General features: G+C 41.0%; 18 protein-coding genes and 2 long non-coding RNA genes across 43 annotated transcripts; 14 read left to right on the top strand and 6 right to left on the bottom strand.

Annotated features, from left to right (window-relative positions):
• Nucleotides 1-2,242: 2,242 nt before the first annotated feature.
• On the top strand, nt 2,243-6,732 carry LOC104440608 (allantoate deiminase 2). Its single transcript, XM_010053525.3, has 13 exons — nt 2,243-2,356; nt 2,455-2,736; nt 3,119-3,216; nt 3,666-3,769; nt 3,846-3,930; nt 4,098-4,214; nt 4,845-4,954; nt 5,033-5,138; nt 5,220-5,306; nt 5,718-5,960; nt 6,063-6,188; nt 6,273-6,437; nt 6,542-6,732. Exons 2-13 carry the CDS (start codon nt 2,676-2,678, stop codon nt 6,662-6,664), a joined length of 1,425 nt encoding a protein of 474 aa, XP_010051827.2. The 5' UTR covers nt 2,243-2,356; nt 2,455-2,675; the 3' UTR covers nt 6,665-6,732.
• A 2,693-nt stretch (nt 6,733-9,425) lies between these two features.
• On the top strand, nt 9,426-11,717 carry LOC104440606 (zinc transporter 1). The gene is made up of 2 exons (XM_010053523.3): nt 9,426-10,199; nt 11,144-11,717. The coding sequence occupies exons 1-2, from the start codon at nt 9,534-9,536 to the stop codon at nt 11,597-11,599; spliced, it is 1,122 nt and encodes a 373-aa protein (XP_010051825.2). The 5' UTR covers nt 9,426-9,533; the 3' UTR covers nt 11,600-11,717.
• LOC104440605 (pentatricopeptide repeat-containing protein At4g20090) lies at nt 10,871-16,170 on the bottom strand. 16 transcript variants are annotated; one of them, XM_039311159.1, is made up of 6 exons: nt 13,810-16,167; nt 12,999-13,120; nt 12,677-12,779; nt 12,451-12,586; nt 12,255-12,342; nt 10,892-12,158 (listed from the first exon to the last, which is right to left on the bottom strand). In XM_039311159.1, the coding sequence occupies exon 1, from the start codon at nt 15,794-15,796 to the stop codon at nt 13,820-13,822; it is 1,977 nt and encodes a 658-aa protein (XP_039167093.1). In that variant the 5' UTR covers nt 15,797-16,167; the 3' UTR covers nt 10,892-12,158; nt 12,255-12,342; nt 12,451-12,586; nt 12,677-12,779; nt 12,999-13,120; nt 13,810-13,819. The 16 variants fall into 16 exon arrangements, with proteins under 16 accessions (XP_039167097.1, XP_039167093.1, XP_039167092.1 ...); XM_039311158.1 differs by having other exon boundaries at nt 10,892-12,153; XM_039311161.1 differs by having other exon boundaries at nt 10,892-12,123.
• A 293-nt stretch (nt 16,171-16,463) lies between these two features.
• On the top strand, nt 16,464-22,698 carry LOC104440604 (GTP-binding protein ERG). Its single transcript, XM_010053516.3, is given in 9 exon segments — nt 16,464-17,229; nt 18,464-18,553; nt 19,187-19,332; nt 20,207-20,365; nt 20,522-20,588; nt 21,614-21,665; nt 21,668-21,720; nt 21,798-21,937; nt 22,072-22,698. Coding segments are annotated over 9 exon segments (1,302 nt in total). The 5' UTR covers nt 16,464-16,719; the 3' UTR covers nt 22,157-22,698.
• A 746-nt stretch (nt 22,699-23,444) lies between these two features.
• LOC104440603 (DNA polymerase eta) lies at nt 23,445-30,041 on the top strand. 3 transcript variants are annotated; one of them, XM_010053514.3, is made up of 16 exons: nt 23,445-23,605; nt 23,752-23,872; nt 23,970-24,081; nt 24,178-24,348; nt 24,457-24,621; nt 24,700-24,803; nt 25,024-25,143; nt 25,516-25,639; nt 26,566-26,679; nt 26,777-26,992; nt 27,567-27,672; nt 27,770-27,897; nt 28,344-28,416; nt 28,513-28,640; nt 29,513-29,621; nt 29,695-30,041. In XM_010053514.3, exons 1-16 carry the CDS (start codon nt 23,446-23,448, stop codon nt 29,916-29,918), a joined length of 2,175 nt encoding a protein of 724 aa, XP_010051816.2. In that variant the 5' UTR covers nt 23,445; the 3' UTR covers nt 29,919-30,041. The 3 variants fall into 3 exon arrangements, with proteins under 3 accessions (XP_010051816.2, XP_018728329.2, XP_018728330.2); XM_018872784.2 differs by having other exon boundaries at nt 23,468-23,605; nt 23,735-23,872; XM_018872785.2 differs by lacking the exons at nt 23,445-23,605; nt 23,752-23,872 and having other exon boundaries at nt 24,198-24,348.
• Nucleotides 30,042-30,660: 619 nt separating this feature from the next.
• On the top strand, nt 30,661-34,819 carry LOC104440601 (haloacid dehalogenase-like hydrolase domain-containing protein 3). Of its 2 annotated transcripts, XM_039311219.1 has the most exons (5): nt 30,661-31,316; nt 31,415-31,750; nt 33,056-33,418; nt 33,735-33,941; nt 34,316-34,819. In XM_039311219.1, exons 3-5 carry the CDS (start codon nt 33,161-33,163, stop codon nt 34,613-34,615), a joined length of 765 nt encoding a protein of 254 aa, XP_039167153.1. In that variant the 5' UTR covers nt 30,661-31,316; nt 31,415-31,750; nt 33,056-33,160; the 3' UTR covers nt 34,616-34,819. The 2 variants fall into 2 exon arrangements, with proteins under 2 accessions (XP_039167153.1, XP_010051812.1); XM_010053510.3 differs by lacking the exon at nt 31,415-31,750 and having other exon boundaries at nt 30,664-31,316.
• A 2,086-nt stretch (nt 34,820-36,905) lies between these two features.
• Nucleotides 36,906-39,139, top strand: LOC104440600 (cationic amino acid transporter 5). Its single transcript, XM_010053507.3, has one exon. The coding sequence runs from the start codon at nt 37,116-37,118 to the stop codon at nt 38,985-38,987; it is 1,872 nt and encodes a 623-aa protein (XP_010051809.1). The 5' UTR covers nt 36,906-37,115; the 3' UTR covers nt 38,988-39,139.
• Nucleotides 39,140-39,907: 768 nt separating this feature from the next.
• Nucleotides 39,908-41,723, bottom strand: LOC120293010 (28S ribosomal protein S33, mitochondrial). The gene is made up of 3 exons (XM_039311753.1): nt 41,625-41,723; nt 41,264-41,503; nt 39,908-40,184 (listed from the first exon to the last, which is right to left on the bottom strand). Exons 2-3 carry the CDS (start codon nt 41,482-41,484, stop codon nt 40,094-40,096), a joined length of 312 nt encoding a protein of 103 aa, XP_039167687.1. The 5' UTR covers nt 41,485-41,503; nt 41,625-41,723; the 3' UTR covers nt 39,908-40,093.
• Nucleotides 41,724-48,816: 7,093 nt separating this feature from the next.
• LOC104440598 (protein PLASTID TRANSCRIPTIONALLY ACTIVE 14) lies at nt 48,817-54,698 on the bottom strand. Its single transcript, XM_010053505.3, has 13 exons — nt 54,548-54,698; nt 54,284-54,451; nt 53,798-53,935; nt 53,464-53,589; nt 53,190-53,318; nt 52,138-52,227; nt 51,886-52,036; nt 51,557-51,666; nt 51,032-51,103; nt 49,652-49,757; nt 49,353-49,556; nt 49,221-49,260; nt 48,817-49,107 (listed from the first exon to the last, which is right to left on the bottom strand). Exons 1-13 carry the CDS (start codon nt 54,605-54,607, stop codon nt 49,029-49,031), a joined length of 1,473 nt encoding a protein of 490 aa, XP_010051807.2. The 5' UTR covers nt 54,608-54,698; the 3' UTR covers nt 48,817-49,028.
• A 183-nt stretch (nt 54,699-54,881) lies between these two features.
• LOC104440597 lies at nt 54,882-61,493 on the top strand. 4 transcript variants are annotated; one of them, XR_005550544.1, is made up of 14 exons: nt 54,882-55,024; nt 55,171-55,292; nt 55,433-55,564; nt 55,843-55,973; nt 57,123-57,338; nt 58,237-58,415; nt 58,886-58,986; nt 59,185-59,340; nt 60,014-60,069; nt 60,161-60,218; nt 60,427-60,547; nt 60,632-60,742; nt 60,854-61,063; nt 61,124-61,422. XR_005550544.1 is itself a non-coding variant. In XM_010053503.3 (13 exons), the coding sequence occupies exons 1-13, from the start codon at nt 55,015-55,017 to the stop codon at nt 60,946-60,948; spliced, it is 1,488 nt and encodes a 495-aa protein (XP_010051805.2). In that variant the 5' UTR covers nt 54,882-55,014; the 3' UTR covers nt 60,949-61,422. The 4 variants fall into 4 exon arrangements, 3 of the variants coding, with proteins under 3 accessions (XP_010051805.2, XP_039167456.1, XP_018728325.2); XM_010053503.3 differs by having other exon boundaries at nt 60,854-61,422; XM_039311522.1 differs by having other exon boundaries at nt 54,888-55,024; nt 55,438-55,564; nt 60,854-61,422.
• A 633-nt stretch (nt 61,494-62,126) lies between these two features.
• On the top strand, nt 62,127-65,331 carry LOC104440596 (pentatricopeptide repeat-containing protein At3g57430, chloroplastic-like). Its single transcript, XM_010053501.3, is given in 2 exon segments — nt 62,127-64,158; nt 64,161-65,331. Coding segments are annotated over 2 exon segments (2,700 nt in total). The 5' UTR covers nt 62,127-62,393; the 3' UTR covers nt 65,096-65,331.
• Nucleotides 65,332-66,914: 1,583 nt separating this feature from the next.
• Nucleotides 66,915-72,539, top strand: LOC104440595 (ubiquinone biosynthesis O-methyltransferase, mitochondrial). The gene is made up of 9 exons (XM_010053500.3): nt 66,915-67,271; nt 67,616-67,705; nt 68,052-68,130; nt 69,312-69,389; nt 70,133-70,181; nt 71,061-71,110; nt 71,385-71,534; nt 72,027-72,107; nt 72,215-72,539. Exons 1-9 carry the CDS (start codon nt 66,997-66,999, stop codon nt 72,320-72,322), a joined length of 960 nt encoding a protein of 319 aa, XP_010051802.2. The 5' UTR covers nt 66,915-66,996; the 3' UTR covers nt 72,323-72,539.
• Nucleotides 72,540-75,284: 2,745 nt separating this feature from the next.
• LOC104440594 (LRR receptor-like serine/threonine-protein kinase GSO1) lies at nt 75,285-79,209 on the top strand. The gene is given in 3 exon segments (XM_010053499.3): nt 75,285-76,561; nt 76,563-78,688; nt 78,812-79,209. Coding segments are annotated over 3 exon segments (3,774 nt in total). The 3' UTR covers nt 79,183-79,209.
• A 1,113-nt stretch (nt 79,210-80,322) lies between these two features.
• Nucleotides 80,323-87,427, top strand: LOC104440592 (DNA replication licensing factor MCM6). Of its 2 annotated transcripts, none has more exons than XM_010053498.3 (18): nt 80,323-80,473; nt 80,581-80,736; nt 80,829-80,954; nt 81,113-81,275; nt 81,374-81,567; nt 82,367-82,562; nt 82,655-82,732; nt 83,232-83,461; nt 83,580-83,694; nt 84,951-85,025; nt 85,107-85,247; nt 85,358-85,561; nt 85,660-85,821; nt 85,897-85,952; nt 86,108-86,256; nt 86,337-86,462; nt 86,655-86,785; nt 86,875-87,427. In XM_010053498.3, the coding sequence occupies exons 1-18, from the start codon at nt 80,406-80,408 to the stop codon at nt 87,016-87,018; spliced, it is 2,514 nt and encodes an 837-aa protein (XP_010051800.2). In that variant the 5' UTR covers nt 80,323-80,405; the 3' UTR covers nt 87,019-87,427. The 2 variants fall into 2 exon arrangements, with proteins under 2 accessions (XP_010051800.2, XP_010051799.2); XM_010053497.3 differs by having other exon boundaries at nt 86,322-86,462.
• A 2,998-nt stretch (nt 87,428-90,425) lies between these two features.
• Nucleotides 90,426-92,217, top strand: LOC104440591 (plasma membrane-associated cation-binding protein 1). Of its 2 annotated transcripts, none has more exons than XM_010053495.3 (5): nt 90,426-90,623; nt 90,756-90,873; nt 90,983-91,072; nt 91,176-91,260; nt 91,473-92,217. In XM_010053495.3, exons 2-5 carry the CDS (start codon nt 90,766-90,768, stop codon nt 91,727-91,729), a joined length of 540 nt encoding a protein of 179 aa, XP_010051797.2. In that variant the 5' UTR covers nt 90,426-90,623; nt 90,756-90,765; the 3' UTR covers nt 91,730-92,217. The 2 variants fall into 2 exon arrangements, with proteins under 2 accessions (XP_010051797.2, XP_010051796.2); XM_010053494.3 differs by having other exon boundaries at nt 90,427-90,623; nt 90,725-90,873.
• An 11,701-nt stretch (nt 92,218-103,918) lies between these two features.
• LOC120292752 lies at nt 103,919-104,602 on the top strand. The gene is made up of 3 exons (XR_005550356.1): nt 103,919-103,968; nt 104,122-104,245; nt 104,529-104,602. It is a non-coding gene; the product is annotated as an uncharacterized LOC120292752 (long non-coding RNA).
• Nucleotides 104,603-104,609: 7 nt separating this feature from the next.
• Nucleotides 104,610-108,805, top strand: LOC104421663 (lysine-specific demethylase 5A). The gene is made up of 8 exons (XM_039311138.1): nt 104,610-104,842; nt 105,329-105,508; nt 106,039-106,153; nt 106,285-106,475; nt 106,568-106,633; nt 106,740-106,835; nt 107,593-107,679; nt 108,404-108,805. Exons 1-8 carry the CDS (start codon nt 104,786-104,788, stop codon nt 108,596-108,598), a joined length of 987 nt encoding a protein of 328 aa, XP_039167072.1. The 5' UTR covers nt 104,610-104,785; the 3' UTR covers nt 108,599-108,805.
• A 1,989-nt stretch (nt 108,806-110,794) lies between these two features.
• On the bottom strand, nt 110,795-111,746 carry LOC104421476 (histidine kinase 3-like). Its single transcript, XM_039311187.1, has 2 exons — nt 110,988-111,746; nt 110,795-110,861 (listed from the first exon to the last, which is right to left on the bottom strand). The coding sequence occupies exons 1-2, from the start codon at nt 111,464-111,466 to the stop codon at nt 110,855-110,857; spliced, it is 486 nt and encodes a 161-aa protein (XP_039167121.1). The 5' UTR covers nt 111,467-111,746; the 3' UTR covers nt 110,795-110,854.
• A 163-nt stretch (nt 111,747-111,909) lies between these two features.
• Nucleotides 111,910-113,026, bottom strand: LOC120292769. The gene is made up of 4 exons (XR_005550368.1): nt 112,985-113,026; nt 112,750-112,808; nt 112,515-112,646; nt 111,910-112,313 (listed from the first exon to the last, which is right to left on the bottom strand). It is a non-coding gene; the product is annotated as an uncharacterized LOC120292769 (long non-coding RNA).
• A 19-nt stretch (nt 113,027-113,045) lies between these two features.
• LOC120292906 lies at nt 113,046-113,824 on the bottom strand. Its single transcript, XM_039311457.1, has 3 exons — nt 113,487-113,824; nt 113,167-113,374; nt 113,046-113,068 (listed from the first exon to the last, which is right to left on the bottom strand). The coding sequence occupies exons 1-3, from the start codon at nt 113,565-113,567 to the stop codon at nt 113,046-113,048; spliced, it is 312 nt and encodes a 103-aa protein (XP_039167391.1). The 5' UTR covers nt 113,568-113,824.
• Nucleotides 113,825-121,439: the final 7,615 nt, after the last annotated feature.

The following is a 121,439-nucleotide window of genomic DNA, read 5'->3' as shown; positions in this document are numbered from 1 at the left end:
GTTAGACGTCAAGTGATGGAGTTGATAATTGTCAAGGTAGTTGAGTCAATATAATCGTGAGTAGTAGATTCAATGTAACCATCGACGTAATCGCAAGGGTGATGGAGTTGATGTAACCATTAAGCAATGAAAACCTAGCAACGGCTTGTAATCGTCGATTGTGGGCTAAAAAAAAAAAAAAAAACCCACATTGTACTCTTTGTAAGAGGGATATCCCCAATAAACTATAGACGCATTGTTTTTTTCTGCAATTTATCTTGATCTTTACTTTTCTACAATTTACATGTTAGGGACCACGGTTCCAATGCTCATACCCTTTAATTTTTTATCATTTACCTTTTTATGCGAAATCAACAGTGAACCCTAAACGCCCTTTGTCAATTCACTGATCGAATCTATCCACGTTCCGGAACTGTGCTTTCATCATCTTTTCGGTGAAGCCATGGGACACAACTTTAATGCCTTAATTATTATTTAGCCTTGTCATTTTCCATCACCCATGAGTTTGAAAATGGTTAAGTGGAGGATGACATGGAATTTTGTTAACGCGCATAGTTTTGGCTTTATTTTGAGAATGGCGAGCTAGATGCTTCTAATCATATGTTCGCCATCCCCGACCAGATCAGATACTCGAGGATGATGTACTACTAAAATTTATCCTCAGCCACTGATCCTTCCATTCAGCTACAACCAACAATCGGATCATATTCATTCTGCCTTTCAATGATTAATGAAAGAACTGAGGTGAAATCGACTGTCCATGATGTCCCATTCCCTCCCAGTAGATTCTCGAGCAACTGTTGATGTCGCATTCATCCCGTTCACATTGTTCCTCTCAACCACAACCTGATCAATTTCTCGGAAGGACCACTCGATTGATCCAATTGTACAATTCCGATTCCTTTGTTAGGCCCACGAAACACGTTGCTGACATGTTAACCCTGCCCGTAACACCATTGGTTGAGAAATCCGATTCTGCGTCAAACTGGGAAGCTTTACGTAAATCCAAGTTCCTCCCAGGCCGGTGGCTTTGTTGAAGCAATGAATCCCAGATAATGGGTTAGCTTTGGACAGACACCAGGATTCCAGTGGCGGCTGATAAAATGACCACGTCGGCAACATCGTTGTCGTTGCTTATAAGATTCTCTGCCGTGCTTGAGAATTGTAATTGTCTTTCCCTAGGGTCAACATCCCGCCGTGCCATGTTGACTTCAAAATGAGCTGTGGAACATATTTCCATGACCAGCTTGCACCAAGATGCTACTGCCGTTAAAATTAGAACTTGTGATTTAACAATTACCTAAGCCTGTCCTCAGGTAATTCAGAACTGAGAAATGCCGCCGCCCCTGTAGTTACAGGGAGGCGGCCCCCGTGTCGCATGACCCCGCCTCTGACGACCAAGTGCAGAAGAGGGAATATATGTAGTTGATAGGACTAAAGTCGTCTATCAAGAAGGCTGAAATGTCAAAGCAGGGTGGGAGTTACTGTGGGATTTTGAGCATTTTCAACGTAGATTCGAGCCCAAAAGTTTTCTGTAAGATTTACCAAACATTCGATGCTCTTGCTTGAGGGACTTCGCGTGCCCAAATTCAGATTCGAGAAACATTCACGAGCGCACCGACACCATGAAGAAAAGCAGCCCATATGGTTAAATTATTAGGGAGTCGTAAATCGCATCTGAAGGCAGGATTCATAGCATGGGAGAAAAGCAGTGACCTGGATGCGCAATATAGATCCAGATCAGAACCCACTAGAAGGCACTTATTCGGATTCATTCCTGAATAAGCAAGCAGTAAGATAATCGTGCAGTGGCTAGGTGGCAGCGACAACAAAAATCCCTTGTGGACAGAATTTGTAATTAAAAAGAGAAGAAAGATCGCAATTGAAGTTGATAAAATAAATGGGGTCGTGGATGGTGACGTGGCGCGCGCACGGGCATTGCGTGGGGCCCGCAAGGTCCCTCCCTTCCCTTTCTTTTTTTGTCTCCCGTCCCTCACGTCGGCCGCCATCAACTAGCGTCGTCCTATCCCGACGCGTCCATCAACAAGATTTGTGTAATATCCGAAGGAAGTGGACGTGAATCTGCCATGTTTTGCTTCTTACTATTCAAACCAATGGCGGCCGATGCCGTGACGAAAGCAAAGAAAGGTCCCCCGGAAGAGGAGGAGAAGGAGGACTGGAGGAGGAGGAGGAGAAGCACGTTACGGGTGGCGGGTTGCATGGGCAGGGGCAGTATATAAAAGCCGAGCCAAAAGGTGAATATGCGGACAAGACACGGGCAGAGAATCTGGACAAAGGTAGACAAGGGGGGGACCCACGGGAAGGAATCGTCACGGGCCACACCACCGAGTGCAGGGTGAGTGGCCATCTTGGTCTCGTGCTCTCTCTCGTTCCGTGATCTGCTTCTCTTGCTCATCCTCCTCCTCGTCCTCCTCATCCTCCCCGTTTCTGCAGTGCCGGACGGGGTAATAAACCAGACCCATTTCGAGAACGTTCGTCCCCTGGAAGATAAAAGGGAAAAGGAACGGTCTTGGAGCGGATTTGAAGCGCTCCGGCCGTCGTGATATCGGGAAACTGGGTGCGGGGGCGATTTCTTTCCTCTCCGAGTCGCGCTCACCCAGTTTTCCGAAGTCCTTTTTCGACCTTCAAGATCGAGTCTTGGAAACAGCCTGGCCATGGGTCGCCTGTTGTTCGCTCTTACCTTCTTCTTTCTGCTCTCGACCCTCGCATTTGCTGGTAATTTTCGCGTCGCTTTGCTCCTCTCTCTCCCTCCAATCACCGTCGTGTCAGGAGCATTTTTTTTTTTTTTTAATGATGAAAGGTTCGCACCTTTGACAAAAAGATCCGATTTTGACCAATTCTTTTCATGCTTTTTCTATTTGGTATTTGCTCTTTGATGTTTTGTCTAGGACTTGAGAGTCGTTTTCACCATTCGGGAGGATGTATTTTTTTACTCGGACGTTTGTACTAATGCGGACGTCCTTTTGCACGTCCCTGAAGCATCGGTTGAAAGGAGTTACAGATTTTCAAATCATTTTATTCTTGTTAAACTTTGATGGAGCATGTGTGGCTGCATTTTGGTGTTTCTGATGAGTGAGGAAATCATGGACATGGACAGGTTCATGGAGTGCTCAAAATCTCGAAAGCAGAAAGGATGATTTGTATCCAGAGATTTTAAGGGACGAGGCCGTGGCTAGACTCAATGAGCTTGGAAAGGTTTTACTTTTTGCGATTGTGTTTTTTCTTGGATTGTGTGCTTTTCGAAAGCACGAGTTTGATGCAAAATGTTAAAATAAGTTTTTCTGGTCTTGAAGCATGAAAAAAGATGAAGGAAGAAAGGGTCCTTGACTTTCTGCTGAATTTGGGTCTCTTATTATCATAAAAGCTATCATCCAAGACCGCTAGCTGGGAGAAACTGAATAAAGTTCTTGAATGCGATCTGAATTCTGAATTTCAGTGGAACTGATTTTTCACCTAATTCGCTGCCTCTGATTGATGATCTACTAGCTTGATCCATTGATCCTGACTTTACAGCGAATATTTTCTAGTTTTGCATAATGATCTTATCTAGGAACTGGTTGACAATGACATTGCAATAATCTTCTGCTTATGAATAAGTGTGGAGGTCTCCATGAGAAGTTCAATAGATGTGGCTGTATTAACAGGTCAGTGATGCTGAGGCTTATCTTGAGAGGACATTCATGAGCCCTGCTTCAGTGAGGGCTGGGAATCTTATACGTGGGTGGATGGAGGATGCCGGCTTGAGAACGTTAGCTTCTTGCTTTTCTCTCCCTTGCTCTTATTGAAATTGAGATACTCTGCTGATACCTTGGTGCTCTATTTAGATGGATCGACCAAATGGGCAACGTGCATGGTCGAGTAGATGGGATCAATGCAAGTTCCAAGGCTATTTTGATCGGTTCACACTTGGTATTTGCTTTTATCTTCTTTTGTATATATGAATAGGCTCTTTTCTGTTTCACACTTAGGCACCTTTTTTTATACATCAGCTTTACGTGGCTCCTACAAATTGTAACCATCAGGACACGTGTCTCAAACATTTGTTCTAATATTCGATAGTTCTTTGTTTGACAAAGGATACTGTTGTTGATGCTGGAATATTCGATGGATCATTAGGTGTTGTCTCAGCAATATCTGCACTGAAGGTTCTGAATGCCCGTGGAAAGTTGGGTAATCTATTGCGGCCTGTTGAGGTATATGAAAATTTTGTTGCTTATTGTTCTTGAAGCTTCATTCGTGTCTTTGGCCATGTAATATTTTGCCTATAGAGTAGCATTCTTGCATCATTATTCAAATGCCCAGAATTGACATTTGCTGGATGCACTGGAAGGTGTGGATTTTTCTTTTAGTCTTATCCTTTAGGAGTTTATCTGGAATAGGATATCTAGCACCTGAAATCACAGTCATTGCTAGAAAATTATGTTATATGTATTTGTGGTTAACTATGTGGGAGAACCATCTCCTTGGAGGTGACAGATTTCAATGATTCAATTAATGTAGGAAATTACATATGTTTGAGTGGGATTGTCAAAATATTCAGTTCAGAGGTCAAACCGAAATTCTATCTCATGGTGCCAGAGAGAAATGGGTGGTAATCCAGAAGAAGTTCACTCTTTGACTCCATTATTGATTAGACAGACCTTGGTTAGATCATTTATTTCCAGTAGTCATGCTCTCCTGTTTATAGTTCTGCGTTGAATGCAGCCAACTAATTATCCAAAGGTCGTCACTGATTTCCTGTATCTGTTGCTACCTCAACGATGATTGGACTGACCATATCTGAAATCTAATCAAGCATCTGCCTTCGTCTTGGAACTTTTTAGGTAATCGCTTTTAGTGATGAAGAGGGAGTTAGATTCCAATCTACCTTCCTAGGTAGTGCTGCTGTTGCTGGAATATTGCCAGCTTCAGCCTTGCAATTTTCTGATAAAAGGTTTCTTGAGTAACTCCCATCTTCTTCTTTTTACCCTTTGTATTCATTATCAATGTAGTTATTCCAATGTTTATGCAGCGGTGTAACTGTACAAGGGGCTCTTAAAGAGAACTCCATACAAATCAGTGAGGAAAACTTACACAACCTCAAGTATGACCGAGATTCTGTTTGGGGTTATGTTGAGGTATATTCCTTTTCTGCCTCGCTAAACCAGCTGAGTACAGCCATTGTCTAACTTTTCATGTTGTCTATTCTGCTCCTGTAGGTTCACATCGAACAAGGACCTGTACTGGAATGGAGGGGTTTGCCTCTCGGTGTGGTGAAAGGAATTGCTGGACAGACAAGAATGAAGGTATAATGGATGTTTGAAATTAACCATGCACCCTGTTTAATTAGTTAATATTAGATGATCTTGTTGCATAAGGGAATTGGTTAATGCCTGTGAGAGTTTACTATTTTCTGTTAGAGGTAATATCTTCACACGATTTTGCTATAGCTAATGGTGTGCATTACATTGGGAATAGGATTCACACTTAGCCTTCATATCATCCATCTAAGTTGCATAATTTGTCAATATGATGAGAGGCAATAGGCCATCAACAGTTAACCCTAGGAAAATCTCTGCTTGGGCCATATTCCTAGGGATTATTCGTACGCCAGGGTGCAATGTCTTATGTTTAGTAGAGTTTTGTTAGTGACACTTCCAGAAGAATGCATACATTATAGACTGTGAAGCTCTCTACCTTCCGACAATATTTTGCAGGTAACTGTCAGAGGTTCTCAGGGGCATGCTGGCACAGTTCCAATGTCTATGCGTCAGGACCCTATGTCGGCTGCAGCTGAACTCATTGTGTTACTGGAAAGTCTTTGTAAACGTCCTGAAGACTTTCTTTCCTTCGATGGTCACTGCAAGGATTCAACAGTGCAGTCACTTTCCACTTCACTTGTTTGCACTGTTGGAGAGATATCATCGTGGCCAAGTGCAAGTAATGTCATTCCAGGCCAAGTAAGAAATTGTTCATCTGCCTTCTGGTTATTAGGCAAGGCTGTCTAAAGATAGCTCAGAATTCTTGATTCATGTGGAGCGATTTAATTTGCCCGGTGGCAGGTGGTATTTACGGTGGACATACGTGCAATAGATGATATGGGACGTGAAGCGGTGATCTATGAATTATCTAACAGGATGTATCAGATATGCGACAGACGTTCTGTTTCCTGCATCATCGAGCGCAAGGTGGGATGTCTAATTGTATTGTGCATTTCCTCTTTTAATTTATTTTACTATGTATGCAGGTACTTATGTTTTGGTGATGAACAGCATGATGCAGGTGCCGTTATGTGTGATGACGAGTTGCGCCGACAGCTCAAATTTGCAGCTGACTCTGCGCTCAAGAGGATGTCAGATAATCAGTTCCTAGATGAAGTTCCAGTGCTAATGAGCGGAGCCGGACACGATGCCATGGCCATCTCACATCTAACCAAGGTAAGGCCTCCGCATCCCTTGTGCTTTCCCACAGTTTGGTCGGCAGTGGTGATTTAAAAGGAAGAACTGGTACCTTATGTGGAGGTATGTATGTGTATCTACAGGTAGGAATGATCTTTGTACGTTGTCGTGGAGGTGTGAGTCATTCGCCGGAGGAGCACGTGTTGGACGATGATGTTTGGGCTGCTGGTCTCTCAGTCTTGGCTTTCCTTGAAACCCACGTGTAAAGAACTCTTCAACCATGTACAGTGCAATCTGATTAATCTAGAGGATTTCTTAAGCTGCGATTACCATCTCTTCTTTAGCAAAGTCTCTGCTGCTACTTTTCAGTTTATGTGCTGCTGTGTTGCTGTGAAGGTGTTTGGTCAGTAGATGTCTGTCTAAATGAATTCATCGTTTTCCACTCTAAAGAGCCGAGTGATTGTGAATACTAAACTGGAAACGGAGGAGAATTCCGAAGACCAAAGTACAAACTCCCTTATCAGAATCTCATCCCTTCAAAGTGGGCTAAGCTACTACAATACCGGGAGCACTACGAGGGCCATAACTCCCGTCACTCGGTTCCAATTTTTGATACGGTGGATGGCTCTAATATCAATTCATACGAACCTAGTGCTAACATCACATCCCAAGTGGTACCCAACAAACACTTAGATATGGTAAATCTAAGAAAAACAGATTTCAGAGAGAGAGAGAGAGAGAGTGAATGGCGGGGTATTAATGCGAGCATAGCACTAAGGGTGGAGGTGATGAAGACAAGGTGAAGCTTGAGCAGTGTAGGCAAATGGGCAAAGCTATGATGCCTCGTTTTACTTCCGTAGCATTATACAAAGACAAGTGCTCGAAGCATAGGGTTCCCCAGCATTGAAGCTGGATGAACTTAGCTTTGAACCTATGCTAGGCACTGAAACTCTCTCTCTCTCTCTCTCTCTCTCTCTCTCTGTGCATCAAAAGTGTACCTTTAACATGTCGTGTTTGACCTTATTCTCATCGGTACTGCTATTCCAATCACTTCCGTGGTTGGGGGTTCCGTGTAGGATTCTGCTAATCAGAAAAAGAGAACGGCCAGCGCCGTTGCTTTGCAATGGCAATATGGTAGGACTAGCGACGAGGACTTTCCCTGTTGGTTCTCCTCATATGTCCTCCATCGAAAGGACTTCTGAAGCACATTCTTTCCGTAGGATGTTGCATAAAAAGCAGTCTTTCGGACCCCTCATTAAAGATACAACTACATTAAAAAGACACGGAGTTCGACTTTTCGCACGACACGTATCGATTAGTTTTTCAAAAAGTGCACGTTCTAGTCGTTGAGTATGGTTAACAAGCATCACTTATTTCATCAATTCAAAACTTATAGATTCGAGCCAACTTGTCATATTGTAATGCTACCTTCTTTATATATCAAAAAGTTCGATCAACATAAAAATTTAGAGAATTCAATTGAGTAGATTACAAGGTACAGAGCCTGAAAATCTAGTTCCACGACACTAGTTCCCCAAGACGACTCAACGTTCCAGAGTTGTGCAACCAAAGCAAGGAACTTTCGTTTCGTGTTAGGGCCGCCCCACCTCTCTAGTAACTCAGATGAACTGAAAGGATTACGTTCCTTAATTTAACGTATTGGCATTTACATACGTAACATTCCAAAGTTTCCATCTATTTATTTATCTTCCCAATAAGGAAGGAATACTCTATAGATGATTTACATTATGAAAATCTGACATTTAGATTAAAATTAAGATAAAACTTTTTTAAGGATTTACTTAGATCTAAAACGATACTCATTTGGAAATTTGAAGTGGTGCGGTTATTCTACGTATTTTCTCTTCATCTCTGAGACCGACGAGTTAGGTGGGCCTTACGCGTCCTTTCGCCCACCTCCTCTGATCAGTAATTGGGTCAAAACAGAGGAAAGACCGGTCTACGTAGATGTCGCCAAAATCCTAAATAGTAAAATGATGTGTCCTAGACCACCTCGTGGGGCGTGAAACGATGCAGACATTGGGGCTGCGAGTGGTGGTAAGTGGAGTGCAATGTGATGATGCGATGATGCTCGCCCTCTCCACCACCAGCCGGTCACTTTAAGCTCCTTTTCAGCACGACGGCAGCGAAAAAGGTGCGGCCTTTTGAGAGGGGGAAGAGAGATTACGGGGAACTTTTTCCTTAACGACTATCACTTAGAATTTAAGGGATGCTGTCTTTAACTCATAATGTCGACATCCGGGGTGGCTCGCCCACACAATGTCTCCTCTCCTCCTGTTCCTCACCGCCTGCATGGCCTCTGCATGTCGCCATATTTCCGCACCCCTCACTCACAACGCAACTTTGATCTTTCCCTTTTCATCATTAATTTAAGGAATCTAAAGTTAAGGAGCTACCACTCGAAATTCACTTGTTTGAACTCATACGTAAGGATCTCGACCCCAGCTATAGCTATGTTCAAGTCGGGTTGTCTTATCAGATTTGGTGAGAAACGAGTCATATTATTAAGTTCAGTGAATAGTGTAACTATTTCGCAGCAATATGATAAGATCTAGAGATCAAATCTATAATATGTTGTAGCGATTTTTTTCTTCTTTTTATTTTTATTTTTTTATAAGGTGTTTGGCATATTAACATGAACATACGATGGCATCGAAAGAGTTTTGAACAATCGAAATTCACTTTAGAATCTCGCCTCAGCTCTAGCCATGTTCGAGACAGGTCATCCCTATTAGATCCAATGGAGACGGTTATATTGTCGAGTTGAATGGACGGTGTAATTTTTTGCGGCGATAATGATAAGATCTAAGATCGAATCTACAATATGTTATAACAATTTTTTTTCTTTTCTTTTTAAGAATGTTTGGCAAATTATTATGAACAAAACGTCTCCGATGACATCAAAAGGGGTTTTGAACGAATATGGCCCCTTCATAATTTCCTCTTTTAGGGTTGAAACATCAATTTTTTTTTAATAAACCAGTCGTCTGGACGTACCACCTAAGCAGCATAACTCACTCGGAGACCCTTAAATACATACTCCCGACTCCCGAAGCAGTAGTACTGTCATTTCTGTCTCCAAACCAGAAAAGAAACCAGAGAGAAGAAGACGCGATGATGACGACGATGATGATGAAGCTCAAGTTCTCGTGCATCTTCTTGTTGTTTGCGCTCCTCGTCCTGCTTGCTCCATCTGCCGAGTGCAGGTGCGACAGCTCGACCGAAACCCAGTTCCCTGATCTCGAGAAATCTTACGGTAGCGCTAAGCACCAAGCTCTCAAGTACAAGCTGGCGGCCATCTTCTCCATCCTCGCCGCCAGCTTCCTCGGCGTATCGCTTCCTATTCTAGGGAAGAAGCTCCCCTCCCTCCACCCCGACAACCCCATCTTCTTCCTCGTCAAGTCCTTCGCCGCCGGCGTCATCCTCTCCACGGCCTTCGTCCACATCCTCCCCGACGCCTTCGCCAGCCTCGCCAGCCCCGCCCTCGCCGACACCCCCTGGCACAACTTCCCCTTCGCTGGGTTCATCGCCATGCTCGCGGCGATCGGGACGATGATGGTCGACACCTTCGCGACCAGCTACTTCGAGCGGTCGCATTTCGGGAAGGCGGCCGACGAGGTGCTGCAGCCGCCGGCGGCTGCGGCGGGGAAGGGGGATGAGGAGATGGACATGCACGAGGGGCACGTGCACGTGCACACCCATGCGACTCATGGACATGCGCACGGCTCCGCCCACGACTCCAAGTCCTCACAGCTCACAAGGCATCGCATCATTTCTCAGGTTAAGACGAAGACCCTGGTTCATATATCAGTTTGCATTTTTCTTGGATGCATGTTATTTGAAATGATCTGGCACCATTTGAAAGGTTAAAATCTTTCTGCAAAAGTTTGGATTAAAATGTGGCTTTTGTTCATTTAAGTTCCCAGGGTTTCAAAACTTCATAACTAGGTCATTTCGGAATTAGGTAACAAGTGAAAAACGAGAAAGTTATTCTAAACACACCAGCAGTTCTTTCACTTTCTTGATTTAATTCATGTCCAAATCATTATCTACTGTTAAACGCCCCCGAGTAATTTTTTAAGTACAAATAGGAGTACTTGAAAAAACAGAAATAGTAATAAATATTTTCATTATTCATACGAAAGTGAGCAGAAATTATTTATTTTATTGTAATAGACTGTTCAAGCAATTAACTTTTGGTGTAGTTCTAAGCCAATCCCGAATGCCGAATTTTTTAAGTTACGGGCTGAGCCTTTAGGAGCACCAACTGGGAACCCCTACAGAAAAACCGAAAAAAGAAAAGAAAAGAAAAATCAATCCTCTTAGCGTATTTCTATGGTCGAAATTCATGTAGAACGGGACTGTCAAATGTATGTGTTATCATGGCAGTTTATCAAGACCTTGATGAATTATCTGTAACATCGTACTGTCGATTTTCGATTTTTGACATATCTGATGCACAATCCGCCACATTAATTAAAAGGCAATTGTGACTAAGAATAATCCAATATACATAAATGATACAAGGTCAGATAGACATATATATAATGTTGCGTGCAGGCTGGTGGTGGGGCTTATGAGCATTTCATTGACTTGAAAGCTCCACCGCAGCTGGTGCTGAGAATATATTCTAGCCTTTTGACAAAACAAGTGTTGTCACTTGGGTGATTAAATCAAAGAGTCTGAATCGTGCTTTGGCACCTTGGAATGGAATTGTACTGCAGGTACTGGAATTGGGGGTGGTGGTCCATTCAGTGATAATAGGAGTATCACTAGGAGCATCTGAGAGTCCTAGAACCATCAAGCCTCTCGTTGCAGCATTAACCTTTCACCAGTTATTTGAAGGCATCGGACTTGGAGGGTGCATTTCTCAGGCGAAGTTCAAGTCCCGGAAAATAGTGGCGATGATGGCGTTCTTCTGTCTCACGACGCCAGTAGGAATTGGAGTGGGAATGGGTATGTCAAGCATATATGGGGAGGGCAAGCCGAGCGCCCTCATCGTGGAAGGGTCGCTCAACTCTGCATCGGCTGGGATACTGACTTACATGGCACTCGTGGATCTGATTGCAGCCGATTACATGAACCCCATCATGCTCCAGAATCTCAAGCTCCAGATGGGTGCAAATCTCTCCCTCCTCTTGGGCTCTGCCTCCATGTCTCTCTTGGCCACCTGGGCATAGAACATGGCAAATGCATCTGTCTTTGTTTGTCCAAATAAGACCCTGCAATCTTTTTGTACAATTTTTCAAGGTCTTTCCTCTATTCCATCCACAAAGATTTACATAGTAGTTTTCTTTCGGCAACTCTAGATCTTACACTGCCTGAATGTAACATTACCCAAATCAGTGCAAAAGAGAACTGTCCTATGAACGTGATTGTGAAAGACAGAACTAACTGAGAAAGCTTTCCTATGCAGTAGTGATCGATGAGGTACAATCAATTGCTGTAAGAAATAAGAAGGAAATGCCTTCAAACAGATGATGGACATTTTGGCAAAGAATAAAATGACAATTGGACCGGTCCCAACAATACAACATCAAGTCAGAGCAGGAAGTCTCTATTTTGGCTGGGAGAACAGGATCTCTATCTCGATACTTCTCACCCCTCATGCAACCCAAAAACAACAATATTTTCTGTGCATCTTATAGCTCCTTCTTGCATTGCATCCAACCTTGTTCATCATCTTCCTGGATATGTTGATGCTCTGTCATCACAACATTAGCAAGTAGGGCGACTGCGCTACAAACAACATGCCTCATAAAAGACTGGAACAGTGGCCTAGAGGAGAAGAGTAACAAGTTCCTGATGTTGAATTCTTTTCTACCATAATCTAACCTGGAGGACAAGAAGTAAATCCCAGACAAAGGCAGATCTCAACTGTTAACTCCTCTTTTAGTTTGCATGCCGTGAGATTAAGGATGCTCTTTGCATGGATAGAGCAGTGACAAGACATAAAATCAGGATCACCTACCAGAACAAACCGATACAGAGGTTTATATAACAACCAAGAAACCGGGTTAGAACATAGTACCTGGCCTTAGAGCCTTTCTTCTGAACCACAATCTTGCGTGATGTTAGTGGGAATTGACTAGCTACTCAATCCTAAAAGAACCATCTCCTAACTCTTTCCAGCCCACCAATCAATGCTCAACAGCACATCGAATTTTCTAAAATGGTCACATCATCACATCAGTCAACATTCCAATGACTATTTATTTAAGATCATCCGGAGGCAAAAGGTATGATATAAACTGTACCAGACAAAACTTGCTGAACAACTTCCCTCTCACAATTTCTGACTATATGTTTCCCCCGACTTCTCGTGTCATCTCCATTGGCTTTTGTGCCAAGGTCTTTAAACTACATTGGCATTAACAGATGGTTACGATAAAACAGTCAACTGGTAAAACTACCTCTGTAAGCTTGTGATGTTTTGAAGGAAGAATAGCTAGGTAGTACAAATGTGCTTCTGTGTGCGTGCAGGAGTGAGAGCATTTCCAAAATTTAATTCCTGAAGGAGTAATTCAAACAATTATCAAAAGCAATAAGATAATGCTGTTCTGCACAAACAACCATTACCTTTCCCGATGCATCCATGCATCTTCCAACTTTAGGCACCAAGATCTTGAGATTGTTGACATATTCCCCTCCAGTTCTGCTGTAAAATACTTGAAATAAGCAGATCGAAGCTGAAACTCCAACTATAGTTCCCATCCACCAAACATAGAAAGCATATACTGAAGTGAAAATTTAATACGTGTATGGGAGCAGCAAGAGAAAATAATGTGGGCGCCCCGATATCAGTGATATCCAAATCATCAATCCACAGAGTTAAAGCAATATAACAATATCTTATTCAGCATGATATAGTGCTTCAGGAAGATTCAGCAAATGATCATCATGAACAGTTTTGAAGTCTTGTAAGTGGTTCTAAAGTCAGTATTTGATTAACAGAACAATACACCAAATAAAGCAACAAAAGCTTTGAGATCTTCCAAATGTTGGTCTCAGTCTCCTGAAGGGAACAATAGCACACATGATAGGATAGTGTCACCCATTGCTTTGCCCAAGAAAGCTGTTGGATATATAGAGAGAGAACAGTCCACATGGCAGTCTTAACAGGTTAGCCTCAATTGAACAATTGATCTCCTTAACCTAATGTCAGTGAATAGCTGAAATATACTAGTGGATTCGCACAATAGGCCACATCAAAATCATATTGATGACATCAAAGCAACAGCGTTCAAATGGTTTCTCCAGCTAACAACCCTCGGCTTATCTAGCTTTGACCAAACCAAAATTTGGCATGTTGATGAGCATATTAATTAAACATTTTAGTTCTGAAAAATAAACCGACAAATATGTAGTGTAATAAAAAGAAGACGCTCACCAGGAAAATGTCAGCAAACTAGGTCATTCCAGCAACTGTCAATTGCAGCTTGAACCTTTTTAGGTTTGCAAAGCTGCTGAACAGCCTTTTCCCAAGTAAATGCTTTTGGAGGCAAATACTTTTGCAGCATCACTTCTAAAATTCTGGATGCTCCCACAACTCTCTGGCGTTTGAATAGACGTAGCACTAGCTCGTCTAGAAATTCCCTTCCATCTTGAGGTGGATTTAACTTTTCGCTTAAAGCTTTTAGGAATATGTTACATGTGCACAAGTCAGGATCACATCCCTGATGCAGCATACTGTTCAGAAGATTTAGGGCATGGGAGATGTCACCCTGCTTGCATAAAGCATTGAAAAGTATGTTATAAGTGATGACATCAGGTTGACAACTGGGCCCCTGACAGAGCATCTCATTAAATAGCTTCAGACCTTCTTTGAGCTCTCCATTATCACAAAAGCCTTTAATAAATGAAGTGTAAGACACAACATCAGGTTGGAATCCTCTAGCAAGCATGTTCTTCCATACCATCATAGCCTTCTCCAGCTTTCCATTCTCACACAATCCATGGATAAAAACGCTATAACAGACAGCATTGGTAAAGTCATTGTTATTTTCCATCTCTTCCCACATAAGAATAGCTTTCTCTGATTTGTCTGTCCTGAGAAAACCCCTCAGCAATGAGCTATAAGTGAAAGCATTGGGGGCAATCCCCTTATTCATCATTTCCAACAGAATTTCCTTGGCTTCTTCCGGCTTCCCTTCTTGACATAAACCATCAATAAAAGTACTATACATAACAGTATTGGGTTCACATCTCTCTTCAATTATGTCCTGCCACAATCTCCTTGCCTCCTGAAACTTTCCCTCCTTGAATAACCCGCTAAGGAGGGTGGAGTACACATACTGATTTGCACGGGATCCTCTTTCCACCATGAATTTCAATACCTGAAGTCCATCAATGGCTCGTCCCAGTCTAACAAGTCCATTGATAATTATTCCGTAAGTGACATCATTGGGCACAAACTTACTAGCAACCATCCGATTCAAAAGGTCTACAGCCTTCTCCAACTTCCCCCTGAGACACAAACCGTGAATGAGCGTGTTGTAAGTCACCTCATTTGGAGCACATCCTTTAAGAAGCATATTGTCGACCAGCTTGGCTGCACGTTTCAAGTCACCTTTCTTGCACAACCCATTGATCAAAACGTTGTAAGTCACGGCAGTTGGAAAGCAACCCTCCATTTGCATCTCATCCAGCAAGGAAACCGCCTCCTCGATCCTACCCTCCTTGCACAACCCATCCATCAAGGTGCAATACGTGAACACATCGGGCACACAGCTTCTCAGAGGCATTTCCCTAAACAGCTCGACTGCTCTATCAACTGTTCCCATCTTACACGCGGCTTTCACGACCAGATTATAACTAAGCACATTCGGCGAGATATTCATCTGGCTAGAACTAATGACATAAGAATAGAACTCCAACCCGCGATGATAAAGCCCATTTTGGATAATAACGTTGAGGACCGAATTGAAGGACCGGACGGTCCGCTTACACTGGAACTCGTCGACCATCCTGTGGAACAAATCGACGGCCAGCTCGGGCAACCGCGCCCTGCCGTAAGCCTTGAAGATGCTGACGAAGCTCCTCTCGACAAGCACGCGCCTTTCGCGCTTCATTCGACGCAGGACCTCCTCCAAGGAGCCGAAGTCGCCCAACCGGGCGTAGTTGTCGATGAGAGAATAGAATGTGGAGTCGCCCGGCGTGTAAGTTCCCGACTTGGCGCCGGAACTGAAGATGTGGTCGGGAACGGGGGGCTCGGGAGGCGAAACGGGTTCGTGGGTCGGGACGGCGAGGGCTGAGGAGGAGGAGCAGCGGCGGCGGCGGAGGGGACAGGAGGAGGGGTTACATCGACGCAGCAGGGGAGGGAGGTTGGTGGGCTTCTTCGACTTGAGCGCGTGTGCGGCGGTATGGATGATGGGCATGCCGGGGTTCAGCTCAACGAGCTCGCTTCGCGTGGCGATGTCGTCGTTCCATCGAAGCTGTGCAAGCTGCAAGCTTTGGAGCGAGCGAGCGAGCGAGCGGAAGGAGACGACGACGCGCTCGCTGCTGCTCCTGCTTGATACGCCTTTGCCTTTGTTGGGTCGTCGGCCGGTGATCCTGCTCCTCCCCTCGGCTATTTATACTTCACTTTGCAAAATTGCTGTGAATTCTTTCCCCAGATGTAATTTCTTAGCGGAGATTTAAAAACAAAAGGCACAAATGAAATTGTTTGGTTGTGAGAGGGAAAAACCACATCATGCTAAAACATTGCAGATGACATTAGAAAATTTATTGAACATATTAATTATTTCGATCGAACGTGTATGTTACTGGAGGCCGATTTCATTTAACCAAACACATTATAAATGAATCATCATCCACATTATTAGTTAATTAATTTTATGAACGCGTGATACTTCATATTCTACTCTGTCTCAAAGGTAAAAGGAGAGCAAGGAAATTCCCTACGGATGCTATGACCAAAAAGATTAAAAAAATTATTCCCTCATGAACGTTCAATTTGGGCATGGATAATTTATTTGACTCCACGGATTTTACTCTTGATGCAAACAAAATGTAAATAAAATGCATGACTCCAAACCACGCAAAAGAAAAGAAAAGAGAGAGGGGGGCAGCAGCAGCAGGAGGAGAGCAGCAAGGAAAACCCCTAAAACCCTTAGAACAGGAGGCAAGCAAGCAAAAGCCAAAAGCTTTCAAGAAGACAACCCACAAATCTCACAACCCTTCATTTCTCTTCTCTCTTCTCTCAGAGTCTACCCAGCTTTCTTCTTCTTCAATTCAGATTCATAATCATGAAGCTCCTCCTGTAGCAACCCCGCCTTGTACAACCCACAAAACAAAAAAGATGAAGTCTTTGCGAGCTCTCAGGACTCTCGCCGCCCTCCACACCCGCCACCGCCCTTCCCCCGCCGCCTTCTTGCGCCGCCCCTACTCCGCCCAGCCTCAGGAGGACTCCGACCACAACGACTCCGATTCCGTCTTCAACAGCGCCGATTACGCCCTCCCCCCCGCCGCCGCCGCCGACGCCGACACCGACTGCCGCGCCTCTCGGCAACCCACCTGGAGCCACGAGCACCGGAGGAGGGCCGACGCGGTTTTGTTCGGCGATAAGGCCGTGAGGGTTCTGGAGGTCGAGGAGGAGAAGGAGGAGGAGGAGGAGGACAAGAAGGGGGATTTGGAGGAGGAGGAGAAGCGGAGAGTGCTCGCCAAGGCGCTGCTCCAGGCCGCCTTGGCAGCTCCGGATGAGGACGACGACGACGAGGAGACGGCAGTGAGGGAGGAAGATCAGAAGTCTTTGGCGGTTGGAATAATCGGCGCGCCCAATGCTGGGAAGTCCGCTCTCACTAATTATATGGTATGGGTTCCTGCCATTTCAAGGATGTTGCTGAATGTGCTTAGTTATTCTTGGAACCATGCGATGGAGCTTTTGGACTGAGATCGCTCTCGATTTAGTCGTCTTTTGATCGATTGTTGACGTTTTGTGATGTGTTCTGAGGTGCGCGAGATGGTGAGCTGTTTAGGAATGGGTTCTTTAACTTAGCATTGAGTAATCGTCAATCTAGTTCATCAGGGTGAGGAGAAACTTAGTGGAAGGTTAATTTAGTTGGTGGTTCAAACTGAATTTCGTTCTGTCTGATTGAGATTAAGTTTTGCGATGTATTCGGATATTCACACTACGAGCAGAAGTGTTCGTAGGTTCATTGCAAATAGCTAGTAGCTGAACAGCCAGTTCGTGCTTATATATGTTCTAAAGGGAGTTACTTGCCCGGTGAAAAGGGATAAGCACTTACTTTTAGTAGTCTCCTGAAGATTAGCAGGTCTTCTTTCATCCTGCTAGTCTGTGGACCACTTCACCTGTACTGTCTTTGCTTAGCTGGAGCATGAGCTGGATATCCTATAAACTTCCTTTTCTATTTGGAATTTTTGTTGCATTATAGGTACTCTTGCTTTTTTGCCAACCATCGACATCCGCATTTGTCTTCTATTTGGGAGTTTCCTAGTGAAACAAACTTATGCTTATCTTTACTTGTAATGAGTCTGCACTAATTCCCATACTGGTTTTTTGTTGTGTTAATCTTGGAACTTTGATATCTGTCATGTCTGTTTTGACATGGTCTTGTAAATATGGTGTACTAAGCATGGTTTAGAAAACTGTGAAGACATTGAACCCATATGATCTCTTAAGATCCCAAGAAAAATACAGTTTAGCTGATACAGTTCTGGAATTAAATGGCTGATCCTTGTTAGAGACCATGTGATGAATATCAAGGATTCAGTCCATCAATTTGACTAATGTAGTAGATCTCTTAAGTAATGCTCATTAACTAGAGCTTAGGAGCCTTATGTTCCTTCTTACAAGATAAAATGAAGTATATTCTATTCTTTCTGAATCATGGACTACTCATGGAGCTTTGTTGTCCAAATCTAGCTTCCATACAGGACTCTTCTTTCCTGAAGTTTTTGAGGAATTAAATAACTCACCATTAAAGTTTTTGAGTACCTTCAACTCTGTTATTCAACTTGCTGTCACTATTTTCTGCTTCCTCTACCCTCTACAGATGACTTATAATTTTAACTTTCTGTTGCAGGTTGGAACAAAGGTTTCTGCTGTCTCACGGAAAACAAATACAACCATTCATGAAGTGCTAGGAGTTATGACAAAGGAAGATACTCAAATAGTATGTTTCTTTTAATGTATGCTCAAGTATCTTGTGTATAATTTCACTTGTTGCCATTCATTCCCGGCATGTGCAAAAATTCTATGCTGGTCTTACTAATAGTCAGCTGTAGATAGTTTGTTTATTGGACTAGCATAGACTGACATCATACATAGTAGAGTTTCCCTTCTGTCAAACCATTGGTGTTCTTTGGGGTGCGGTTGGTATGACTTTCACTATTTTTAGGTTGCTCAACTTTTGCTTTTAGAGTTGGAGATTTTACTTTTTTCTTAACACTAAACACTTCAAACCTTATTTTTAATATTAATCACGTTTTACATATTTTTAAAGTCATGATGTGGAACTTTCTCATAATATCTAAATATTTTTTATTTTGGGGGACGTTGCTTTTGTTTTACTATGTGCAGCCAAAATACACACTTATTTATGCTTGTTGAATATTTTTCAGTCGTTTGTCTTTCCTCATTATGCTTAAATTGATTACAAAATTGTTTTTGTCTGGCATGATGATGATGATAATTATCAACATAGGTCTGCACCATATGCTGAGGGATGTAGATTGAGGCAGTCAAATGCCTTGTATCTTATAAAACCGTCATTATAATAGTCTCATTTCTTCTAAATTCAATGCAGTGCTTCTTTGATACCCCTGGGCTTACGTTGACTTGCAGTGGGTTTCCCCATAAGGACTTGAAAGCACGTGTTGAAAGTGCTTGGAGTGCAGTCAAACTCTATGATGTGCTCATAGTATTATTTGATGTTCACAGGCACCTTACCAGGTTACTATTCAATTTCTAAATATCTGGTTGTTTTTCTGTCTGTCATTCATTTAAAATACATTACCAGATAACTTTGTTACATCGCCATTAGAGAAGTAGCGGGGCATGCAGTTTGATCATGTAGCAAGCATGGATCTAGCCGATGGCTGGAGAGTTGGTTCCATAATTGCATAGTCTTTGCATTATCTACTATCACACGTCCAATAAACTTTGCATTATCTACTATCACACGTCCAATAAACTTTGCATTATCAATATACTCAAAAGCAGGGAGATAAGAGTGTACATTTTTATAGCGTAAGATGCTGGCACTAAATCTTCATGCCCTATTAGTGATGATGGCACTTTAAAATGTGAAAGCTTGAGTTCCTTAATTGTGTTTTGATTTGAACTTGTCGTTTATTTGGAATATGAAGGTGGGATTATGCAAGTTAGACCAAGAACTCCTAGGATAAAATGGGCATGAGTGGGTTGTACTTAGACTGAGGCTCTATTCTAAGTTAGAATCCATTTGGCCGATTGCTATGACTTGGTTCTTTAATTCTATAGTATGAAACATAAAGTTATTTAATTATTATCTTCCACTTCCATGACCCTGTATGTACTCTTAGCAAATATTTGTATTCTTTTGTTGAGCTCTGACATAGTTAGTTCTGTTGACAAGTATAGGTCATAGGTCTCTTTCCATATTCTAATTATGAAAGGAGAAGAACTAAATGAAGATGGAGCTAGAGCTGGGATTGTTCTATTGCTTAGCGAAATACTGGAATTTTTAGTTCTTTTGATTATATTCTCTGGAACGTAAATTCCTCCCTAGCTTTTGTTTTTTATAATCACTTATAGTCTTTGATCTTGATGCCTTTAAACCATGTAGACCTGATATGAGGGTAACTAAATTGATTGAACGAATGGGAACTCAAGCTCACTCTGGACAAAAGAGGGTATTATGCATGAACAAGATTGACTTATTGGAGAAAAAGAAGGACCTCCTGCAGGTTGCAAACCAATTTAAAGATCTTCCTGGTTATGACAGGTTAGTGTTGTCCATCACCGTAAAGAAACTACTACAGTATTTAGCTAACAAAGGAAAAAAAGAAAATAGAGAAGGAAACTTAAGAGGTTATCAGGAGTGTTTCGTGGGTGCTTTGGAAAACTTATTGACTGCACTTGCTCTTGCTTCTATTATCAGGTATTTCATGATATCTGGACTCAAGGGTTCTGGGGTGAAGGATCTTTCTCAGTATCTCATGGAGCAGGCAAGGCTCTGTTTTTCCAATCATCTGTAATAATTCAAGTTTAACAATTCTACGTAGAAAAAATCTCTTTTTGGTTCAGGGTGATATTTGAATTTTGGCAATCATTTAAAGCAGTTCAGTCTGCAACCAAAGCAGGAAAATGCTGAAGCTCCTAAAGGAAATCATAACCTATCACCAACTTCTTGAAATTTTTCACTCACTCTGACACAATCCTTCTATCAATCTCTCTGCTCTTATAAAGCTCACCTTTCTGCCTAAACCACAATCTCTTGGGCAGTGAACTCCCTTTCCCTCCCTCATGCTGCCATTATTGCACCCATCTACATTTATATCTTTTTGCAAGTGGTCATGCTCGTTGATCTACAATAAGATATATTTAATATGCGATCCATTAATTCCATTTCCAAACACACTTCTCACATGGTCTGTCAATTCATGTGAGTCTTCATTGATTTTAATTGCACTAACACATCTCAGCTATTTCTGTATGGGGATAAGCATGAGAAGTGCAGTCTGTTAAATTTAGGAATATGGGGATGACCAAAAAAAAAAAAAAATGTGCTTCTTTGGAATTGTTTTACATGGAATTTTGCTTTCTCAAGAGATTTGGGCTCCCTTTTAAGAACCTCTTTTTGCACGAATGATATATTTAACATTGATTGCTTCAAGCCATGAGAATGGTCTAGTATGTATCCACTGAAAGTGCAAGATGCCTATCTAGCATCTGCAACATTTAAAGAAATTTCATGGATCAGTGGTGAAAAGTCACTGTACATTCAAAGATGGGACAATCGACTTTGTAGGAGGCATAAAAAGTATGTCCTTGCTGAAAGATCTGCTTCTTCCATGCTAAGTCTTTCCAATAAAGTCAAGTTTTGATTTCTTCTTCCATTTTTTTGTATTCTCAGATTTCATGATAATTGGTTCCATCGCCTTTCAGAAAAACTTGAAGCAAAATTACAAGAAAACCTTCAGAAGTAGCTGTACTATTTGATTACTACATGTGATAATCTTTTAATAAACAGGCAGTTCAAAGACCTTGGGATGAAGATCCAATGGAGATGAGTGAGGAAGTCATGAAAACATTTCTTTGGAAGTTGTGAGAGAGAAGTTGTTGAACTACATACACCAGGTACGGTTTGCAGTTTACCCTCTATTTACAAGTTACCTGGACATGAGTGTAATTGGGTATGATCTTGAATTATGTAGGAAATTCCCTATGAGATTGAGCATCGCTTGATGGGCTGGAAAGAGTTGCGGGATGGTTCTCTGAGAATTGAGCAGCACCTCATTACCCACAAGCAAAGTCAGCGCAAGATTTTGGTTGGAAAGAAAGGCTCTAAAATAGGGTACGATGCTCTTACCTCTCGGTTTCTTGTTTTTAATTCTAGGGGCTTGCATGCTGATTTTTTCGACCATGCAAATTGAACTTTAGCTCTAGAATATTCTAACTCGGGAACAATGTATGCTGGTTCCTATGCAGAACAATAGGGATTGAAGCAAATGAAGAGCTAAGATCCATCTTCAAGAGGGATGTCCATCTCATTCTCCAGGTTAGAGTAAAGTGATACCATTTGTATCGAGATGATTTCTACAGCAGATTCTTTGTCTTGCCGTCCTTATGGTGGCTACATAAGGAAAGTTCTTCATGATCCGTATGCACCTACTTCATATCACGTCACGATTCTCGTGACGAGCAGCAGTCAATGATGGTAATTGCTGTGGAGACTCGTGACAAGCAGCAGTCACTGATGGTAATTGTGGTGCATCCACACCGCTGTGAAAAAGGTGCTGAGCAAGAACGGGACTAGATGCCGCTGCAATGCAAAATCCTATGAGGAGATTCACATGTGACACTAGGTGGAGAAAGTTCAAGATGGAATGCCTCTTATAGTCTATTGCTGTGTTGTTTCTTTTCCCCTGGTTTTGTTTCTAATAAGGGTCAATCATGGTGAAGGTCCATCTTATGTTTCGTCTATGAAGGGAGTTACTTTGAATTCTTGCGGTAATCACTGTATACCTCATTTCACAGAAGAAGCTATTTTGCGTTTCAATGTCATGTACATAATACACCTCCAAAAGACAATGGAAGCACCATTCTTTTTTTAAAGCTCCTTTTGTTCGTTTCCAACGCATTGCTGTACTCAAATTAATGGTGGGACGACAATTTAGGACCTGTTTTCATTGATCGGTAATTTGTCCCTAGACATATTTGATAATTTTTCCGATGACATAGGCATCAAAGTAATTAATTAATTTTGTTCTTGTATTATCTAATCGGATAATGTATGTGTCTGGAGTTGAATTTGTCTCTTGGTGACGTTGAATCTACATGTAAGACTGGGATGCAACCATATCTCTAAATTATGATGTAGCACCTCCATCTAATAAAACAATCATTGGTACTTCTTGCTGTCCATACGATCCATGAAAATCTTGCAATTAAATAAAACAAAATACATGAACAATATCTGATAAGCGTGACTAACAAAGTACACATTGAATTTTCAAATGCCCAAAGTTATCAATCACTACAAAGAAAGAAAAAATCGGTTAGCATATATCTATTACTTGATTTAAAGGTTTAAATATTGATCATTGCTAATTGTTAATTAAGTCACTATCTTCATGGAAATCGTAACTCACCGGAAAGAAAATTATAAGTAATGATAAATACATACTTATATTTCTCCAATGCGAAAAAGGATATTAACAAAAGAAGAGAGAAAAAACAAAAAAAAAGGAGGTAACCTCCTTTATAAAAAGTAAAATCAAAAGAAAAGAAAATAGAAAAGAAAATAGAAAAGAATTTAAAAAGAAAAAGAAAAAAAAAAAAAAAGAAGGGTTGCGCCCCCAAATGCTTTGGAAGGAATTGTTGGAGGGAAAACAGAGGAGCGAAAGGAAGAAGGAGGAAGAAGAAGAAGAAGAAGAAGGAGAAGAGATGCCGGTGGCGAAGCCTGTATCATCAGATGGAAGGGTCATTGCCCACATCGACATGGACTGCTTCTACGTTCAAGGTCTCTCTCTCTCTCTCCCCACCACCCTTCTTCTCCAATCAATCTTGTCTATGAGCACTTGGCTGCGCTTCCTTCATCTTGATTCTGGCTTAGTAATGGATCTTTCCGCGACCCTTTTGTGAGTAAAAGGACCCTGTTGTTGGCAGTGGAACAGCGCAAGCATCCGGAGCTCAGGGGCTTACCCACGGCCGTCGTGCAGTACAATTCTTGGAAAGGCGGGGCCTTGATCGCCGTTGGTTACGAAGCCCGTGCATTGGGTATCAAGCGGTTAGTGAAAACCAAAAAAAAAAGGGTTTCTTTCGCCTTTTCTCTGAGGCTTTTTTCTTGGGTCGGATGTGGAAACTGAAATTCTCGACCTTTTCAGCTCGATGCGAGGAGAAGAAGCCAAAGCAGTTTGTCCGCAAATTCATCTGGTCCAGGTACCAGTTGCCCGCGGTAAAGCTGACTTGAATTCTTATCGGGAAGCGGGATCGGAGGTCCGTGATGTCTTTAGTTTGTAACTAATTTACAGTTGATGTGATGATAACTAGCTCTGAACGTGTGCTTGATGACAAACCCATCCTTTTTCATAGGTGGTTTCCATTCTTGCTAGGATGGGTCGATGCGAACGAGCTTCAATTGATGAGGTTTATCTTGACCTTACCGATGCAGCCGAAACTATGCTATCAGAAACCCCTCCAGAGAGCTTGGAAATAATTGATGACGAAGCACTGAAATCGCATATTTTGGGCCTTAAGCATGAGGTAGGCTATGGATTTTCTTCTTCTTTGTTCTTGAACCTTTTTATTTCCCTTGCCATGGACTTATTTTTCATCAATGACCATTTCTGGAGTGGGATCTCTTGTATTCAGGATGGAAGTGACATGAAGGAAAATGTGAAGGGGTGGCTACGTCGGAGTGATGCTGATCATCGAGAAAAGTTATTGGCTTGTGGGGTCCTCATTGTTGCGGATCTCAGAATGCAAGTTTTACAGGAAACTCAGTTCACATGTTCAGCGGGAATTTCTCACAACAAGGTGGAATTATGATTTCTCTTCCATCATCCTTTTATAACTTAATTTCGTCTCAGCATCTAATGACTCAAATTTTAGCAGATGCTATCCAAGCTTGCTAGTGCCATGAACAAGCCTGCACAACAAACTGTCGTGCCCTGCTCATCAGTTCAAGGATTGCTCGAGTCATTGCCAATCAAGAAAATGTAGTTTTCCTAGATACAAGACTATGAACTATTCTACTCTCCAATGTGGTAGCTAGCACCTAAATATTTTGTGTTGCTGTCTTTATCTGGCTATTCTTAGAAGCAGTTTATTGTTTGTGCAGAAGATTTCAGTTTATTTTGTATGCTGTGCTTGTGTGCAATCCTCCTAATATATTTCTTTCAAGTCTTTCATTTCCCCCTTTCGACAAAAACATTGCAGGAAACAACTTGGAGGAAAGCTAGGGAGTTCCTTGCAAAGTGACTTGGAGGTGAATTTTGTTGGCGATCTATTGCAATTTTCAGAGCAAAAGCTACAAGAATGTTATGGCATAAACACTGGGTAGTTGTCTGTTCTGCTTCATTACAACTTTTGAGTTTCTTCTGCTTTGCTTACTATAGAAAAAGCCAATCATGGTTTTATAAGCTGATTTTGTTCATTCAAATTTCAAATTTCTTGTAAATAGACTGATAATATTTTGCTTCCTTATTGGGAAGTTTTTCTTTTCATTTGTCTAATTATTTAGGCATTAACAAATTTACTTTACATCTGCTACTTTATCATTTTGTCATATTCTTCTTTGAACATTCTAATCTGGAGCACTGGTTCCACATTAGCATTTGTTTCTATTAGATACTGTTGTAATTATGGATCAGCTAGTTTTGATAGGTGCTTCTTTGTAATTTTTTTTTCCCTGTTTGAAACCAACTTTAGCACCTGGCTGTGGAATATCGCAAGGGGAATTAGTGGTGAAGAAGTTGAAGGGCGCCTTCTTACCAAGAGTCATGGCTCTGGGAAGACATTTCCTGGTCCTCGAGCTTTGAAGACGCTTCATTCTGTAAGTACTTCTTTTTCATTCGGCTAGTGCTTGGCATTATTATTGGAGGCTTGCCACCATATGAAGAATCCGCATCCAACTAATGAATTTTCTTTAGTACTGGAATGCTTTTGAATGTGCCAATTTTTTTGTTCCTCTATTACTGTCCCTGTTTTCCTATGCTTTCTGTCTTTCAGACTTGTTATTTTTGTTAACATGGCTTAGAAACACCTATTGGAAATCTAAAATTATGCATGTCATTGTTTGTTGTATCACTGCTTTGTTTAGGGCTGACTGCACGCTGCAGGGTCCATTGGTGTCATTACTAACCTTTTGAACTTGGAAGCCAAAAAGTAGATCTACTTTGATTGAATAATTTTCTGTGAACATTGATAAATAAGTTAATCAGATAAATTTTGCTGCACGTAGCGCTTTTCTTTTCCTTCACTCTGTCATTTGGATGACTGTCCGTGAAACCATATTATCTTATTTATGAGATTAAATTGTTTGAAGTGCTCACTACCTCTGCAAAGGAAAAACATAAAAGCCTCAAATTTTTTGAACTGTGTTTCGTGGAATTTGTCTCTACCCCGAAAATCCATCACCATGCCTATGAGCCATTGTCATATCATTAAACTATTACTGGTAAAACCAAAAAGTTCGATTATTGGCTTTCGTTTGGTTGCTTCCTTCGATTTTAGACAAGAACTTGCTCGATTTTTAGTTACTGTATGTTGTAAAATATTTTTGCCTACCACAAGTTCCATTTTATTTATGGAGCTCAATTTGCCTGGTAGCATTTGTTTTTGATAAGGTTTGGCTTATAATTTTGTGCAAATCCATTACAGGGATCCACGTGAATTCTGGTAATGCCATGTTAGAAATTTGGCAAAGTTGCTATCCTGTTGGGCGCAAGTTAATTTACCAATCTGTTTGCTTTATTTTAGGTGCAACACTGGCTTAATCAACTCTGTGAGGAGCTGAGCGAACGTCTTCAAACTGATTTGGATCAGAATAGACGGATTGCCCACACACTGACTCTTCATGCTAGAGCATACATGGTAGCTCCATATCTTTGCTTCAACCAATTCTGCCATGCATTACTATAGAAGTTGTTCTTTTGATGGGTACTTGATGCACCTCAATGTCATCCTTCAGTCCAGTGACTCAGATTCACATAAGAAGTTCCCTTCTAAATCTTGTCCCTTAAGATACGGGACTACCAAGATGCAAGAAGACGCAATGAACCTCTTTCAAGCTGGATTACGTGAATATTTGGGTCCCTTCGAGGTTAAGATGCAAGGAAATAAAAAAATTGGATGGGGAATCACAGGACTTTCTGTATCAGCAGGCAAAATATCTGATATACCATCTGTAAGTTGAGAAGTTTTTGGTCTATAAAGCTGATAATTTTATTTTAAGCTGGTATGCATGCTTTTGGTGCCTGCGGATCTTTTAAATTATCTATTCCGTATCCTGTGGAGTCAGCACCAGTCCACATTATTAGTTCATAAGCAATTTTAGGTTAGGTTTACTTTTTGTTCTGGTGGGGCCTAAGGTTACATTTACTTGGTTTTCCTTTGTTAACTAGGCAATCTATTTTGCCTCTAGTTTGAGAAATTTAGCCCCTTCATAGTCTGGCAAACATTGACTATCCTGACTACAGTTAGTCCAGAAATTTCTGGATGGCAGTCAGATTTACGTGCTTCTTCACCACGAGTGACATTTGGGTGATGAATCCTCCCTTTTCATTTGAGAGGATGTCATCTTCGACTTTTCTGTGCAGTAACTGTCTGATCCTTGAATAAATACAGTATTTCCCCCACCACTGCAGTCTGTACTTCTGTATTTTTAGGTTTATGCTAGATACATCAGTTTTCAGTTTTAAAGAAGTCCACTTAAAAGTCGCAGTTTTGCCCGATGTAATTAATGATAAACATTGTTCCAGGGAACATCTTCAATCATGAGATATTTCCAAGGTCACGATCGACTTTGCTCTCCGTCAAAGCTAGCAAAAGAAAAGTTTGAGCTAGAAGATCCCTGTTCATTTTCTGGTACTGTATGGCTCAAAAAGTACAGTTTTTTTTCTTTCGTTCTATTTACCTGGTAAACTGCTTGATCAATCTGAATGTGCCTTGGCTTTTTGTTCAGAGAATGAAAGCAATTCGACTTTGGATATAATCGAACACACGAAACTACCAGAGGAGGAAGCCACTGTCAATAATGAATCCTCAGATTTGGAGTCAATGGAACATAAAACGAGTACAAATTCACTAGAGGTATGCATAATCAATGTTCTCCTTTTCTTTTACGATTGACTTTGATGAAGATGATCGGGCATTATCTTGTTTGAGGAACAGAAATACGATACTTAAAACTGTCACCCCTTAAATCATGCAATCAATCTTTACCTCTTTGTAAAGGATGAAATAAGTTGAAATTCATATAGGATCCTACCGCGGGTTGAATTTGTGGGCAGTCGTGAGTTGAATGCGAACAGCATTTTAACAACTAGTGATTCCTATATGATGAAATAGGATGAGAAATTTACTAACCTACTTTGATAATTAAACTGCTATAATAGCTGTAAATCAAGAGCATCTGCTTCTCTGAGGCTAACAATAGTTGTTGACTGTACCATTTTTGCCTTTCGAAAATTCCAAGTCTGGCAGTTATAATTGGAAAACTGGGACCATTGTCTTTTTTCATATAACTTGATGTGCAGGTTCCATTTTACTCTTCAATGTCTTCATTGAAAAAAGCAGATTTCAGCCAGGAAACTCCATTGTCATTTTCAGGTACTTTCTTAGTACGTGGTGTCAGTCTCTTGTAATTCTTAGAATGCTTCTCTAGTATTACCCTGCGCAAGTATTTCAAGGCTTTGTATAAACTAGGAAGAGAATCCCATCTAGAACCAAAGCTGACTGAGCTGCAAAGTAAAGTTTCCAGCAAAGAATCTACGTTTGAGCCTGGAAGACCTGCTTCAGAGCAACAAGTGAAAAGAAATGCACTGAGAGACAAGGTTCTTTCATGCACTTCTACTCCCTGAGTCATTTCTTTAATATATAATAATGATATTGGTGGAATCCATCTGATATGATTGCAAGGGATTTCTATTTCAGACTGTCGATTTATTTTATATACTTCACTGTGGTGTAGAATCAAGAACTTTCATCTAATGTTGTGAGACCTTGGTTTTGATTGTTCAATAATGCATTTTGCAGTCTCTTTCTCTTGTCACTTGAGTGTAGGATTAAAAAATTGAAATATGGAAATGAAAATTATACTACTAAGGTCATGTTCATGCGTGCTCTATAATACTAACTATCACACAAGTATGCTGAAGTTCATACATGCATATGAACCCAATATCTGTTACTCATGACACAATTGATGTGTTAATTGTTCTGTATTCTGATGATTTAAATGTCGACCAATTATGCCCATATCTTTTCTTGGCAATTCTTCTTTTGCACAGTCCTACTCACCTTTCCATGCTACCTTTGTTGACCTCTGTTTCTTTCATCTCTCAGTTGGACTAATTTAGTAAATTGTATTAAGCATTTTCGATAACTGAAGTTAATGCACGTTGAGAATGGATAAAGAATTGTTTTTACCATATAGAGGGAAAATGATAACTTGAAAATTATCTTTTTGATTTCTGTAATATATAGTGCACAGTGACTGGATATGCATGGTGCTTAATGACTTGTGACATGGAGAAATGCAGTGATTTAGTTTTACTATGGGATGCTACCTTCCCTTGTCTGATGAACAGTAACATGTAGAAATCGCTCCTGGGCATTTTATATTTGCAATCCCAACATTTAGTCACACGATAATCTAAGGCAGATGATTTAATGGATTTTAACTCCTTAGCGTATGCTGTGGCAGGGAACGCCTTCACTCCTGAGATTTTTCAGGAGGGTTGATCCTTCTTGCTCAATCCAGAGTCAAGTCCTTGCCCAATCTTCTGACGATACCAATATACGTTCCTCTTTAGGTAAAATTAGACCCATGTCCATTCATCTAGACAAAATCATGTCAAGCTCTTCAGAAGGTTTTTCTTTTAACAGAAAAAAACAATTCTATTCATGGGGATAGCTTGAGTGAAGATGTACAAAGAAGGGAGATGTGGCGATACAATGTTGATGAGATTGATCCCTCTGTTATTGACGAGCTGCCTTCAGAAATCCAAGAAGAAGTCCGTGCCTGGCTTCGTCCTCAGAAGCGGCAAGCTAACTCAGCTAGACGGAGTGTTGGCATTGCCGACTATTTTTCTCGAAATAAGAAGTTGTAACCTCTGAAGAAATGTCTTGTACATAGTGTAGCATATGCTGATTTTTATTCATTACCTCTTCCGTGTACATTCTATAATTACATTCTCTTCGAGTCTTTCTGTAAATGCACTAGCATTCAATTACTCACTCAACTAAAACTCATTATTTATTGTGGTGGCTATTGAGGATAATCATTCATTTTCAGGTCGGAACCGACGAGGAAATTCCAAGATTTGCAAAGAATATAATAGGCTACACTTATATTTTTGTGGCTGCTCGATCGCATTCACAATTACAACATGTTACCCGTTGCAAAATTGTGCACAACTTAATTTAGATATAGAAAGCAGATTTCGACATACAACGTATGAAGTCTCTAATTAAAAGCCCGATTGACCCAAAAGTTGTATGGATCTAGTTTCATAAACACAACTCACCGAGTCACGTAATGTACCTCATTTGACAATCGGGTATGCCCATATGCGCTCGATTTTGTAAAAGTTAGATGCCCTATGATAGTCACGACTTGATGGAGAGAAGTTCGACATTTCATTTATTAGCTAGAATGAAAGTTGACCCGAAAACCTAAAAGAGCATCGTCAAATGCTATGATTCCACAATTGAATGCGGTGGTTCCGGTAATATCGACGGAAATGAGGGAGGCTGGTACCCACAGAGTTCCTCCTAAGTAACCTGGTTTTGCTTCGAAAGATTTCCGGCAAACCAGAAGCGAAAACCAAAATGGGCAATCATTGAGGGGAAGAAAAATTGCACGGGACGCGGGGAGCTCATGGTCTTCAAGGTCGGTGGTCGGCTGGCTGGGGTGAAGTGTCGGTACAAGTACCAGGGTGTCGAGACTTGCTGGTGGAGTCCTAGATTTTGGATTTTCCATCCCCTATCGAAGTGGCAAAAAAACCACATCCTGTTTTGAGTCCTGAAAGGCAGAGATACCACCGGCTCTCAGTCCCTGGTTTTTGGCTCCATGTTTTTATCCTTAACTTTTTTTCCTTCTTTGGTATATATTGACGCCAACGCGATCCTTCTTCAACATCGGTTGATCCACCATCATCCCCTGTTCCCTTCCTTCTTCCCTTCTGTTTCTCCTCCCTCAGTTGAAATATTTAAAAATCCCCTCCTTTTTTCCTTTGCTGGGAAGCCTTTAAAAAGATGAGGAGTTGCATTCCTGGGGAGTGATTATCTCTGTACATCTCTCTCTCTCTCTCTCTCTCTCTCTCTCTTCCTGGGATTGAAGTGGACGCCATGATGTGGCCATAGTAAATGGAGAATCTCAATCCCATCCGCCTGCCATGACGAATGCGTAGGTGAAGCCGACTTTGCCGTGGATGGTCGATTTGTCCGAAGCGAATTGCAGAGAAAGTCGTCTCCTTTTCAGCTCCTTCGGCTTCTCCGGCATCTGGGTATGCCCCTAATCTCCCCGTTTTCTTTCTCTGTCTAATCAAGATTCGAATCAGAATACATTTCTTTGCCTGATCATATGCCTTTTCTGCCCGACAAGATCGGATGCTTCTCAATTTGCATCTCTTTTATGATGTTGATCTAGCTGAGGATGCCCGCATTCAGTGATCTAGGAACTAATATGGGCCGTTCCAGTGGTTGTGCCAAAAGTCAATCGACTGTGCATCCTGCTGATTGTGATGCCTCAGTACTGATCGCCATTTTGGCCGGATTGTAGACAGTTTTTTACTCGAAGATTAAGGCATTGTGTGTTTTCAATGAGTTCACCGTCTTCTCAATGCTTCATTTGTTGGTCATATCGCTTTACAAGATTTGTTCTTTCGGAGCAAATATATTCAGCTGACAAACTGCACCTTCTTATGAATCTTACCTGTTGGTATGGATTCTGTGATGACTCAACAAAATTTTGTTGTTTAAGCAGATGGCAATTTGTATTTCACACCCTGCACTCTTGTCTTCGTAAATCATATTATCAGTTTTAAGGCAATCTTTTTAGTTTGCTGCTTGCTGTCTTAGAAGATAGTGAAGTTCTTGTTGGGATGGCGAGTAGTTCATTTCTGGGGATGTATGACTAGAACTTAACTGCCTAGGATTCCTGACTTTATCAGCATTGGTGCTGTCTTAAAAAATTTAGCCACCGAGTTTTTGCTCGGTGTTTCATGCCTCTGTTGGGCAAGCTAGCGTTAGTAGCTCCATTTGCCGGTGCCTTCGTATTCAATTTTCATAGATGTTTGAAGCAAGATAAGAACTCCGTTTTCTCAAAATGTGGATTCTTCACGATAAATATAAAGTATATGTGTCAATTAATTCCATTAGCTTGAAGGATGTTTCTGGGACGTGTCTTCACTTTGACTATGTAATATTCCAGAGCCAGTTACCTATGCACGTCCTATTTTCTGTGTTCATGATGAGATACCGAGTGATCTGTGATGGTTGCAACATTATCATTTTCTTTTCCTGGTTTACTTAAGGAGAAGCAAGTCCTCCAATTGCCTAGCTTTATGTCTTTTAACTCATAATTTGTTCTGGTTTCTTCCTCTCATTGTAAGGATGCATTGATAGGCTTCCTCTTTTCTGACAATCTAATTGTTGGGATGTTATGCTCATTATTTGTCTGTAGTTTCCTCCATTTTTGGTAAATGTGCCGTGGCATATGTTACTTTTTGCTTCTTGAGAATTTGCTTTTATCTAACTTTACAACTGCACACACAACACATGGGCATGCTCAGTGAACTAGGGAGAATGTTGTGGATCAAAATCATCAAATCCAAGCCAAATTCGAGGAAGGACTGTCCGTTCTGCTGGGTTAACCTTTGTCGTTTACATTTTCCAAGCTGAATCCCTCAGTGTCGTGTTGTAGATTGAATGCTTGAGCAATAAGCATGGAAAACTTAGGCCTTAGCTCTTCCTTTGCAGTTATCATGCTGAAAACAATTGGAAAAGTCTCTTGCATATATTGTGTATGACACTGATATCTGTGAGACTAATATTTAAACCCTTTGAATCAACCTCTCTAGCTGTGTGTAGAGATCATTTATCTCTTGTGCACAACATAATTCACGAGCTTGAATGAAATTCTAACATATTGACATTATCTTTGTATGTTTAATAGATCTAAGATTGGAAATTGGTGTTAGTGTTCCTTTACTTACTGATTAATCCAACTCATCCTTTTTTGTAGATGTGTGAAAACTCAAGTTACTTTAACAGTTGGTCGTCCAAATTTATTTTGGTGGACTCCGGAATTTACTCTTAAATCCTTATCCTCCCGATCGAGAATCTGCAAATGAAAATCCTATCCAAATTACGATGCATCACTGTAGATGTCACTGGCACACTCATGGCCTACAAAGGGGAGCTTGGTGACTATTACTGCATGGCTGCCAAATCAGTCGGTCTTCCATGTCCCGACTATAAACGTGTCCATGAGGGCTTTAAACTTGCATATACAGAAATGGCAAAAAAATATCCATGCTTCGGATATGCTGCCAAAATGCCAAACATTGTATGGTGGAAAACTTGCGTGAGAAATTCATTTGTCCAGGTAAGATAGCCAAGCCTATGAAATGGAGCTCGGTAAGTTGCTTGCTTAATGCAGCTAGACTACTATTTTCTTTTGCATGTCTGAGTATGTAATCCTGGTTCCAGGTTTATCTTATTAAATTTATGAAGTTGTACAGTTATTTGTTGATAACTTAATGGTTTAATATATCGAAGTGCTGTAACTGTCATTCTGATTGCAACATTTTGTGATTTTAGTACTGCAAGTTGAAGAATTCTGCTGATAGCTTGAGAGTTCTATTTACTTCTCAAAATCCTATGCCTGGATGTGTTATTAATCTTAATTTTTTTGCTAACAGGCAGGTTATGAGTTTGATGAAGAGACATTTGAGAAGATATTTAAACGCATATATGCATCTTTTGGTTCAGCTGCACCTTACACCGTCTTTCCAGACTCCCAACCATTCTTGAGGTGGCTGCGTCAGCAAGGCCTTAAAGTTGGAATTGTGAGCAATGCAGAGTACCGGTACAAGGATGTGATTCTTCCAGCCTTGGGATTGAACCAGGTAGACAGACTTTTGTTAGATTACCAACATATAATTGTGGTTTCAACGTTGGCAGTTTAGCTTTACCCCGTGATAAGCCTGAATTTATGATTTGCTGGGCACACAAATGCTCCTGTAGGATATCATTCTTTTCCTATCTCAGCATTGGATAAGTTGATTAGCTTGCTTTTTCTTAACAGTGCATTTTATGCACAAAATAATTGGTCGTGTAGATTCAAGTACATGTAGTGTGATAATTGTGTATCTATGGCTTAACTTTGTAATGTCATGCATATGCATGCGATCATATATTTGAGTTGCTTATTGGTACAGAATCGTGATAGAGTAGTGCATTTTCAAAACCATTGAGTAAAGAGGGTGAACTGCTATTCCAGGGGTCCGAGTGGGACTTTGGTGTATTCTCAGGGCTAGAGGGTGTGGAGAAACCAGACCCTAGAATTTATGAGATTGCCCTTGAGAGGGCTGGAAATATTGCACCAGAAGAAGTGCTGCACATAGGAGACAGCATGCGCAAAGACTATGTGCCGGCAAAGAGCGTGGGAATGCATGCATTGTTGTTAGACAGGTTCAAGACGTCTGATGCCGAGGAATGGAGGAAATCCGGTGCAGTTGTGCTTCCTGACCTGGTGGCTGCACAAGATTGGTTGTCCAGGGATGAGCAAGTTCCATCGTAGTTTCCTCCTATTCTTTGCAAAGAGACTCTTGTTGTTTAAATATCCATCTCTGTTACTGGTATTTGGCAGGAGGTGCCATCCCTAAATTCTTTGTCACCTTCTGCAGCTTACGGTCTCAAGGAACAATTTATTGAGCTTGATTTCGATGAACCTTGTGTAACAGAGGAAATTACATGAGATTCCATTCTGGCCATTTTCTTTTTTTTTTTTTAACATCACGAAACTTTGTGCACTGATTGGTATCTCACAAGGGCAGACTATAAGTTGTCCTAAAAAATTGTCTCTTGTTCAATGGAAGTCAGCAAAGGATAATAAACTTACAGTCGCTCTGAAAGCAGCTACACAGAAGATAAAAATTTATGCAAAATCAACCGTTTGGGAAGAACACACTTGATCTGACCATAAATCATCTCTCAGGCTTAATGCCCAACTTGTAGTCTATGCTTGGAGATGACGCAAGATATGTGCTGGTTGGTGCCATGCTGATGGCGTGTTTGCTGTGCTAGTGGTAAGATTACTTTGGAGGGGCTTGTCAACGGAAGGGAGGGAAACGTGGTCAAATCTCTAACTTCACAGAGCAAACTTCCTTGCCAGCTATGTAGTTTAGTTTGGCGTCATCCTTGCCATGCGTGGTGATACTTCCCAAATTTCATATTCAATGGACTTGTCCTATTGTGCATTTTTTAAGTAAACATACAGCTCAAATGGTCAATAACTTGTGTGGTCACTCAAAATATTCCTTTTAGGAGCTTAGGCCCCACGTACAACAGGCATGATCGTTATAAAATGACATCAGAGCAAGACCCTAGGCATGATCGTTATAAAATGACATCAGAGCAAGACCCTCTCTGAGAGATATGCGATTCATAAATGATCTAGGCCTACAGACAATCTAATGAGGGCGATGACTCTCTCTAAGAGATATGCGATTCGTAAATGATCTAGACCTACAGACAATCTAATGAGGGCGATCCTTTGTTTCGACTTTGCTTCGCCAGAATTTACTTTCATCACTTGGCTTTGTTTACTTGGTGTTCGAGCGGGAAGAGACAAAAAGGCGCTTTCCTAGTCTATTGTCAGTTTCTTTTCTTTTTCCCCGGCAGAGAAGATGACGTTGTTTAGAGCCATTCTAATGAACTTTATCAGGGAACTGGAATAAATTTGAGAATAAGATGATTTGGGTGATGTACGCCGAGGACTTTGGAGTTCTCAAAGGACAAAATCGCCATCGTTGTCATCGTTGTCGACAAAAGTCCGCGTGACGGGACAATTGGCTGTCCCGATCAGAGGCGAAATATTGGAGGAGCCGGGCGGAAGCAGGGCGGTCAGTTGATATCACCTCTCTTTCCAAGTTAGACTGATTGCCAAAAGCCAAATTTCTAGGGATCCGTGGTCCCCTGGAAGAAAAATGCCCAGCACCAGCACCACTCTTCTCCCTAAATCATTTGACAAAAAAGGATTCGACTCTTTCTGACTCCATCCATGGAGCGCGCAATCGGGTTCACATCATCTACTTGCAAATACAGGAACACTCATTTATCTTCTAAGGCTAAAAAAGAATTTGACTTGGACCCGTAATCTCGCTAAAGGTTAGAAAATTATACTAAAAGTTTTGAATTTGTACGGCACTCAATCTAGTGTTACAACTTTTGGATCACGCATCTAAGCTCCTTAATTTTGATTTTTGTTCATTGAAATTACTCGCCAAGAATATTGACGTGATGTTAATGTAATGATAAAATCACTTCCATGTGCTTTTTAAAATAAAATAAAATAAAGTAGCACTACATCAACATCAGCAAGCAAATGATCAGTGTAAGTTAGATAAAAGAAGCTAAAGGACTTAATGAGCAATCGAGAAATTGTGGTATTACACTGAGTGCCATAGCGAAGATTTTGAACTTCTGCTTTTAACTTTTCCCGTCTAGGAATCTTCATATCGATGAGAAAAATTAGGAAAACTGTCATGATTCAAGATTGAGAAAAATCATTCACTTGCTGTCCATGAACTAGTAGACTTTCCAACAGGGGGTCGCTTACTCACCAAAGTGATAAGCTATGATAAGTAGCTGTGGCTGCGAGACTGGGAGGGGAATAAAGAAAGTGGGGAAACGTTTCGGCTTGTCCGCTGCAACTTGCAAGTTGATGAAGCGTCTCTAGTTGATTTGATACCGAGGGAATCTTTCGCCGTCTGTTACGATAGGAAAGAATCTCTCACAAGACAACGGGAGTATGCATTATTATATCCAGAACATGGACATTTCACTAGGCAACGATCAGAAAAATCCTGCTTGACTGTCGTTAGTCATACCTTCCCAGCCTTTGTCGTCGACAAAAAGGTCAAGACGAGACGAGTAGTGATTGGATGAATGAACGTGGAGTATCAGACACTTGACAGCATCTTTTCCTACAAATAATGGCGCGTCTATCCAGGAGTGGCCAGTAGAGATTCCAACTAGTATCTCAAACTTCCATCTCAAGAACTCAGTCTAGAGAAACCATGAAAAGTTCTAGCGAAGAACCATCCAGTGATCAGGTTGGAGGAAGAAGTTACTGGAGATGGAGCAAGCAAGATTTCTTCCCAGAAGAATCATTTAAAAGTTGGGGATCCTACAGATCCGCGTTGCGGCAGACGTGGTTCCGGCTGAAGGATAGGATCAAAAGTAGGTCGGATGATATCACTGAGCTCGGGGAGCTCCGGAAACGGAGCGAGAACGACATGAAACGTTGCCTAAACTGGTGGGATCTCACATGGTTTGGATTCGGGTCGGTCATCGGAGCAGGCATTTTCGTGCTCACTGGTCAAGAAGCTCATAAACATGCTGGACCGGCCATCGTCCTGTCATATGTGGCATCGGGTGTGTCTGCTATGCTTTCGGTCTTCTGCTACACAGAATTTGCAGTAGAAATTCCCGTGGCCGGTGGATCTTTTGCTTACTTGAGAGTAGAACTAGGGGATTTCGCTGCCTTCATAACAGCAGGGAACCTACTCCTGGAAAGCATTGTTGGGACTGCAGCAGTTGCCAGGGCTTGGACTTCCTACTTCACAAGCTTACTGAACCGTCCCTCCAACTCGTTACGCATACATACGAGTCTTCACGATGGTTACAATCTCCTGGACCCAATTGCTGTTGCTGTTCTGGCTATTGCCGCCACAATTGCAATGATCAGCACGAGGCACACTTCGTCCATCAACTGGGTAGCATCTGCAATCAACACCGTGGTAATTTTGTTTGTCATAATTGCAGGTTTTATTCATGCAGACACTTCTAATTTGACACCTTTTATGCCTTTCGGGGCTAAAGGGGTCTTCCAAGCAGCGGCTATTGTATATTTTGCATATGGTGGATTTGATAACATAGCTACCATGGCCGAGGAAACAAAGAACCCCTCGAAAGATATACCGCTAGGACTGCTCGGTTCAATGTCGATCATCATGGTGATATACTGCCTGATGGCTCTCGCGCTTAGCATGATGCAGAAGTACACAGAAATAGACGAGAACGCAGCCTATTCTATGGCTTTTCAAAGTGTGGGAATGAAGTGGGCAAAGTATCTGGTAGCTCTCGGTGCTCTCAAGGGCATGACAACAGTTCTTCTCGTCGGGGCGCTTGGCCAAGCACGGTACACCACTCATATCGCGCGAGCCCACATGATCCCACCGTGGTTCGCGCTTGTCCACCCGAAAACTGGAACTCCCATCAACGCAACCCTTCTGATTACAATTTCAAGTGCTGTCATCGCTTTCTTCTCCAGCCTGGACGTACTTGCAAGCTTGTTATCTGTAAGCACGCTGTTCGTTTTCACGATGATGGCAGTCGCTCTTCTCGTGAGGAGGTACTATGTACGAGACAAAACACCTCCACAGAACCTGTCGATGCTGGTTGCTTTCTTGCTCATAATTGTGGCTTCCTCTATGGGGACTTCAGCTTACTGGGGATTGAACCCAAAAGGCTGGATTGGGTATTGCGTAACTGTACCACTTTGGTTCTTGGGCACTTCTGGGATTTACTATTTCCTGCCACAGCAGAGGACGCCAAAATTTTGGGGAGTTCCGCTCGTCCCATGGCTTCCATCACTGTCTATAGCAACGAATTTGTTTCTAATGGGGTCATTGGGTGCCGAGGCTTTCGTACGATTCGGGATATGCACCGTAGTGATGCTCCTTTACTATCTTCTTGTCGGAGTCCATGCGACCTATGACGTGGCACATCCGCCACGGCAACCCGAGGAGAAACTTCAGCAGGCTGACAATGAAGACGATGGCAAGAGCAAGACACCGGAGGCGCATGTTTCTTTCCACCAATCCATCCTGAACTTGGTGGCTAAATTCTACTGCTGCAGTGACGATACTGTAGGGGAGGTCCCTTAAAGGTCTCACACTTTCAAGCTCTAAATATGTATCCGCCGTTTAGGCTTACAATAATATTACGAAGAAAGTTCAGCAAGTTCTAGATAATTAATAGCAAGAATCTGTCTCTTCTTTGCCAGAAATAACAAAGTTAATAGTATTTTTGCCATTTAGTCTCCATAGCATCACCTGCTTTCATTTTGCAGCTGCCTTTCGAGCAAATTTTCTTCGGTCGGTGAGAAGCTTATATGTACTCATTTCACAGAGAATACCCAAAATAAGTGCAGGAGACGCGTACAAATGAAACGCTAAGTTCAAATCAAACGATCGATTGATCTCAACAGTATTATTGTACTGAGCTATGGACCATCTATTTACATTCGGTCATAATATAAGAACTACGATGCACAATGACAACTGTCGCGTTCCACCATCGCCCCAGCATGTTCTGGGTTCTACTGATACTATAGGAAACCCCAGTTGCTCCATTAAATCACTCAGCACACCAACACTTGACTAAGCCGCATTTCCATCGTTTACCTGTTCCTTGTGATGTATGCAAACCGATATGCCAAGTCTGTAAACACAGAACGAATCCAAATGCTTCCACTGAGATTTGCCCTCTTTGTTGGACTATATATGCCTGCTGGCTCCTGAAGTGGATTTTGTAACTGATGAAAGCATGAAAATTGACTTGGAATTACGAGAGAAAATTTACTTTGGATTAGCAACATGTTTCTGGTAACCACACAAGATAATCAACATCTGTAATTCAGCTGAGTTTGTGATGCATGTCCAACCAATATATACTGGAGGTTGAAAGTAAGACTTAACCTAACTTAATCACTATTCTGAAGGCTGAAATACCAGCACTCTAGAGTCGATGGTGCTTAGCAACAGACAACTGATGAACAATGGCTGATTTTAATGGGATAAAGTCACATAGACAAAGTTAAATTATGACTCAAATACTATTAAATGACATGTCCCATTCATTTCGCCAAAACATCTTCATTACAAAAGGGGAAGAAAAAAGAGAGCTAGATAAACAGAATATCAACCGCCAAAAATACAATTCTAACTGACAATGAGTCAAAATGTGCACAAATAACGTGAGTATCCCAGTTTCACTTGCTGCGCTTCACAGCACGTCTTCCTTGGCCCTTCTTGGGTGGTCCCTTCCCACGACGCTTCAACATTTCAAGCTTTGATAAGCGACTGGAAAAGAGTTCAGGGAAAAAAAAAGTCAGATAGTACAATACATAGTGCATAATTATACAAAAATCATCATTATCTTGCGTGACGAGTAGACTTCAAAATCAGAAGTCATCCTAGCTAGCAAGCTTGCTCCAGTAGACAGAATGAAAAACAGTTTATACAGTGAAGAAAATAAGCTAGGGGTGATCTAATATCATATAATGCAAGTGATCCCATTATTTTTTTCTTCTCTCTTTTTTCTTCTGCTGACTAGAGGCAAAAATATCACTGGCCACAGATAATTTCAGCGCAACACCAATTCAGCAGCCAGGATCCCCCCCCAAACACTCGTTAGAAAAACCAAAGAAAACTGCACTGACCCTGGAACCTTCCTTTTGTACTGGAGATATCCCTACTTGCAGCATACGATTAGGCTCAAGAAAGAACTCAAAAAGAATATGGGCCAAAACTTCCATTTGAACTTGCAATAGAAATGCAGACTGAACACCAAACACAGATACTGCAAATAGTGGAAATCTCATCTTACATTATTTGTCCTGTAACAAAGCATACAGAGTTTAACACAATAGGCATCCCCTTGATGCCACATTGATAGTTAGAAAGTTCGTCCAGGACAATAGCAGAAGAGATGGATCGAGCACACATTTAACAGCAGAAATTAAGCTTGTACATGGAGCCAACTGGCAGTGATAACTGAATTAATTGCCTACTCAACTGAGGTGGAGAAAGTAGATTAACATTCTCGCACTACCATTCCGATCATCCCAGGCTAAGTCCTTGCTTACTGCAAGATTTACATGATTTCTTGGATTTTCTTCGTCATGCACTTGAGATCCTCACATTCAGTAACCTATCTCACGTTTGTTCCCTCTAAATATATAATTGCATCAAAGGAGGAACCCTCCTCCTTCACTAGGTAACAGCACCATACTTTCAGGCACCAATCCAATCTTTAAAAGGCCAAATTCAGTGAAACCAGGCACCACAAAGTCCGGCATGCTTCGCCACATAAACATACAGATGCATATCTCGTTATGTCCGCTAGAGAGAGAGAGAGAGAGAGAGAGAGAGAGGATTACTCTTGTTCTTGACGGGCCATGACGAGAGGGTCGTCCTTCTTGATGTCATAGGGGTACCACTGCGCGACTTTCTCGCCAAAGAGCTTCTGCCTGAGAAGTTTGTGTGGGGATCGCTGCCCCGTGGGATTCAGGATGTGCCCGAATATCCTCCCCTTCGCCTCCGCCACCCCCGTCGTCACCGCCGCCGAAATTAAGCTCCTCAGCCCACCGCCGCCACTCATCCTCCTTCACTCCCCCTCTGAGAACCAATGCAATCACAAGCAAACGCATAAGCAAGAAAGCCATCTCCTTTACCCACTTGGGAAGCAGTGCGAAACAGGAACGATGAGAAAGAGCAACGGAGAAGGGAGATGAGAAGAACCTCTCGACTTCTGCACCTAGAGACCCCGTCCCCCCCGTCGAGTCGGAGGAAGTCGAGCACTGGCTCCGTCAGTTTCAGCAAAAACAGAGAGAGAAAAGGGAAGAGAGGGTTTAGGTTTTGCTGTGAAAGGAGAAGATGAAGACGATGATACAGCTGATTGGGCTGGGCCTTTCATAGGCTAATGGGCCCTCGAGGGCTGGAGCTTGTTGTCTGCAGTACTCCAATCTCTTCAATTGGCTCGAAAACAATTTTTGTGCCTGGGAAAGTTCGCTACCCAATACTTAAAAGTTGCATTCATATATTCAAGAAAAAGTCATTCCCATTGACTCAATTTTTGCACATCCAGGCTTTTTGTAGGTAAAATCCAGTTAGTAGAATACCAAATGAAAAATTTATGTCCAATCAAAGTTTGGTCAAATTTGTCTAAAATACACATGAAAATGATTTTTTAAAATTTTACCCAATTTGATGAATTCAAAACATTGTGTCTCGATTTTATACAACCATTTTCTTTCAGTAGTATAAAGAAGAACTGATTATAGATGCTAAGGCAACACTAATAACAGCCTTGTTTGAATTTCATACATAAAAGCACTACGAACAAGTTTAATTTAATGATGTTTCCTCCTATCATTAAATGATCTCCTTATAATTCTATGTAAAATTTATATTGCTTAAAAATTCATAAAATTCGAAAATACCTCCAGTGCATCTGCTGCTATTGTTACCATATCATGTAATCTCTTTAAAAAATTTATCCAAGAAGAATATTACGTTTGTCAGCTTCCAGCATACTAGAAGAGTTCCAATCTCCTCACGTCTAGGAATCATGTGGCTTAGGACAACCTTAATAGTATGTTTAAGAGCACTCAAATTACTCAAAGCAAAAGTTTGGATTATGGAATCAATATCGACACCATCTCTCACAGTATGATATGCTTTAACTGAAAACCAACCTTGTCTTTGCTAGGAGGCATTGAACATCCACATAAGTATATGACCTCCCAAGCACTAATTAAGTATTGCCTGAAATAGTTAAAACTTGGCAATTTAGCTGAAGATAAAATCAATCAAGCAAAACAATATTTAAACTTGTCAGGCAAGATAGAGTTTACATCTTTCCGGATTATTCGGCGTTTGATTTAACTTGAGCAAAAAGCTCTTCACCATTTTCTTATACAATTTCCTCACTAGTTCAATCCGCTCATATAAACTTGTCGGAGAGAGTCTATCGGATTGCCATGTACTTCATGATTATCTTGAAGAGCTTCAGGGAAATTGATATCTTTTACGCCCTTCTTCCCATTGACTCTATCTTTGTACCTATAAAAAGTCCATGATTTGACATTTTTGGTGGAGAGAGTCTATCGGCTAAATCAATGCCCTGTACTCCAGAAAGCTTGTAGGTGCAAAAATTGAGTAGTGTGAAAATGAATTTTTCTTAAATATATCGAGCTGTGATTTTAAGAATTGGATCACTAGCTTTTCATAGGTATAAAAAAAGAGTTATTAGGAAAAAGAAATTTTTCTTGAAAATATTTTCATGCGATTTTAAGTATCGGGTTACGGACGTTGCCTAGGTATAAAAATAGAGTCAATGGGAAGAAAGATGTAAAAGATATCAATTTCCCCATAGACAAAGCTTTTCAAGATAATATGGAAGTACACGGGCATCGATTCAGCCGATAGACGCTCTCCACCAAGCTTATATGAGCGGATTGAACTAGTAAGGAAATTGTATAAAAAAAAACCAATGAAGAGATTTGAGCTCCATGATGAGTCTCAAGTTAAATCAAACATAATATTCTTTTTGGATAAAACTTTTAAAGAGATTGCATATCATAGCTCCATGATGAGTTCCGGACCTAGGAAATTGAAGCTCTTCTAATAGGCTAGAAGTTAACAGCCGGAACTTTTAAAGAGATTACATATTATATGGAATAATAGTGACTAATGTATTGGAGGTACTTTTTAACTTTATGAATTTTTTAGCAAATTGAATGCCGCACAGAAATATAAAAAGATAGTCTGATGATAGGAGAAACATCATTGAACTGAATTTTTTCGTAGTTTTCTTATACATAAAATTCAAACACGGTTGTTATTGGCATTTCCCTAGCGTCTATAATTAATACTTCTATTTTTTTTGGGGGGTAAGTATTCATACTTCTCTTTACCATTGAAAAAATGGTTATACAAAATCTGAGACATGATGTTTTGAATTCATCAAGTTGGGAAAACTTTAAAAAAAAAAATCATTTTAATGTGCTCTTTTAACAAATTTGGCCAAACTTTGATTGGACATAAGTTTTCCATCTGATATTTTATTGACTCAATTCTCGCACCTACTGTTTTTGCACCTATAGCCGCACTTACGGAAAGCTTGTAGGTGCAAAAATTGAGCTAATGAGAAAGTGAATTTTTTTTCGATGTGATTTTAAGCATTAGTTCACTAACTTTCTGTATGTATAACAATAGAGTCAACTGAAAAAATGGATTTTTCTTGAAAATATCTTCATGTGAGTTTAAGTTATTGGATCATGGACAAAAATAAAGTCAATGGGATGAAGGATGTGAAAAATATCAATTTCCCTAGCAACAAAGCTCTTCAAGATAATTGTGAAGTACATGGATGTTGATTTAGCCAATAGACTATCTCTGCCAAGCTTATATGAGTTGATTAAGCTAGTGAGAAAATTGTGTAAAAAAAGGTGAAGAGAACTGAGCTCAATGATGAACTTTTTGCTCAAGTTAAATCAAATATGGAATAATCCTTAATGGTGTAAACTCCATCCTCCTTGACAAGTTTAAATTTATTTTGCTTGATTGATTTCACATTGAGCTAAATTGCCAAGTTTGAACTATTTCAGACAATAGTTAATTAGTTCTTAGGAGCTTATGTACTTATATGCATGTTCAATACCTCATAGTAAGGACATGGTTGTTTTTCAGTTAAAGTATGTCCATAATGTGAGACATGGTATCAGTACTGATTCCAGAATCCAAATTCTTGCATTCAATATTTTGAACGCTTTTAAACATACTATTAAGGCTAGCCCATGAGATTGAAGCTCTTTTAATAGACCGGAAATTAACAATCATAATATTCTTCTTGGACGAAACTTTTAAAACGATTACATATGATATGACAACAATAGTGGCTGATGCATCGGAGGTACTTTCGAATCTTATGAATTTTTTAGCAAATTGAATGTCGCATAGAAATATAAAAAGATAGTTTGATGATAGGAGAAGACATCATTGAATTGAGCATTTTCATAGTTTTCTTATACATATTTTCATAGTTTTCTTATACATAAAATTCAAACACGGTTGATATTGGCATTGGCCTAGCGTCTATAATTAATTCTTCTCTTTATTACTGAAAAAATGATTATATAAAATTGAGACATGATGTTTTGAATTCATCAAGTTGGGATTTAAAAAAAAAAAATTTTAATTTGTTCTTTAAACAAATTTGGCCAAAATTTGATTGGACATAAGTTTTCCATCATATTTTATTGACTCGTTTCACAAATATTGTTCTTGTCGCACCTACAGAAAGCATGTAGGTGCAAAAATTGAGTTAATGAGAAAATGATTGTTTCTTCAATATAACGGGATTTTAAGCATTAGTTCACTAGCTTTCTGTATGTATAAAAATAAAGTCAATAGAAAAATGGGTTTTTTAAAAAAAAAAATATCTTCATGTCAGTTTAAGTATCAAATCATGGACTTTTTCTAGTAAAAAAATAGAGTCAATGGAAAAGGGATGTAAAAAATATCAAGATAATTGTGAAGTATAGGTGTCGATTTAGCCAATAGACTCTCTTTGCCAAGCTTATATAAGTGGATTAGGCTAGTGAGCAAATTGTATAAAAAAAATGGTGAAGAAATCTGAGCTAAATGATGAGCTTTCTGTTCAAGTTAAGTCAAACATGGAATAAGGTATAAACTCTATCCTCCTTGACAAGTTTAAATTTTATTTTGCTTGATTGGTTTCACCTTTAGCTAAATTGCCAAGTTTTAACTATTTTAGACAACACTTAATTAGTGCTTAGGAGCTTGTGTACTTATGTGCGTGTTCAATACCTCCTAATAAGGAGATGGTTGATTTTTAGTTAGAGTATATCCATAATGTGGGACATGGTGTCAGTGTTGGTTTTGGAATCCAAATTCTTTCATTTAGTAGTTTGAATGCTTTTAAACATACTATTAAGGCTAGCCCAAAGCATATAATTTCCCAACGTAAGGAGATTGAAACTCTTCTGATAGGCTGGAAGTTAACAACCATGATAATCTTCTTGGACGAAACTTTTAAAGAGATTACATTTGATATGGCAATGATAATGGTTGGATGTACTTTGGAACCTTATGATTTTTTTAGCAAATTGAATGCTGCCTAGAAATATAAAGAGATAGTTTGATGATAGGAGCATCATTGAATTGAACTTTTTCATAGTTTTCTTACACATAAAATTCAAACACGGTTATTATTGGCATTGCCTTAGCATCTATAATTAATTCTTCTCTTTATCACTGAAAAAATGGTTATATAAAATTGAGACATGATGTTTTGAATTCATCAAGTTGGGAAAATTAAAAAAAAAAAATCATTTTAGTGTGTTCTTTAAACAAATTTGGCCAAACTTTTATTGGACATAAGTTTTCCATCTAATATTTTATTGACTAAATTCTTGCACCTACTGTCTTTGCAATTATTGTCACACCTACGGAAAGTTTGTAGGTGTAAAAATTGAGTTAATGAGAAAATGAATTTTTCTTTAATAAGATGTGATTTTAAGCATTTGTTCAGTAGCTTTATGTATGTATAAAAATAGATTCAATAAAAAATGGGATTTTTCTTGAAAATATCTTCATGTGAGTTTAAGTATCGGATCATGGACTTTTTTAGTAAAAAAATAGAGTGATGTAAAAATATCAATTTCCCCAGCAACAAAGCTCTTCTTCAAGATAATTGTGAAGTACATGGGTGTTGATTTTCCCAATAGACTCTTTCTGCCAAGCTTATATGAGCGGATTAAGCTAGTGAGTAAATTGTTTAAAAAAACGGTGAAGAGATCTGAGCTCAATGATGAGCTTTTTGGTCAAGTTAAAACAAATATGGAATAATCTTGAAAGCTGTAAATTCTATCTTCCCCAACAAGTTTAAATTTTATTTTGCTTGATTGATTTCACCTTCAACTAAATTGCCAAGTTTTAACTATTTCGGGCAGTACTTAATCAGTGCTTGGGAGCTCTTGTTCTATACCTCATTGCAAAGACATGGCTAATTTTTAGTGAGAGTATGTTCATAATGTGGGACTAGGTGTCGATACTAATTCCAGAATCCAAATTTTGCTCTTAAAAATACTATTAAGACTGGCCCAAAGCATACAATTCCCGGACAAGAGAAGATTGAAGCTCTTTTAATTGGCCTGAAGTTGACAACCATAATATTTTTTTTGAATGAAACTTTTAAAGAGATTACATATGATATGGCAACAACCCTTTTAAAGAAATTACATATGATATGCAACAATAGTGGTTGATGCATTGAAGGTATTTTTTTATTATTTTTTTATGAATTTTTAAGCAAACTGAATGCCACACAGAAACATAAAGAGATAATTTGATGATAGGAAGAAACATCATTAAATTAAACTTGTTCGTAGTTTTTTTTATGTATGAAATTTAAACATGGTTGTTATTGGCATTGTCTTAGCATCTATAATTAATTCTTCTTTGTACTATTGAAAGAAAATGAGGTGCAGATCCTTTGAGTGCCAAGATTTGGCACGGAGGACACTTAAAGTGCTAAAAGTTTGGAAATATATACTTAAGTATCAAAATTGGAGCAAAATGGATCAATTAACTACTAACGGTGAGAGATTTCGACCAAATGTCAACAAGATATTTTTCCGATAAGACAAGTGCAAAACAATATCATTTTGCACATTGACAAGGTTAGTAAGCTGAAAACGACATCATTTTGCCTCAAAATATAATATTAATTAAATTAAAATTAAAACTAAATTATTTAAAAATTTTAAAAAAGAAAAGGAGTAAATTGCAGAAAGGCGAGAGCTATGCAAGCCTTCGCTCGCTAACTCTCCACCATCGTTGGCGTGGCGATGGTGGAGGAGGGGGGAAGGTCGGTCGAGGTCATCAGGTTGTGGCCAAGGGCCAACGACCTTGACCGGACCGATGACGAGGGCTTGCAAGCCCTCACGCGGATTTGGGATGAGGGCTGTGGCCCTCTCCTAGATTTGATGAGGGTTGCTGGCCCTTGTCCAGTTGGGCCAAGGGCCACCACTAGCTATCTGACCCTGATCAATCGGCAATGAAGGCTTGCAAGCTTTCGCTGTTCTACAATCTCCTCTTTTTTTTTTAAAAAAATTAATATTTATATTAAAATTCAAATAAGAGGCAAAATAAGGTCGTTTTGGCTCTTCTTTGTTGACTCAGCTTTCTAGCCACGTTGGATTTTTAGTACCCTTCATCGAAGTTGGCACTATAATGTCCAATTTTTCAAAGAAAGTGGCACTGAGTGTACATTTCGGAGCTTTTGGCATTTAAATTTCTTATGTCAAGTTTTGGCACTTGCGCTGTACTTTTGTTGAAAAAAAATGGATGTATAAAATTGAGACACAATGTTTTGAATTCATCAAATTGGGAAAATTGTTAGTGTGTTTTAGACAAATTTGACTAAACTTTGATTGGACATAAGTTTTTCATTTGATATTCTAATTGATTTGATTTTACCTATGAAAAGTCTATAAGTACAAAAATTGAGTCAATGAGAGAATGAATTTTTCTTGAATTTATCGAGATGTGATTTTAAGTAGTAGGTCACTAGCTTTCCGTAGGTATAAAAATAGAGTCAAGGAATTTTTTTGGAAAATATTTTCACATGATTTTAAGTATGGGGCCATGGACTTTTGTAGGTACAAAAATAAAGTCAATGAAAAAAGACGTAAGAGATATCATTTTTAAGAATTGTTTTGTCCTAAATCCCAGTGACTCGATTTATGAACATTGTGACTTGATGTTTTGAATTCGTTAAATTTTTTTTTTTTTTAAACATCATATTTGTTTGTTTTTTAGACAGAATTGACCAAATTTTGATTGGGCATAAATTTTTCACCCGATGTTTCATTGACTCGATTTTTGGACTTACTGCTCACAAAGATAAGTCAATGGGAATGATTTTTCTTGAACAAATCGAGATGCAATTTTGAAGTATTGGGTCACGAACTTTCCTTAGGTACAAAAATTGTTCCAATGGAAATGACGTAATGGTTCGGTGCCCAACTGAAGGAAAGTTCCCCTTCACACTCAAAACTGGAGTAGACCACTGCTCTATCATAAGATTCGGTGTGCTATCATTTGAAAATGTGCGGGCTAAAACAATAGAAGCTCTTGATACATATCCAACGCCCGGATGACTTTTTGTATGTACAACTTCCGATGAAGCCTATACCTGCGAATATCAAAGGTTATACTTTGTCACTGAGCATTGGATCGAACAGATATCAACACTTGGGTACTCAAATAGCATGAAGTTCCTGGGATGCTCAGATGAGAAAAACTTACTTAATTGCAGCTTCGGATGTCCTACTTTGTGGCGTGGAATCTGTGAATAGCATTAAAGTGGATATCACGCATATCAAATGATAATCAAGTTAATCAACCAAGCAACTAGATTTAGTTTAATATTTTCTTTACCTAGTATTTCCTGGTCTTGCTCCAATGTTGTAGGGAATTGCGCAAGCATCCGTTGGCATTCTTCTTGCAATTCTTTTGCTGCCTTTCTTTCCACGCTGGGCACTGCAGGCAGATCTCTATCTGACCAAGTGGGTAGTGCTCTTGCAGCTGCAAGGACGGCTCCATCCACGAAAGTGCCTCCGACATTGGCTAGATGATCTGGACCTGTTTACGAGATTCAGACAATAATGGCAGAGTAAAATGCCTGGGGTGCTGTTATATAGTGGAAACAATGATGAGGGGATTGGTCCTTTTCATACTCTTATGGTAATATTCATCAGGAAGGCCAGCTATGTCGAAGACAGACAAGAACGAATCCAAATGAATTCGAGCATTGCCAGAGAACTCAATAGCATCCCAAGGATTCTGCCACAATTAAGCAATGTGTATCAAGGAGTTAGCTCTGCAAAGATACTTAAATTACTGCAAGTACAACTTGGAAACTGAAGAACGATTTCATATTAGTAAAAAAATCACCACACTCACGCTTCACAACTGGCAAGACGCATAAATACTGTCTAAAACAATTGAAATCAGAGGCCGAGAAATTATTCGCCATATGTTCCATGCAACACTGAAAGTAACACAGGCAGATCCATATTTCACGAATAGACCGTACAAGATCAAGCAACCCTGGCAAGAAAGCTCTCCAGATGACAAAGAGGACTAAGTATATGCTAAGGGCTATTGATGGCTTCAGATGTAGAGGTATCTCTACAGCTTGAGCCACAGACTCACTCCTGACTTAAGCTGTTCAGTTTGCAATACTGTAAGTTCAAGAGTCATTTAGACGCCTCCGATCACAAAGATAAGTGGAATTGGATGAAATCTTTGGCATCTTGCTAGCACTGATGAAAGAGCCAAAGGGTATTGATGGAAGAACATCTGGAGTTGGCTGAAATTGTTGACATCTTATTTTGGAGTGTTCATGTCAATCTTCTGACAAGGTAATCATTAGAGTTTTGTATTTTGTTTCACCTCTACTATCAATCTTGCATTTTCAAAAAAATTATAGATTCTTGACGAGTTTTTGCGAGCAACCGGCACCAAGGCTGAATGGCATCTAAAAGAGACAATTACGAATCAACTCTCGAAATAACCAATGCTTTGTTTGTCTAGGTATGACAGACCAATTAAAAAAGTTTTTCAGGCTGATCTCCACTGTCTACTTAATTCTCATTAATCTGTCACCATGGTATAGCATTTTCCCTTGCTTCTGCCTCATTTGTCAGTGTCAGAGCATCAGCAGTCACCTTTCTACAAACACCATCTTATACATGTACTTTTTAAGTTCCATCCTATCACTCCATTCAATTAGATCATATTCTCTTTTGAATAAAGAACACTAAAGAAAGATATATCACCAAAGTGCCTGTGTGTTTAGAACCCTATAGAAGGTGTTACTCCCAGAATAATAGTGCTAGCTAGCCAAAGTTGTCCTAAATGAAGCACAAAACCATTGGCAGGACAGAGAATGTATGAAAACCACTCTGGTGACCATGGGGCTTAACCCTCACTGTATGTTATATCAGGTTATATCAGGTGCAGCATGCATAAAGACAAGCCACTCAGTAAAGCAGTTTGCATAATTGATGCTTGTAAACATAAGAAAATCATATATTCACAAAGCATTAACTTACCACAGGTGATGAAAAGCCGTATCTTTGCATGAACATGTTATTCTTCTGGCTGCCAAGGTAATTGATTGTCATCTGTCAAATCGAAAGACTCAACCAAATTACAGTCTATCACTATCCCCATCATTCATTTAAAAGACAAAAATGACATTTTCAAAAAGCCTTTGTCCTATGAGCTAGTGTAGCATCATGAGCAATGACATAAGTAGCTGCTCCAGGTCCAGAACTGTATAAGCTGTGAAATTTAAGCAACTTCACATCTAACATGTCAGAATCACCAAGTGTTGGTTCCGGCTAGCAGGCAAAAAACAATGCCAATCATCTAAGAACAATTATTAACCAAACCACCATACCATCTGACATTCCATGACATGTCAAGGCCTTGGTTCATTCTACCAAATGTACTAATTGATGGTTTAAACATTCAGTGCCTAACACTTAGATTCACTGGCCTGCCTCTAACAATTACAAGAAAAATTATTTTGTTGAAAGGTGAATGTGTCATAGAGAAAAAAATGTAACTATTACCTCATCTCCCTTTCTTATCCTTTGTCCAGCATTTATCATCACCTCAAGCATGCGATCCTTAAAGCGCCAATGTAGAAAACAATTTGGTTCAAAAGAATGATTAAGCATGTCTGCATGTCCACCCAAAGGTATTTTATAAAGTCAAGTCAGTCTGACAGCTGTTAACAAAAGTGGGAATTAATGAAGAGAATACAACAGATGCAACAATATATACAGCATTGACAAAATACAAAAATTCAAGTAGACAGCAAATTCCACTGTGAACAAATGAATCTCGTAACGTAGAGAAAATTACAGATAAGTACCATTTGAAGGCGTGTAAAACTAACCAGCATAAGGAATTAGCATATTAGAATCCTGAACAAGAGCGCCTATCCTTATTTGCATGCCAATACTTCGTGACTGAGCCACACTCACTGCCCAAGTGAGTCTCTCAGGATCGCGAGCAAGACGCTTAATCTTGAGTGGTGCACCATTATGCTAGGGGATATTAAGACCACAGATAAATATTCAGCGAAAGAGAAAAGTATACCATTCAAAATTATAACTACATAACATATGGACAGCATGGGTCAACTAACCCAATGCTTTTCCCAAAAGTCCAAGGCACGTCTTTGCTGTTGTTTCATAGTTGTAGCAAGGGTTGGATCCTGCAGCTCCAGAAGATCCCCCTGTAGCAATTAATCCATGAATGAGCAAGATATGTTCTAAGAAAAAGCTGGAGAAGGAAACAGAGTGTTCCCCAAAAACCCAATAGTCCATTATAGTGGCTACAATATAGCAGTTGTGGCCATTGCGGCTACCAAAATCACCAGTATAGTGCTGAGTTAAAAAGTCACACTATTAGCAGTCGATAGAGGCCGCTACCAGCAGTATTTCAGTGATAATGCCAATCCCAGTGTCATTGCCATCATTTGCCGTTCAACCGCAGAATAACCCCAAAAAAATGGCACTAAAATTAGAATCAATCCAATCTTAGATCAATGAATTAATAATTTTTTTAATAAATCTGTCAATTCAAATTCAGCATTTCTGTTATTGTTACTAGAAGCAATGGAACCACCATAAGATTTATTCCAAATTTACAGCTACCTAATATATTCAAATATCCATATAGCTTAGCCTCTTAACATCCTTATATACATTGAAAAGCAAGCTTAACATTCATAAGAAATCACAGCGGAAAGTATATTTGACACACGGAAGTATTATGATTTTATCATATGTTGTGTGAATGCTTGAAGAATTTCACAGAGAAACCTAACTACAAAGAGAAACAAGTTAACGATGATGCTAGATACAGAAGCCAGGGTAACGGCTCCATGTCGATACGTTAATAGATGCATATGTGCAGTGCTCCAGCCTTTCATCAGCCAAAAGCTTAATGACCAAGACATATTGCACTAAGATTAAAATCAGCGGATACTCATGGAGACAGGAAGTCTGACATAGAGTTTACATGGAGTTTGAGGCAAAAATTTTGTCAAAGTCCAAGTGAAAAAGAAAAAGAAAAGAAAAGAGAGATAACTCAAAAGATCTCATTGCTTAGAGAATTAAAAGAACTCAGAAATTCATCTAAATAGAAGAACAATTCAAAGCTTAAAGGAAAAGATAAATAATAGAAAATAATGACCTCTGTTGCTAGAAGCAAGCTAGTGCACTCATCTGCACCAGGTAAAAAGTCCCCATATAACTGCCAGAAGTTGTCCTGCTTATCAAATGCATATAGAAGAAGACATGCCATTCTCAGGTCCCAGTCCGTCTGCAAGTAAATTATCACATGTAATTATCTTGTCAGTGATATACATGCTACCAAAAAAAAAAATTGCAGAAGCATCTGTTTTTGGGAACACAAGACTAGAACAAACGGTCATTTATGTCACTGAATAAGAACAGCAGCGAATTACCTCTGGATCGGTTGAGTTAATAATATCAAAAATGGGATGACCAATCGGTACTATATCTGGGAAGAACATCCAAGGGGGCTTTTGTCTAATGGTTAACATTAGTTCCAGCGGAATTTCCATGATTACCTGAACAAAAGCAAAAGACCATCATGCCTTATCTTGAAGTAGCCTTGAGAGAATCCAACTGTAAATTACAACAGCATGACAATAGATTTCACATCAAACACCAAAAAGAAGAAGAAGAAGAAGAAGAAGAAGAAGAAGAATGCAAGCACATGAAGATTCACAGTCATTGATTCAACGAAATGTCTTATGAAGTAAACAGTCCACACACCCTAGCACGGCGCAGTGGCTCAACATCTTTGGAAGCGTAGACTCCAAATCCATCAGGCCCTTCCTTGAATTCTATTCCATAAGCTCGCATACTTCGAACATATCCAATCTTGTAAAAGTCGGGGTCTGCTGGTTCGAGCTGTAGAGTACAATCCAGAGTTGAAATCACACTTAGCAAATGAAAGTAGACATGCATCACTGTATCCCCTTAGATTTACGTACGACGGTCAACGTAATCCTCTAGGCCTTCCTAATCGCAGTAAAAGACATAAGCATGCATGTAATGTAGACTTCTTACAAATAGATGGCGGGCAACTTCTGCTGCAATTCGAGATAAACGGGCAGGCAAACAGAGACCCTCGAAAGTGTGCAGTGGAAATGGAAGAAGCAATCAAAAGAAACAGCAAGCTACTTCTTTTCCTCACAATTCGATACGCAGAGCTAGCATTGCATACAGATGAATGTTGGTAACTGGGTCGGGGGCTACCTCGGAGAGAGATTCTTGGGCAGGGGGAGGCTGATAGAGGGGGAACGAGGAAGGCGAGTCCACCAAGGAAAGAGCAGCCGTTATGGGTCCAACGTTAGACGCTCGCCGGTCGCGGTCCAGGTGATGTCCGGGTCTTGCCGGTGGTATTCCCCCAGGCAAACGCTTCCACTGTCGTGTAAAAAAGGTGACCTTTTGAGAGTCTGCCTACAATATCATTCAATACCCAGAAAGAGAAAGAGAGAGAGAGAGAGAGATGGGTTGGACCTGTTGAAGGGAAGAGGTCAAGAAGTGGTTTGGCTGAGGGAGAGGAACAGAGAGCTTCATGTTTGACAAAGCACGCCAGCAGTGATTCTCCAAGAAGAGGAGCAGCAGCAGCAGCAGCAGCAGCAGCAAACGGAGATGAGATGAGCTGAGCTGATCCGGGGGAGCTTTACCCTGTAGCAAGAGGAAATGGATAATTCCCCGCCCGGTCTAATTCTTTTTCATTTGTATTTATTTTTATTAGCAAAAGGAAAGAACTTTTGTGGAAATCGACTATATATATATATATAAAGGAGCGACCTTTCCGAACGTTCTTCAGTTCGTTGGGCCAGAACTGGATCGTCGTCCTCTGCACCGCGCCGCTTGGCCCCGACTAGAAGAAAGCCGCCACCGAGTCGTTGTTTTGCTAGCGGTGGAATCCCAACGCAAAGCCCTGTTGTTAATTTTTCTTCTTCTTGCCTCGCCAAGATATGCCACAAGGTTCGTCTCAGTATCGTCCTGGAACTCTCTACGATTCTGTTGGTTCTGTCTCTGGCTTTTGTGGTCTTTCTTGGGTATTCTGTTTCTTTTCTTCTTCTTCTCCTTCTTTGTGTTGATGGGTTGTTTGTGGAATGTGGTGGGAACAGAGCTTCCGGGGTACTACTTCGATGCGGAGAAGAACCGGTACTTCCCTATCAAGGGCCCCATTCCCGGCTCCAAATCAAAACCCCCCAGCTCCAGCTCCAGTTCCAGCTCGACTCCCGCTCGGGTACTTTCATTCTTGCTTTTTTTACATGAGATTTTCTCATATCAGGAAAAAAGTTTTGATTTTGCGGTCATGGCATTGGAGTAACCAGTTTCCCTTGCATAATGTTTGCGTGATTAGTTTTTCCCCCCTGATGGTTTCAGCGTAGACCCGTCTCAGGCCGAACGTCCACTCTTCTTGAGATGAGGGAATTGAATGGCAATCCTTCATGGTTGAAGCATGCCAAGTGTAATTTCCAGGACGAGTTCCTCAAGATTCAGGTTTCCCATCCTCAGGTACTGTTATTGCTTCTGTTCTTTCACCAATTGGCCTTCAGGTGTGAATCGCACTGCCTTCAATGTCGCGCGCAGTTTCTTAAGTGGATGAGAGTATGCTTGATTGAAACGTTCTTTTTCCAACTTTATAAAGGGCTTGATTAAGAACCCGGGATGTGAAGTTTGTTGTGAAGATGATATGACCTGCTGCAGTTGCCTTCATGGCTATCTAAACCCAATAGGATCCCTGTTATCAACCAACCCAGAGCGCAGCTTTACCTTTATGCTTCGTTGTGCAGGTGTGGGCATTTCACGGGACAGATAAGATGGCTGATGGTGCTTTGGAACAGATGCGTCTCCATATAATGACACCAGAGGGTGAAACTGCAACAGTTGGCCTGCTGGCTGGGGGCATGAATGGCTCTTTGAGGTGTGTTGCTCGCCATGCTCTCCATATCTGAGTATTTTGATCCCCAGTCGAAATTACAGGGCAATAAGCTAGTGTTGTCCTTCCTCCAAGTTTGCTCCGTGGGTATTTGGAATTGGAATGCTGAACATGTGTCTGCACAGAAGTATTGTCAGCCATTGTCTTGTCAGTTTAATTTTAAAGTCAAGCTGATGTAGAATGATTCCTTTTTGATTTGAATGTGCTCTTTTCTTGCTTGACAAGTCAATGCAATAAATGTCCTATGAACTCTGTAGCTTAGTCTACTACATCTTTCGGTGGCTTCTTTGAGTCTTGCTCGTCATTCTCACATCACTGTCTATATGCTCTCACCTGGCCATCTTTGTTTAATCTTGTCCACAGAATTGATGCTAAAGATCTGATTTGGTATCTAAGTCCTCTGTGTTCTTATAGATCAGTTGCAATGGAGCATCTGTACTTTCGAGCACTTTCTGCTTGAGATACCTGTTGTCTTGACAACCATCTAGGTGTAGATTTTGCATAGTTGCTCTAAAGTATGGCCAATTTATTGCCTTGTTATTCCATGCACGCCTGCTTGAGGACACTATTTCATAATGAATGGCTGCACAGCTTGGTTTGTTGGTTTTGGATTTTTGAAAAAGAAAAAAGAAAAGAAAAAATGAGCCGCATCATTCTTCTTTTATCTTCTTTCTGCGGCCATTTTCCTTAGCTATATCTAATAATATAATCCTTACATTGTGGAGTACATGGCTGATGTTGCTGCTTCATTATTCTTTTCAAATATTTCTCTATTCATAATCTGAAAAATTATTCTGGATGTTTTGCAACTTTTGGGATATGAAGAGATAGTCTTGCTAGATAGAGACACAAAGAACTATGTGAAAGAATAAGGATATTGCTTTTTACTTAAAATGTTCATCCAAGAATATAGATGAGTGCAAGAAACTTGAGATTTTGGACTGAAAGTTCAAATACTGAGCTGTGTGTGGCATGAAGATCATACAGTAATAGAACTTCTATTACTCTTCAGAGAACCCCAAGTCATTGCCTCAATGGAATCTCAAATCAAGACAAAATGTGTATCTATCTTTTTTAATAGATGAGATGAACTTATTACAAGCTATTGCATCGAAAGTTTGGTGCTTTTCGCAGTTTTTGTGAAGTTGGAAAAGTTGGCCGACATTTTGATTATGGGGTCGATTGCATGCCAGAACATGTGTGGCCTCTTAAAAGAGAACATGAAGATTGCAAAGTCCCTGTTCATCTTTGGAGACCTACAACAGCACAATTTCCTTCAGGCGTCTCCTGCATTAAAATGCCAAGAAAGCGATCCACTACAGTTGATGGCAATCATTTTCAACAAGCACTGTATCCTTTACTCAGTTGGATGTGCTGTACTCTTTAGTCACAGTTACATGATTTTTGCCTCTTGTCCTTCTCAATTTATATAATCATTACATACTCACTTGATCTTCTTGTTTTTCTTTGCTTGACTTTCACTCTGGTGTCTGGCACCTCTCTGGAATTTAAATGATCGTATTTAATGTTCTTTGCTTAATGACTAGATTTGCGATCTCTTTACCTTTGCTTCCCACTGTCTTATGCTCCAATTCACATGTTGAGGCTGGGCATTGTGAACTGAAAATATAGGTTTATTCAATGGGTCATGTTCTTTGTTGTTTAATGTTATGTTCATTCTTTTGTTGCTCTCTAGTAATTAAATGTCCATAAATGAATGGTTCTTTCTTTTGATACAATAAATTAGTCTCTAGGTGCATGTCATCTATGTTCTTTAGCTAATTTAAATATCTTGGTCTATTCGTTGGCTGTTTTCCCCGAGTTTGTTGTTCATATTTGTAGTAAGCTATGAACCATTCTTTTGAAGTGACAATTTTCTGCTTTCAAATTCTCTTAAAGCAGCCAATTTGTGTGCTGATAATAGGTAAAGGTTCTTTCTATACTGTCATTGTACTTTGATGTTCCAGGTTTTTTCTTGATTTGTTTGCTCCAAATTCAAAAAAGATCATATTTAAAAGCTCTGGTGTGCCTTAGTTGTAATTATCTCGTCTGGATTAGCAATACTGTGACTTCCACCATCTTATTCGAAACAATTTTAAATAGTCATTCATCCAGTTTGTTTCAATACTCTGAACAAATTGAAAGGAAAAAGCATTCTCTGTATTTGGCAAACAAACTTGTTTAGGATTTTGTGGTTTTGATTTATGAAGACATTCTTTCAAGACGAGATACCTTAACCCGCATGCAGGATAAGTACTTTAGGTTCAGATAGATCCGGTGGTTCTGTTCATATCCTTAATCTAGCTGAACCTTTTGATTTTCCTCTACGTGCTTCAACCGTAGGGCGGAGGGTGTGTCATATTGCTTCTTTCCATTGTACCATATGGACAGCAGATTGCTCTTCTAACGGCAGTCGAGCAATTGTTGGCAAGTCTCTCTCTCTCTCTCTCTTTGACACTCGTCCAGTGCACACACAAATATTATCCTCTTTGGGAAGCTTCCATTAGTTGCTGAATCTTTGAAACTGTGAGAACTTAGCAATTGCTCAAGCATGAAGAACCTACTGTAGTATGTCAGATCAGGTTCTTGGTTGGCTGATCCCTTTGCATGACCAATGATATACATAGTTCTTCTTTGACCTATCTTTTATTTTTTACTTCTAGATTCATGTTTGAGGGTTTTTTCTTAGCAGCATTTATTGAACTTGTGGTTAAGAATATAAGTTAGTTCCTGGTGCCAAGTTTTGCTCTGTGCACTGTGGTTGCATTTTCACCATTGCATGTTCGTATGAAGCTCAATCTTTAGCTATTAAACCAAAGCAAGGATGTTTTTCTAATTCAATTGGACTTTTTCTGGCTAGTTCTTCCATTATTTATATGTTGCCTTTGTATATCTAGGCACGAATTTGGGAGCTGCAGTGGTCAATTTGGAAAATGGGGTGGAATCCTGGGTGTGTCGTGGTAAAAGTGATGTTCTGGCATTGCAATTTGACCAGTCGGTAATTCTTCATGTCTTTCAAGATTCCAAAGATATAGAAGCATGATGTTTTGTGCTTTTCCTTCTTTTTAGTGGATTATTATTTTGGCAATCACAATGTTTATCTTTTGTTGAAAAACAAGCTTTTCTTTTTTTGCCTTTAATGGATAAGCAGTCTCCTCTTTTCTCTGGATGCTGACACCTTTAATCCTTCTTGAAGGGAAATATCGCATTGTGTGGATTCAGAAATGGGGCTATTGTTACAGTCGATGTCCGAGAAAACCAAGTGGTGTCTTCTTCTAGACTGATCAGTCATCAGATACCTTCCTCTCCTTCAGAAAAATTTCATGGGCATTCTCAAAAGCAATGGTTTAAGGTAATCGTTAGGGCACTTTTGTTTAGAATTTTAGAAATGAAAATTACTTATTTGCTTTCCCACCCAAATTTAATTAATGATTCTAATTTCAAAAAATAATGAAAAGACTATGTGCAAATTTGAGCGCTGATATTTGTCTATCATGAAAGATTAGTATGTTTTGGGTTAAAAAGAAGTCAAAGTGCATGACCTGTGAGATTTAAAAAAAAAAAAGCAAAAGGAAAAACAGTAAAATCTTTGATGATGTGAATTATGAAGTAGATGTGCTGAATGGCCATTATTTCGATCTTCTTCCCCTCCATTCAGAAAAGCTGTTGGCTTTCGACCCACATTTGTGACAAGAACTGCCTTAAGCTCTTGTAGAATCTTGGATTCTTGTGGTTTTTTCAGGCTTGGCTGAGAGTATTTTTATTCTCATCTTTACTTTCTCAACTTGGCTTATATAATTTTTGGCATCAATGCTGTCTGAATCTCTTGTCAGAGTACAGGAGAGTACTAGAAAAATGTCAAGTGATACGTTTTGCTTATGCTTTTGTAAATGGCTTTTCCTGTAACATTTCGTTTTTCATATTTAAATCTTTTTTGAAAATTTCCTTGTCTTGATGTCTTTATTTGAATGCATCATGGGTTTCTCAAGTCGTTGGTAATGCAACTTGGGATTTGATACCTGCAGCTCTCTGGAAAAATATGTCCAACCAATACAACTTATATGCCGAAGTCTATTTGCAGGTTCGTTTGCCTTTAATGTCATTGAAATAATTGTTTTGACTTGTTTCATGCAAATGCTTTTGCTAACATTTACCTACTTCGAAACAACTAGTTTGGTGTCACTCCAGTTGTATGACCAGTACTTCTTAGCGAGTTCTATGGATGGCTCGGTTAGTGTCCATAATCTATCTACTTTTATTTGTTTTCCTCTGCAAAATAGTTTACTTTTCTTGTGCAGTCTGGTAATCTTTTGAAATTTATGTCTATATGAGTGGTATGAGGTCTTATTGATAGGTCATTGTACACTTTAATATGAACAATGGCTGCTACACATTCCCAGAGAGATTCGTTCACATTATTTGTCTCATTAATGAACAGATCAATCTGTATGATCATCGTCAAATAAAAAAAGGACCTGTGCAGTCCTATGAAGGGCAAGTGAATTCCCATACCCGTACACAGCTTGGGACGGACCCATCAGAGAAATTTCTGTTGTCAGGTGGTTATAGCTATTCTCTGGATGTTTTTATTTTAAAATCGTCACTAGAATCTACTGACTTCCTTAGCATGCCTTTGACCTTAGGTGGAGAGGACTGCTTAACGCGGCTCTGGAATATCAAGTCTGGGAAACTTCTGTTTGAGGAGAGATTTTCAACTTCGGTCCCCTTAGTTTCTTGCTGCCAGTCGACTGAAAGTAATACAACTTATCTTTACTTAGATTAAGCCCAATTTCCATGGTTTGTTGGTTTTTGGGTATTATTTACTAATTATGCCCATTGACTTGATTGTTTTGACTTGTTCAAAGGACAAAACCATATGGGATACTCACATGGGCAGCATGAGAGCTGGGGGTCATGGTTTGGGTCACAGGATGGATTATACTATGTGCAATGGTACTGATTCATGATTCTGATATCTGACTCTCAACTAATGATCCATGCATCTGGAAAATGAATGCTGAAGTTGGATGCTTAAGCCTTGCTGGCGCCTCCGAACGTCATTCCAATTTGACCTGTTATACTCCTGAGTTGTGATAAGCACTTTTTGGTGGGTGTCTTGAGGAATAACTCATCTTTCTGGAGGATATGAATTGAGGTTCATCCACGAGACCTTTTTTTCGGCCTAAAAGCAGTGCTGACTTTGTATAGCTATAACTTTGCTTTTTAGTTCAACGATAGCAAGCAAAATCTTAAACCGGTTTCTTAGGTCACGTGGTGTTTTGTTTTTATTTTTTTATTTTCCCTTTTGTTGTTCTGCAAACAGACATGATTTTATAAGTTGGGATCTGTGCTTTCTAAATTGTTTAAGCCTTTGTTTGGATGTAGCTGTTTTTGTAGTACTATCTTTGCCTTCATTTCAACTGGCTTCTCACTATTGCGAGAGAATGTAGCTCTTAACACTTGTGGAGTGGAGTGATGGAAATTGTTAGGGAGAATTTTGGCGTCTACTCAATGGCTCAGCTTCCCTTTAATCTTTTTTTTCTGTTTGAGAAGATGCGATAATCAAAGATTTTTTGACCCCTCAATGTGGAGGAAGAGCTGCATGTACGAGGCCCTGAGAGCCCGCAAATGCGAGGATGATGTCGGAGAGACGATAGAGATCTCTCCTAGGATCTCCTGTCTAGGCTTTATGTCAGATTCAGGTTCACCTGGCTTTCGATTTTTTCGATTTCAAGCTAAGCTGGATTGAGGGAGTTGAATTATTTGATTTCTGCGGGTTTGGATACGGTTACAATGCTTTTGCAAATTGTCAGAACTTTCTTAGTTAAATGTGGACGGATCAAATTTGTGGTCGAGCAGTTTGGGTAGGGTGTCGGGATCATATATCAATTTTGCTGCCGCTACTTTCAGCGAGAAAAAGTAAAGCACTCCTAATGATAGGCAGCAAGTGCAGACACAATAACAACTTTCTGGATTTGGATATGAGTCGGCTATTGCTATGAGTCGATTTGGCCATGTGGCAGATGCATCGATGCAACGGATATCACCCATGAGCCGTGCTTCGATATGTTCACTTCCCAACGTGGTTAGAAGATACTTAGAAGCAAACACAATGCAATGATACGTATGGAGTTTCCGAGGGTCAGGGGACAGTCTTGGAAAGAAATCGAATACGGTCGGATATTTCAATCGTATGTATAAATGTACTTGATAATCGGAGCCTGTGATACCCAAGTTAGCCACTTTAACTTACGGTCCAAATGGAGACGGATTTGCTCGTCTTGTCTCCTGGTTCAAATGGAGACGGATGTTATCCATCCAGTTGAAAGCAGAGCAGAGCCAGAGCAGAGCCAGAGCGTCGTCGTCGTCGTCGTCGTCGTCTCAAACGGTAAATAACGCCCCGCCATGTCCTCCATTCCCGCTCCCGTTTCCACTCACCCCGTCGCCGCCTCCTCTTCCATCGTCCCACCCCACCACCACCACCACTCTCACGTCTCTCCTCCGCCAGTAGCCAGCAACACCTTCCCCATCTCCTCTGCTTCTCTTCCTCCTCCGCACCCTTCGCTTTCGACCCCTCCTCGCTCTTCATGGATCGAGTCCCTCCGCTCCCAAGCCAGGTCAAATCTTTTCCGAGAGGCCATTTCCACCTACGGAGATATGATGGCTCTCGCCGGTATCCCTCCCGACCACTTCGCTTTCCCTGCTGTCCTCAAGGCCGCCGCGGGCCTCCGGGACCTCAATCTCGGGAGGCAGATTCACGCCCATGCGGTTAAACTTGGGTATGAGCAATCTTCCGTTACCGTTGCCAATACCCTTTTGACCATGTATGACAAGTGCGGGGATATCGGGAACGTCTTTAAGCTGTTCGACAGAATACCTGAGAGGGACCAAGTTTCTTGGAACTCTATGCTCGCGGCACTCTGTCGGGATGAGGAGTGGGTTCTTGCGTTGGATTGCTTTCGTTCGATGGTGTCGGAAAATTTGGAGCCCAGTTCCTTCACTTTGGTAAGTCTGGCGCTCGCTTGCTCAAACTTGCCGCAAGTGGATGATGGCTTAAAGCTCGGGAAGCAGGTTCACGCTTATAGTTTGAGGAAAGGGGATTGGAAAACGTTTACCAGCAACTCTTTAATGGCTATGTATTCGAAGTTGGGAAGGATGGGCGACTCAAGGGCTTTGTTTGAATCGTTTGAAGACCGTGATTTGATTTCGTGGAACACCATCATAAGCTCGTTCTCCCAGAATGAATGCTTCTTGGAAGCTTTGATGCTCTTAGTTCGCATGGTTCTTGATGGAATTAGACCTGATGGAGTGACGATAGCTAGTGTTCTTCCTACATGTGCCCAATTGCAGATGACAAATGCAGGTAGGGAAATCCATGCTTATGCCTTGAGGAACGAGGCCTTGATTGGGAATTCTTTTGTGGGCAGTGCTTTAGTTGACATGTACTGCAACTGCGGGCGGATTGAGAGTGGTCGTCGAGTTTTTGACGGTTTATCTGATAGGCAAATTGGGGTTTGGAATGCTATGATTGCTGGTTATACACAAAACCAACAGGATCATGAGGCTTTGATGCTCTTCCTAGAGATGGAAGCAATTTGGGGGCTTAGTTCAAATGCTACCACCATCGCAAGCATCTTGCCTGCTTGTGCACGCTGCGAAGCATTCTCTGTCAAAGAGAGCATTCACGGGCATGTTATAAAAAAGGGTTTGCAAAGCGATATGTATGTGCAAAATGCACTCATGGATTTGTATGCCAGAATGGGGAAGATAGGAATTTCGAGAATTATCTTCAACAGCATGGAAGTCAGAGATTTAGTTTCTTGGAACACAATGATCACTGCATCTGTTATTTCTGAATGCCATGAAAGTGCGCTTGCTTTGTTAATGGAGATGCAGAGTAGAGGGAAAGATGCTAACAAGGAGGAGGATATGTGCAATGATGAAAAAGCACATTCTTGGAAACCGAACTCGGTCACCTTAATGACAGTGCTTCCGGGTTGCGCTTCACTAGCTGCTATTCTAAAGGGAAAGGAGATCCATGGTTATGCCATCAGAAATTCATTAGCATTAGATGTTGCAGTGGGAAGTGCATTAGTAGATATGTATGCAAAATGTGGCTGCTTGTACTTATCGAGAAGAGTGTTTGACCAAATGCCGGTTAGAAATATAATCACTGGAATGTCATTATAATGGCCTATGGCATGCATGGCAAGGGTGAGGAAGCATTGCAATTATTCAACAATATGGTGGAGGATGGAGCCAGAGGTCAAGGGGTGATGCCCAATGAAGTTACCTTCATCGCCGTATTTGCCGCATGCAGTCACTCTGGAATGGTTGAAGAGGGAATGCGATTGTTTTACCGTATGAAAGATGAATATGGAGTTGAACCATTGCCAGATCATTATGCTTGTGTTGTCGATTTACTTGGTAGAGCGGGTCAAGTGGCTGAAGCCTTTCGGTTGATAGATTCCATGCCATCTGAATATGACAAAACGGGTGCCTGGAGCAGCTTGCTTGGTGCTTGTCGAATTCATCAAAATCTTGAGGTTGGGGAAATTGCAGCTATGAATCTCCTTGAGTTGGAGCCGGATGTGGCTAGCCATTACGTGCTGCTGTCAAACATTTATTCTTCTGCAGGACTTTGGGACAAGGCAATGGATATCAGGCGGAAGATGAAGGAAAGGGGAGTAAGAAAAGAACCTGGATGCAGTTGGATTGAGTTTGGTGATGAGGTTCACAAGTTTATAGCAGGGGAATCGTCACATCCGCAAAGTCAGGAGCTCCACCGATTCTTAGAGACGTTGTCAGATAGAATGAGGAAAGAAGGATACGTGCCTGATACTTCCTGCGTACTGCACAATGTTAACGAGGAGGAAAAAGAGGCCTTACTTTGTGGACACAGTGAGAAACTCGCTATAGCTTTTGGGATCCTGAACACTCCTCCGGGAATGACCATCAGAGTTGCCAAGAACCTCAGAGTTTGCAACGACTGTCATACAGCTACCAAGTTTATCTCCAAGATAGAGGAGAGGGAGATCATTTTAAGGGATGTGAGGAGATTCCATCATTTCAGGGATGGGAAATGTTCTTGTGGCGACTACTGGTGAAGTTCGCCGGCTGAAGTCCATGAGGAAGAGTCGGACGATTGCATTGAAAGTGCAGGGCGCTTGCTCTCTTTCTAACGAAAATAACTGCAAGTTGAGAGAGACACGTCGGCTCACTGGTTTTTTGGATGCTGTGGAGGAGCAACATGACAAATGAGGGGAAATTAGAACAAGCTGTATCCTGTTGTTGTAGTTTTAGTCTAAAGCCAATATATTGTCTATCAGAGTCTCCGTGCTAAGGCAGGTACCATATTATTGGGTGTACATGTTTAGGATTTTCTCCATTCTTTCACTAAAGGACTATGTATGCGTTTATAATAAATCAAAGATGCATGTCACTAATTGGCTTTTGGTAATTTGATGCTGATCAAGTAGTACATAATTTAATGAAAAAGTCGGAGAGAGAGAGAGAAATAATTTCCTTGCAATAGCAAATGAAATCGACGATTGTTTTTAGGGTTGAAATTGCGACTAATGTTTTGTTCGACCATCAACCTTCATCCTCAATCTTTCTTTCTTTCAAATCACTTGTTCTAATTTGGATAGTGCAAACTAATTAACTAATCTTGATTGTAAGTCGCCCAAATGTCAAATGGTGTTCATAAGGATCCCCACTAAGTGAAAATCTAGAGACGATATCAAGTTTGATTCATACTCTTTATTTATCTTCTGTGGTCCGGTTATAAGAAGACCATTAATCTTAGTCTTGACATGAATGATGAATTTATGTCCACAGTAGATATCCATTTGGCATAATTGTAACCATGCAGGGTAATTGTTAAGAAAACCTCCTAATATCTTTTGAAATCAACAAAACTATTCATAGCTTATATCAATCTTGAAAAATACAAGCAGTGTTTTATATTTTCAGGTAATACTTGTGCTGAAAGGATTATTTATGACTGAAAAATGTACACAAACAAGTTTAGAAAATAATAATGTTTTTTGTTTATAGTGTCTTCATCTCTATCATTGTCAAAGTATATTCATTAGAGTCATCGATCATATCCAATAATCCAGAAACAACCAGTTGCATGGACAGTTATCAAATCTGTTTGCCCATGTTTAAAATTTAAACTCCAGTAGACACTTTATAATGATACTCATTCATTGCTCGATAGATAAACTGAACTTGATAACATCAATATGACCTAAACCTGCTTATATTCATACTCTGTTTTACTTGTTCCTCCCAATATCGATATTGACTCTTGAATTTACTATAAAGTTAAATTTATTGAAATCACCTATTCAACCCCTCCCCCCTTTTTGAGTGATATTGTTAAGTCACTTTTGATAAAGACTCAAATAGTTTCCAATTTTGACCTAATATGCAATGTAGTCATAGAATTTTCGACTTATTCAATGTGGCTTTTGCACTATAGCTCAATGTATAATATCGTTATTGAGTTTTTAATTTGTTCAATATAATCCTCGAACGTTAGGTACATGTTTAGATTAGTCCCTAGATTATATGAGAATATTCAATGTTGCTCCCAAAGTTCAATTAATGAAAAAATAACATTGAATATATTCATAATCAAGAGACTAATTTGAACATGTACCAAAAACTCAAAGATCATATCAAATAAATTAAAATTTCAGAAGTGAAATTTCACATTGGATTTAAGTTCATGAATTACATTGAAAAATTAAAAGTTCAAGTATTATCACATATTATACTATTTTTATCATTTTACGCCCCTTCATGCAACCGCAGTATGCATCAAACAACCCATTGGGCTAGTCCATAACGGAAACGGGCCTGAACGAGGCCCATTAACACCGGCCCGCACGTCCCTCGCCGTCACCGCTTCTCTCTCTCTCTCTCATCAACGAACACGACGCACCTCCGCTCCCCTTCCCTTCCCTCCGTCGAGTGCCTCGCGCTGAAGCAGACCGCCATGGCGTCGAAGCTCCTGACCCGAGTCCGCACCGTCCCCGCTCGTCTGGGATATCCGCGGCCGCTTTCGCCGACCCTCGCTGCCTTCGCTCCTTCGAGGCTCCTCTCCGACGCGGCCGCGGCCGGGGCCGGCGATTCTCCTCCCGCTTCCGCCTCGCCGGCTCCTCGACCTTCCGGAAGCTCCGGGAAGCTCGAGCATAATGCGGGGAGCTCCTCCGTTCGCTCGTCTCTGAAGGATCCCGAGCTGGCCAAGTTCTCCGCCATCGCTGATACATGGTCAGTTCCTCGATTGCCCATTCGTATCTTTCGTGAACGGTGATCTTCCTGATTTGGCGGCTTTCTTTGGTTCGCCTGAATTCGGCATTGTGCATTTGCGATTGATCGCAGTGGCACCGCCTTCTGTATTTTTTTTTTCATTTCATCTCGTTTGGCAGCTGAAGCAACTTAGCTGAAGTTAGTTAAAGAGTTGAGGCTCCTCGATTTTGCTGGAACTATTAGAAATTCAAAGTCTTTGAAATGCGTAGTTTTTATAGCTTTTAAGTTACGAGATTGCTGCAGAAGTTGCGTTGATTTCTTGTGCAAATGTGATGATAATTGGTCTCTCTGCGTGCTGTGAATAGGTGGGATTCCGAAGGCCCTTTCAAGCCTCTGCACCGGATGAATCCTACGAGACTCGCTTTCATTCGCTCCACTCTTTGTCGTCATTTCGGGTATGTCAAATGTGATTTGTTGCTATTAGCAAGTTGTTTGCACGATCAAGTTTAATTACTGCATATAATGGCTTCATGCCTAATAACGGGGATGAGGTTTCAAGTTCGCCACATTCAGTCAAACTCATTAGCTTGAGACAAAACTTCAATAATATTGCAATTTCTGCAATCATTTCAGTTGATAGACTTCTAGGACTTAAAACTCAGTTGTTTAGCATGGCTTCCATCAGATACATTGAACTCTGTTCTTCTTTTGTCAATAATTTTTTTTTTTTTTGAATGAGAATCAATTAGTTTGTCCCTGCTAACCATATTTTGCAGATTTTTCTGACTTTTCTTGATTTAGGAAGGATCCATCCTCTGCAAGGCCTTTTGAAGGTTTGAAAGTTGTAGATGTTGGTTGTGGTGGTGGAATTCTTTCGGAGGTATGAAGTCCCTTTTTTTCCTTGTTATCCTACTTTGGCATGAATGGCTATATAGAAGATGGGAGTAACCACCTTCTGGAAGGTCCTAGACAGCAGGGTTTGTAGGCTTGATGTGTCAAATACTGAACGAGTTTGTTGGTCTTATTTATGCTTGTATAACGAAATCATGATGCACCTGCAGCCATTAAATCTGTCTCCTTTTCTCTACTGGAGGATTTTAGTACACTTAGTTCTGTCATAGTCATATGGTATGCAGCTGCAAATGGTATCATACTCAATAATGAGGTCTAGGTTTCTTTTTTTTTTTCTATATTGAAAAGGTGTACAACTATCAATTGCACACGCTATCCTATTGGCTGATTTTGTTATGTTACAATGTGAACATTTTACTTAAATAGTAGATAAGGAGTTCATCTTAGGCCATGGTGACATTTCTTCAATAGTTCTTGTATCTAGATATCTCTATCATTCAATGCCGGAAGCTGGACTTTGTGGTAGTTTCCATCACAATAATATCAAGAATATGGACACGAGTCATTAGCAATGGTGATGTGGCAGTGGGAATGCAGCACCATATGTTGGGTTTGTTTGATAAAATGTCTTTTTGGGCAAAAATGCTGGTCCCCAACCATCAAGGGTGCTGGTTTTGCTCGATGAGCAACATGAGGATTTGACTTGGGGACTGTTGCACTCACGAGGCTTGTTTTGTGCTGTATTTAGTTTATTTAGTGCAGATGGTTTGAGTCATAGAAAAAGCAAGAAGGGAGCAGCATTTATTTAACAAAGTAAAGAAAGCTTTTATTTGCCAATGATATCATAATTTTGATAGGGGGACATATTTGCCTTGTTGTTACTAGTCATGCAAGTGGCCAGTTAATCATCTATCGTACTGTATAGCAACTGTTGCCGATGTGATGGCTGGTGTGAATTGTAAATTGAGTTCTGTTTCATTGCCATGGGAGCATAAAAGGTGTATGAATTACAATTGTAATTTATGGTTAGAATTTAGTCAGTAGAGAGGATGGTGTACTCATTTTATTGAAATAACATGATTTTGGTTTCCTTTCAATTCCAAGTATGTTGCATTTTGAGTTCCTTCAGTATATTTGGACATCATAATCCATCTTCAGTTGTTCAAGTGGAAAGGTGTATTGGTTATTGGTTGTCTTTTGCCTTTTCAGCCGTTGGCCAGGATGGGAGCTTCAGTAACAGGTGTGGATGCTGTGGACAAAAACATCAAGATTGCACGCATTCATGCTGTATGCTCATTTCTCTAGCACAAAATGAACATTTTCTTATGGAAGTTCCACAGCATAAGTACTACAATGATCAACTTCTGTTACTGATAGAGTTACTTCAGAATAGATTCTTTAGAAATTAGTTTCTTGACGCTCTAAAAACATTTTTTAATATATACACGCATTGAATTCATCTAATTCTCAGTGTAAAATCCACAGAAAAACCCTACAGATGCCATTATGAATGCAGTTTATTTGTGAAGTTTCAGACTGAAGCATACAGTCTGAAGATTCTAAGTAACATAGAGCAAGCTAGATACTTTAAAATCCTTTAAAGTTGCCACCAATCAATGCTCAGGAATAGTCTCTTAATCTATGAGTTACTCCAGCTATCAAGAATTTTCTGGCAGATTGTGTGATTGACTGTGAATCCACAAATCACTTTACTATTGTCCAATGCCTTTGTATTCTGATTGTTCTTGTTTGATTATCACTGTCAATCACTATGAAGCCTGCGATAAGTTTTACTGACAATTAAGTTCTGGATTGATGCTGTGAATCCTTTTCAGATTTCCTAGTTGGCATTTAATGTTTTGGCATAAATAAGTATTGCTCATTACAGATTTTTCTTTTCCTGATGATTATTTGGACTTGAGTGATATTACAAAGTGTAATTTCTTGGTTAGCTGAAGCAATCTTTGTTACTGATCATGATCAACTTTCGACTTCTATCTGGATGCTTGTAATATTCTTTATCAACACAGGATTTGGATCCAGTGACTTCAACGATTGAATACTGCTGTACAACAGCTGGTATGTTCATCTCACAATTCGATCAAGCATGTTCCTCTGGTAGTGATTCACATAGATTTAATGCATAATTTCATTTTTTAGTTGGATTGTTTCCCTCTGAAAGGAGGACTCCATTTTTCTGTCAAGTTTTTGCCTTGTCCAGTCCTGAGACTCCCCTCATAGTTATAATTATTTGTAAATGCAAAGACCAAAATATTCTAATAAATGATTAAGAATTCCTAGCTGGAAGCTTCAAATAATAACATCATGGTTGGTGATTATATCGCCATAAATCCAAAATATATTATGCCTACTACTTGCAAGTCCTGTAGTTGGCAATATATTGGTATTCGGATGCACAAAATTCTCTTTCTACGATAGTTCTCTCTTTCTTTCTTTTTTCGACCAAAAAAAGAGGTAGTTCTTTCTTTGGTTGAGATTAGCTTGCGTTTTTCAAAAGTCTTCTATCTAGCTGCTTAAGGTCTTTGGATCACCATCTTTAGTGTTATAGTAACTGTTTGGCAGGATTCTATATCTTTTGAAATAACAGTGGTGATTTACATCTGGAGTACATAATTTCAGAACTCAAAAGCAGTAGTACAGAGAACATTGGGTTAAATTTCAGTATAATATAGGGATGGTAGAAGTGCTATAGCTTTAACAAGGCACTTGGGCAGGGACTGAGGCTTACTTTTAGAAATTTTTCTGTATAAGGGTTGTTTTGGGTCTTTTGGCTCACATGCAGTCATATCGCCATAACATGATTGTATATCTCTTGCCTTTCTTCTTGGCAAAGGGAGGAAAAAAGGAGGATAACTGTAGAGAGCGTAATGTATTTCATAATATTATGTCAGTCAAAACATGAGTCGTGAAAACTTATGTGATTCAAATAATTGGCAGAGAAGCTTGTTGAAGAACAGAGGAAGTTTGATGCTGTGATCTCTCTAGAGGTATCTATTCTCTGCCCAAATCACATCCTGACTCCTTTCAAATCTTTTTCTTTCATGTTAACTTAGATCTTTCAAATGTTTTGACAAGACAGATTTTCTTCATTACTTTCTCTTCCTTCTAGTTTTCTGCTGTTCAATCATGGAATGAATTTTCAGGCTACAGCAGCACTATCCTATCTAACTTTCTTGCATGGGTGCTTGATGGACATCTTTTTATTATTGATGTGATAAATAATGAAAGGGTTTATATAAGTGCACTTTTGAATGACTAAAGGTAATAGAGCATGTAGCAGATCCTGCTGAGTTCTGTAAGTCACTCGCAGCATTGACTATTCCTGAGGGAGCTATAGTGATTTCAACTATTAACCGTTCTATGAGAGCTTATGCTACTGCTATTGTTGCTGCTGAGTACCTCCTCCGTTGGGTATGTTTCTTTTCCTTTCTCCCTGTCTTCATCTCTACTATTGATTCCATTGCAAGATTATACTCATAAGTAATTTCTGCTGTTCCTCGACACATTTCAAAATGCATGTTATATTATAACATAGCATTGGAGACAATGGTCTGTTTTGCCTTGGCTCTTAATTTTCATATTTGTCTAGACAAAAATAAGAGATGCAGCGAGTCATCTTTTGTTGCTGGGTTAGGAAGCTCCTAAGTAGCTAGATATATATGAATGGATCTCCTTGGTGAAATTGCATAGATAACTGCAAAATTTAAACTGGACGATGATTCTCTTAATTCAGCAGTTTCACTTGCAGTTTTCAGCTAGTTTGTTCGCCTCTAGATATGATGGTTGGTTGATCGGTTGATAAATTTACTATGAACTGTGAAAATAATTTAGCCTGAAGACATCACTTCTCGGTTGTACCTAAAATTTAACAAAGCGATGCATCTTCCCGTTTCAACATTGCAGCTTCCGAAAGGTACACACCAGTGGTCGAGTTTCCTTACCCCTGAAGAGCTAGCATTGATCCTACAACGTTCTTCTATCAGTGTAAGCCACGAATGCATGCTTGTACATCCTTCCGCCTGCCTCAGTTGTTTTTAATGTGATCAATATACTTTGGCTGAATGCGGTCGTCCATCCTCGGATTCATCCAGGTCAAAGAGATGGCTGGATTTGTGTACAACCCCTTGACAGGAAGATGGTCTCTTTCCGATGATGTTGGCGTGAATTTTATTGCTTTTGGAACGAAAAACAGCCAGTGAATGAATATTCATGAGAAATATCTCCTGCCAAATGTTAACAGCTTTCGTGTTAGGTTTGTGTCTTATACATGATTTTAAATAATATGCTAAATCTTTATGGAAAAAATAAAGAAAGAAAGAAGTCGTTTTCTTGTACTTTCTCAAGTCAAAACAAATCCTCCTCGGGGATTTTTTTTTTCCTTTGTAGGGGTCATATTTTCTTCTCCTATTCTAATTACTTGAAGTGTCTGGGTCATGCTGATATTAATCTCGTCCATATTAGAGAGACATTGGGGGCATTGGCATCGTCATCGGCGTTGTCATTTTCATGTTGGAAACGAGCATCTACGGCAATTTTATATGGCAATTGCCCCTACTCGATGGCCACGTATCGGATAGTTCCAATGCTTCATGGGCTGTAGTGGAATCTTGGATTGGTTGCCCTATTGCTGATAATTGTGGAACTTGTGCTTTTCTTAATGATATTTCATGGCCCATCGAACGGAACAAAAGATAAGGCGGGTTAGATTGGGCATTAATTAGGGTGTCACGGGAGTCGGGAGAATCCTCACCGTGTGATTTTGGGGGCAATTCCAACACGCCGTGCTTATCAAAACGGATGGGAGTCCATTGCACCAGCCTAACTCCTTGGATTACACTGACCATCCATAATTGAAATCAAAATGGAGGCTAGTTTGATTGATCCTCTCCAGCCAAATCCCCCTTTCTTTAAAAATATTCTAATGATCTTTATTGCCTTTTGTTGTTCTTTTTGGCTAGAATAGTATCATGTCCGTCCTTTGTTTAACCCAGTCATTCAAATCATTAATACACCATGATGACCTTACATTAGTGAATGATGAACCTTTTGAGCTAGAAAGATCTACTGGTCAAGCATTCTTGACCTGAAATTTTTATTTGACGATATGCCCAATCCAGATGATAACCATTTTAGTATGCTTAATCTAATGGTTGAAGCTGACCTTTTGCTAGCGTTAAGTGTCGAAGTTTGATTCCTACTCAACATGATTTAAGCTTTACTAAGAATTATTATTATTTTCACTAAATGGTTTCCCTTTGAAATCAGCAATATGAGATTGATCATATGCCTGCTACTTGTCCACTGTATCACCACAGTTCTGTGTCTTTATAGTTGTACCGAAGTTGAATTGGATTCCCGAGTGAAAAGCTCGGGTTAATCCCGAGAAAAATTCATGTTAATACTTGGTTGATAGGCCGGTTCAGTCCAACTTCCCAAATAGTATTCAATTCCCCACCTCGTCTAATCTCGTATCTGCCACCGAGTAGAAACTTATCTACTTGTGTCAAAAGTTATTGACATGCTCTATACTCTTGGTAAAGATTAGCTAAAGATTAGAATCAGCTATTTGGAAAAAATTGTTAACAAAAGGGGTTGGTAAGACAAACTTTGGAATTTTAATGATCGGTGAAGTGAGAAAGATTTTCGAGATATGATGATTTTGAGATCAACTTGTGAGTCTGGCTAAAGGCGTTGCATTTGGCATTTGGCATTTTCCATAGGAATTGTCGGGGCCAAATCGAGTTGGGTTGGACTATTTCTGGGAAAGGCCATTTTTCTAGACAATACTTTACCTTTCTAGACCAAGCAGTAGTTGATTCGTATCGGATCACAGCTTTCAACTATAGCTATTTAGTGGCGTTGGAGGGGGGCATCAAAGGGACTGTAGCTCAGACAATGGAGAAGCTGGGAGTCCAAAGGGGAGAGGATTTGATAAAGGATAAAGAAAGAGAAGAAGTCAATCAAAGGGACAAAAGAAGAAAGAATGTTTAAGTAGGCAGCTGAAACCAGCAGGAATTTGAAAAGGTTACTTGTCGGTATTATGGTCGTGAGCACTGAATAATGAAGGGGAGAGACTTGCAGGACAATAAAGAGAGGGGGGCCTATTCATGGTGGAGTTGGAGTTTGTTGTACTTTGGAAGTTTGCTGCAGGGTACACTAAAGGAATATCACAGGACGTCGACGTGAGACATTTTAGGATGCTTCGGGTGCATGTGCGGTCAGCGCATCCTGACCCTCGGATCATATGGGTCTCACTCAAGACCCCTTCAATATCAAGGGCTCAAATGCATCGACCTCGCGCACACCAGAATCATTTAAGAATCGTTTGTGGATGTGGACGTGGTGGGGTCTGCTTTTGACTTGGTGAAGCCTTTCAAACCGTTCTATGGTATTCTATACGTGCCAAAGTTTAAAGAAATGGGAAAAGTGGCAACTCAACCGCTCTCTTTCGAACGGAGGTTTCGGTACTCCAGGAGCTAACACACTCAGAAGCAGCAAAGAACTAGAACATCAGCAATTCAACCACTGCGTCTTTCCTTTTCTCTGTTCTTTGGACTTGGACGTTGGAGTACCCAAAACCCAAATAAAACCCAATTATCAGCACCGCGTGGGCTCGCGCTCTTGGTGCAAATTCATGAATAATTTAGATTGTTAGCGTATCAATAATTAATAATATTATAAATATGGTTTCATGTTTTGGAGTTAGTCACTGACTGGATAGCTGTAGCAACCCTTCCTTTTCCTATTATTCCATTACGACTTTTTCCCGCTGCATGCATACATTAGACCCATCCTGCCTTTGACCTTATTAATCCCATCCTCCTCTGTTCTCATTAACTCTCTCTCTCTCTCCTCCGTTGGGTGGTCAGTCATGGCGGTTCATTAACAGCTGAGCAGGCCTGCCCCCGTGTGGGATTTCAAGGCAAAGGGCGGTCTTTAAGGGCTCTGCAAACACACCCAACTCTTTCCAACTCCAACGCATGCAAGCACTCGAATCCATGCACCCCTTCCCATCCCCCTTCCTCCACCAGCCAACGACCACCGGTCACAGCAGGAGCGCTTAACTCGGCCATAACCATCGGCGGGAACGCGCGGTCGTGTTCCATGCTCTGCTACCGACGCATATAGTGAAGGAGACGCGCGTTGCGCCGAGCGAAAGCAATGGCGATATTGTTCATGCCTCGCGGAGCTCGTGATATTTGGGTTGCTGTGATCCTCGCGCTTCTGGCGTTGTTCTGCGCGGTGGGACATGGCGAGACGACCCTGAGAATACTTCTGGAGGCCAAGGCGTCGTTCGCGGAAGGAGACCCGGGAGTGCTGTCCGACTGGTCTCCGAGCAACCGGGATTTCTGTACGTGGACTGGCGTGTCCTGTGATCAGCTTCAGCAACAGGTGGTGGCCCTCAACCTGTCGGCTTCCTCTCTGTCGGGATCGATATCGCCGTCCCTGGGCCGCCTGCGGAACCTGCTTCACCTTGACCTCTCCGGCAACAGCCTGACGGGACCGATCCCACCTGCTCTCTCCAACCTCTCCTCCCTTGAGTCCCTCCTCCTCTTCACCAACCAGCTCTCCAGGTCCATCCCTCCTCAGCTCGGCTCCCTCTCCTCCCTCCGCGTCCTCCGCCTCGGCGACAACCCTGCCCTCACCGGCTCCATCCCTCCGTCCTTCGGCGGCCTCAAGAACCTCGTTACTCTTGGCTTGGCCTCATGCAGCCTCACCGGCCCCATCCCTCCTCAGCTAGGACAGCTCCAACTGCTCCAGAACCTCAGCCTGCAAGAGAACCAGCTCACCGGCCCCATCCCGCCCGAGCTGGGCAACTGCTCCAGCCTCACGCTGTTTGCCGCCAGCCTCAATGGCCTCAACGGATCCATCCCGAGGGAATTGGGCCGGCTTAGGAATCTCGAGTTGCTGAACCTGGCAAACAACAGCCTGTCCGGGGAGATTGACGACGTGATTGGCGATATAAGCGAGCTGCACTCCTTGAACTTGCTGGGGAATCAGCTGGAGGGTCCCATCCCAACATCCCTGGCCCGCCTGCACAAGCTCCAGAATCTGGATTTGTCGTTGAACCGGCTCACCGGCAGCATCCCTGCGGAGTTGGGGAGCATGGGGGAGCTGGTTTACCTGGTTCTTTCCAACAACAACCTCTCCAGCACCATTCCCGCCGCCCTGTGCTCCAATGCCACTAATCTGGAGCACCTGTATCTGGCTCAGGCCCAGCTCTCTGGCCCCATTCCCCCCCAATTGAGCAACTGCCGTGCTCTGAAGCAGCTCGACCTTTCCAACAACACGCTCACCGGCGTCATCCCCATCGAGCTATATGAGTTGGTCGCCCTGACAGATCTCTATCTCCACAACAACAGCTTGGCGGGCAACATTTCTACATCCATAGCAAACCTCAGCAGCCTGCAGAACCTGGCTCTGTACCACAACGATCTGGGGGAGCCTGCCGCATGAGATTGGGATGCTCGGCGAGCTCCAGGTGCTGTATCTCTACGACAACCGCTTAAGTGGGGAGATCCCCACGGAGATAGGAAACTGCTCGAGCTTGCAAATGATCGATTTCTTTGGAAATCACTTCAGTGGGAGGATACCTGACAGCATTGGGAGGCTACATCAACTTAATCTCCTTCACCTGAGGCAGAATGAGCTTGTAGGAGAAATTCCCGCCGCTTTAGGCAACTGCCACCAACTAATCATTCTGGACTTGGCAGACAATGCTCTGTCTGGCGGTATTCCCCCAACACTGGGGAATCTCCTGGCATTGAAGCAGCTCATGCTCTATAACAATTCTCTCGCTGGTAATCTTCCCGACTCTCTCATCAATCTAAGGAACCTGACCAGGATCAACCTTTTCAAAAATAGATTCAGTGGCAGCGTCTCTGCCTTGTGTAGCTCGCGCTCTTTCCTTTCTTTCGATGTCACAGATAATTCGTTTGAGCACGAAATACCTCCCCAACTGGGTAATTCGCCTTTCCTGGAAAGAGTCAGATTAGGTAACAATCGATTCAATGGGAGTCTCCCCTGGACCTTGGGGAAGATCCGCGAGCTCTCGTTGCTTGACCTATCCGGAAATTTGCTTACTGGACCGGTTCCTGTTCAGCTCTCCTTGTGCAAGAAATTGACCCACCTTGATCTAAACAATAACCTTCTCTCCGGGCCAGTCCCCTCGTGGCTTGGCAGCTTGCCTCAGTTGGGGGAACTTAAGCTTTCGAGCAACAGCTTTACTGGCCCCGTTCCTCCACAGCTATCTGAATGTTCCAAGCTGTTGAAGCTTTCTCTTGATGGAAACTCGCTGAATGGAACGCTCCCTGCTGAAATTGGTGATCTTGCCTCACTCAACGTCCTCAACCTTGACCGCAACCAACTCTCTGGGCCTATCCCTTCTTCCATAGGGAAGTTAGGCAAGCTTTATGAGCTTCGACTCTCGGAAAACAACTTCACTGGTAAAATTCCTGTAGAACTAGGACAACTCCAGAATCTCCAAACCATTCTTGATCTGAGCCACAACAATCTCAGTGGCCAAATCCCACCCTCTATAGCCATGCTGTCAAAACTCGAAGCACTCGATATGTCTCACAATCACCTGGTTGGTGAAATTCCTTTGGAAGTTGGCGAAATGAGCAGCTTGGGCAAGCTTGACTTCTCTTACAACCAGCTTCAGGGCAAACTGGGGAAGCAGTTCTCACGGTGGCCAGCTCATGCATTCCAAGGGAACCTGCATCTCTGTGGGAGTCCTCTTGTCCCATGCAACAGCTTCATATCCAGTAACCAGCCACGTCTGAGTGAATCCGCAGTCGTGATCATCTCTGCAGTGTCGACCTTGGCAGCTCTTGCTCTTTTAGTGTTTGGAATTGCCCTGTTCTTGAAGCGCAGGCGAGAGGCTTTCAAAAGATTCAACGAAGTGAAATGTGCGTCCTCCACCAGTTCTTCCCAGGCACATCGGAGATTACTCTTCCACCAGGGCGCTGCCAAGCAAGACTTTAGATGGGAAGATATTATGGAAGCCACCAACAACCTTAGTGATGAGTTCATGATTGGTTCGGGGGGATCTGGTAAAGTCTACAGGGCTGAGATGCCTACTGGGGAAACGCTGGCAGTTAAGAAGATAGTGTGGAGGGAAGATCTTCTGTCAAATAAGAGCTTCGTCAGGGAAGTCAAGACGTTGGGCAGGGTCCGGCATAGACACCTTGTGAAACTGATGGGCTACTGCAGCAACAAAGCAGCAGGTTCCAATCTGCTAATTTATGAGTACATGGAGAATGGAAGTCTATGGGATTGGTTGCATCAGAAGTCAGCGAATTCAAAGAAGCAGAGGAGCCTCGATTGGGAAGCAAGGTTACGCATAGCGCTGGGTTTAGCTCAAGGTGTGGAGTACCTGCATCATGATTGTGCTCCGAAGATCGTTCACAGGGATATCAAATCTAGCAATTTGTTGCTGGACTCCAACATGGAGGCACACCTAGGTGATTTTGGGCTCGCGAAATCGCTGGTGGAGAATTATGAATCACTAGACACAGAGTCCAATTCATGGTTCGCGGGGTCGTACGGCTACATTGCTCCAGGTATTTAAAAAAATTGATGCTGCCAAAGTCTGCATTGTTCTGTTCCAATCTAAATTTTCATTCGACCTAATAAATGCAAAGATAGTACAGGCTGTTCTTACTTGCTGCTTTGCTTTCTCTCAGAGTATGCATACTCCTTGAAGGCAACTGAGAAAAGTGATGTGTATAGTATGGGAATCGTGCTGATGGAGCTCGTCAGCGGGAAAATGCCAACAGATGCATCTTTCGGTTTAGACATTGACATGGTCAGATGGGTGGAGACTCATATTGAGACGCAAGATTCAGCTCGGGAAGAGTTGATAGACCCTGCATTAAGGCCGCTCTTAGCTAGGGAAGAGAATGCGGCTTTTCAAGTGCTCGAAATCGCACTGCAATGCACGAAAACTGCCCCACAAGAGAGGCCATCATCCAGGCAGGCGTGCGATCACCTTTTCCACGTATTCAACAACAGGACGACGGATTTGGAGAAGACCAGTCTCGTTCCCTACGCGTAAATTACATAATAGCCTCTTCTGAATGAATGATGAAAGGTCGGTGGATCGTATAGCCGTAAGAACTTCCTATAGTTATATTTTTCTTGTTGACAAATTCTCGAGTCTTGATACTGTTTATTCCCACCTAAATGCCGCGAGCAAACGTTGTGCGGAAATTCTCAAATTCATCAGGTATCTCCATCAAACAGAAGCGTAGGCGCAAGTCGTTCTGTCGACATTAGATGTGAGTCTGTCGACACTATACCACGGACCAATGTTCTTGAAGGGTGAAGCGCTACTTAGAGGATGGACTAGGCAGTTGATTAAACTATATTAGAATAGCTGACCAGATCGATTCTTGAGTGTGTGGTAGTTTGGCTGCTCGGCCCATGGGACTATGTACTGTTCTAGTAGGCAAATGGTTAACTAAGGGTATCGTCTGTCGCTTCTTTTTCGATTTGAGGAGAGATTTCATGAGCCACTCACTCGTATGAAATTGTGCCGATTCCTCGAAACCAAATACGATGAGCCTGGTGATCGGTTTTCACGGAGAGTTTGGTTCAAGTTCATGCAGCCGATCATATCACTTAGCAATCGTCATCTGATCTGGTTGACAAGCTGAACTGATGTACTAACGTTGGCGACGATACAAATCATGGACCACCGCTAATAACAACACCGCGGTCGCTCTCTTCGCATATTATAAGGGCTCGGGGTCTTGTTTCTGGTCCGATGAATGTTCCATTTTCTCACATGCATACAATCCCCGCCCGTCGGCACCTCCGCTAGGTGCTTTCCCGAGATCGGTTTCACGCATCGAGACGAGATTTAGTCAAAATCAAGTCAAAGGTTAATCATATACGGCCATCCAATACAAAGAAAATGAGGGGTGAGCATAAAACCTAACGCATCGATCGAGTCGAGATTTGTCATGGCTTCGCGTCGGCATCTAAAGCTGGCGTGGGGACTAAAGTCACGACGTTGGATCGATTCAAAGGCTGAAATGGGCCGCAAAGAAAAAGCCCAAGAAGCGAAGCGAAGCCCAGGCCCATCAGGGATCTTTTGGCGGGAGCCCATGGACGGCCCTCCATATCTTCCCGCCAAAACTCCGTCGTCCTTCTCCTTCCTCCTTCCTCCTTCCTCCACCATTTCCATCATTCCAACCCTCAGAGGCGAACTGCCGATCTGCAGAGGAGAAGCGGACGAGGGAGAGGAATTCAATCGTCGTTCGCGGCCCCCCCCCAATGGAGTCGTACTTCGTCGACCGCAAGGCCGTCCAGGTGGAGGACGTCTTCCTCGACTTCCTCAAGAGGTAACCCCTCCTTCCCTTTCCCCTTCCGTTCCCTTCCGATGAATATGATCTCTGCCTTGTGCTGTCGATTCACGATGATGAGGAAAAACCCACTGAAAAAACCGCAGCTTTACGGTGGATCCGAACTCGAGAGGGCCGCCTTACTACTCGGCGGAGATCGACGCCATGAAGGCCAGCGAGTCCAGCACCATCTTCATCGACTTCTCCCACGTCATGCTCTTCAGCGACCTCCTCCAGTCCGCCATCTCCGACGAGTTCTTGAGGTCCATCTTTTTGTCGCCTCCGTTCCGGTTCCGCCGCCTCGATTGTTCCCTCAATTTCTGTATTTGACTGTTGTGTGTGTGCTGTCGATTAGGTTCGAGCCGTACCTCAGGAATGCTTGCAAGCGGTTCGTCATGGAGCAGAAGCCCACCTTCATCGCCGACGATAATCCCCACAAGGACATCAACATCGCCTTCTTCAATCTCCCCTTCGCCAAGAGGTCTCCTTTTTTCTCCTGCCCCTCATTTCGACTTGCTCATAACAATTGTAAAGTTCGAATTTTTAGAGCCAATTACTCTGCCCTTTCTGCTGCGCCTGTCAATTCTCGTTTGCCCGAATTCATTAACTTGAAACGATTAAATTGATCTAAAACTGTAGGTTGAGGGAACTGACCACCGCAGAAATAGGGAAGCTTGTATCGGTGACTGGCGTGGTCACTCGCACGAGTGAAGTGCGGCCAGAGCTTCTCCAGGGTACATTCAAGTGCTTGGACTGTGGAGGCGTCATAAGAAATGTGGAGCAACAATTCAAGTATACTGAGGTTGCCTAGTATATGCCTTGCGAGTGTTTTCCGCTAGTTCGCATTATCTCTTCCTTGTAATTTATTTATCAGCCTTGCGGTGTCGTGCTCAATTGCAGCCCTCAATCTGCGTGGATCCTACATGCCAAAATAGGATGAAGTGGGCATTGCTCCGCCAAGAGAGCAAATTCGCAGATTGGCAGAGGGTGAGAATGCAGGAGACCTCCAAAGAGATACCTGCTGGATCCCTGCCCAGATCGATGGATGTCATTCTCCGCCACGATATAGTTGAGCAGGCTAGAGCTGGTGACACGTAAGGATCGATCGCTCATTTTTCAGGGTCGCTATGAGGCCTAATTGTCCAGTCATCTTTTCGGTTTCATTCTTTCTCTAGTTTTTAGTCTTCCAGAATTTATTTTCTTCCCAAAAAGTAACAGGCAGGTGATCCTACAGTAGGAAGCTACCAATCTCAGCATGTAATTTCTTACCATGAAAGAATATGATGAGTTTGATTCTTTTGCGATGGAAGCTACGAATATCAGCATCTTCATTCCAGAATACATCTGGTTAAACTAGCTATTAGACAACGTTCATCTCAGACTATGTGGTCTTACCGGTGCCAATCTATTTGAAATAGTGGTAGCTAATTAAGATTGCAAATTTATTGCTGTGATAGAATTATTCCTTCTACTGTAAATTCTAGGCCATCATCGATGCCAATTGTCAAGCTGGATGTGAGAGTCTTTGCCATGTCTGACTTGTCGGAATAAATGCTATGTATATGAATTTGTGTCCCCTACATAAGCCATTTGAAGCTGAGTGGATCATATCTGAATTTGCCTTTTTGCAAACGTGCAAGTTTCAGTGAGAAAGAAAAGAACAAAGAAAAAATTGGTGTAATAATTGGGACTGCTTTTCTTGAAGAAACACAATGCTTAAGACTACTTGTTTACACAGATCAACTGATAACTACTGAATGTGATGGAACATTCACCTACTCACATTAAGCATAGGAAGTTATCTAGAATTAGCTTGTCAATCTTTCTTCTTTTATTCATTTACTTCTTGATGCTTCTTCTTCTGAATTAATTTGATCATTTGAATGATTTCAGGGTCATTTTTACTGGTACTGTCGTTGTCATTCCTGACATATTGGCCCTGGCTTCCCCTGGCGAGAGAGCAGAGTGCCGCAAGGAAGCTTCACAGCGCAACCCATCATCTGTTGGAAAGGAAGGTGTGAGAGGTCTTCGAGCATTAGGCGTGAGAGATCTCTCTTATCGGCTTGCCTTTATTGCCAATTCAGTGCAGGTTGCTCACTGGGGGAATCAGTTGATTAATTAAGCAAATTGTGCACAGAGTATTTGCTAATGCTAACTTTACCTCTTTTTGCATCGGTTCAGATTATGGATGGTAGAAGAGACATTGACATTAGAAATAGGAAGAAGGGTGCTGATGAAGATGACAATCAGCAATTCATGGTTCGTCTCCAATGAACAACCTTCCTTTAAGTGATAGTGTGAACAATAATGTGACTTAAGAATGTAGCTGAATCATTTTACTTCATTCAATAAATCATTTTACTTCATTCAATAAAAATTATCTATCTATTTATGGGTTCGTTCAATTGATTGTGATAGAAACAAGTAATCTGGTTGGGGTTTCCGTAGTTCCGAAATCCAATATATAAGATAGTGAAATAATATTCTGGGCTTTAGTTGGCATAGTTGTAGTTGAAGAAATCTTTTTGACATAGCAGGCAAAAAGCTTATGTCTGTCTGAGACCAAGTTTACTCTGTAAGTCACATGAACTCCCTTCTAGTAGTACCATGTCACTCAAATTCTTCCAAAGTAGTTAAAACATCATTTGACCTGAACCATTATCCTGTAATGGGCTTTCCCTGGCAACCTTGTGCAATCATGGCGAGTTTCAGTAGTCACAGCTGACCCAGCAGCTTCTGATGTCTCTGTCTGTCACAGGCTGAAGAGATTGATGAAATTCAGAGAATGAGGAATACCCCTGATTTCTTCAATAAGCTTGTCAATAGCATTGCTCCAACAGTTTTTGGTCATCAAGACATAAAGCGAGCTATTCTCCTTATGCTTGTTGGTGGCGTTCACAAGGTAACTCACGAAGGCATCAACCTGAGAGGGGATGTCAATGTCTGCATTGTTGGAGATCCTAGCTGTGCAAAATCCCAGTTCCTCAAGTACGCTGTCTTTTTTAATCCAATTCATCAACCCTATGATCATGCTTGCTGAATGGAATCCATGTTTTCGTGTATTATTAGATTTATGGACTTATTTATGTGCTCGCTTGTGTTTCAGATATACTTCAGGCATAGTCCCAAGATCTGTATACACATCGGGAAAATCTTCCTCTGCTGCTGGGTTGACTGCAACTGTTGCCAAAGAACCAGAAACAGGGGAATTTTGTATCGAGGTAGTTGCTTCTTATTCTTTCTTTTTAGAATATCTTTTGGTTTGATATGGTATATGCAAAAATGGGTTATTGGCATTAAAGTGTCTGATGCTGTCTTTGCATCTTTCCTGGTAAAGGAAGAATTAAACTGCTGCAGTGCATTGTGCCTGCAAAATTCAATATCTATTCTAGCATGTGCCTTGCTGGAAGTTGAAGAACCCACTGAAGGAAAGATTGGACTACTTTCTTTCTCACAAAGTTTGGTCTTTCTGATGGAAAGAACACTCACCTTGTTTGACTGCTGTGACTTCAGATTTGTGATAATTCTTGTTGAAGATGCTGTCACCTCTCCCTGGTCTACCTTTTCCATAATATCAACTGTATGCAACTAAGTGCAATCACAGAGTGTGGGGTATGTGGGACCACTGGGTACTTTTAGATAATGGTGGGGGTTTATACACTTGCTACTTGTGAAAAATTTTAGCGAGATATGTTGTCAACCAACAATGACAACCATTCACCTAATCTAATAGTTCTTAGTTGTGTTTTGCTTGCAAATGGATCTTCCTTGGTCCTTCAGGCAGAAATCCACTTTTTGCCTTTTTATTTAGAGATCTTGCAATAGTGACAAAAGCCAATAATATTGTAACGGTAATTTTTTCTGAAACAACTTGGAAGCCACAAGTTTGACTATTGGATCTCTATTTAGAGCCATTTCATAGAAGGTGAACTTGCAGAATGTACAGTGCAATTATGGTTGAAGCATCTTCGTAAAGTGCAAAATGAAGTAGTGATCTGTTCATTATAGGAGTACCAAAATCTTTGACAGTATTCTGGAAGTAGCAGAATGTACCTTAAACTGTTTATGGTCCTAGATTCGCCTTTCCTATTCATCTCCTCCAATGTAACTGGTGGTAAGGAAATTTACTGTGGACTCTTTCTTATCAGTTGTAAATGCAGAGTTGAGGAAGATATGCCCTTTAAGTAAGCTGCTTATTAGGAGTTATTTTGCACGATTTCTGTTGAAAAATGTGAGAAATTGGCTTCACTCTTTTCACATTCCTGACCTGTTATTGAGTGTTTACTGGCACCTTCTTGATTGCCTCTTCTTTCAATTGTCTTACATTCTCTTGTCAAGATAATATCTTTTTGTTGAATTTGGACAAACAAGTTCAACTGGACAGAACAAGGGAAGCTGTCTCTTTTCTTTAGTTGTTTTCGTTGCTTCTCCGGTGCAAGAATTACTGCAGGTTTCTGAGATCATATGATTATTTTAGGCTGGTGCCCTCATGCTTGCGGACAATGGAATCTGTTGCATTGATGAATTTGATAAAATGGACATCAGGGATCAGGTGAGTTCACTTCCTTGCTTCTGTGACATTGGCCACATTTAAATCTGGTACTTAGGACTGAAATTGACTTTCATTTTGAAGGTTGCAATTCATGAAGCTATGGAGCAACAGACAATAAGCATCACAAAAGCAGGTATTCAGGCAACTCTAAATGCCCGGACATCAATCCTAGCTGCTGCCAACCCGACAGGGGGCCGTTATGACAAATCTAAACCACTCAAGGTGAGACGATGAATTTTTGGAAACCTTGAAGTTAGAACTTTACTTAATTGACATTTTTCGATCATTGTAGACTTATGATGCTTGACTAATTTAGTTATGCCTGTACGCAGTATAACGTAGCTCTACCTCCAGCTATACTTTCGAGGTTCGATCTGGTATATGTAATGATTGATGACCCAGATGATGAGATCGATTACCACATTGCCCACCATATTGTGAGAGTTCATCAGAAACGTGAAGATGCTATTGTTCCTGCATTTAATACTGCCCAACTGAAACGTTACATTGCATATGCAAAAACTTTGAAACCAAAGGTTTGTTTCTGATTTTTCAGCGGTGACTTTGTTCTTTGTTTTACAGAAAAGTATCTGCAGGTATATATTGATCATTTTAACTGGACTAATTAATGCAGCTGAGCTCAGAAGCAAGAAAAGTGTTGGTCGAGTCATATGTTGCACTTCGAAGAGGTGATACAACTCCTGGTAGCAGAGTTGCTTACCGCATGACTGTCAGGCAACTTGAGGCATTGATCAGGCTGTCTGAGGCCATTGCTCGAAGTTATTTGGAAACTCAGGTACTTTTCTTGAGGTCCTTGTCCCTTCATTGGGTAATTTCGAGTAATATTTTTTAAAAATAATGTTCCTTATAGGTACAACCACGCCATGTTGATGTAGCAAGGAAACTGTTGAAAACATCTATAATAAGGCAAGATCTCAGCTAACTTTTAAGATTTCCTCCTCACATTTAAGTGTTGTCCCTGCCTTTCACTCTTCTAAGTGAGCGATGTACTGCTCAACCCATCTCACATACCATTGCCATAACCTTTCTTGGGATTTGTTCCTGGTTTTCCCTCCATACAGTGTGGAGTCAACTGAGATTGATCTATCTGAGTTTCAAGATGGTAATCGTGATTTGGGCGATAGCAGCGGTGGTAATGGACCTGATCCTCCTGCCCAAGATGACGCTCAACCCACAGATGCTGCGTTGGACATGCAGTTTAGCAATGCAAGTGAGTATTCAATCTCCACTAGCTTGTTATTCTTTTGATTGTATTTTGGATCTCACAAAAATTAGATTATGGTAATGCAGAAACTGGAGCAAGTTCTGGTGACAAGCAACGAGAAAAGCTTGTGGTCAGTGATGAGTATTTCCAAAGGGTAACACAAGCCCTCATTATGCGCCTGAGACAGCATGAAGAAGCTGTAACACGAGAAGGTAGGTAATCGTTTCTCCTCTGGGCATATAAGTTGATCTAGAGGTGCATCGGTTGGAGATTGATTTTTCCACCAGTTGTTACATATTGCCTGATGCTCTGCTCTTTGTATAAATGATCCAGTGGGAACTTTCTCTATTTAAAGTTTGTTGGCAGATTGATGTAGTTTTTATTTGTTTCCTTATATCTTGCAGGGGATGGATTGGTTGGAATGAGGCAAAGGGACTTAATCATGTGGTATGTCCATCAGCAGTTCGATGAAAATAATAATATTTCAGAGAAGGAAGCAGCGAGTGAAATCAAAAAAGTCAAAATTATCATAGAGGTATGATGCAACTGCTGAGAACTCTTACCATTTATTACAGAAGTATCAACAGCTCTCATCAGCATTCTGCCGAATTTCTTGTGATGCAGAGCTTGATAAGAAGAGAAGGTTATTTAATAGTTCTGGACGATGGTGTCCAAGCTGCCGCAGAGGGTGAAGGTGCTAGACAGGCTGTTAATCGAAATGACAGAATTTTGGCGGTGGCCCCTAACTATGACCATGCTGCTCTCTAACTAGAGACTAGATGAACAGCACAACGCCTCCCTAAATATCACAGCAAATCTGCTATTTGTATACTTGTAGTTTGTGGACCGGTGCTGGCCAGAACAGTGAGAAATTGCCCGCTCTATTATGTCCAACATATAGATGCTAAATCGGGGTTATGGAATGGAGGGCAACGGCTGATGTTTTGATCTATGGTCCCTTGGGTTCTTGTTGTTTGTGGCCTTTAGTAACTAAATACAGAATTAAGCGACATCGCAACAAAGAAGCACGAGCCTAACCGTAGCACCTGGTCTTCATCATCATTAAATGTACTGACTTGTTTGTTGCCATGCAAAGTAGGAACCTTTATCCCACTATTGAAGACATGTCAGTTTAGTTTTGTATTTCCTTCATAGTAATCATATAAGGGTTCTTGTATTCCGGTTTTTTTGGTGGAGTTCGAGAGGTTATATGTACATAGTTGTAAGTTTAGTGAAGTTCTTGCATACTTAGACCAAGTAGACAATGATGATATGGAGCTGAAACCAACCAATGACTTGATAAATCACACTTGTCGGGTTTCATTCGAGCTTCGAATATATGTTAATTTGGAGCTCAGTTCAGTTTCGATTTAATAGCTCTTTCCAAAATGGAGACGTGGACATCCGTGTACACAACAATTTCACTCTCCCTGAAGCCCTGTCATAATTTGGTATGCATCCATTATTTTGTCTTTTGAACCTGAACTTAGGCTTGGGAGAATGTGTGGAGTGAGGAGATGGGGTACCAATTAGAGAGATGATGAAACGTTGAGCTAAGTAGGGCATGGTTTTAATTGGTGACAGGGAACAGAAGCCGTAACTTTCAGCGGATTATAGGCTCTTAATCAAAATATGAGACTTTGTCCAATTTAGACAGGGAGAAAGTTGTCTCTAAAATGTACGTTGTAATCTAATACATCAATCAACCCGGATTAACTAAGAACAGAGCCTGTCCATGTCGAGAGGAGTTGTGTACTCAATTGCCAAAGTGCGTCATCTTTCTTGTAATTATCTTTTTGGGTTTCCTGCAATAGCAATTGACGCAGACTCCTTCACTTATGCCCCCCACGGTGATGGAGACAGGCTTAAATGAGCCACGGACGAATTAGTCAAATCGCGGATAAGAGGAGTCTTAAGATGATGCACCAAGTTGAATGGTCAGTATAGAAGGAATCTAGTGTTTGACTAAATGAAATTATCTTCTGGGCTTTTTCCACCATTCGACGCAAACTAAATTATGCAAGGTCCAAGAGGGGTGGTAAAGCTTAAGATACTAGCACATTACTTTGGATACTTTGTCTCATGTGTTATGGGTAATTTGCGAAGTGGGTCGATAAAATCGTTCTCCAACAAGATTATCTACGTTCTTCTATAATTGATAAGAGAAGGCCCCTACGAACAAATTCTATTAAAATCAATTCTTGCAATCCCCGCATATCTTTGCCCAAAGTGCGCAACAAAGGTGCAATTATTTCATTTAATCATACCAGCAAGGTTAGAGAACTAAAATTACGGGAAAGAGAAAGTAATTGGCAACTCCAATGAAACATTTGTAATCAAATGGTATAATGTCACCAATGAACTTTTACAAAACATACAATCAAATCCTTAAATCTTTTTGCCACGTATTGGGTTCTTGATCTCTTAAATTCCGTGTTTACCTTTCAAATGAAACATGTACAAATAAAATTCGAAAAGTGTGAAAAAATTGATAAATACACTTTCTGGTCTAATCAGCACTGACATAGCAACACATGTTAGCTTTTTTCTTCAAATGCATGTTTGTCCCTGAAGAAACCAACACGAACCAAAAAAAAAAAAGGGAGTACAAGAATTTGATAAATAAATTTCGTAGGACTTGAGAAACAATTTGCAAAAGTTTAAGAGCTGCCATTGCCTCTCCCTCCGCAGATAAAATAAATGGTGATAACTTGGTGCATATTGATTTTAATAAAGTGTGTATAAAAATGAGAAATTAAACTGGAGACAGCTGAAATGTCAATTAAAATTGAGCACACAAAATATCTTCTCTAATCTCGTACAATATTAGAGAATCGCGTGTTTTGAGTAAATTATCAGTTTCATGCAAATCACTAGTTCCATGCAAGTCGTGATAGCATTATCAAATCAATGCAAACTATAAAATAGAAACAACTAGATAGTAGAGATTGAGGTTGTTTGTGATGGGTTTAAGCTTCATCATCAAGAGGGGAACAATTCAGATGACACATTAAGATCCCTATATGATCGTTTAGTAATAAGATTGGTGCATGTATGGATACAATCAAGAGGTTTGTTTGGAAGCAACCATACCATCGAAAGTATATTGAATAGCTTACTAATTGAGAGCCCTCATACAAAAGACAAGTGGGGCTCAGCTATGCGTTCGGAATATCTTGGGGGTAGACTTTGACGAAATCTGTAGGTAAAGTTTCGACAATGAAATTCTGCAAGGATTTGCTTTTAACGCTAAGAAGTCTATTAGCAAGAATAGGGGAATTTCATGGCCAATTCCCTTCCCGTCTGGTTGTTTTCGGGGTTGGTGCCAAAGGTGGAGGTTGGATTCACTCTTCTGCTTGTCTTTATCTATGACCATAGGCCTGTCATCTCAATATAACGTGCCTAAAGCACCTTGATGGTTGCGGTTTCTTCTAAGAGTGGATAAGTATCATTTTAAAATGGAATGCTTAGGTTGCTTGGGACCGTTAGCTTGAACTTATCGAAAGCTCCTCTTCCACCAATAAACGAGTGTGCTTGAAATTTTCCCTCTAAGAATTATCACATTGCACGTATTGTAAACTTCTTGACCTGTATACTTGATAATCTGTCGTATGGGGTTCATGTACAACAAGCATGAATGCGTCCACTTTCTAAACGAGAAAACCCACCATTCGAAAAACCAATCCGATGCCGTATGGAGATTCTGCATCTGAGCAAAGGAGCATATGAACAAATAGGCAATAATGTGCCGATCCATTTTCCATCAAAATTGTTTATGAAGGTGGTGGGACGTAGCTTAGCTATTATTTGGATGTCGTGCTAAGGGAATCAAAATGGGGGAGGAGGGCGGGGGGTCATTGACGGCCTAATTGGGGTTGTCTACCAGCGAAGCCACGTGAGATTCCATTGACTCTCAATCAATCTTTTACAGATCGACATCAGGCAGCGTTGGAGGTAGGCCCCGCGGTCGACGTTGCCAACCTTTGAATGAACGAGCTTGATTGCCATTGCAAGCTGTCTTCTCTTGGCGCTTTCGCCGCTATCCCCCCGAGCGAGACACCTGAAGCGAGGGCTCCGGAGGTCGTTTCGGCACCGGGTGGCTGATACCGACTAATCATGAAGTGGGCAACTTCTTGTGAATTTTCAATACCAAAAAACCCGTCCATTATTCTATCATCTTGCGTGAAGAGATGCTTTGATAGCATGTATTTTAATCTCTCTCTCTCTCTCTCTCCCCTTTGTGTTGGGCTCTATATGTGCCTTGATTCGAAGGGACAGTAGGGCTATCTATAATCCACAACAACAATCCCTCCCATCCCAGGTCGAACGTGTTCGCCTTCAGACTCAGCACCAAGAGAGACATAACAGCACGAGTAAGTTCAGCTCAGCAGCTTCACCAAATAACATCTAATTCCCCTCAACTCTCTCTGAACTTGATTGGTTTATATTTTTCAAAGTCCATCGTTTTTTGCAGGATTTGCTTTCCGTTCTATCTTCTACAACAGAGAGTGAAACATGGGTTATTGGTCATCGAAGGTTCTTCCGAAGATCAAGAAAGTGTTTGAGAAGAATGGAAAGAAGCCTGCGGCTGCGGAGGCTTGCAAGTCCTTTGATGATTCTAAGGTCCCTTGAGGGTTGATATGTTAATTTCCCTAGCCTGGTTAACGTGGCTAGCTGGCATAATTAATTACATCTTTATAGGTTTATTGATTTGCGTGGTTCCTTGAAACAGGGGGAGATAGATAAGGAGTTCGAGGAGAAGAAGGCAGAGCTTCAGCCTAAAGTAGTGGAGATATATGAGGCTTCCTCCGCAGAAGTTAAGGTACGAGCGGAACGTCTCCACTTCGATCCAATACCTATAGTCCTATGTCTATACATACGACCTAAGAATAACAAGTGCGCTCGGTATGCCATGTGACAAACAGGCTCTTGTTAAGGAGCCCAAGGAAGCAGGACTCAAGAAGCACTCGACCGCTGTCAACAAGTTCCTAGAAGAGCTTGTGAAAATCGGTACAGTTTCTTTTTTACAACATGTTGCTTATATTAGCATATATGCATCGATGTCTCATGTGATTCAGTGCCCGCATCATACGTATAAGTGCCTCATACGCATGTGCTTGTACCTCTCTGCATGTGTATCATCCTTATCTATGCAAGAAGCAAGTATACATGATCTGATTCTGTATGCACGCACGGTTGATCACCTTAATGCGGCTGTGCAGAGTTTCCTGGATCGAAGCCAGTGTCAGAAGCGTCCACAAAGTATGGACCAGTCTTGGTGTCGGGGCCCGTGTTATTTGTATTTGAGAAGGTGTCCACCTTCATAATCACTGAGGAGAAGGAAGTCGAGGCTCCTCCTGCAGAAGCAGCAACTTCTGGAGAGGTAACTGTGGCGGTGGAAGAGAAGGCGGAGATTGTCGTCGAAGAAGAGAAGAAGGAAGAAGCGGCCGTGGAGGCTGCGGAGCCACCCAAACCATAAAAAAATGGGGAAAAAGGAGCAGCATCATAAATCATTTATAGTGAAACTCTGTGCACATGGTTTACGCGATACCATTGTAAAAGCTGATTTGTTATTCTTTCGTTGTATGTCCACCTCTTCGTCTTGTATCTCCGTCTTCAGTTGTTTATATTTGGCGAATCAAACGTGTAGTTTTCATTTCGTTTTCATTTTTCCGGAATCAATCAATTAGTTCGATTGTCAATGGTTTCGGGTGTGGTCTCTGGGATATAGCAAGGTGAACGCGATGGAGCGGTGGCTGCTACTTTTGATCTTCAAGACCTTCAATCTGTAAATCACTTTTTAAAGTGTTTTTGTTCATATTTTAATTACTAGATAGCTAGGAAGTTGGTCAACCGATAGTGATTCTATGGAATTTTGCATAATGGCTTGCAAAAATTTGTGAAAAGAATCCTGGGCCTATGTGGGTCCGTCCCTTCCATGTATTGCATTGTATATGATATTTTTTGTAAGTGTGATTCTTGGTTCTTTTTTGGGTCTTCACCTATGTCCCATGAAGCGTTTGCCTTGAACTATAGTTTTGTACCCATTTTGACATGAGATATCATTTAGAGGAAGCTGTACCTTGAAGGATCTAATTTGTCGGGTGATATGGTACTTCTTGTCTGTTTGGTAAAGTTAGGGTTTGTCGCAACCTACCCTCGGGGAGAGGGAACAGCTTAGGGTATTGCTGCAAAGGACGGGCTAAGCGCCGTGATCGTGCGCGAGCCTCCCTGCCCCATACCCCGCGTGACATTGGGATATTCTTAAGAGATTTTGCACAAAAGGAGTCGCCACTAGCCTATTGGGGTTGGCTAGAAACCAAGTGAGGCATGGGAGGGTGCCTCACTTCCTACACAACCAGAGAATCTAGGTTCGGGGACTTGATTACACTAATTAACCAATTAATACCCTTTCGGTACCTAATCTTGTTTATTTTAACAAAATGATTTTTGATAGGCAGCTTGGATTAATTTTATACTTATCCACTAACATGTGAAGTGATCATGCGGGTGCACAATTGTTAAAATAACAATCATGGTTACTAAGATCTTAACTGCTATAAAATTAAATACGTGCAATTAAACATAATAGAAAGGCAACTTAACCATACGACATAATCGAAATATGAGCAAGTAAATGCCTAATTACACTGAGAATGCAAAACATAGCAATCCCTAACCAAACCCCATCATTTTTGGATTTTCGAAATTTTTAATTTTTTTTAATTTTTTTAATTTTAATTTTTTAAAGTCGAATTTTTAATATTTTCTGATTTTTTTAAATTTTTTTAATGTTCTCTTAAAGTTGTTTGAATTTTCGGAAGTTTTCTGAATTTTTATTATTTTTCGATTTTTGATTTTTTGATTTTTTTGATTTTTTTGATTTTTTTGATTTTTTTTTTTTTTATATATTTTCCTCACTTCATCCTTTCCCTGCACGCTCTACCCGACTGTCCTTCTCGAGGCCAGCTTTTGCCATTTTATAGTTTTCTTTTTTGTTTTCTTTTTCTTTTATTCTTTTTTTTTTTTTTTTTTTGGTCTTCTTCTTCTTCGTGCATTCTCTGCACGCCCGAAGCCACCTTCTCTCCTATGCTCTTTTTACCGAAGCTCATCGATTGAACCAATGCCCTTTTAAACAAGCCTCACTACCCATCCTCACCGGCGCCGACACCGCTCGCGCTCAGGCCGCCGCCGAGCCGAGACCCACTCTCTCACTTATACGGATACGGATAGGGAGGGAGACGAGCCCCAACTTGTATGAAAATAAGCCCGAATCACAACATATGGCTAGTAAACTCAAAATGGACAAAACAAAAACGTGCGGAACAGCAACAAAACGCATCTATCAACAACGGGCGCGTATAATGGACGAGCGTTCAAGAATAGTCATTCTAGCTTCACTCAGGCATTTATACAAACAGTTCGTGAGCATTACCAAATGTTTGGATTTCCGACTCAACCGAGACTCGAAATGGGACCAGGGTTCTCGGAAAACGACCAGCAACACATAAAGGTTTGGCTAAAGATTTACAGGCACCGAAGGAACCAAAGCTCATGCGAACAGGTCGTCCACGAGCTCTGGTCCGACGCCCTACAAAAACGGAGCATACATGAGTAGAGAAGACCTACTTGGTTCAACAAGAAGAGCCGCGACGGACAGCAACTCACGAACGGACCACCGATGGCGGCCACAACTCCCCTTCGACCTCTCTCTCTCGGATGTCTCTCCCTTCCCGGTTCTCCGTCTCTTCCCTCGCCGCTTTTCTTTTTTTCCCCTTGCTTTAGATCTGGATTCTGGGGAAGATGGCGGCGAACATCGTCGATTGGGTGGCTCGTTGGCGACAGTGGTGGTGGCCCGGGAGAGGCCTGCAACGGTGACGCCTCCTCCCTCCGTTTCTTCCCCCTCCTCTCTTCTCTCGGTCCTCTGTGCTGGGTCTCTTCTTTTCCTCCTTTCTGGTTTTTTCTCTCCACGAGCTCCTCTTCAACTCGTTCTTCGGTACTCTATGTTCTCTCTCGACCCAAAAAAAAAAAAAAGCAGCCCAGAACCCCCTCTCTTTGTTTCTCTCTGTCTTGGTCCGCCCCCTCGCTCTCTACTGCCCTCCTTCGGTCTTATACTTCTGTCCTTTCTTTTTCTGCAGGTATTCCGAGCGAAGACCTCCTGCCGTGCCAGCTGGTCGATTGGTCTACTTCCCCGACCCACGGATCGCGCCGAACCTTGATCTTCTTGCTCTCACTATGCTGCTGCAACTTCTGCTACTCTGTTTTTTTTTTCTTCTTGCAGGTCTTTTTCAGCGAAGACCAGCAGGAGGGGGGAAGAAAGCTGGGCACGAGCCGAGGAGAAAGAAGAGGAAGATGGGCCGTGCGTGGGCCACGCGAGGGAGAAAAGAAGATGGGCTGCACAAGGGCCTGCGCGTGGGGGAAAAAGAAAGAGAGAATGGAGTCTCTCGTTTTTTTTTTTTTAAATTACTTAATTTTTTTGTATTTTCTTTTGTTTTGTTGTTTTTTTTTAGTGGCTAATTCCTAATCTTGTACACAATTAAGTTTTAAATAAAATAGTAAAATTTAGGTGTCAACAGCTGCCCCTCTTTGAATGGGAGCTCGAAGAGGTTGCATTGAAAGATAGAAGACACCTAAATTATTTTGACGAGAAATGGACCCTAGGTGCATAGGCACATAAGCACATTGTGTCATTAAAAGAAGAAGAGACCTGGGCTACAGAAGCACGCCGTGTCATAAGAAGAAAAAGAGACCCCAGGTTATAGAAGCACGTCGTGTCTTAAGAAGAATGAAAAGACCCCGGGTTACAGAAGCACGCCGTGTCATAAGAAGAAAGAGAGGAATGAGGTCTCATCGTGTAACAATGGATTATGACCAGGTTGAAAATGCATGATTTGAGGAAAACCAATGAACCTTTGTAGATAACATGGTTTAAGGTTGACCACGAACCTTTTGAAAAATTGCAATTTAAAAATAAACTCATAAACATTTTAAAAGCGAGGTTTAAGGATGACCCACGAACCATGTGGTTTAAGGATGACCCACGAACCTTGTGGTTTAAGGATAAACCCACAAACCGTGTGGTTTAGACTAAAAAAAAAAAAAAAAAAAGGTCTCACCATTTAAAAATGGGTTTTGATTTGATGTGATGGTCTCACCGTGTAAAAACGGTTTCGATTGGGAGGAATATCTCACCGTATAATGATGGTTTCGACTGAATGATAGTCTCATCGTGTACAAACGGGTTTCGATCGGATGACAGTCTCACCGTGTAAAAACGGGTTTCGACTGGGAAGAAGGTCTCACCGTGTACAAACGGGTTTCGACTGAATGATAGTCTCGCCGTGTAACAACGGGTTTCGACCGGATGATAGTCTCACCGTGTAAAAACGGGTTTCGACCGGATGATAGTCTCACCGTGTAAAAACGGGTTTCGACTGGGAGGAAGGTCTCACCGTGTACAAACGGGTTTCGACCGAATGATAGTCTCACCGTGTAAAAACGGGTTTCGACCGGATGATAGTCTCACCGTGTAAAAACGGGTTTCGACTAGGAGGAAGGTCTCACCGTGTACAAACGGGTTTCGACCGAATGATAGTCTCACCGTGTAAAAACGGGTTTCGACCGGATGATAGTCTCATCGTGTAAAAACGGGTTTCGACTGGGAGGAAGGTCTCACCATGTACAAACGGGTTTCGACCGAATGATAGTCTCACTATGTACAAACGGGTTTCGACTGGATGATAGTCTCACCGTGTAAAAACGGGTTTCAACCGGATGATAGTCTCACCGTGTACAAATGGGTTTCGACCGTGTGGTTTAGGAAAAGCCACCAACCCTGTGGTTTAAGGATAAACCCACCAACCTTGTAAATGACATGATTTAAGGCTGACCATGAACCTTTGGCAAATGGCATGGTTTAAGGCTAACCATGAACCCTTTGAAATGGCATGATTTAAGGCTGACCATGAACCTTTGGTTTTTAGGGAAGCACTCGCTAACCCCATGAAAACTGCATGGCTTCATTGAAGAATCCTGTCAAACTCAACTTGAGCAAATGTCGTTAGAGACATCATCAAGAGACGTATTGGCAATATTACAGCATTAATTGAACATGCTTATCAAGCTAAGTCCAATTGTTTGGAAAAACATTTGATTTATATGTGGCGCAAAATTGTCATCTTGCTCGTGGAGATACCATTAATCATCAAATTCTCTAGGAGTCAAACTCTTATCAAGACGGTCACAACTCGTGAAAAAGGTTCATTAAGCATGCCAAACTAGAGCTTCTTAGTCAGAAAGGGCTTTTCACGCACTTTCGATAAAATGGCTACTTGATCCCATTCATTCATGTGGGAGATAACCGGTTGCTGAGGGTATCTCACATAACCCAGATCAAAGGCTTTCAGAAACATTTGCGATGAGCACAATATGATCGATAAAAAAGGTCTTTTGAAAGGACCGCAATATAGGCTCGTTTAGGACTTACGCAAAGGAATTATTGCTTTGAGGACAATAGGGGAACATTTGTTGCTATCTTCGTCGGGTTTACAAGTCAAGAACTTGAAAGATAAGACAAGATAGGATTACTTCCACTTCTTCAAGCAATAGCTTCTTTGTGACATTCTCATTTTCACTCGAACCATCCCAATAAGAAGAGACTTCGGAAGAGAGTTGTAATGTTGGCTTGGGAAAGGCTTGAAAGACTTAAAATTCTCAAGGGGGTTTTAAGAGTCAGTGATCATCATAGCATCGTGACCATGTCATTCGATCTTCGAAGGCATTTGGCTTTTGAAATGCTGCACATCTCGAAAGCCCCTTGACTAATCATTTCTACATGGGAGCTTTGCTCCTTACTCTAATTTCCTTTGCCCTTTGCGATGATGAATTTTTCTTTTTTTCACCGGCACTTGGATTTTGATAATTTTTCTATCACATAAGATACAACCTTTTGGCTCTTTTTCTTGACGGGCATTGGTCTTGCTTTTACCAGGTACACTGCTTTTTCATGCCCCATAATTTCTCAAACTTTTTGCTTTTTGAACTGTTGTAGCTCTTATGACTTTTGAGATGCTTTTCACATTTCCTTGTGATTGTCAATTATATTTGGTCAATTCTTATGCCTTGCCCCAGTGAAGGGAGATGATCACCGCTCGGGATTCAGAAATGAATAATCAGGCCCAAATTGGTTATAGCAATGGGTATTAGTGTTTGGGTAGAGAAGGAAATGCTCTTCTTCACCTTGGGATGAGTCAAGCTCCGATGAGAATTCCTCTGAAGCTACCACAAGAAGATTGATGTAAGTGAAAGTAATAGAATCTTTCTCAACCTTTTGTTTTACAACACGACCGTAACCTCCTCTGTTGCCCCAATGTAGGGTCGTTATCGATAGGGGTACTTTGAAGGATCATCTTCTTTTTTCAGCCCAAAGGGGTAACAAGAGATCAGTGCAATGCTTGGGATTGATGAAGGAAACGCCTTTATCATTTTGATCTTTGTGCTCAATGCGAATGAATCATTCGTCCTAAGAGAAGGTCTCTTTCACTTAGCTCTCAAGAGTGTTTGAAGGATTTGTTTGGAAATGGCTTGCCTTTCTTCATCCTAAGCACTTCTTATTTGGCATGGTTAACGTCTCAATCTCACTCTGTTAAGATCATCTGAGTAGATCAATCTTCATAGGAAAATCCGATTTTAAATGAATAATTCATAAGACGAGAAAACAATTTTGAGATAAAAGAATACTCAAAAAGTTTGCAGAAATTTTTTCCCTTCTCATTTTTGTGCTTGTCTCTAAGAAAGCGCCAAAGGTTTTTTTTTTTTTTTTTTTTTGCTTTAAAAAAAAATTGAGAAGAAGGGTACTTACCTATGGCATGGCGACCCGGTAACTTTGTAAAGAATGTAAAAGAATATGTTAGCGCAAAGATCTTTAGGGATTGAAATGTTGGAAACGATACATTATTACCCTTCAGTCGCTTTTATCCTTTGAGGGCTAACATCTCTTGGATTCACCCTCGTGGATATTTGGTAACTTGGCATTACCTTTCGCTTACATTTGCCCTTAAGCGTCTGATGTCATCCCTTCACATGTTTTCGTTCTTCAGGTTTGAATTTTGCTTGAAGTTGCTAGAATTGATTGATAAATGGCTATGTGGCCCTGATTTATCCATAAAAAGCACTTATTTATTGTATACAACAATTCACAAAGTTTGATTCTTGTTTTGATTTTATTTATTTATTTATTTTTAGATGCTCTTTCTGAAGAGATGTTTAGCTAATAAGGAGCTTGAAAATTTTATATATGGATCATGAGATGTGTTTTTCAAGATTTTGCTTTGAAAGGAGAGTGGATGCTCCTTGTTTCCACATTTGAGGATATTGTTCTTTAGATGCTTTGCCCGTTTATTGTCTTGATGGAAGGCGCTGCTTCTACGGTCAAGGTGCAACATTTTTCCCATTCATCACCCTGCAAGAAGAGGAGATGAAACAAGTTATCTCCATACTTAATTAGGTTCAATTTAGGAACGATACATCCTTCTTGATGAATCTAACAATGTTGTTCCAGCACATTTCATTGGTGGGGAGATGAGAGCTTTTTTTCTAAATCAAACGTTGCTCTCCCGCTCTTTATTTGACAAACCTTTGTTCTGTTCGAATCCATCATGTATCAAAGAAAAGGACATGTCATTTTTTATGCTAAAGAGAATCAATTTTAGGAACGAGATACATCCTTTTCAAAGTCGGGCGATCAACATCCCAAAGTATCTATAATGGAGGAAGGGATAATATTGCCCCTCTGTTTCATCATTTGAATCTTTCTTTGTTTAAGATGAACGGGACTCAATAATGCTCCATCGCGTTTGTTGGAACGTTACAAAACTTGGTAATATTGATGTCTCCTTGACAATGAAAAGAAAATCATGTCAGACACGGTATCAAAAATGGATAATTGGATTGATACAGTTTACTCTTCCTTTGAATTTGCCCTTTTGGATATTTAGCAACTCCCTTCAGTTGTCTCATCATGCAAAGTGAATGAGATCGATAGGCTATTTTGGCACCCAAGGCATTCGCGAATAATGAAACTTCCTAGAACGGAATGCAACTTCGTTCCACCTCTATGGAAAATTGGCGTCAACAATGCCTTGACGCATGCTTACTCCTCAAGTTCCATGAGCCCGAGAAAATGACTACATGAAGAGAGGGCCTTAAGCAAATTTTTCTTGAAATTCATTTTGGAAGGTAGATGTAAAGGTTCGCCTAAAACACTTCTGATTTTTTTTGAATTTTTTCTGTTTTGCTTTGTTTTTTTTTTATTCTAATAAAAAATAATTATGATTTTCATGAAACTGAATTCCATCATTAAAAATGTGAGTCGCACGATTTGCAAAAGCAACAATTGGATACACAATCAAAACTCAAATGGAAAACATGGTTCTTAACATGAATAAGAACATTGATAAAATACAAGAAGCTTTTGAATAGATAAGAGTAAAAGTCAACTCTTGTCCTAATGTCAAAGAACATTGCGCATAACTTACAAAAAGACGACAATGTTAGTACGTGAATGACAGAAAATGATATTTTAATGAGGTCACTTCTTACAATAAAATCAAGGTGACGATACATGCCCCCACAATCCTTATTACGGAATTTTAGTATTTCGCCAAGATTTTATAGAGAAGACATCATTAAAATTATCAATCCACGGCCATCAATCGAATATCCACTTTTATTCCAAAAGTTTCGTATGCAAAAGTGTCATTGATTTTTGAAAGATTGATTTGTGATTTTACTCCTAGAAAAATGAAGTGATTTCTATTTTGAGGAATTTGTACACAAAATGATTTGCATTATAGTCCCAAAACATGAGAATGAGAAAATTTGATAAAAACTGCAATTTCAATTTTTGTGCCCCAATATAAAATCACAACTTGAAAGTTTTTTTTTATAAATGATTTCAAGCCCATAACTAGAAATTTAAACAAAACCACATGTTCAACAGCGCCAAATCAAAGTGTTTAGAACTTGCCTTCAATGTTCACTTATTAAAAGTGACTGCCAACTTTTTTTTCATAAGCCTACATCACTGAGGGCATTCAATTGATTTCCACAAATTTCAAGATGAAAATGCAATACAAAGTGGGCAAATAAAAAGGAAAATGATACTTACAATGGATGCCAACCTCTGTCTCTGTTTTTTTTTTTTTTTTTAATTACATAGACATGCACATGGAATGTGGTTCGATTTCTACTCTATACGACTCAAAATGAAACCATAGGATCACCGGACTGAACCAACAAGGTCGTGGCTGGGTCGGGTTACCCATGACTTCGGCTTCATCAAAGGACCGACCCGTGTCGCATGCACGCAAACCGGGGTGGGTACATTTGACGTGAAGAAAGAAATTTCGGAGTAGAGGTGGGCGACTCGTACTATGTGGTTGTAGTCGGAGTGGTATCCACCTAACACCATCCTAAGTGATCCTATGCGGCCCGGGTCCGGCGGCAAATTGTTTGTGCTATGGTGTAGTGCAATGCAAGAAACGCAGGCATAACAATTTATAAACAATAAGCACTTCATACATAAAAAATAAACCATACATTCCTACGCCTCACTACAAGATAAAAGTGAGCAAACACTTCCCTTATACCCCCTATTCTGCAAAAACATTTAACACCTACAATGTTAGGGGTGTACCTAGAATCCTTGCTGCCAAACAAAAATACTTTTGAACAAAATTAATTTTGGTTTAAGTCCTCTAAGGTTTAAAACCAAATCCCCAGTGGAGTCGCCAAGCTGTTGCAACCTACCCTCGGGGAGAGGGAACGGGCTTAGGGGTATTGCCTAAAGGACGGGCCTAAGGCCCATGATCAGGCACGAGCTCTCCCAAACCCATACCCCGAGTGACATTGGGATATTCTTAAGAGATTTTGCACAAAAGGAGTTGCCACTAGCCTATTGGGGTCGGCTAGAAACCAAGTGAGGCATGGGAGGGTGCCTCACTTCCTACGCAACTAGAGAATCTAGGTTCGGGGACTTGATTACACTAATTAACCAATTAATGCCCTTTCGGTACCTAATCTTGTTCATTTTAACAAAATGATTTTTGATAGGCAGTTTTGATTAATTTTATACTTATCCACTAACATGTGAAGTGATCATGCGGGTGCACAATCGTTAAAATAACAATCATGGTTATAAGATCTTAACTGCAATAAAATTAAATACGTGCAATTAAACATAATAGAAAGGCAACTTAACCATACGACATAATCGAAATATGAGCAAGTAAATGCCTAATTACACCGAGAATAAAAACATAGCAATCCCTAACCAAACCCCATCATTTTTGGATTTTCGAAATTTTTAATTTTTTTTTAAAATTTTTTTAAATTTTAATTTTTTTAAAGTCGAATTTTTAATATTTTCTGATTTTTTTAATTTTTTTAATGTTCTCTTAAAGTTGTTTGAATTTTGGAAGTTTTCTGAATTTTTATTATTTTTCGATTTTTTGATTTTTTTGATTTTTTTGATTTATTTTATTTTTATCTTTTCCTCATTTCATCCTTTCCCTGCACGCTCTGCCCGACTGTCCTTCTCGAGGCCAGCTTTTTCCATTTTATAGTTTTCTTTTTTGTTTTCTTTTTCTTTTATTCTTTTTTTTTTTTTTTTTTTGGTCTTCTTCTTCTTCATGCATTCTCTGCACGCCCGAAGCCACCTTCTCTCCTATGCTATTTTTACCGAAGCTCATCGATTGAACCAATGCCCTTTTAAACAAGCCTCACTACCCATCCTCACTGGTGCCGACACCGCTCGCGCTCAGGCCGCCGCCGAGCCAAGACCCACTCTCTCACTTATACGGATACGGACAGGGAGGGAGACGAGCCCCAACTTGTATGAAAATAAGCCCGAATCACAACATATGGCTAGTAAACTCAAAATGGACGAAACAAAAACGTGCGGAATAGCAACAAAACGCATCTATCAACAGCGGCGCGTATAATGGACGAGCGTTCAAGAATAGTCATTCTAGCTTCACTCAGGCATTTATACAAACAGTTTGCGAGCATTACCAAATGTTTGGATTTCCGACTCAACTGAGACTCGAAATGGGATCAGGGTTCTCGGAAAATGACCAGCAACACACAAAGGTTTGGCTAAAGATTTACAGGCGCCGAAGGAACCAAAGCTCATGCAAACAGGTCGTCCACGAGCTCTGGTCCGACGCCCTACAAAAACGGAGCATACATGAGAGAAGAGCCGCGACGGACAGCAACTCACGAACGGACCACCGATGGCGGCCACAACTCCCCTTCGACCTCTCTCTCTCGGATGTCTCTCCCTTCCCGGTTCTCCATCTCTTCCCTCGCCGCTTTTCTTTTTTTCCCCTTGCTTTAGATCTGGATTCTGGGGAAGATGGCGTCGAACGGCGTCGATTGGGTGGCTCGTTGGCGACGGTGGTGGTGGCCCGGAGAGGCCTGCAACGGTGACGCCTCCTCCCCTCCGTTTCTTCCCCCCTCCTCTCTTCTCTCGGTCCTCTGTGCTGGGTCTCTTCTTTTCCTCCTTTCTGGTTTTTTCTCTCCACGAGCTCCTCTTCAACTCGTTCTTCGGTACTCTCTGTTCTCTCTCGACCCAAAAAAAAAGCAGCCCAAAACCCCCCCTCTCTCTCTGTTTCTCTCTGTCTTGGGTCCGCCCCCCCTCGCTCTCTACTGCCCTCCTTCGGTCTTATACTTCTGTCCTTTCTTTTTCTACAGGTATTCCGAGCGAAGACCTCCTGCCGTGCCAGCTGGTCGATTGGTCTACTTCCCCGACCCGCGGATCGCGCCGAACCTTGATCTTCTTGCTCTCGCTATGCTGCTGCAACTTCTACTACTCTGTTTTTTTCTCTTCTTGCAGGTCTTTTTCAGGAGAAAATATTAGGTGCGCCGGGCGTTCCACGTCACCGTGCGCCCCGCCCAATCAGGATACGACACGTGGAGCCGGGTCCCACTTTTATTTTTAGTCAAATTTTTGCCGCGTCCTTCTCTCTCTTCATTAATGGCCGCGTCCTTCTCCCGCCCTTCGCATTTGAAGTGCCCTTTCTCTTCTGTCTTCTCCCGCACGAAGTCTCTCTCACAAAAATCTTTCTCCGCCTCCTTCGACACCGACGATCAGCACCGGCCGAGCGCCCTCCTCGTCCGGCGGTACTCGATCTCCGCCGCCGCCCTCGCAGCTCCCGCTGGCCTCCAAGATCCAGAGCGGCTTCGAGCCGCGGAAGTCGTTGTCGACCTCCGCCTCCTTCGACGCCAACGACCAGCACCGGCCGAGCGCCCCTCATTCGGCGGTACTCGATCTCCGCCCCCGCCGCCGCCGCCGCCTCCTCGCCGCCCTTGCAGCTCTCGCTGGCCTCCAAGGTCCAGAGCGGCTTCGAGCCGCGGAAGTCGTCGTCGACCTCCGCCTCCTTCGACGCCGACGACCAGCACCGGCCGAGGGCCCCTCGTCCGGCGGTACTCGATCTCCGCCGCCGCCGCCTCCTCGCCGCCCTCGCAGCTCCCGCTGGCCTCCAAGGTCCAGAGCGGCTTCGAGCCGCGGAAGTCGTCGTCGACCTCCGCCTCCTTCGACGCCGACGACCAGCACCGGCCGAGCGCCCCCTCGTGCGGCGGTACTCGATCTCCGCCGCCGCCGCCTCATCGCAGCTCCCGCTGGCCTCCAAGGTCCAGCGGCTCGCGGACAATGTCCAGGTTTTTCCAAAACGCTCCGATCGTCTCGCGCTCTGTTTTGGCTCCCGATTGAGTTGGGGGATTTGCCTGTTTCGAATTTTTGCTTATTGCTTCTTGCTTCGGTCGATTCCTTCTCTGTTGCCGAGCTCTGAGAAGAGCTATTTCCGGATGCAGCTTGCGAGGCAGGATTTCTAGGAGCTGAGACAAGAGGCGAGCGAACTGCAGGAGTATTCCAACGCGAAGCTCGATCGAGTCACGCACTACCTCGGCGTTCTTGCCGACAAGATGCGGAAACTAGGTGAGGTGGTGCGGTGTCTGTTGTGCCGGCGGTGCGGCGTCTGTTGTGCGTTTGACTATCTTTACCTGGGACTATTTTCTTTGGTTTTTGGTAGTTTGTGATGGACTCATGATCATCATCAACATAATTTCCGTGTTTGCCTCTTTCATTAGTTTGATGGGAAGGATTAATAATTGCTGTTTCCTTTTGATAACAGTTGTTTTTCTAAAGTTAAGTTTTGCTTACTAGGAGGTCTTTCCATATTACAGAAATGTCCCTAATTGCCTTCTTGTGCAATATGCAGAGTAATTATGATAGAAAAGCATCACCTTTCCTGGCGAAAGAATTACTTGGAATTTATACAAAGGAGAAAAGTTGAGGGAGCGACTCTTGAAAAATGGCATTGTAAAATCATCTCCAATGCCACCACGGACACGTCCTGAATGCGTGGGGACTGAGGACGTACTCGACCTTTCATGTTTAACTCTTGCTTTCTGATGACTTTGTCAATACGATGCTAGTTGATGAATTGGTTTTTTTGTAGGATCCTAAGTGCATTATATGTCAGCAATATCAGTTGTATGTGATTGTAGGCCATCTGCTTTTGTTTGTCTTGAGGTATGTGGAAACTGTGTTCTGGTTTATTATCCTGTCAAATTAGTTGATTTGTAGTGCAAATACAAGCCTAGTACATGTGCCATGCAATGTCAAAACATTTGCCCCTGAAGGGGATCTTGAACTTATGGAACTTGGATTATTCCACCTAGCCGGGCACAATGAGTGAAAGCATTCATGACAAGGGCCTCTGTCTTAATGAAATACATCCTTAAAGTCATAATGTTAAAAAGCATATGATACGATTGAATTTGCAAGGAAAAATCTGATTACTGGTTCTAATTTTGATTTGTCACATTATTGCTGGTGACATATACTTTCCTGTCTTTGATCCAACATGGCACCGTAAATAACATCTTCTTTGGTTGGGTTCATATTCAAAGAAATGGATCACCCAATCATATGAAGTGTTTCTTCTTCATCATCATTTTTGGGCTTAAAGCCAGCATTGGCAATTCTCGATCTCATCATCAGACCCCTTTTGTGCAGCACTGGCAACACATCTGTGAATGCAAACCCAGCAAACATTGCCTCCTTGACCGTCATACATTAGCAGAGTTAAGTGACTTGCTGCTCACTGTCGATAAATACAATGGTGAGGAGACTCAAAGGAGTAAGGTGCTCCAGCAAAGATCTTTCTCCAGCGAAACAAGTTCTTCAGCGAAAAAGGTATTGTCAGATACAAGACTTACTTAGTCAATTAACAAAGAGACTGGATGAGGTATCGAATAAAGCATGTAGAAAACAAATTGCAGCAATTAAAACAACTTCAGCCTTGGTGTTCATTCTATAAATTTATGACTGGATGAGGTGTCAATCTTAAGCAAGGTGGATCGTCTCATTTTTATACTTACTAGGTATTATATGATCTTTGTTTTATGGAAGAGTCTAGCTGAAGTTGGTTTTATTGCTTTGGTCTTAGTTGCCAATGTTTTTTACTGGTTGACTGGCAAACTATGTACATTCTAGGAAATTCTTTTCTACCAAGGTCACTGCATAATTGTTTGGTGTTGGAATAAATGTCAATGAAGAACAAAGTGAAATTTAGTGGTGTTTAGTGAGGTTTGGAATCTGTGCTAATCTCCTCTTGTTCTTTAATATTGTGCTGGAGTTGATTGTCCTTGTCAAGATTGTTATTTTAGTTTGCCTTTTGTTCTTCAGTAAGAGAGAATGTTCTTCTGGATTATATGTTCTTGTAGGTAAAAGGTGGCCATGCTACTTTGGCTCATCTTGCAGATCAATGGCTGTTGCAGTCAACCGACGCTCTTAAAAATCCTTTCTCTAAGGATATTTATCAAAAACTGTTGAAAGAAGGTGAACAATTTCTTTGGGCTGGTTTTGACATGGATCCTGTTAGTTCAAAGCCTTTTAGCTACATGAAATTCTTCTCAGATTATGTGCATATATTTCGACTATGTATGAATGTGTACTTCAATCACATGCAGGTACGTACCATGGCAAAGAAGTTAGTCGACGTGCAGAGGTGGGCAGAAGGTGTAAGAAGTTGCCTCGCAAAATTGAAAATCATTCTCTGGGCTCTACTAATGCTTTGGAGAGGGCAGATTTAGAATATGTCACTGAATTGTTGAGTTTTGATACCATGCCGTGTAACGAGCCTGGACATCTTAAATTGAAGGTTCTGAAGAAGATTGTGAAGTTGTGGCATTTGATATACCTGCACTCTGTCTAGTCGAGTGACTTACAGTAATTTGCTTAAAATCTGTACAGGAGTATGCTGAAGAGGCAAAGAAGTTGGCCGGAGAGATTGAATCTACTCTTTTGTCATCTTCAAAGGTATATAACGTGAATTTATTTGACCTTTTGATTAAGATAAGAGTTCATTTTGTCCACTTCTCTTTGCATAATTTATATTGTCATTATTTATGTACTTTTGTTCCAGTTATTGGAGTTGGAAAACCTTTACGATAGAAGCTGTCGCTTAGGAATCCTTGTCAAAGGAAGCGAGAAACTGGCACAGAAAATTTCTTCGATGGAGGTAATTCTCTATCAGGATTGATTTTGTGGGTCAAGATACATTAAGCCATATCCCTACAGTTACCTAAATTGTCTCTTTTACGTGGTGAGAAAAATGTCATAGGTTTGGTCTCTACTCATCTAGAAGACCTATTTGCTTCTTGTTCTACAGTTTAGTGTTACCCTTGCTGGTTTGTCTAGATTAAAAAGCCATTTCTCTTAATCTGGTTTCTGCATGGTTCTCCGATTAACAACTGTTAAATTTTGTTCTCTTTTTTCCACCCAAGTGGTTGAAGTTGAATTGGGTTTTGTCAATGTTTGTGAGTGTGCACTCTGCAGTGTGATGCCCATGACTGAGTGACATGGCTCTACATGGTACACTTGATTTATCAGGTCCAGTGGATGATCACATGGACTTCTATCGTTATATTGGTGATGGTGATTAACTGAGGACATTTTGTTTTTCATCTTGTGCATATCTGGCTTTTCTGGCTGACACTTTCAATTTGGCATACATTGATTGAAAATGTGGTCTCGTTGAATTTTCAAATTGACTTGGGACTATTCCTTTTTGTTTTCATGGGATTATTCCTATATCTCCATTTATCTGATAAAGAAAATTACCACAATCACGCCAATAAGGATTAAATGAGATTTTCTGTTTCAGTGCATGCTGTGTTCTGTATCCGGCACGCCTTCTTTGCTGCGGAAACTTATCATAAGTTGGTTGGATTTTCTAATTCCTGACTCACCCTTTTAAGAAAAATTTATTTCTTTAGGAGTGGCTTAATCGTGTTCGAATCTGCCTCTCGGAGAAACGTGCTGCTGCAATTGAGATCAACTCCCTATATAAGCTGAAATCAGAGGTTATTCTCACTCTTCTTAGTTCATAAATCATAAGTACATTTCTGGTTTGAACTGTAGGTCCCTTTGACTCTTGCTTTGACCATGTTCTTTTGGATAGATTAGGAACTTCACAATTTGCTCCCGGAGACTGAAATGCTACTGGAGCTACTAGGAAAAACTGAAACGTACTGAGATCGATGTGCTGAAATTCTGAAAGGTCCCATATGTCTAGAGGTTAGCTCAGCAGTTCTCTAATATTTAATTGTCTTCAGTTTTCCTGTGCTGAATGAATGGGACTATCTATTTATCTGGATCTCTTAATTTTGGAAAATCCTGACCCCAACAGAGTATTGAGATGATTCTTCAAGAAATGGACAGTTTTATGTCTTTAAACATTTGACATGTTCAATGTCAAAGAAAACTCAAATGTTCAAGTGCTAGAATCAGAAGCATGAGCAAAAAGCTAATCAGAAGTAATTGTAAGTACAGTATATTTCATGAATATACAATTTCTGGTCTCCACGAAATTGGGCCTGAATGATAAATTTTTTTACTATTTTAGAAAGAATTATAGCATGCTGGTGAATGGATGTTTCAAAAATAGAAAGATATTGCGGTCGTTTATGACATTTTATTCATCTAATTTAGTAGTTACTCCATTATGCATAATTTTGTTATTTCTGTTGATAATGGTGAACTTCTTAAAATATATCATAGTTAATTGCCAATATTATGGTAGTGCAGGTTTTGGCCGCTGTCATCAAGGCAAATGCTTCCAGAGAGCATGAGATTCTTGCGGAAATTAGAGATGCTGTTTTTACGTTTATTTGTAAAATGGAATCGAAGAGAGTTATGGATACCATGCTGTCTCACGTGTCAGGATATTGTATATTCGGTCTTTGCTCGCTAGATCACCAGAGCTGTAGTTTATCAAGGTAACAATTTTGGATATCTTCTCTAGGCTTCAAAATTTGCAAGAGCTAGCTTATGGGGCAAATGAACTGCACACTAAAGAACAAGATTGATGTTTTCGTAGGTTATTTGAGTTTTACCATTTTTAGTTCAGGGGTTGTTCAGTTTGAGCGTCACTTTAGGGACCATTATCGAAGAAGTTTTGACAATTTGAATGAGAGAATTTAAATGTGAGGATTTGGATATTGATGCTTGTGAGATTTCTTGGCCATCTCCGAGAGCGACTTTCTCTCTTTTAAATTCTCTTGAATTGAATAAGTTCCTCTTTTTTGACATCCAACATGAAAGTTGTGGAAGATGACTTGGCCAAAGGTTTGTGTAGTTCGGAATGAGCTTTTGTGCCAGAAGACTGCCCAACTTGTTCCATATGATTTATAATGGTTTCAACCACGTCCTAACGAACGATCCTCACAACAAAAACAATCACAAAGGCTAGAGTCGGTGAAGAGCTAGTTTGGCTGCAAATCGCAAGCTCCTCCTATCATAGAGGAACAATTGCCTATTCACATACATCCGAAGCAGAAAATATTATATAGACCATTTTTATACATGAACCACAAATAAACCACGTATAAACATTCTTGTTTTAAAGCACCACATAGATAAAGAAAACGGCTGGCTAATGATTTTACAAAACTCTCTAGCCTTTGAACATGGAGGGGGGAAGAGAACTTAGTGGACACTGCAACATCATTGCTAAGAGGAGTCACCTTCATTACTCATAATGACCTTGTGTATATGTACAACAAGATAATAGTGAGCACATAACCATCTAACATCAAATTTGTGCCCATCAAATTTGAGCACGCAACCATCTAACAATCTCTAAAGCTACATGCATGTGTCACGGGCCGATCGATTGGAATCGTGACTACATAGCAACTCAGGCTATTTTGATTCACCCAAGCCAAGCCTTGCTCGATCAAACGCTCACTCGCTCGCACACCTAGATCGTAGAAAGAGAAAGCTTCTAGAGAGAGAAGCTCTGAAAAGAAATAAGCTTTTATAAACTGAAATAGTTGGATAGATACAAATGAGGGAGAGGGCACCCCTTCTTATACTTAAGGCCCTCTAATTACATCTGTTGATATCTGGCAAACGAGATCGCACTGCCTCAATTACCGACACTAATGGCGGCTACTCACCACCGACATAAATGATAGCCATCAACTACCGACATAAATGCTAACTACCGTCTTCCAACATAAATAATAGAAGAGACTTTTAGAATCAAGCGTAATGACGGTATCGCCTGCCCTTGGAAACTTCGGGAAAAAGATTTGGTGGGAATCCGAGTGAAAGTAGGAGGTCCAAGGGTGAGTCACGATCGTCCTCCAAGAACCTCTGGGATGGGCTCACTTTCGGCCCGTGACACATGTACACACTATTAGGGTCTAGTCTACAGATATGCACCTATGTCGAAGAGATTCCTTCCAAGCAGCCATCGATCCGGAGTTCAATTGGCGAACTTCAGATCGCCTAATTACCAACCGTCATCTTGCAAACGGTTCAGATCGCTTGTACAAAAATACTTGAAGTGGTTTTAAACCAATATGCCACTCTTAGGGAAATCAATGAAAAATCAACTCCAGCAGGTGACCTTAGCTTCTTTATGTATATGCTCCCGTGACAAGACACCTGAGAAATCCAAAAATGTGCAAGAAATCAACAGAAGGTGTCCGAAGAAAATCCCTTTGGTTTCACATGAGATATATCAGCGAATTTCAATTGCATCTATTAAAAGGAAATCCAACTGCTCTAAAAGCAAGAGAATCAAGAAATGTGTAGCTAAGGAGAGGCCAGAGAAAACTCACTCTTGTTAAAGAATTCGAAAGTTCACCGGTAAGGCTGCCAAAGTGCCTAAACAACCAGGACTTCTGCTCACCAAAACAATTAGCCATCTATGGTGGCCTCTCTACAAGTTTCGATTCAGTGATGACTAGGAAAAGGAGCGAAACTTCTCTAAAAGTTGTTCCGCTTCAAAGGGCTTTGAAACATATCCGTCCATTCCATACTTTGTGCATTCTTCATGAGTAGCGTGAATCACATCTGCAGTCATGGCCAAGATCAGTAGGTGGAAATTCGAGATATTTTCACGTGGCTCTGAGGATGACTGTCCCGGTAGGAATTCCTTGCTCAGACTTTGTTCCATCTGTCAAATTCTTTTGTAGCTTCAAATATGATCAAAGGAATTATAGAACCATTAGATGCACGTATCCATTATCACCACCTAGTTGACATAGAAAAGGTTATCAAAATCCATTACATAAGACACATACAAATCTCTGAAAAAATATACACTTTCTATACAACATTTGATGAAAAAAATAAGTGCCTGAGCAGGAAAACGCCATACCCATCCATTCCTGGCATCTGGATATCCATGAAGCAGGCATCAAAATCATGCAGTGGTCTGAGCAAAGCAATTGCTTTTTCCCCACTGTCCGTACAAACCACATCAGCTCCATATTTCCTCAAAGCTCCCTCGGCCACTCTGAGATTTACTTTGTTGTCATCCACGACTAGGACTTTTCGGCCACAGAGAAGGTTGCGGAGAGACAGACTCGGAGACTCCTCATTGGAGCAACTTATTCGGTTTCCAACTCCCATGACGCGCTGTAAAGACGCCACCAGCATACTAGCCCTTAGAGGCTTCATGATCACGGATGGACCAGTAGCATCTGTAGTTGCACCACTCATCCCACTAGAGCTGATAGAATTAGATAGAAGAAACAACCGTGGAGACACCCGTGGCTTCATGTCCCTCAATTTATCCAGAAAGATTGCTGACAAACCAGAGTCCTTGTCCCAAATTTCCCATTCCAAGAGCACCATATCTATTCTGCAATTCCCACTTTGTATGGTGTGGAAGCACTGGTTCAAGTCTGCAACTACCTCAACATGAATACCAAGCTTCTGGATATGATACTTTCATACATTGGCACGGACAGGTCTTGTGTCAACTACCACTGCTTTCATACCATGAAATTCTGAGGTGCCAGAGTCACCTTGTCCTTTCACTTGCTGGCCCTTGCACTCTTTTGAGGTAGAACAGGCATCATTGAAAACTGCAGTAAAGGTAAACGTGGATCTCACCTGGGGTATTCTTACAAATCCAATCTCCCCATTCATGAGGCCAAGCAGACATTTGCTTATGCTTAGCCCAATACCTGTGCCCCCATGTGTTCGAGAAATTGATGGGCGCACTTGCATGAAAGGAGTGAAAACACAGGATTGCGCCTCTGGAGGAATACCTATCCGTGTATCCTCCACTGAAATAATGAGATTGATTGGATTAGAGAAGAGCTGTTGAAACAAATTATTATAGTAAGAGAAGAGAGCACACAAAGAACAGAGGAATTCCCTATCTTGATCGATTTCTGTGCTTCCATTAGAGAGTAACCAATTGAACTATAGTCCCTCAGCAACTAACTAACAAATAGCCCAACTTCTAAACCAAACAGTTAATTAACATAAAACATGTATGGATGTGAGACTAGAGATTTAGGTGTTAGCAATAACCTTCAATTTATCGACTTCAAGCAACAAACTTGGTGATCCCCTATTCGTGTGAGCAGACCCCAAAAATGGTTCCGAATTCTTCAACCAAGACTTAGACATTGTAATTGTCGAGATGATATGGGGTAAAGAAGGCAAGATCACATGAATGTCCTCCGAACTCCTGGCATATAAGAAGTCAAAAATCACTTTCAACAAAAATTATTGCTAGCACCTTATATGCATTTATATTAATATTTAATAGCCTGCATCCATTCCCACCGCCTGGTCTCACAAACGGGTCCACATGATGCACACGCATAACAGCGAGCGAGCGAGCGAGAGAGAGAGAGAGAGAGAGAGAGAGAGAGAGAGAGAGAGAGACCTCAGAACTTCCTCATATTCAGGCAGCTGAGCCTCCAGAGCTAGAATCTGCACTGCACTTTCTTCCCAACGTGTAGCAGCATCAACAAGCCCAGAAATATAGACAAACAAGTTTTCGCTTTCAATCTGTAGTCTGGCAACATAGAGTCCAACTGAACTTTAAAAGAGGTAGAAGTAGTGTATATCAAGTAGTTTTGACAATAAAATTTGAGAACCACAACCGAGAATACATTTACCCGACAGCTTCAATCAATAGTTGCTGAAGGAAGTTCAAGGTCCTTTAATCTGAACGGGCCTGAAATATATTCAGGATTAAGGGCATTCAGCATTCAAAGAATTGATAAAGCACAAACCTAAAAAGCCCCATTGAGGATTAAATACTATCAGCTATAGTAAAAAATACTGGAGGATAGAACAGAAGAACACAGAGAAGCACGACATTTGGCGAACCAGCAGAGTACATTACATCACCTGTAGAGCCTTTGCCCTGCAACAAGCCTTCTTCAGCTTAAGCTCAACAAGAGGCAATTGTCTAACTGGAAATGGAAACAAACACTAAGGAACATGATGTATTAAGCATATTGCCATCACAACAGCAGTAATGATAACTTTCCCCTCCCCCCAAACAAGCAAAACTGCAAGGAAATTCAGACCTTGAATTTTCAGAGACACTGCATCTTTTAGTATGTTGGTCAACTCCTCTACGACATTGTCTTGATCAACTCTTTCGCCAATGTTCACCCGCAAACGGTTGAAGCGGGATATCCAAGAACTAGCTTGCATATGATATTCCCTCAGAAGTTTGAACTCTGGGAAAATGACAGTGAAACTGTCCATTTCTTGAAGAACCATCTCAATACTCTGTTGGGGTCAGGATTTTCCAAAATTAAGAGATCCAGATAAATATATAGTCCCATTCATTCAGCACAGGAAAACAGAAGACAATAAAATATTAGAGAACTGCTGAGCTAACCTCTAAACATATGGGACCTTTCAGAATTTCAGCACATTGATCTCGGTACGTTTCAGTTTTTCCTAGTAGCTCCAGTAGCATTTCAGTCCCCACGCCATCAGAGAAAAATGCATTGCAAGGTTTTGTTTAACTGTTTATCCCCACACCCAAGATGTGAAAGTGTCATGACACATCAGTGATGTACAAGATTTTGCCCTAGCTATCTAACATGTCTTGGCTCTTGAGGTGCAGATGTGATCAAGCTAAAAATGCATTGCAATACATGATAGAAAATGTTGCAAGCTTCTTCTTTTTTTCTTCTTTTTTTCTTTTTTATAAATGAACCACACGCACAATTGTGTAAACTCGCCTACCTGCCTTGTAGCTCGGAGGCCACTGGACTTGTGGGCTTTCGGGTGTCTGCACTTGCTGAAGAAGGCAAGGCGAAGACGATTACAGCTTGGGACCTAGCCAAGACCCGCGGGGCTCTTGGGAGAAAGTGGCAACGGCGCGGCCGAGCTCGGACGCGCCCGGTGAGCTTTGGGTGTCCGCGATCACCGAGGAGGCACAGGCGGAGAAGGTCAGAGCTTGGGATGCGGCCACGACCGGCGGGGCTCTTCGGAGCGGGTAGCTCCTGGCGGTGACAGCGGAGGCGATCGAGCTTGGAGGCAAGCAGCGGGCTTTTTGGTGTCCATGCTCGCTGAAGAGGCCAAGGCGGACATGGTCGGGACCCAACCACGACCGGCGGGGTTCTTGGGAGCGAGTGGCTCTTGACGGCAACGGCAGAGGTGGCCAAGCTCGAAGGCGACCGGCTGGATTTTGAGCGTACGCGATCGTCGAAGAGGTCGAGGCAGAAATGGTCAAAGCTTGGGACCAACCACGACCGGCGAGGCTCTTCGGAGCGAGTGGCTCCTGGCGACGACGGCGGAGGCGGCCGAGCTCGGAGGCGACCAGCGGGCTTTTGTGTCCGCGCTCACCTTAGAGGCCGAGGCGAAGATGGTTAGAGTTCGGGACCCAGCCACGACCGGAAGGGTTCTTCAGAGCGAGTGGCTCCCGACGGCGACGGTAGAGGCAGCCAAGCTTGGAGGCAACCGGCGAGCGTTTGGTTGAGAGAGATGGCGTTGCAGCTCTCATGGAGAAAATGCAGAGACAAAAAATTTTGAAAGAGAAACGGGAGGGGAAGGGACGCACGCTTGCGTGCAAATGGGAGAAAAGGACGCGGCAAAAATTTGGCTAAAAACAAAAGCGGGACCCGGCTCCAGGTGGAGCCACGTGGCGACACGTGTCGCATCCTGATTGGGCTGGCGCACGGTGACGTGGTGCGCCGGGCGCACCTAATATTTTCTCCTTTTTCAGTGAAGACCAGCAGGAGGGGGGAAGAAAGCTGGGCACGAGCCGAGCCGAGCCGAGGAGAAAGAAGAGGAAGATGGGCCGTGCGTGGGCCACGCGAGGGAGAAAAGAAGATGGGCTGAACAAGGGCCTGCGCGTGGGGGAAAAAGAAAGAGAGAATGGAGTCTCTCGTTTTCGTTTTTTTTTTTAAATTACTTAATTTTTTTGTATTTTCTTTTGTTTTGTTGTTTTTTTTATTGGCTAATTCCTAATCTTGTACACAATTAAGTTTTAAATAAAATAGTAAAATTTAGGTGTCAATAGGGTTGTGTTGTAGTTGCGTTGCCACTGTAGATGTGCTATGAGGTATTTTAACTTGTGGTTTTTTAGATTTTTTTTTCGATATAATCGTGCATAATATATAGTTGTGTCGTGAAGTGTTATGACTAGTGTATCTTGAAATTGAGTGGGACAATTTCTTAGAAGTTGTTATTATTACAGCTATGAGGTATTTGTCAAATACCTTATAAGATAGTGACGGCTTTTTTCAAAGTTGAAATTGATATGGAAAAACTATATCGAATAACCTATTAGCAATCAACTCTAATGGCATGCATATGGCGTGGATACTGCGATTACGAGGGCCTACCCAAATACATAGCTAAAAGCACTTATTTTCATAGCTGAAATATATCGAGAAAGCTATACCAAGCAGCAGATTATGATAATCGTTAGAAAAACACAGATATTAATTACAAAGTAAACCAGGTTATTTTCAGAATCCTTACCTTCCAAAGTAGCATTTTCTACCTTCCATCGTATAACGCATTTATCATGTCAAATATTAGGTTAAACTATCATTGTTGTCAATGTATTTTATCAGAGATAGACCCTTTCATTGGCTCACTTGATATAAATATCACATGAAATGCATTCTTCGTGTAAAAGCTGTAACGTTACTGGGCGATAAGCATCAATGATCCATTGATACGTTCATAATGCTGGCATGCTCCGTCCTGGATGCTCCAAGGCCATAGGCAAAATTAAAGCGCAACTGCTAATTGGATTGTGAATGCTACTCCGATGCTCAAGTGTTGAACGATATAGTAATTAACAAAATTAGGAGCATGTTTGGGGACTTTTTGCTTTTAACAAGTCGAATTGCGAACTTTTACAATTTACTTGTTAACAATGCGGTAGTTACAAATCTGCATGCTATAACTTGGTACGCCATATGTGGAAGATTTTATATTTACAAAATACTATCTGCAAGAGCCACTAAGTGTTGCTCAATTTTCGCTCTGAGGGTTCTTGTTACTGGCCTACTGAGTAGCAAAAGAACTTCGGTAGAGAAGACTGAACATGTTTTAGAATGGAACCTATGCTTAAAACTTTTTTTTTTTTATTGAACTCAGAAAAAATTTATGAATATTGGTCAAAGCTGATAACTTTCTAACATTTATTTACTAGCTCTAAATAGCAATGACATAAAAATTGAAGTATCAAGCAATGACAAGATATTTATCAAAAACTTACTAAACTTCTTACTCATGTGTTCCCTTTTCAGGTGATAACTCCCTGTTTTCTTTTTCTGGAAATGGTTTGTTGGCCCAAGCTTTACGCGTTGATACAAAGCGGAAATCAATGGACAAAGCCGGAAATGAAAATAACGCCATTGGTGTTCGATACTCGGAAGATCACCACTGCTTGGGACAGGAAGAGGAGAACGTGGCATCTATTTTCGCCTAGTTTCTTCTTCGGTTTAAAAAAATTGAGGGATTAGCTGCCAATAACTACCTCCAAACACAAGCTTAACAATAGAAAAACCAAGAAAGTCGTTCAAGAGAGTAGTCTGCGAACCGAGATTGTGCTTCAGCATCGGGGGCTTCAGCATCGGGGGTTGAGCTAACTATTGCACTAGTTGTGACTGAGGATTGTACACACCAGACCATCCTTTGAACCAGGCCAACGTCTCGGACTGTAACCCTTGGCAAGCATGGTTAAGACTTGTCTTGTCAAGAGAAGTAGGGATGGAAGGCAAATTGATTTCGATTGATTGCTGGGGATCAACAAAGGCAAGGATTATTAGGAAGTCTTGATTAAATGTGGTCAGAACATTTGCAGGAATCATTGGTTGTCAAGCGTGGATATGAAGCTCTAAAGGGCCTTAGTCCTAAAATCTCTACTGAGAAATGCGGAGGCCGCTTATCTATGTGTTTATTATGTGGAGAATGCAATGAAGCGCATAATCTTATGTATAAAATCAATAAAATAACAAAAAGTTCTTCAGATTTCAAGTCATGTGAAAGAAGATTGTCATTTAAACTACACATGAAATCTTTCATTAGATATGCAACAATATATGAATCAGGTTAGGATACAAATGACTCCACCGAGTAAATCTACATGCTTCGACCAAGAAAAAAAAATCTACATTTTAATGCTCATCAATGTAGTTTTAGCAGCAGTTCACTTAGGAGCTCTTTCCGGGCATGATCTTCATCTTGTCATATTAAGTTAATCTTTTGCATTAAGACACCATGTCACGTGCGAACAGGGTTTAAGGAAAAAATTATAATTACCAAGGACCATCCATGATGATGGTCTGTGAACGTGACTTCATTGGTTAATCTTGTCTAGTAGGAGGATTTAGTTTTCCAACTAGGTCTTCGTTAAATTGCTCTATTTATGGATTAAAAGAATAAGAATTGAACATTAATTTTGAGTAGCTAGGATAAAAAGAAGAAGCAAAAAGACAAACGGTACAAAAACCTAATAATTTAAACCATAGACTTCAAATATATAGAGAGAGAGACCTATAGTTAGCAGTGCTCAATTTAGATTGGCATCAACTTATGTGATATCTCTACTTATAAATCTCTAATAGTCAGCCAATAACAATACATCTAATTCACGTAAAAACATTATCAATATAAGCAATGTAGTCCATACCTCTCATTCAACTTGACCAATGCAATTTGAATTTAAGAATCTTTAATCAAATGTTCACAATTTCTTTCTTTTATCCATTAACAACCATAATATCGTGACAAATTAGAATGATCATTTAATAAAGTTAACTACCTGTCAAATCTCACATTGTTGGATAATGTTCGTTTATTCCACGCACTTACTTAACCATCGTAAGTTATAATAACGAAACGATCTTCACATTTGTCTCTTTCTCTCCCTCTCTCTCACCGTGGACTTCGAATATATTCGTTCAGTACGAAAGATGGCTGGCACACCGGTCTCTCTCCATCTGCAGTAACGCCTGTGTCTTTCCTTTTTTTTACTCCTCTGCATTATTCCCTCTGACACTGCATGCATGGAAATTTGATCTCATACACTCGGCTGCGCATGCCCCCCTCTGTTTTTTTCTTTCTCTTGATATTATTCCGTGTGGCCCGGCCAAGTAAATCAACTTTTGATGAATTTCTTCGGATTCGATGGAAGAATTCACATGTATTTTTCTTCTCTCTTCTCTTCATGTCCTCCTCCTCCCTTGCACGCCGGTTCTTACAGAACCTCGGGATTGATGGCCAACGTGTCTTTCTATCAGACTTGGGGTTTGGCAACATACCTACCACCCCCTTCACAATTAAAGAATGTCAGCTCATTGATCAATGGGGAGTTTGAAGTTAGTAAATAAGATAAAAGATTATGGGTCACTATTTGTAATGATGTTCCCTTTTGAATTCAGGGAAAAAAATTACATTCCAAGACCAAAGCAGAAGAAAGTGGTGACAATAAATTATTTTGTAATGACTCGAATTTCGACTTCCCATCGTAATTAGTTTTCTTCAAATCCGTGCTTTGTATGTGATATATTTTAAAATCTTCCTATTGAAAAAAGATGACCAAAACAGATCTTTTAAAAAAAGTTGAGTAATTCATGTGGTGTTATCATCTTTTCTCATCCAATGATCATGTATTTACCAATTGATTATTGTAAATTTGCAAAGCTTATTATTGTTTTACCATTAACAAACCAAAAAAAATAAAGCTCGTTAGGCTGTTTATTAAGTAGATTTATCTAGCTTTTACACACTTTGGAGTTGTATTCTTGTCTACTTTAGTTTTTCCGCAAGCTTTTGAAATTGGGAAGTGATATTTCCTCAAACCAAAAAATTTTCACACCGTTTTCAAATTATGTGTTTTGGTTAGATTAATTTATCCTTAAAGCTCATTCACAATATCCATGAAAATTCTTGAAAAACCGTGAACATAAAAGATGAAAGTTTGCTAATGCTAGCACACTTCACTTTTCATGAAAAGTAAGTACTATTTCTTTTTAAAAGATGCCAGCTCGCGTTTTGAATGAAAGATTATAAAAGGAAATATAAAATTTATTTGTCCTAATTATTATGATATATTATTTGAACTAATCTTCAAACAGCGTCCAAATAAAACTATATTGTATCAATTGTCATCCGCACGCGGTGTACTTTAATAAATTATAAATAAGAAAAGGATTTATGTAATTGAAGATTCGATCATGATTTCGTGGGTTCCGAAAATGTAAGAGGGCGTCGCACATATTTAGCTAATGCGTTTGCTTTCTCATAAGCTTTATAATTGTTAAATTGTATATTGGGTTTGAGACATTTACGAAATATAATCCGGTTTCGTAAGTCTGCAGAAGTTTTTACAGTTTCGAGGAAATGGGCGTTCCCCATAAAGCTTGACAAAAAGTGAAGTGTCGTTAGCAGCTGTCACTAATTGAAGCATTACCAAGTGAAGAAAGTCGAAGAACTTATGATAATTTTGCTGTTTGCTGAGCTCTCTGTTTTAGGCCTCAAAGTGGAAGAGTTTGAGGGAAAATGCTATTTCAATTGATATATTATTTTACTTCATGACTCTTTGACCTCTTAGCCTTTGATTATACGACAGATACGTGTTTGCTATTTTGGATTACTCTTAATGGATTAATTTTTATGCTTGCTATGATCCATGACCTTAAAGACATGAGAAAAGGTCGCAACTCATAAAGTAAAATGATGTATAAATTGGAATAGCATTTAATTAACACTAGTCTTCTTTTAAACGTAATTGACAACCGATAGGCATAGTGCATTTTGATCGGATTATCGCTTCCATACCTTTAAAAGGCCAGGTGCGTTGAACAGCTATACTTACTTCATGGATTTTACTCTAGACAACTTAGTTTTTGTTCATTTGGTGGTTATGAAATGGTCCCTACCGTATGAAACTTTTCAGGTCCTCGACATAAGGAGCCTGTGGTGGTTTGACAGAACGAAGCACATCACTTCAAATGCTGTAATTGCATCTCCTGATAAAAACTATTGCGAATGAGTCGGTTGCTAACTTGCTACATAAAGCAAAGGAACTCGGTGTTGGACTTTTTATGGTTATCTCGCGTGATGATCAGACTATTGTTTAGATAGTCCGAGTAACATTTTCATAGTGAATGAAATACATAAAAACTTATCATGATTTTGGACAGCGACAAGTTCTTCATAGCACTGATCTCCTTGCACGTATTCATTCCATTAATTAGACAGCCAACATTTGGAATATGGCACAACCATCTAATTACTTGAGCTGGAAACTCGAAATACTAGACCACCTTGTTTAAGAGATGCTAGAAATTGAATATGTAGTCCTAAACTCATTATAAGTTCATGATTGCTAATTCAGCCCATTACCCGCTCTGATCTACAGAGAATCAACCCAAAGTTTGTTATCAAGAAATCCAAATTGTTTCCTGCCGCATGAGCACAGAGTTGATTTGAACTCCAGTTAAGTGCCCTATGAGATTCAACAGGATTGAATATGAAAATGACCAAGAAAGGGACTCTTCAAGAAATGTAGATAATCGAACCATGATGCCTCTGCCCTTGATATCTCTCCCACAGCCAATACACATTTTCCAAGTGATATGTTTAGGTAGAGAGCCCTCGATAATGCAGCAATGACCCCATTTGACAAAGTCACGTCACTGCCACTTTCAATGGCAACAGAAAACAGGCTTGCTATACGGGGACTTCTCTTAGTTCTATTGGTCACTGACATTGTTATGAACCATGAGATGAAATTGTCCAAGTGCACAAAAGGATAGGGAGAGGGACAGGGATACACACACAAATGGTGAAAGTACTAAAGCTTGATGATTTCCCAAACTGAACATAAGAGAATCAATTAAGAAATAATTAGAAGAAACATTGGATTAGAGAAGCCATCCACAGCAAACTACAAACACACATATCATTCGTTTATGCCTACAAATATCACACCATGACCAATCTCAGGACACAATACACTAGTTATTCAACAGAAATGGTCAATGAGATGCCCCGGTTGCATACTGTTGCAAAGAAACAAACGCTTGAAACAATGGCCCAGTTTTATTCACTCCTTTCTGCACCTTCAGGGGTGGCTACGCTGGGAGGTCCCGAATGCCTCCTAGGACCAGCAGGGGAAGAAGGGAACAACATACGTTGTGATTCTGGCAGAACCTCGATCGTTGTACTCTACAGAGGTTCGAGTTTCCCATGGCCGGGCTGCCATCCACCGCTCTAACAAACTCGAACCCTGGTTGTGCGGGTACATGGATGTCAAACTTGGGAGTTTTATTCCTTGTCTCTTGGATCTAAGTTTGGGTTCTGATAATGGTTACTGGGA

This window comes from Eucalyptus grandis, chromosome 4 (assembly GCF_016545825.1).
Source record: "Eucalyptus grandis isolate ANBG69807.140 chromosome 4, ASM1654582v1, whole genome shotgun sequence".
NCBI lineage: Eukaryota > Viridiplantae > Streptophyta > Magnoliopsida > Myrtales > Myrtaceae > Eucalyptus > Eucalyptus grandis.
The sequence above is the reverse complement of the archived record's forward strand: the minus strand, read 5'-3'. Positions and strand labels throughout refer to the sequence as shown.

What these genes read in the sequence shown, in the direction of transcription:
- LOC104440608 (XM_010053525.3), top strand. Translation starts at nt 2,676, where the DNA reads ATGGGTCGCCTGTTGTTCGCTCTTACCTTCTTCTTTCTGCTCTCGACC. An exon ending in GACTCAATGAGCTTGGAAAG is followed by an intron (nt 3,217 to 3,665) that starts GTTTTACTTTTT and finishes CTGTATTAACAG; the next exon opens with GTCAGTGATGCTGAGGCTTA. An exon ending in TTTTGATCGGTTCACACTTG is followed by an intron (nt 3,931 to 4,097) that starts GTATTTGCTTTT and finishes TGTTTGACAAAG; the next exon opens with GATACTGTTGTTGATGCTGG.
- LOC104440606 (XM_010053523.3), top strand. Translation starts at nt 9,534, where the DNA reads ATGATGACGACGATGATGATGAAGCTCAAGTTCTCGTGCATCTTCTTG. An exon ending in GGCATCGCATCATTTCTCAG is followed by an intron (nt 10,200 to 11,143) that starts GTTAAGACGAAG and finishes ATTGTACTGCAG; the next exon opens with GTACTGGAATTGGGGGTGGT.
- LOC104440605 (XM_039311152.1), bottom strand. Translation starts at nt 15,796, where the DNA reads ATGCCCATCATCCATACCGCCGCACACGCGCTCAAGTCGAAGAAGCCC.
- LOC104440603 (XM_010053514.3), top strand. Translation starts at nt 23,446, where the DNA reads ATGCTTTGGAAGGAATTGTTGGAGGGAAAACAGAGGAGCGAAAGGAAG. An exon ending in TGTTATGGCATAAACACTGG is followed by an intron (nt 25,144 to 25,515) that starts GTAGTTGTCTGT and finishes AACCAACTTTAG; the next exon opens with CACCTGGCTGTGGAATATCG. An exon ending in CGAGTACAAATTCACTAGAG is followed by an intron (nt 27,898 to 28,343) that starts GTATGCATAATC and finishes CTTGATGTGCAG; the next exon opens with GTTCCATTTTACTCTTCAAT.
- LOC104440601 (XM_039311219.1), top strand. Translation starts at nt 33,161, where the DNA reads ATGAAAATCCTATCCAAATTACGATGCATCACTGTAGATGTCACTGGC. An exon ending in TGAGAAATTCATTTGTCCAG is followed by an intron (nt 33,419 to 33,734) that starts GTAAGATAGCCA and finishes TTTTGCTAACAG; the next exon opens with GCAGGTTATGAGTTTGATGA. An exon ending in CAGCCTTGGGATTGAACCAG is followed by an intron (nt 33,942 to 34,315) that starts GTAGACAGACTT and finishes CTGCTATTCCAG; the next exon opens with GGGTCCGAGTGGGACTTTGG.
- LOC104440600 (XM_010053507.3), top strand. Translation starts at nt 37,116, where the DNA reads ATGAAAAGTTCTAGCGAAGAACCATCCAGTGATCAGGTTGGAGGAAGA.
- LOC120293010 (XM_039311753.1), bottom strand. Translation starts at nt 41,484, where the DNA reads ATGAGTGGCGGCGGTGGGCTGAGGAGCTTAATTTCGGCGGCGGTGACG. An exon ending in ATGGCCCGTCAAGAACAAGA is followed by an intron (nt 40,185 to 41,263) that starts GTAATCCTCTCT and finishes ACTCTTTTCCAG; the next exon opens with TCGCTTATCAAAGCTTGAAA.
- LOC104440598 (XM_010053505.3), bottom strand. Translation starts at nt 54,607, where the DNA reads ATGAAGCTCTCTGTTCCTCTCCCTCAGCCAAACCACTTCTTGACCTCT. An exon ending in AGCCACTGCGCCGTGCTAGG is followed by an intron (nt 53,590 to 53,797) that starts GTGTGTGGACTG and finishes GCTTTTGTTCAG; the next exon opens with GTAATCATGGAAATTCCGCT. An exon ending in GGATAAGAAAGGGAGATGAG is followed by an intron (nt 51,104 to 51,556) that starts GTAATAGTTACA and finishes TCGATTTGACAG; the next exon opens with ATGACAATCAATTACCTTGG.
- LOC104440597 (XM_010053503.3), top strand. An exon ending in CATTGCAATTTGACCAGTCG is followed by an intron (nt 58,987 to 59,184) that starts GTAATTCTTCAT and finishes TCCTTCTTGAAG; the next exon opens with GGAAATATCGCATTGTGTGG. An exon ending in CTCAAAAGCAATGGTTTAAG is followed by an intron (nt 59,341 to 60,013) that starts GTAATCGTTAGG and finishes TGATACCTGCAG; the next exon opens with CTCTCTGGAAAAATATGTCC.
- LOC104440595 (XM_010053500.3), top strand. Translation starts at nt 66,997, where the DNA reads ATGGCGTCGAAGCTCCTGACCCGAGTCCGCACCGTCCCCGCTCGTCTG. An exon ending in ATACTGCTGTACAACAGCTG is followed by an intron (nt 70,182 to 71,060) that starts GTATGTTCATCT and finishes AATAATTGGCAG; the next exon opens with AGAAGCTTGTTGAAGAACAG. An exon ending in CTGAGTACCTCCTCCGTTGG is followed by an intron (nt 71,535 to 72,026) that starts GTATGTTTCTTT and finishes TCAACATTGCAG; the next exon opens with CTTCCGAAAGGTACACACCA.
- LOC104440592 (XM_010053497.3), top strand. Translation starts at nt 80,406, where the DNA reads ATGGAGTCGTACTTCGTCGACCGCAAGGCCGTCCAGGTGGAGGACGTC. An exon ending in AATCTCCCCTTCGCCAAGAG is followed by an intron (nt 80,955 to 81,112) that starts GTCTCCTTTTTT and finishes CTAAAACTGTAG; the next exon opens with GTTGAGGGAACTGACCACCG. An exon ending in CAGGCTAGAGCTGGTGACAC is followed by an intron (nt 81,568 to 82,366) that starts GTAAGGATCGAT and finishes GAATGATTTCAG; the next exon opens with GGTCATTTTTACTGGTACTG.
- LOC104440591 (XM_010053495.3), top strand. Translation starts at nt 90,766, where the DNA reads ATGGGTTATTGGTCATCGAAGGTTCTTCCGAAGATCAAGAAAGTGTTT. An exon ending in AGTCCTTTGATGATTCTAAG is followed by an intron (nt 90,874 to 90,982) that starts GTCCCTTGAGGG and finishes TCCTTGAAACAG; the next exon opens with GGGGAGATAGATAAGGAGTT. An exon ending in AGAAGAGCTTGTGAAAATCG is followed by an intron (nt 91,261 to 91,472) that starts GTACAGTTTCTT and finishes GCGGCTGTGCAG; the next exon opens with AGTTTCCTGGATCGAAGCCA.
- LOC104421663 (XM_039311138.1), top strand. Translation starts at nt 104,786, where the DNA reads ATGTCAGCAATATCAGTTGTATGTGATTGTAGGCCATCTGCTTTTGTT. An exon ending in CTGGACATCTTAAATTGAAG is followed by an intron (nt 106,476 to 106,567) that starts GTTCTGAAGAAG and finishes AAATCTGTACAG; the next exon opens with GAGTATGCTGAAGAGGCAAA. An exon ending in AGAAAATTTCTTCGATGGAG is followed by an intron (nt 106,836 to 107,592) that starts GTAATTCTCTAT and finishes TTATTTCTTTAG; the next exon opens with GAGTGGCTTAATCGTGTTCG.
- LOC104421476 (XM_039311187.1), bottom strand. Translation starts at nt 111,466, where the DNA reads ATGGTGCTCTTGGAATGGGAAATTTGGGACAAGGACTCTGGTTTGTCA.
- LOC120292906 (XM_039311457.1), bottom strand. Translation starts at nt 113,567, where the DNA reads ATGCTACTGGAGCTACTAGGAAAAACTGAAACGTACCGAGATCAATGT. An exon ending in AAGGTCCCATATGTTTAGAG is followed by an intron (nt 113,375 to 113,486) that starts GTTAGCTCAGCA and finishes TGACCCCAACAG; the next exon opens with AGTATTGAGATGGTTCTTCA. An exon ending in AGTGTCTCTGAAAATTCAAG is followed by an intron (nt 113,069 to 113,166) that starts GTCTGAATTTCC and finishes CATGTTCCTTAG; the next exon opens with TGTTTGTTTCCATTTCCAGT.